The sequence below is a fragment of the Coffea arabica genome, chromosome 1e (genome assembly GCF_036785885.1).
Source record: "Coffea arabica cultivar ET-39 chromosome 1e, Coffea Arabica ET-39 HiFi, whole genome shotgun sequence".
Classification (NCBI taxonomy): Eukaryota; Viridiplantae; Streptophyta; class Magnoliopsida; order Gentianales; family Rubiaceae; genus Coffea; species Coffea arabica.
In genome coordinates, this window is record NC_092311.1 from 57,438,180 (window position 1) to 57,543,919 (window position 105,740).

At 37.1% G+C, this 105,740-nt stretch overlaps 16 protein-coding genes and 1 long non-coding RNA gene across 26 annotated transcripts; 10 read left to right on the forward strand and 7 right to left on the reverse strand.

The window, feature by feature from the left end:
• Positions 1-12,504: 12,504 nt before the first annotated feature.
• On the forward strand, positions 12,505-16,040 carry LOC113733853 (probable glutathione peroxidase 5). Of its 4 annotated transcripts, XM_072067995.1 has the most exons (7): positions 12,509-12,779; positions 12,871-12,947; positions 13,281-13,342; positions 13,425-13,543; positions 14,161-14,328; positions 15,508-15,604; positions 15,769-16,040. In XM_072067995.1, exons 1-7 carry the CDS (start codon positions 12,726-12,728, stop codon positions 15,843-15,845), a joined length of 654 nt encoding a protein of 217 aa, XP_071924096.1. In that variant the 5' UTR covers positions 12,509-12,725; the 3' UTR covers positions 15,846-16,040. The 4 variants fall into 4 exon arrangements, with proteins under 4 accessions (XP_071924101.1, XP_071924096.1, XP_027115875.1 ...); XM_027260074.2 differs by lacking the exon at positions 15,508-15,604; XM_027260066.2 differs by lacking the exons at positions 15,508-15,604; positions 15,769-16,040 and adding an exon at positions 15,164-15,406.
• Positions 16,041-19,207: 3,167 nt separating this feature from the next.
• Positions 19,208-25,350, reverse strand: LOC113733823 (uncharacterized). Its single transcript, XM_027260004.2, has 9 exons — positions 24,896-25,350; positions 24,310-24,382; positions 23,570-23,732; positions 22,635-23,452; positions 21,990-22,163; positions 21,776-21,892; positions 21,167-21,346; positions 21,039-21,085; positions 19,208-19,768 (listed from the first exon to the last, which is right to left on the reverse strand). The coding sequence occupies exons 2-9, from the start codon at positions 24,355-24,357 to the stop codon at positions 19,447-19,449; spliced, it is 1,869 nt and encodes a 622-aa protein (XP_027115805.1). The 5' UTR covers positions 24,358-24,382; positions 24,896-25,350; the 3' UTR covers positions 19,208-19,446.
• A 1,702-nt stretch (positions 25,351-27,052) lies between these two features.
• LOC113733810 (putative DUF21 domain-containing protein At1g03270) lies at positions 27,053-32,221 on the reverse strand. The gene is made up of 13 exons (XM_027259983.2): positions 31,784-32,221; positions 31,522-31,598; positions 30,962-31,045; positions 30,746-30,859; positions 30,555-30,638; positions 30,091-30,162; positions 29,571-29,638; positions 28,512-28,599; positions 28,332-28,405; positions 27,890-28,265; positions 27,592-27,638; positions 27,386-27,468; positions 27,053-27,191 (listed from the first exon to the last, which is right to left on the reverse strand). Exons 1-13 carry the CDS (start codon positions 32,028-32,030, stop codon positions 27,148-27,150), a joined length of 1,458 nt encoding a protein of 485 aa, XP_027115784.1. The 5' UTR covers positions 32,031-32,221; the 3' UTR covers positions 27,053-27,147.
• A 233-nt stretch (positions 32,222-32,454) lies between these two features.
• Positions 32,455-33,983, forward strand: LOC113733817 (protein WHAT'S THIS FACTOR 1 homolog, chloroplastic-like). Its single transcript, XM_027259994.2, has one exon. The coding sequence runs from the start codon at positions 32,593-32,595 to the stop codon at positions 33,778-33,780; it is 1,188 nt and encodes a 395-aa protein (XP_027115795.1). The 5' UTR covers positions 32,455-32,592; the 3' UTR covers positions 33,781-33,983.
• A 520-nt stretch (positions 33,984-34,503) lies between these two features.
• LOC140015439 (uncharacterized) lies at positions 34,504-35,096 on the forward strand. The gene is made up of 2 exons (XR_011822088.1): positions 34,504-34,644; positions 35,044-35,096. It is a non-coding gene; the product is annotated as an uncharacterized lncRNA (long non-coding RNA).
• Positions 35,097-40,014: 4,918 nt separating this feature from the next.
• On the reverse strand, positions 40,015-41,912 carry LOC140015442 (adenylate isopentenyltransferase 3, chloroplastic-like). The gene has a single exon (XM_072068022.1). It carries the CDS (start codon positions 41,459-41,461, stop codon positions 40,439-40,441), a length of 1,023 nt encoding a protein of 340 aa, XP_071924123.1. The 5' UTR covers positions 41,462-41,912; the 3' UTR covers positions 40,015-40,438.
• A 6,217-nt stretch (positions 41,913-48,129) lies between these two features.
• On the reverse strand, positions 48,130-51,530 carry LOC140004492 (uncharacterized). Its single transcript, XM_072068026.1, has 8 exons — positions 51,392-51,530; positions 50,509-50,916; positions 50,227-50,292; positions 50,047-50,139; positions 49,773-49,838; positions 49,391-49,456; positions 48,704-48,763; positions 48,130-48,618 (listed from the first exon to the last, which is right to left on the reverse strand). The coding sequence occupies exons 2-8, from the start codon at positions 50,866-50,868 to the stop codon at positions 48,451-48,453; spliced, it is 879 nt and encodes a 292-aa protein (XP_071924127.1). The 5' UTR covers positions 50,869-50,916; positions 51,392-51,530; the 3' UTR covers positions 48,130-48,450.
• A 1,179-nt stretch (positions 51,531-52,709) lies between these two features.
• Positions 52,710-56,015, forward strand: LOC140015447 (uncharacterized). Of its 5 annotated transcripts, none has more exons than XM_072068043.1 (7): positions 52,710-53,069; positions 53,350-53,420; positions 53,868-53,976; positions 54,141-54,223; positions 54,956-55,114; positions 55,273-55,374; positions 55,498-56,015. In XM_072068043.1, the coding sequence occupies exons 1-7, from the start codon at positions 52,997-52,999 to the stop codon at positions 55,558-55,560; spliced, it is 660 nt and encodes a 219-aa protein (XP_071924144.1). In that variant the 5' UTR covers positions 52,710-52,996; the 3' UTR covers positions 55,561-56,015. The 5 variants fall into 5 exon arrangements, with proteins under 5 accessions (XP_071924144.1, XP_071924137.1, XP_071924134.1 ...); XM_072068036.1 differs by having other exon boundaries at positions 55,273-55,406; positions 55,498-55,676; XM_072068033.1 differs by having other exon boundaries at positions 52,713-53,069; positions 53,337-53,420; positions 55,619-56,015.
• A 1,062-nt stretch (positions 56,016-57,077) lies between these two features.
• Positions 57,078-59,255, forward strand: LOC113733357 (uncharacterized). The gene is made up of 6 exons (XM_027259723.2): positions 57,078-57,302; positions 57,401-57,604; positions 57,897-58,208; positions 58,437-58,598; positions 58,750-58,833; positions 58,976-59,255. The coding sequence occupies exons 1-6, from the start codon at positions 57,273-57,275 to the stop codon at positions 59,081-59,083; spliced, it is 900 nt and encodes a 299-aa protein (XP_027115524.2). The 5' UTR covers positions 57,078-57,272; the 3' UTR covers positions 59,084-59,255.
• Positions 59,256-59,616: 361 nt separating this feature from the next.
• LOC113733334 (probable aspartic proteinase GIP2) lies at positions 59,617-61,245 on the reverse strand. The gene has a single exon (XM_027259687.2). It carries the CDS (start codon positions 61,093-61,095, stop codon positions 59,704-59,706), a length of 1,392 nt encoding a protein of 463 aa, XP_027115488.2. The 5' UTR covers positions 61,096-61,245; the 3' UTR covers positions 59,617-59,703.
• A 73-nt stretch (positions 61,246-61,318) lies between these two features.
• Positions 61,319-62,931, reverse strand: LOC113716792 (probable aspartic proteinase GIP1). The gene has a single exon (XM_027241239.2). The coding sequence runs from the start codon at positions 62,829-62,831 to the stop codon at positions 61,497-61,499; it is 1,335 nt and encodes a 444-aa protein (XP_027097040.2). The 5' UTR covers positions 62,832-62,931; the 3' UTR covers positions 61,319-61,496.
• A 2,820-nt stretch (positions 62,932-65,751) lies between these two features.
• On the forward strand, positions 65,752-67,429 carry LOC140015461 (probable aspartic proteinase GIP2). The gene has a single exon (XM_072068057.1). It carries the CDS (start codon positions 65,872-65,874, stop codon positions 67,213-67,215), a length of 1,344 nt encoding a protein of 447 aa, XP_071924158.1. The 5' UTR covers positions 65,752-65,871; the 3' UTR covers positions 67,216-67,429.
• A 935-nt stretch (positions 67,430-68,364) lies between these two features.
• On the forward strand, positions 68,365-71,520 carry LOC140015465 (small nuclear ribonucleoprotein SmD1a-like). Its single transcript, XM_072068061.1, has 4 exons — positions 68,365-68,524; positions 68,605-68,681; positions 70,876-71,067; positions 71,198-71,520. Exons 1-4 carry the CDS (start codon positions 68,511-68,513, stop codon positions 71,257-71,259), a joined length of 345 nt encoding a protein of 114 aa, XP_071924162.1. The 5' UTR covers positions 68,365-68,510; the 3' UTR covers positions 71,260-71,520.
• Positions 71,521-74,932: 3,412 nt separating this feature from the next.
• LOC140015467 (F-box protein At2g27310-like) lies at positions 74,933-77,732 on the forward strand. Of its 2 annotated transcripts, XM_072068066.1 has the most exons (3): positions 74,933-75,017; positions 75,320-75,367; positions 76,496-77,732. In XM_072068066.1, exon 3 carries the CDS (start codon positions 76,535-76,537, stop codon positions 77,630-77,632), a length of 1,098 nt encoding a protein of 365 aa, XP_071924167.1. In that variant the 5' UTR covers positions 74,933-75,017; positions 75,320-75,367; positions 76,496-76,534; the 3' UTR covers positions 77,633-77,732. The 2 variants fall into 2 exon arrangements, with proteins under 2 accessions (XP_071924167.1, XP_071924173.1); XM_072068072.1 differs by lacking the exons at positions 74,933-75,017; positions 75,320-75,367 and adding an exon at positions 75,431-76,086.
• A 6,420-nt stretch (positions 77,733-84,152) lies between these two features.
• LOC140015472 (protein trichome birefringence-like 10) lies at positions 84,153-88,276 on the forward strand. Of its 2 annotated transcripts, none has more exons than XM_072068077.1 (4): positions 84,153-85,084; positions 85,924-86,313; positions 87,008-87,166; positions 87,388-87,480. In XM_072068077.1, exons 1-4 carry the CDS (start codon positions 84,597-84,599, stop codon positions 87,416-87,418), a joined length of 1,068 nt encoding a protein of 355 aa, XP_071924178.1. In that variant the 5' UTR covers positions 84,153-84,596; the 3' UTR covers positions 87,419-87,480. The 2 variants fall into 2 exon arrangements, with proteins under 2 accessions (XP_071924178.1, XP_071924175.1); XM_072068074.1 differs by lacking the exon at positions 87,388-87,480 and adding an exon at positions 87,488-88,276 and having other exon boundaries at positions 84,159-85,084.
• Positions 88,277-89,695: 1,419 nt separating this feature from the next.
• LOC140020948 (antifungal protein ginkbilobin-like protein) lies at positions 89,696-90,205 on the forward strand. The gene has a single exon (XM_072071616.1). The coding sequence runs from the start codon at positions 89,696-89,698 to the stop codon at positions 90,203-90,205; it is 510 nt and encodes a 169-aa protein (XP_071927717.1).
• A 393-nt stretch (positions 90,206-90,598) lies between these two features.
• Positions 90,599-93,152, reverse strand: LOC113716744 (aluminum-activated malate transporter 8-like). The gene is made up of 6 exons (XM_027241166.2): positions 92,745-93,152; positions 92,347-92,487; positions 91,983-92,255; positions 91,676-91,776; positions 91,334-91,477; positions 90,599-91,146 (listed from the first exon to the last, which is right to left on the reverse strand). Exons 1-6 carry the CDS (start codon positions 93,043-93,045, stop codon positions 90,826-90,828), a joined length of 1,281 nt encoding a protein of 426 aa, XP_027096967.2. The 5' UTR covers positions 93,046-93,152; the 3' UTR covers positions 90,599-90,825.
• Positions 93,153-105,740: the final 12,588 nt, after the last annotated feature.

The window sequence follows — 105,740 nt, forward strand, 5'->3', positions numbered from 1 at the left end:
TAAACCTAATCTTCAATCCAATTCAAAAGGCAATTGCTGACTTTCAAGTTGGACCAAGGGACTTAAACTCTCGTCACTCAATCCTCACTGGACCAATGTGGGAGAAAGGAGAGAGGGAAACATTCAGACTGACGCTAGCTATTATTACTCTCCATTTTTTTTTTAAATTTCAAACTCTTTTGCTAAACACTTTTTGAGTGTTTCTCTTTCAATTGAATCATTCCCGGTGATGATGATGTCATCTACATATACAAGTAGAGTTGTAACACTCCACACAATCTATTAAATATTTTATACGGTTAAAATCATTTTGACATAATTCGCTGTTTTACAAGATTAACATCTACATTATATATAAAACCTGAGGAGGGGTTTGGGATTAATATTTATCGTTGCTTTATGAATTTGCTTTTTTTTCTTATAAAAATTTATTTTAACTGCATATAATTATTTATAACTATTTAAGTATGTGTTTTCAATATAACTACTTCTGAGCATTATAATTATCAATATAAAATTATTTTATGAAAAAATATTTAGAAGATTAAAGTTTGCTTCAGTAATAAATTATTAAAATATATTATCATAAATATTATGTATTTTTTGATTGCACACACACATTGAGTGTGCATTGAGTACTAGTACTAACCTATGCTGAAAACAACTCTTAACATCTTATTAACATACTTTTACCCCATTTTATCATATAATCCATCCAATATTTGCTATTATCAAAATACACAATAAAGCTTCCGAGTTATAAAACAAAGTCCAAAATCTTAAAAATAAAGTTTTCATTAAAAGAATTAAATAAAGTTTAACATTGCAATACATAGTAAAACATTAAATTTATTATATACATAATATAAGTTATAAATCTTCAGTATCTAACAAAAATGCAGTCTAATAATCCCATATATGATAAGATATAAAACTTTTGAGTCCATAAAAATTTTAATTAAAATATGTAAGCCAAATTTGATTGCAGTGAGTTGTTATCAATTGCTCAAAATAGTCTTTGTAGCGCTTAAAAACTACTCCCTCCCTTTTTTTATAACTGACGTTTAAGGTTTTGCACACCAATTAAAAAAAGTTTTTCATTGCTTAAATCTGTACACTACTTTCTTTTTGTACCCTCATTAATTGTCCAATTCACCCATGTTTTCTCTCACTAGAGTACTAAATGGTGCTGTTTTACTAAGCCAAAAGCAATGCAAACTAACTCCCACCAAACTAAATGTTTCTAAAAAGAAGCAATAATTACTAAGAGTAGTAATTAAGAACCCTATATTGGAAAAGAGAGATAAAAGGATAAAATTGTGAAAAAATAATTAATACTGTATGGGGATAATAAAACGACAGATAAAAGTATACTAGAGCAAATTTCTTAAACGTCAGTTATAAAAAAAGGGAGGGAGTATAAATTAGCCATTTTATTGGGTAAGTGTTGATCCAACCCAACCTGTTCACATTCGTCTTGCTAATAGGTTAACCCACCAATGAACTAATTGAGTTTGGATCGTCTTAATATTTGTTAATTGGGGGTCGTGTTGCAGTGTCATGTCAAAAATTGCCACTAGTAATTTGTTTACGATGACAAATTACAAATACAATAATGAATAAATTGTCAATATGCTGCTATGATGTTTACAACAAAATAACAAGAGTCTATCGAGCTATTCTGTATGATGTGTTAATACTTGATCTTTACAGCGTGTTAATACTTGCCTCTTTTTTTTTCTTTTTTTTTTTTTGGGGAGAAAGCCAAGGCTTAGCTCATCATTTTCTTTCTATATTTTTAAAATTTTCTATATTAACTGTTTGGATGGAAGTGTTTTTCAAAAGGAAAAATCGTCCAAAACGTCCCTCACATTTTGTAAAATGACTTTTTTCGTCCCTCACTTTTAAAAGTGTAATTTTATATCCCTTACATATTCACATCGGACAAATTTAGTCCCTAACTAGGTTTCCGATCATTTTTTGGCCGGAATCCATCATGTGCAAGGCACGTGATCATTTTTTGAGGGTAAATTTGTAAAATTATATTTTACATAATCTCATCTATAGTCCTCTACATTTTATAAAATAAATTTTTACGTCCCTCACATTTTATAAAATGATTTTTTTCATCCCTCGCATTTCACAAAATGAATTTCTCCATCCCTCACATTTCAAAAAATGAATTTTTCATTTCTCACTAATTATGTGTGTGAATACATTTTTTTAAACATATATATATGTTTATTTGATTTTGCTTAATAATAATAGCATAAACACATGTATGTAATTGGGCCCAACTTGTGGGCTATCTTCTCTTGTGGGCTATCTTCTCTTTTTGTATGATTATGACTAATATTTACCAATAGAACCTTAATTTACATATTCTTATTGTATTTTGATCGAAAATAGCTTTATTGGCCAACTTGACAATGAATGCAAGATTATTTACTAGCTAATATCGGATGAAATCAAATAATCACGTATAATATATGGTTTTCGTATTGTTAAGTGAAATCAAATAGACACATATATATATATATTTATGCTATTTGTATTATTAAGTAAAATCAAATAGACATATACATGTGTTTAAACAAAATGTATTCACACACATTTTTTTTTAGGGTTTCCCTCACATACATAATTAGTGAGGGATGGAAAAATTCATTTTTTGAAATGTGAGAGATGAAGAAATTCATTTTGTGAAATGTGAGGGATGAAAAAATTATTTTATAAAATGTGAGGGACGAAAAAATTTGTTTTATAAAATGTGGAGGACTATAGATCAGATTATGTAAAATATAATTTGATAAATTTACCCTTCAAAAATGATCACGTGCCTTGCACGCACGTGCCTTGCACGTGATGGATTCCGGCCAAAAAATGATCGGAAACCTAGTTAGGAACTAAATTTGACCGATGTGAATATGTAAGGGATATAAAATTACACTTTTAAAAGTGAGAGACGAAAAAATCATTTTACAAAATGTGAGGGACGTTTTGGACGATTTTTCCTTTATTATTTTATATGTAAATATTTAACCTAATATTATTTCTATTTCTATTATTGTTTTTGTACACAAGATATATTGGGTAGAATTTAAACGTATTGGTTCATTGAGCACCCTTAAAAATGCCCTTTACAAACTTGCTAACAACAGTTGGGTTTGCTCTCGCTGGTTAACAAATTAGCACCGGCAATGGCAGGGTTATACTGACCACCCAGAGATGACTAGCACCGGCGGGACTATGCTACCACCTAGAGAAGGTAAACGAGAATACGTTGTGTAATTCCTATATATTATGTGAATTATATACATATATTAGTGTCTTGAACTTAAACGTTTCATTAATAATACCTCTTCTACCCAATTCCCTCCTCTTCCTCCCCCTTCCCCTCCCTCTCTCCCTGAATTAGGTAAGTTTATAACTAATTGTGCTTGAAAAAAATTTTGGAATAGTATGTCATCCAAAAAATAGCTGTTTTTTGGGGTGCTTTTGAAAAATTTTGTTGTAGCAGAGTTTTAAGATTATATTTTGGGATATTTTCAGAAAATATAATTTTACAAATTTACCCTCAAAAAATGATCACGTGCCTTGCACATGATGGATTCCGGCCAAAAAATGATCGGAAACCTAGTTAGGGACTAAATTTGTCCGATGTGAATATATAAGAGATATAAAATTACACTTTTAAAAGTGAGGGACGAAAAAAGTCATTTTACAAAATGTGAGGGACGTTTTGGACGATTTTCCCAATAATAAAAATAGAATGTCAATCCTTGGATCAATGGAACTTCAATTATTGTTAATAAAATTAATTTTGCATTGATAAAAATTAGTCTACAAAATGAAAAGTCAATAGCAACAATTGCTAAAATATAGCAATTTTTAATTATGGGAAAATAAACAGCTAAGTTCCCAAAATATTTCACTTTTATTGTTTAAAAAATCTCAACTTGTTAGCCAAATTCAAAATAATTCTATTGTCAAAAATATTTTTCCTCAAATTAACTTTAATGATTAGATGTGAAATACAAATATGGTAAAATATCCCTCATATGCATGTCATGGATATTTGAGACTTTAAATTGTTAAAATAACATTGTATCATAGTGTACTAATTATTTTAGGACCATTTTATACGTGAACTAAATTTAATTTAAATTATACAATAGATTATATATGCATGTGATTTTCATTTATAATTGCTGGATCCCATTTTTATGAACAATCTCCCAAGAAAAAAAGTCCAAATCATACTGATTTTCTTATATTAATTGTTATACTAATTTTGTCATTTTTATTGTTATATTATTTCTCATTTTGTTTAGGCTTTAACTCGTTTTATTTATTGTGTCCCAGATGTAAATTTATTAAAATTTTATCATCTTATTATATTCATAGGTGTTAAATTGTAAAAATTGTGATATATAAACAAGTGATATTCTATTTATAACTAGGAAGATTTGTTGTTATTGTTATCCAAACTTTTAAATTTTTCAAAAATTGAAAATGATTAAAAACTTATAATATGACAAAATTTTATTACATATTTTACGAGATTACGTGAAAAGTCAAAATTTTTTTCATAGTATTTAAGAATGTATAAATAAAAAAATGTTTAAATTATGCCTATAATCATGTATTATATAAGTATATTACGAGTACTTACTAACTAAAGTAATAAGCATTAATCATTAATAAAACATTTTATTGTTATTTCAAATAAATTTTTTATTACTAGTTTGAAATATGTTTTAAATTAAAATAGTACATGTGTCCCATAAATCAGTAAGTTGTGATTGTTAATCAAATTTACCATGTTATCAGTAAGAATTACTATTTATGTATAAAAACTTACTATTACTTGAATTGAACTTACTCCCTAAAAAGTAAGTTTGGGATATAAAGTAGTAATTTATTTATTTAAAAAGTAAGTTTAATAGTTATTTCAATTTACCTTTTGAAGTATAAAAGTTACTAATTTATTATGGTTAACTTACTATTTTAGATGGGAAACTTACTTTCTTATCTTTAAGTGTTATTCTATTTAGGTGAATAGATCCATCAAGTAATCAAATAGTCGTTAAAAGTATAACAACATGTTATATCAAGTAAAAAATTGTTTCGTTATCGTAACTATCGTTACTAAAGCATTGTCTCAGTAATTATCACCTTCTCTTGCATTATATTTTTTTAATTAATTTTTATCTTTTAAAAAAATTTAAGGCCTGAGATACATTTCAACGTGTGCAACTAGACATACACTTTCGAACCACTGGGCCTTTGGCTCAGTGGCCATCACCTACTTGGTGAGGGCCTCCCACAAAAAATGTCACATTTCAGTGGCTTGTCTCCAAAAAATTCAGGTGGATGTGCTGTACACCCGTCTGGTCCGGTGGTGGTTCAGTCCCCTCCGACTTATCCCTGGGCCTCCTTAGGCCCGCCCCCTTCCTCTTAATATAGAATAGATTAGGTTTATGTCTCCGGCAAAAAAAAAAAACTAGACGTACACTTTCGAAAATTGACTTGTCAAATCATATATATATATATATAATAAAGTCGTATCCTCATACTTATCCCTTCATATTTTCTCTTTCCTATGTGATTTAACGAGATGGCAAGTAGTTTTCTAATAGGATTCTTAATAAATTTTATTATTAAGTGCGTTATCAAAACATAGTGCATAGCACGAAATTTATGGAAAAGAAAAAGTTAATTGAATCTAATAAAATTTCACAAATTTGAATTCGTCGATTTCAATGACTTCTTTTCACGATGTCAAGTTTTTACATTCTTATCAGGTATGATGTAATAAATTAATAGGGTAAATACTACTTTTATAAATACTACTTTTAATTTTATTTATTTGAAAGTAGTGAATCCTAGATAACTATATGTGTTATACTTATTCATTTGTGTGTAATATAGATGTGTTGGGAAGACTTTCTAAAGTAGGACCAATTTATGAAGTTTCGAAAAGTAATGGAACTGTAAAAAAAACGAGATATTGCAATTACTAATAAAAGGTACTTGCTGCATTTTTTTTTAATTTAGTCTGCTACATAAATTAGTTATAATATGAAGATCAGCTCATATTCTTATTTTTTAGTAACATATCTGAAATTTTTTGTTTTATTTTTTGTTTGTTTTGTATGAAGACATAGGAATTGATTTAACATGCACGTTTTCAGTCCCAAAATGTAATTGATTGAATGTTATATATTTTAATTGATTCAATGACCACTTTGGGCAAAATAAATTTTTTGCATTCCCCAGTAGATAACTCTAAATAATTGAGTGATAAAATTATGCCACTTGCTCTTTGTAAGCAGAACATGACAAAACGAGCAAGTTCCATTGAAAAATTGTCAAATGAAATTTCCATCGAATTTCTTTAATTAGTCACATGCATCAAATCAGAAATAAGTTTTAAGGGAATCACGCATGTAGTCATGCACGCGTCAGTACATTGAAATAGGTGCACCCATTCTGTGGATAGCCTTGGAGTCTTTCTTTTGACTCATTAATGCATGATAATTTATTACGACTTTATTATACTGAAATAAAGTAATGATGTTATAAGTGCCCGGTGCAACCCAATGAGTACAAACAATTTCACAATGATGCACAAAAATATATCAAATTTAAGCACAATAAAGAAAACTTAATTAAAGAGAAAAGATAAGAAATGCAAACCAAATATCAATCCAATAGCCTCTTCAATTGATGGCGATGCTAACCAAGATGTACAAGTGAAGGCTCACTCCTTCCTCACCCCAAACACACTTTGGTTGAGCCAAGGAGTTTTACAACTATTCTAATTAACCCTCAACAACCTACACTTGAAAGATCACTCACCCAATTAAGAACTATTTTATACAAATGAGGCAACCTTCACCAAGGTTTTACCACTCCAAATGATAGGTTCACATTCACCAAGGTTTTACTTCTCCTAGAGAATAACCTTCACTTGAGCAACCTCACAACCCAACTTTCCCAACCCCTTATACAACCAACAAAGAATCTTTCTACTCAAAAATCTCACTTGTAAGCTTGTATTTTGTGTTGGCAAAAGTCTCTTGTCTTCTTGTGCCTTGGGTTGTTTATAGAAGGTGAGAAATGGCTTCAAAAGGCTCTCCAACGGTCAAATATTAAATGCTGTCAAAACTAGCCGTTGGCCTGTCGGACGTCCGACAGGTGCCTGTCGGACGTCCGAACCACCTGTCGGACGTCCGAACCCTGCGTCCGAACGTAGGCAGAGAGTCATCAAATCTTTAAGAAATTTCTCGGACGTCCGATGCGATCAATGAGCGTCCGACAGAGTTTTCTTCTTGATGTTCTTCATCCTTTCGGACGTCCGATAGCGTCCGACATGAGTGCCCTGTTTTAGCTTCTTCTTTTATGCCACAAGAATCTGTTCTAACAAATTACTCACATAAAAACATTAACTCAAATCTACATTTTGGTTTGTTAATCATCAAAACCAAGGATTGATCGACCAAGGTCAACAATCTCCCCCTTTTTGATGATGACAAACAAAATGAAGATTTCTTTTATCAAATAAGTTCAAATAAATCTCCCCCTTAGAAAGTGCCAACATACAAAGAAATTTCAATAAATTCTACTCCCCCTTTTGGCATCAATCAAAAACAAACTCCCCCTTTATTTTTCAAATCAAGACCATATTGAATATCAAAATTTTCAATTGTACTTACAACCATATAGCACTTCTTGGACCAAATCATCATGATGTACCTAAATATGAGAAATTTCATTTGGTACCCTTTCTTTATAGGGTCCTTGGGAGTTAATACGACATGATCTAGCAATCCACATGAATTTCATGCCTTTTCTCATATTTTTCTTTACATAGCAATCATTTTGCATATGTCCAAATTTGCAACAAAAGTTACACATGATAGAAGTATTTTGCACATAGGTGGATTTAATGCAATTAATTTTCTTACTTCTTATCATAGCAAACTTATTTGTGCCTTGAAAAGATTTGCTTTCTTTTGTTTGAGAAAACTTTTGTTTTTCATTTTGGAGAAACTCGTTCAAGTCATTAATTCTTTTCTTTAACACATTTTGTTCCTCCAACATTTTTTCATAAAACTTTGTTTTCTCTTCTAACTTCCTTTTCAAATTATTTTTGCAATCAAAAACACTTTTTTGATTTTTTAAATCATCATTTTCCATTCTCAAACATTTGTTTTCTTGAAACAGTTTGGAGTTTTCTTCCAACAAATCATTTATTTTTGTTTTTAAATCTTTATTTTTAGCATAAGATTTTCTCAAACTTTTATGCATTTTAATCATAAGAATTTTCACATCATCATCTTCATTATCTTCATCACAAGAAGAGTGATAAGAACTTACCTCATCTTCTCCAACGGCCATTAGTGCCATTTGGGCCAACTCTTCTTTTTCTCTTTTTGAATTGCATTCATCCCATGTAATTTTGCAATCTCCTCTTGAGCATCTCTTGTTGAAGATTTTCTTGAAACTTTTGATGTGAGGAGTTATATCATTGTCCACTTCCATGATTTCATTACCCATGAAGGATGGGTTATCCCCCACTTGAAATGCTTTAAAAGCTATGCCTCTCTTATACATTCTTGCATTTTCTTCCTCTTGCACTTTGAATTCCAGTTTTAATTCATAAGAGGTTAGGGTATCCACAAGAGATTCAATGGACATAGAATTTAAATCCTTTGCCTCTTCTATAGCATTTATTTTGTTTTCCCATTCTTTTGGCAAGGCATTCAAAATCTTTCTATTTTTCTCACCCAAAAAATATTCTTTTCCAAACAATTTAAGATCTTCAATAATGTCACAAAATCTATTACACATCTTATCAACATTTTCAAGAGGATGCATTTTGAAAAATTCATATTGAGAAACAAGTAAAGATTTCTTTTGTTCTTTAATATCTTGATTACCTTCATGAAATACACACAATTTATCCCAAATATCTTTAGCTGATTTACAACCTTTAATCCTACTAGATTCATTTACATCTAATGCATTGTACAATATACACATGGCCTTGGCATTCAAAGAAAGGTATCTCTTGTCTTTTTCATTCAATTCTTGTCTAGTCTTTAATCTACTCAAATTGGTGATAGAGTCAACTATTCTAGCTTCATAAGGACCATCTTCTACCACATACCATAATTCAATGTAAACAGATTGTAAGAAAATCATCATTCTTTGTTTCCATATGCTAAAATGAGAACCATTAAACATAGGTGGTCTATCAATAGATTGCCCTTCTAAAAAAGAAACTTTTATGGTTGCCATGATCTTTACTCTAAGCGGTTAAACTTGATCAAAAGAGACCAAGCTCTGATACCAATTGTAAGTGCCCGGTGCAACCCAATGAGTACAAACAATTTCACAATGATGCACAAAAATATATCAAATTTAAGCACAATAAAGAAAACTTAATTAAAGAGAAAAGATAAGAAATGCAAACCAAATATCAATCCAATAGCCTCTTCAATTGATGGCGATGCTAACCAAGATGTACAAGTGAAGGCTCACTCATTCCTCACCCCAAACACACTTTGGTTGAGCCAAGGAGTTTTACAACTATTCTAATTAACCCTCAACAACCTACATTTGAAAGATCACTCACCCAATTAAGAACTATTTTATACAAATGAGGCAACCTTCACCAAGGTTTTACCACTCCAAGTGATAGGTTCACATTCACCAAGGTTTTACTCCTCCTAGAGAATAACCTTCACTTGAGCAACCTCACAACCCAACTTTCCCAACCCCTTATACAACCAACAAAGAATCTTTCTACTCAAAAATCTCACTTGTAAGCTTGTATTTTGTGTTGGCAAAAGTCTCTTGTCTTCTTGTGCCTTGGGTTGTTTATAGAAGGTGAGAAATGGCTTCAAAAGGCTCTCCAACGGTCAAATATTAAATGCTGTCAAAACTAGCCGTTGGCCTGTCGGACGTCCGACAGGTGCCTGTCGGACGTCCGAACCACCTGTCGGACGTCCGAACCCTGCGTCCGAACGTAGGCAGAGAGTCATCAAATCTTTGCGAAATTTCTCGGACGTCCGATGCGATCAATGAGCGTCCGACAGAGTTTTCTTCTTGATATTCTTCATCCTTTCGGACGTCCGATAGCGTCCGACATGAGTGCCCTGTTTTAGCTTCTTCTTTTATGCCACAAGAATCTGTTCTAACAAATTACTCACATAAAAACATTAACTCAAATCTACATTTTGGTTTGTTAATCATCAAAACCAAAGATTGATCGACCAAGGTCAACAGATGTGCTATATACAGTTTTCAATAGTCTTACAAAACAAGGATTGACTACGTATATAGTCTATTTGCATTTCCCTACAATGAGTCAATCATATTTATCCTCCATAGTTTTGAAAATTTATTTTGGTTCCTTTTGCAAAATTTATGTATATTGGTGTTCAAGGGTCAACGCAACAAGATTTTCATGGGCATAATATATAGTCAACTAACTCTACAAATACAATTTACTATAAAATTATTACCCACTTTAATACATCAAATATCATAAAAAGTGTGGCTAATTAAATGTACAATATTTTATTTTAGCTCAAATTAACATTATTATGTCATTGCACATTTATATTTACACTTAATTTATTTAATGGTATTTATGTAGGAATCATGAATCAATCACGAATTTTTAAAATTTCATTCAAGACACTATTGAATGAAATATATTTCATACAATATACCATTACCAGAGTGGACCTACGAGAATAATGGCAACAAGGCATGGAAAGCACTGATATCTTTATTAAATGTTTGTTTAATATTTTTATATATATTGTATAAAAGTAATTAAGATAAGATTGTTATTAGCATTGATAGCACTGCTACTCAAACTATTGAGGCTTTACATCCTTCAGAAATATATTAAATAATGGCCGGTGTTCAAACAGAGGTACAATTAAAGTTACAAGTTACAATTATAGCACATTAGTTTTCACAATTAAAAATATTTATTATTTAAATTGACTGCTTAGATCTTTTCATTTCTCTAGGAATTGGTTTACCCTTCCAAAGTGACAAGTCTGAAGGTTGATTTCAATAGTCAACCGTACTACAAAGCATGTCTCAAATGTCAAAGAAAAGTGACATTAGAAGGATCTAATTTTGTGTGCAATGCTTGCAATCAAAATGTTGAGTATCCTAAATTGAGATATGTCGTAGGCGTTAACCTTTTTATCATTTTAATTATTACAATATCTACATAAACATAACTTTTAGAATATGTGTATTTATACATATATATGTTAAAAGTCTTGGCAAGTGATGCAACCAGTAGTGCTTGGTTTATTATATTTGATCAAGAAACTAAAAGAATAATAGAACACAAACTTTCTTTTGTTCTTGAAGAATTTAACAAGGTAAACTTACATCTAATGTTTAAAAATATTTTTAATAATAGTAGACAATCCGACACTTATCTTAGCCGTTGAATATTCTAACAAAAAAAAAGTCTATTATGCATTTCATTTTCTGGAAGGATTTAGCAATGAAATTGTGTCATCAATTATAAATAAGATCACGTGGAAATCTTTTGTGTTCCAAATCAAGTTGAACAATTACAATCTGGAACAAGGTAGTAATAAAACTATAGTGACTAGATGGTTCCACTGTGATTTCGGGAAGGAAACGCATTTCATGCTTTCACAGGTAATGTGCAATAAATTTCTCTTATATTTCACATATTATATCTCACATAATATTTTTGCCTTTAATTTTGATAAATCATTATCAGATTGGTGGAACCGACAACCAATACCAACCTGAAGTATCTTCTTCCCAGATCCCAATTAATATAATAGATGATTCTAATCAACAACATTTCAATACACTTCATATGAATCATTCATCAGAGGGTTCAACAAAAATCACAGAGGAATGGAATCCTCGTAAAAAGATTTGCATGAGAAGGTATATTTAATATACTATTTTACTTTCTTAAATTATAATTTTTACGTATTGTTATACACAATCTTGAATGCGATAAGTCATTTTTTTCCAGTACTTAGTTATCCTGCTTTACTATCATGCAGCGATAATGGAAAATCAACAAATGCTGATTTGCACGGACAGATCGAGAAGAATGTTCAAATAGAAGAAAAACAAAAAAAAGTTTCTGAAGAATAAAATATTATTTGATACTATTTACTGCACTTTTTTATTTATTTTCAAGTTTTTGAATATTATAATATTATTGAATGCCATTTTTTCAATTTTTGAATTATTATTCACTGAATTAGATGTTCAAATTTATATTATAAGAATACTTTATATTATAATGTGCACATAGTAATATATTTAAGATAAATTATAATAGATTATACATTAAATTTGTATTTTATATTGACATTTTTATAAAATCAACTAAATAGTTTATTATTTTTCGATGATTCCCGTTCGAACGAACGGGCACAAAATTAGTTAAATTAATGTTTCCGCGTCTGCTGACCGATACTGCAGCCTACAGCTATCATAAAACCCGACACCGGGGGCCCAGCCCTCCTCCACTCTCAGCGGTGCTGCCGAACCGGCCGAACCTTTCCCTTTCCATTTTTAAAGCTGCAAAACCCTTTTCAAAATTATCCATTTATGAAAACGTAGATGGAAATATTCTCTTTCGCATCGAAAAAGAGAATCCACTAGTAGTAATATTGGCCGCAGAGATGGGTTCCGCTCCCTCTGTCCCACAGACGTCCATTCACGAATTCACTGTTAAGGTATACTCCTTTGCATCTCTCTTACATAATCAATGCAGTATGAATTTTTGTTTCTGAGAAATTAGGGTTTCTTTTCCGCTGATTGATGTAGGATAGCAAAGGAAAAGATGTCGACCTGAGCAATTACAAGGGGAAGGTGCTTCTGGTTGTTAATGTTGCTTCCAAATGGTACCCTTTTTCTTTCCTTTCCTTTTTCTAGTGTATGGTAATGTCCAGTTTGATGGAGATCTTTGATTTTCACTCAAATTTTAGATTATTGTAATGGGTGCTTCCCGATGCAACTTGCTGGCCTTTTTAAGTAGTGGTGGTTGTTTGAAAAATCACCTATTATCCTTGGAATTTACTCCTGTGTCATTTAAATGCTACGTTTCTTTTCTATTTGTGTTTTTTCTAATGAGAAATTTGCTTTATATGCTACTCTTTTTAACTGATGGTTGTCATGTAAAGATCCGAGCTTTTACTTCTATGACATACGGGCCTTTATTGGTTTTGCTGAAACAGTGGATTCACTAACTCTAACTACACTCAATTGACTGAGCTATACAGCAAGTACAAGGATAAAGGTCGGATTTACTTTTGCCTCATTTGTTGCATCTCTTGTGGCTGCACTACGTATCCCGAACTTCTTCATATCATGATTGACAGGTTTTGAGATATTGGCCTTCCCATGCAATCAGTTCTTGAAGCAAGAGCCTGGAACAAGTGAGGAAGCTGAACAATTTGCATGCACACGATTCAAGGCCGAGTATCCAATCTTTTCAAAGGTAAGCAGTCTACCGCGCTTCACACTAGTAGTTCAAGTGATCGTCTGTGATGTTACCCTCAAGAAAATTTAAAGAACTTTCTGTTATTTTGGATTTTTAACTTTTGTATGTCTAGTAAATTAAGACAACTGTGTGGTTGACAAAATAATCACTGTATGTTTTCACCTATAAGACTGTTTAGAAGGATTTTAGTTACTTACCCATAAACATCATGTAGTGGCGTGAGGTATTGCACAGACCCTACTCGATTTTTGAGTTAAAAACTAATATTTGGATCGAGCATGCATAGAGTCATGCTCTACAAAATACAAAGTAGTAGTGAGGGAGCAGTATAGTAGAGGTGGTATATGACCCATTCACAATAATGCCTTCAATTTTCGCAGGGGTACGAGGGTTTATTGAATTACATGGGGCAGATCGTCCTGATTGATTTTGCTTTTGTGTCATTTTATAACATGGACTCTACTGTACAAGTAATTAATTGCTTCCCACTTCTGCTCCTCGTCTCAAGCTTAAGAAAGGATTCGGGCCTAAGGAAAAAAAAGGAATTTGAATTATTTCTTTCATTTCGCCCTTGTAATTTTCTTCATAATTATGATGAATAGTTTATTGTATAGGTTCGTGTAAATGGTCCAACTGCGGCACCAGTCTATAAGTTCCTGAAAGCCAGTAAAGGTAGTTGGTTTGGGTCTAGCATTAAGTGGAACTTCACCAAGTTTCTTGTTGACAAGGAAGGACGAGTTATTCGCCGTTATGGCACCTCAACTCAACCATCAGCAATTGAGGTATATAAACGTGAACCATGTTAAATATTGAAGGGTTATATGGCCCATGCTGCGACTCATGGCATCGTGCACGTTGGCAAGCAGTGAAGGCAAACTAAACCATTCTGCCCTTCACATGTCTCACATAGCTGTGGTCTATAAAATTTTCCAAGTAACTTCAATGTACACATTGCTGCATGCTGGTCACCACTTAGTTGAGAACTTTAGATGCTGTTCATAACTTAGGTCTTCCTAGTCACCAAATTTCAAAGAATTAGATTTCTGGTGATCTTTAGACTCTCATCCTCTGATCTCCACACCAATCACGTTTTAGTGGATTGATAGCATTACATGTCAATATCTTTTTGTTTCATAACTTTTAATTGTATTTTCTATATTCAGTTTGGATTTTATTCTGATTTGGTATGACATAAACAAGCAATTTTATCAATACAAAAGGGACTGCAGTATTAGCTTCTTTGCATTGACATAGAAAGGTCTGATTTTTGAGTTAAAAAACTATAGCTCAGAGATACTTGTTTGCTTGAGCTGTAAGTGGGAAATGGATAAGGGGTAGAAGCTAGAATGGGCATCTGCAGCCTTTTTTTTCTTTTTTTTAAACTATCACTGCCTAACTTTTTGAGTCCATGAGTTCCGACAACTTTTCTTGTTTACATTCTCAGAGAAAGAAACAATTCCATTAAGTTGGCTACATTGTACTTAAGAAACTGAAGTTAAGCATTTATGTTACATGCCTCCTGAGAAATATGATTGAATTACTTAAACCTTACAAGCCTAATCTGCTTTGTTCGTAATGTCTCTCGTTTTTCCAAGTTCTTGTTAAACCATATTCTAGGAAATGCTATGTTACGTTGACTGTTCATTTGACCCCGAAGTATCTGTGTATACTCGACACGACACTGGTTGGGAATTTTTTGGACACTTTTGACTTTTATGAGGTGTGATGTCGATGTAAGAGGAGGAGACATGGGTGAGAAAACTCGTGGACGTAGGAGACTTGTTGCACTGGAATCCTGATTGAGTCATGACTTGTTGGTTACTTTAGAATTCTTCAATCCATACTGAGCTATGACTTGTATGTTGGCTGCTTTCATGTAATTCATATATTTACTAGAAATTTGGCCGTGCCCAAGTACTCGTGTCCGAGTCCTTAAAAGTGTTCCTGTATCCTAATTTTAGGTAGTTGATGAATTAAACGGTTGGGACACGGACCCGAGTCCGAGTAACACAAAGGAAATGCATGCTCTGGAAAAGTTCCCATCCGTTGCTCTTTATGGTTTGCCACCGCCTAATTAAGAAAAGTCGGGGTGACCCAGTTTTGATTGGTTACTATATGTCCTCCCACAATCCCTACCTGAGGCCTCGTTCTGTGTTCTATCCTGTGCATTCCAATCCTGGAATATCATTTCACATGCAGCCTCTTTTCATTTTCTGGTGCAGGCAGATATTCAAAAAGCATTGGGGGATATTTGACGGCTTTGAATTCAGGTCCACAACAGATAAATGGAGGGCAGTAGTGTATCTGATGAATGAAAGAGCGTCGAGGCTTCTGGGGTCTGTTCTGTTAATAATACGTCAATTTCTTATTTTCCTGTGTGTGGTTGACACCAATGAGTATTCCATGGTTCTTGAAAAGCGTATATACAATACAAGCACTCCGTCTCGTCCACCGTCTTAAATTATTATACTAGAAGCTTTTAAATTAGAATCTACTACTGTCTTTTCTTTTTTATTTCCCCCGTTGCGTGGATAAATTATTTTATGTAATTCTTACCCGGTAAGCACAGTCTAATATAACACAGGTTACTTGGGTTCCTTGATTCGACCGGCGTGGTTGACCAAATATTGTTGCCCGGCGTGGTTGGTATAGAGTGCTTTGCTTAAAACGTTTTCGAGTTGATGCGAGTGAAATTAATGTACGAGATGTGAAATTAATCTTTCCAGACTGTTGTAGGGTCCCTGCCGAAAATTCCTCCCTCTTCCCCAGTGTTGTCTTAATTTTATCCATCACCCTCTGGTATTAACCGTTGACAAATCATTCAAAACCGGAAGTCATGACTCAATGTCATGAGATGTGATGAAAGTCGGCAAATGATGAAAGGCTCTTAGGGCGGCCGGAGTTGCGCTCCAGATACTACTTCCTTAGTTTGCATTGTTGGTTGCTTTAGGTTAGAAGTGTAGATAAGGTGATGAAGCTTCAGATGCTGTTCGTTCACGCAACACTGGGACACGATTGAGAAGGGGGGCTTGGGGCCGCCCCTAAAATCTAATCTTGTGCCTGGTGGAGCAACGCCTTTGAACCGGTCGTCGTCTGGTACTCCGATCATTTCACAATACATAAGACCGCTACTTTCGGTGGTATCTATCATCTAAATGAAAATTTGCTCAGTTTTCAGTTTGCCAGTCAGTATATATGCGTTTAGCCTAGTCTCTCTCTTTTATTTTTTTTTAATCATTTCTATTAATCTCGCTAACTGTGAATGGTCGGTCATTCTACTCCTATCCAGTGGGAACCAGAGGAAGCTTCAAGGGGAATGTCTGTCTGCCATAGAGCATTCTTGTGGAGCTTAGGAAAAGCAGAAAGACGACGAAAGTGTGGTCTAAAATGTGTGGTGGTGGTTGTGGTGGTGGTGGTGCATGATTTTTTATTTGTTATACGAACATAAAAATGACTTGAAGAAACTGATTTGTCCGGGAGGGAGGACAAATGATACTTAATTGATTGGGAGAGACCGTAGTCTGTTTGGTTGCTCCAATTTAATTGGAACGTGTGCCTACAACACATGTATAGCGTCTGTCTGTCGTCTACTCGTGCCGACTCCCGTGGTAAAATTAAAATCCCAACTAAAATCGCGAATGCAGCATTATTGCTTTTCTCACAAGTTCATCCGCTTCTTAATCTGATAATTAAATCTTGTCTGTTGACATGTCAAATCGGTGCTGAAAAGATCTGCGCCAGCATCCCGGGGACATGGATCTCCATCAACGCTGCTGTATTCTAGTACTCCCTCCGTCCCGTTTTGTTAGTTTTGATTTTTTTTTCACACAGATTAAGAAAGTATAATTAATTTGGTTGGAAACATAAATTTAGATTAATAATTTTCTAAAATATCCTTATGCTAATCACAAAGAGTGCCAATTAATATCAGTTACAACTAATGGGTTCGTATTGAAAAAACTCGATGTATTCAATGTAGCGGGTTAGTATTTAATAATAATGCATTAATAACAAGATATTTAATAAGGGTATTTTAGACAATTTGAAAGATTACTACATTTTTTAATGGGAAAGTGGACTACAATTTGAAACAGACGAAAAAGGAAAACAAGACTATCAAAGTGGGACGGAGGGAATATTATTATTTACTAGATAAGGAGTAACTTCTACAAAAGGAAAAAGAATTGAAATCTCGAGGCAAACCCACTTCCCACCTAAACCCATCAATGATCTTAAGAGGAAATTTGTTTACTCTGCAGATCATCAACAGCTATAAAGAAAAGCTAACCACATCATGCCAATGGTTCACAGTTCTTTCCACTGCAAGTGGAGTACGATTTTCCCTTCTTTTTTTTGTTTTTTTTGTTTTTTTGGTGGTTGGGGGGGGGGGGGGGTGGGGGAGGGAAGTTCCCTTCTGTATTTTGTTGTGTAACAAAACCTACCTGTGTCTTTCTGATCCCATTCTGTCCTCCTTGCATTTATTCCTCTAACACAGACCTCAAAGTTTGGTCTGGGATAAATGCCCACCGCCATTTTTTTATTGGCTCAATCCTACCTAGATACCCTATTCTTTAACCTGCTTAGTTGACTTCCTCCTCTCCCTAACTCCGTCGCTCGAACACTTTTAGACAGTATATCTTGCCATGACAAAATAAGAAAACCATATCCATCCGTACACACATGCATGTGGGTTGAAAAGGGTATATACATCACATGTGAGACAGCGATGACCCTATACAGGAAGCGGATACGGTGAAGTCATTCTCATGGAGGTTGGCTGGGGAACAAGAATGGTGGCTTGCCAACGACTGTGTCATATGCTGTTAGCGCAGTGCACCCCAAGCCGTAGGGCCAACCTTTAATTATCAATCACCGTTCACCACACGTTGCCTCTCTTACAGTCACACATAAATTTCAGTACTACCCGTCTATTTAAGGGCACAAGAATCCCTTGAAATCGTCATTCAACAGCTTCCCTTGCTCGCTCTCGCCAATTTACAGTAGTACAGAACAGGTCCAGTTCCCAATCCCATGGCTGCAAATGCGCTGTCTTTCAGGAGTGTCTCCAAAGTGCGGTCATCCAGCAGATGCTCCAAGCCGCTAAGAGAGCAGCGGGCGCGCCTTTATATCATTTGGAGATGTACGGTGCTGCTCGTATGCTGGCATGACTGAGCTTCAGATGTATGTAGCGTAGCAGGCAGGAGAACACTGCACAACTCAACACCCTAGTGTAGTGTGATTACTGATCAGATGGCTTCCTCCTCAAGTGCTGTAAATTTTGACACATGATTTGGTCATCCTTGTATAGTTCAGTTTTGACCAGAGATGGCCACGACGTATAGTCAGTCAGTCTCCATTAGTCGCGGCTACATGCCGCGGTACGAAATCACGAACACATGATAGAAAAACCCAATCTTTTTATTATGTCCTTTTGGCTGCGCCTTTCGGAAATTTTTTATTTTCACGGTGAATGTTTTGATTGTTCTTTTCATCAAATTGGTTACGATATAATGGAAAAGCAGTTCCAAAGTCTTTAAAGGAGTTTCCGAACACTGAGGGCTCAGCCCCTTTTATAACAGCTCACCAGTAAGACTGCATACCCCATTTGTTGATCGATGTGCTAATTATGATCTCGACTGCCTGAGAGCTACCACAAAATCATCAACCAAAATATTCGTTTATATACACGAACTGTACACATTGGAATTTGGAAGTCACAGACAGATATCCGGATCCAATTCAAGATTATAAAATACTAGCACTAGGACAGCAAGGTTGGATGCTCTAGTATTATATCCAGAAACTTATTTCAGATTAAAACAGACGCTGAAGTTAAATATACAACCACAGAACTCAAATCGTCTCCTCGAGGCAACCTCCACCAACATTTTACTCAGAATTTACATATAAGCATCACGGTTGTCAAAAATTTCCCATCCCTCATCTGCGAGTTCCTTCTCATCATCTGCTGCAGCCAATTCCCCTCGAATAAATTCCGGCTCACTAAAGAAGTGCGTCAGATCTGTTTTCTCTGTGGTCTCTGATGAATCATGGTCATGGACCCGATTCACCTGTTCAGATGTCACGCTCCTTGAAGATGAAATTGAGGAAGTTAAAATGCAGCCTTTCTGGCTGGAAGTCAGAGAATTGCTAAGTGGAAGACGCTCATCAAAGTTTTCTTTCAGCAGTCTTACATCCTTGCAAATAACAGATATCTCTCCTCTGCAGGAATATTAAAAAAATGCCAATTTCATAATCAAGTCTCTTAATATTCAATAGAAAGTATAATCTTGCAACCCAGCTAATCAACACCTTGATTCACACGTGATTTGAATGAACAGCTTACATGGCAAATTACAACCCAAAACCACAGGAGGAGTAAGGGTAGAATAACATGAGAACAACAAAAAAATTTTTTTTCATATATAAGCGAGAAGCTAGATGCTTGACAATATCTCAAACTTTTTCAAGCAAATAAATCAATTGCAAGAGCGTATGATATGGGATATCCAGGGAGAAACTTATTTCAATATCCTGTAGAATAAGCACAAGGCAATAAAGAAAAGAATAATGAATAGTTGTTTTTAGGGGTGTTTTTCATACTGTAATTTTGTACATTAAAAACTTTCACTCTAAAAGTTTTACGGGTGTGTTTTTAAATTTTAAAACTTTGTTGAGGTGTTTTTAAAATTTTTTTTATCCACCCTAACACAACCACCCACCACCACTTCTCCAACCCCCTCTCCCAGCCACTACCAGTAGCACCCCCCCCCCCAAACCTCCAGTCTCCTCCCTACTTTCCTCCCTCTTCCTCTTCCCTTCCCTAGTCACCACGAAGATGAGGAGAGGGGTGCAGGGGAAACGAAGGGAGGGAGGGGAAGGAGCAGTAGTGGGGAAGGAGGAGGAGGGAGGAGAGAAGGGGGGAAGGGAGGCGGGGAGTGAGGGAGTGGTGGTGGAGAGAGAAAGGAATGGTGTTCTTTTTTTTTTTCAGTTATTTTTTGGTGTTTTTGGTAGGTGTTTTGAGTTGTATTTTTGGGTGCTTTGGGGTTGTGTTACTTTAGACTTGTAGTTCAAATTCAAGTTCTTGGGGAAAACTACAATGCAAGCAGACCCAAAGGTTCCCATCAGTTTAACTTTTGAGACGAGTCTATCGAAGAAACCATGAAAAGGGGCAGGGCTACATCAAGTTGAAAGTCTGAGCACCGTCAAGAATAACGGCCAGAATTTTATTCCCTCAGCACAAAAATGTTTCAGATAAACTTTACCAGACTCACAAGCTCAATATGGCCAACAGGGAATGTCATTAAGTATTGGCAAAAACAGCTAATCTAAAAATTCTGAAGTTTAATTACATGAAAGTGCACGGAGGGGGGAAAAATGTACACCACAGATGCACACATGCAAGTCCTCATCACGGTAATATATTCCTGAACAACTTCATCAACTTCACACCAGATAAAATAGGGGGGGTTTTCCAGGAAATATGACTTACTGTATTGCATCCACCGCCCGGCCCCGATCCACAAGGAACTCCCTCAACTGCAACGCAAGGAGAATATCAAAATACAGAATTCGAAAACTTTTAGATAATGACTGACTAAAAAAGGAGATAAACAACACCTTAGCATTCTCTTCAGCTTCTTGCTTCAGGATGTTTGCCTCTCGCACCACCTTCTCCATGATAGCTTCCTGGTTCTTTAGTGCTTTCAATGCAACATCTTCCTTTACAAGTTTTTCTTCCTCAGCCATCTTTCTCTCTTTCTCAGCTGCAGCTAATCTCATCTCCAAACTGTGACGCATCTGCAGAAAAGAACCCTAAAAGTCAAAAGTGGCAAGAGGCAATGGGGTAAAAACCTCCAAATAGAAAAGACAGCCTAAGAGTCAAATACAGATAGTTGCCAAAGTAAAAGGAAAAAAAAAGCATACAGAATAAACAGGACATACATGAAATTTTACAAGCCATGTGACCAGAAGAAAGGCATGATCAACAATCAACTATTACAAATGCAAAATGCTACAGTAATGGGAAATAAATAGATACTATAACACTAATTTAACCAAAGTAAAATAGTGCTGCTACATTAAGAGAATATTAGTATTATTCAATGTACGCCATTGTCAGACATAACTAGGTATACCCATATCAAATTTATAAAACCCACAATGTGTCATCTCAAGAAACTTGAATGAACTTGATTCGTGTATGCAACGTTAATATGATTTAACAACCTCATCAAGAACTCCAAGACTTTTATCCCTTTCCTCAGACAAGCAGAGCAGGCGAGACTGAAGCTCTCTAACTTCTGTAGCCAAGATGGCCTTCTCACCGTATACTTCTCCTGCATGCTGCAACAACAATGACAAACTTTAGACAAAGAACACAAAAAATGTTCATATCATCGAATGAAAGATGCCACCAAGCAGTCAACAGAAAGAACACAACCATGTCATTTGCTTCTTTGGCATGTTGCAGCATTTGTTTGAGATCTTCCACCCTCTTGAGCATCTCTAAGCCACCATTAGCAGCATCTTGTTTTGCTTGTTCAGCAGCTTTCTCTTGCAATTCCACCTCCATCATCAAACTGATGACAGTCTCCAAAGCTGAAAGCAGGGTTTTCTGCACCATTTTGATAATGGATATCTTAAGATACATTGCAATAAAGGAGAATAAACCTACCTCCTGTTAATCCCCTCTGACATATGCAGTGATTTTTCCTACCATAATTGACACAACCAAAGATAAGTGAAACTCCTAATTAGCATCCAATCTCCCATTTCTCTATCTTTTTTGTGCTTGCACATCATCCAAGCTACTAGGAGTTCAAAGCCATAAAAATTATCTTCATGCAGGTTAGCACAAAAGGCTGAAAACTGAAGGATCCAATGGAGCTGTACTCATAAATCAGGAACAATATTTAAAATCATCTAACCAGATAACATGAACTGATAAACATCAACCAAAGTGATCAGAGATCTGAGAATACTAATATACTGAGCCTTGCACATACAACAAAGTCCACATGACCTTTCATGACACAATAACTGGGAATACAAAACAGACAAATATGCTTTATCACAGGGAGAATACCTTATTATTCCTTGCATCTGCAATAATATTTTCAAGAAGATCAATGCTAAAGACTTGGCCAGATCGTGTCACCACTGTATTCAACATAGGTTCTTCAACATCAACCATTTCATGGAAGGACTCCGTGTTAGTAGCAGCATCTTTAGGACCATTAAGTTCTTTCTCCAAATTAGTAATGTGATTGACAGGTATGTCTACCAACTGAATCGTGCTTTCAGAAGAAGTTCGAGTTACAGGTTCAAAGTTTAACTGAGAAAGAAGACCAACAGAATTCCCCACAGGAATGTTCATTTCAGAGTGACTATTATTGTAGTCAGCATGCAGACAATCATTTAACTTCTGAATGGACTCCACAGTCTCATGTTCCAGTGGTCTGAATGTTGGCTGCAAAATTTGATCATATCCAACTCCGAAGCTGCTTTCTTGAGGAGGAGTTTCTTCACTTGCATGGTCTCCAGATATTTTAACACCATCAGAAGTGGCCCCATTCCCATGAATCACTGAAACAGAAAAGGACATATCAACACCACTTGATATGCTTTTTTCATCACCACTTGACATGCTTATGCTTTTTTCATCACCACTTGATATGCTTATGCTTTTTTCATCACCACTTGGTATGCTTTTTTCATCACGTTTTCTCACTGAGGTCACTATCTCAGGTCTGCTAACTAGATTCAAGTCATATGTGTCATCAAAAGTTTGATCGTGTTCATCTTTTGCATCATAAAAGGGGCCATGTTGCTCTTCATCTGGACATCTCACATCCTCAACAACATTATGTCCAGAAGAGTTTCCATTAGCAAAGACTTCCACGGCTGCAATAAAAAAGTTCAGCCACTAAAACCAATTAAACAAGATCAAAAAGCCCAGGAACAACAGAAACTCCAAAATTATGAAATTAACAAGTCAAAAGCACATAGGGCAAACATTACCTTCAGGTGATTGAAGTCTAGCTCCACTCTCCCTGGATAAGCTAGTAGTATACGTAGATCTTTCTGTCAGGAAAGGGATGACCTCAGCTAGAACTACCTCAACGGCTGAATCAGCATCTTTCTGGTGCTCAATTGCAACAGCCCTTAAAGCTCGAGAATCAACCTACCCAAAACAGAAAGAGTTAAAACATCAGTCAGAAGCATACTTTATCAAGTTTAACGCAAACTAATAACTTCTGACAATTTTCAGATTGACAAAGCTACTCCAATCCAGATTGTCACAAATCTCTCTCTCTCTCTCTCCAGTTTTTTCTTTCTTGTTAAATTAAGAATCAGCTAAAAAGAAGTATTGAACCAAAGAAAGATATTCATTCATCCAACTTTAGACACCAGAAAAAAAAAAGTGCATGTATATCAATCTGAAATTTTCATAATAAGATGTATTTCCACCTGCTATACTTCTAAGGTGCAAGAATTTAAGTGTTCAACTTGACCTTTTTTTTTTTTTTTGCCAGTGTACTGTGCAGTGCAAAAATAGTTTCAATACCACATGCTCCACTCACTAGTTACTACTTCACTTATAGTACACGATGGTTCCTTCCCCTCCCCCTTTCTGCCAGAAACACCACAACACCCCCCCCCCCCAAAAAAACTTCTCCAACAAGTTATAGAGATAATGTACAAATTAGTTTAAAGGAAAATAAGACCGCATAATACAAATGGAAGTGAAAATTTCCTACCTCCGGAAATATTTCCAGCAACACCTTGTAAACTTTGTTGAATCCCATTGTCAACAACCGCTGTCACTAAATTCTACAAAAAAAAAAAAAGGCGGAAAAAGAATCCTTTAAAATCACAAAAAGAAATTGGCAATACATAACATCAGTACCGCATTCATTTACAAAGATAAACATACAATCGCGTACCACATAAACCAAAAAACAGAGTGATGATCCAATCGCCAATTTTTGTAAAAAAAAGAATTACAAAACTTTGAATTCCATTGCCTAATTTTGGAAAAAAAAAAAAAAGAAGAAAGAATTGAAAAAAGAAAAAGAATTATAATCAACCAACGCAAAACAAATTGCTCTGCCAAAACTGACCCAATTCTTGAGACAGAGGACTCTTCTGGCTAAAATGAAATGCGGTGATAAAGAAAAAAAGAAAGAAATAAAGCGCGTGGAAATCAAGGGAAGGCGATGATTGAGGGAGCATGGATTATCAATATCATACTTATCACCGAAAACAGCAAAGTCAACAAGAATTAGAAAAGAGTGAACCCTAATGCGATGCTAGGGTTTAAAACCCAAAACAAGCACAACCAACCTGTATTTGATGACCGCTCTTATGTGTGGTTTAACAATCCTGGTGAGAAAAAAACCAGAGTCAGAGCCTTCTTTTAAGGAGTGGATGTATTGCTTAGTACTCTGTTTATTTATTTCCCACACTACTGATCGGGCCTCCGGGCCGGGTTACTAGGTGTGGAGCCGGAGGAGGAGATCTACGTAACAGCTAAGGAATTGGGCATTTTTGACTAACTATTACTATGTACTACCTTTTTTTATTACTAGCAGTAAGAAGGGTTTCCGCTTCCGATTACTTGGTGGAGGGTTCACGCCTCACTGAATTACTAATCAGTTACCACTCTCTTCCCCCCGCTTCCCACTTCACTACTTCCTATCCCATGCTGATGCTACTACTTCTTGACCCTTTCCAATTTCTCAGTCCCATCTTGCAAGAGAACGCCAACGTGCTTCTGTCTGCTTTATGGTAACTAATCTATTTGGTTGGATGGATGGATGGAGCCTTGTGTGGAATAATTATTCGTGAAAATTACATAAACCTTCCTTGATGTTTCTAGAAATTTCACTGAACTCCCTTCAAGTTTCAAAAATTAAACTTACCTCCTTTAATTTGATACTTCTAGCAACCAAACCTTAGACTAGGTGAAAATTTTAAATGAACACCCTAAAAGACTCTCATTTTATGAAAACAATTGTATAATATATAGCACAAATATATATATATATATAAAAAGTATCATATCTTCAATACCTATATTTATTATTTAACAACCAATTACTATATTTATTATTTAACAACCAATTATCATAATAGTTTTATCAATTAATGTGATAGGCTACTACTATACATAATGCTTAACTAGGGATGCATGTTCCTTCTAAGTTAAAGAAGAAAGTATTATTGTCTTAATACTTTTAGAGTTTGTGGATTTCTGAATTGTTCGAGCTATCATAATTGAGTTGTTGTTTTCTATAGTTTCATTTTAAATTATTGTTACTTTTGATACAAAGAAGAAAAAAAAAAAAGATCAACAAGAAAAATTGGATCACATCCAAAGTTGTGAAAAAAAAGTCATTAGTTTAACATTTGGTAACGATAGGAACTAGAGACAGGTTTAATTTCTTAAATCTCGAGGGAACTCAGTGAAATTATTAGACTGTTCCTAATTGTTGTTGCATTTTTTTTTTTAACAATATGACAGATGTGGAATGAAAAATAATTAAAAATAGAAAACGCATTTACTATACAAATAAAATAAATATTTAAAAAATATATGTATCCAATCACACGTACTTCAATTAAAATAACATATGCTAAAGCTTGTTCCTTTCTTTTTTCTTTTTTTTTTTTTTTCCGCTTTGGGCATATGAACTTACCGTGAGAAGGGGAATAGAAAAAGGGATGGCGAATTGTTTCTACGTACATCAAATTGCTGATTTAGCAAAGGTTAGTAGGTAAACAGCATGCTTTCAAACGCTTGATATCTGAATCCATATGAGCACTCGCTCGTATTAACACACTTCATAGTTCAGTAGCATGGGTAATTGATGTGGAATCCAAAAAATTCCACTAAAATACTATAGGAGATAAAATAAATTTCACAAAATTAATATATACATACATATATATATATATATATATATATAAGACACGTACAAATATGTGTAGGGGAGGAGGAATAATATTAACAGTATAATATCAATAAAGAGCATAAGCACGACCCTACCAAACTTTTACTCAATAAGACCACCAGAAAGAAAGACTCGATAAACAAGTCTTACAATCGCAACAAATTTTCTAATAAAATATTAATTTCTAAATAATAAAACTACCATTAACTTACTTCTATACAATCATTAAAACTTTAACTTACCTCTATAAAAGTATTAAAACCTCCTTAGCTTGACTAAAATAATAATATAAAACTTTAAATTTTTGAGCCTTGATTTAACATGTCAAGGTGTAATACCAGTTTGTTTATTACAACACAAGCAGCGAAATTACATCCAGTCCGCACAGAAATACATAATAGTATCTACACTCCAGCTTCTTCTTCTATCACTAACATCTATTGTTCTAGAGCCGCCAACATATACATTATTTTCTTTTCTTTCTATCCCTTTTTCAGAGGCTCCAGAGTCGACTATGGAGCATTTTATGGAATCATTGCCTTGTCAATTTTCCGTTTTATGGATGACCAAATCTACAAAATTATCTCTTCCTTTAAATTACAGGCAGCATGACCTTGAGATCTCCTCAAATGCACACCATCCTTAAGTGGCTTCTTTGGGGTTTGTCCTTTCTTTGCCAAATCTCCCTGGAAATGATATAGAAGATTCAGCATAGGCGAAAAATAGAACAAACACATTGAATCCAACTTCTGGTGGGTGGAAGAATTAAAAATTCTCAACCATGCAGGTTCGTTATCCTATTCGGTTTAAATTTAATAGGATAAGACTAACATCGTAAACACCAAATCAATCTGAAAAGCATATATGTTTTGGTACTCACCTGAGGGCTTTTGACCAGTCAGCCTCCTATTGGAAGGCGCTCGAGCAACAGATGAAGCAGCTGCAGCCGCAGCCACTCGTATTCTGCAACAATTACAGTAATGAAATCATCAAAATTCAACAAATGGCTTAAACAACTAATATTCACATATCTAAGTTAGATTGAGTCCAAAGACATTAATACCATGCAAAGCTCATTTCAAGTACCTTTTGTGCACGTCAACATATACATCTGTCTCATCTACAATTTCCTCCTGCATCAACGAATTGATGGTCATCAAATATGCACTACTTACATGTCAAGTTCGCATGAAATTGGAGATTGAGGTAATCAAGATTCTTTTCCTTGAAAGATGAGCATAGCTCCTTGGTACACATTCAATTTTTTATCAGTTGAAAGAGGTTAACAAAAGATGCCTTGCAGCAACTTGAGCAATAAGAAATCCCAGGACAAAACCCAGTTCAAGACTGAAATCTTGAAAAGCGAACCAAATAAAGGAGTTACTTGGAGAAGTTCTTCAAATACATCTTCCAGGGTAATGATGCCAATGACTTCCCCTTCTTCAATATCCTCAGGCAGATGGGTCAAACTGTTTGTCATGGCAACATTTTGCTTGAGAGTATGTTTATCTATAGTTGTCTGAGATGAAGCCTTATCCACATTGATTACAATGCTATCTGATTTTTCATCAACCTTGTGTAGCAAGGGGGAAGTCAATTGTGAATCTACACTGTTGACTTTGTTCTCTCCAACTTTTTCTCCTTCACCAGGAGGAAGAGAGTTACTGTCTTTTGCTTTAACCCTCACAACAGCTGCCATGTGACTGCTTCCTTTTTGAAACTCATTTAGAATATCATACAAAGGCATATCTGCTGGAACCCTGGGATAAGTGGATTTCATTACTAAGCAAGAGATAAGAGAAAAAAAATAAGCAGAAATATCTTACCTTGGTATTCTCCTGATGGAAACAGAGCTAACTGGAGTCTCCGTTTCTGCCCGCACAGTCAGAAGACTTTTCACCTATTCCCCAAAACAGGAAAGTTCCAACCAAAAAAAATACCAAATTTACAATCTGTTGACAAATAGACAAACTAATATCTAATAGCCGTCAGAGTCTTGTACAAACCAGAAGAAGTCCAATAATGTTCTTTGGATTTCCTGCATAGACAGGAACTCGACTATGACCGCGTGCAAGAATTTTTCCGATAGCTTCCCTGCATGTAAGAATTTCCACAAGATAATCTACAGTCAAAATAGAATAATGTATAGTTTTGATCCGTCCAAAAGTGCAAGAAGAAACTATCATTTAGTAATTAGGCATATGAATTCAGTCATTCTATAAATTACTTCGTGTTGAACCACAGAATGGCCATTTAGTAAATAATGCTCATTGAATTGAAGGAAACGAGGAAACTAAGAACCAAAAATAACTATGTAGGTAAACTAGAATATCTTAGGGTGGTAAGAATATGGCTAAGGAGAGAAAACAACTATCAGTTCCAAAAATCCACATGTTCACAAAATGGTTAAACAAGAAGATTACAGAAACTGAGAAGAGGTGGCATAAACTCATCCTACGACTTCTCTTGGCTTCGAACAAAATCTCAACCTCATTCCAAGTGGAAACAAAACCCATGAAAACAGAAGTCAAGCCAACACACTTCGAAGAGCATTTGAGGGTACTGAAATCATGAACCAACCATGACCATTCTGAACATGTAGATGTTGTAGTTTTGAACTTGAACAAATGCTTTCAATGATGAACAAAATGAAATACAAAAATCAGGCCTTCTTTATGCATCCCTTAATGTGACTTTAGCATTCAATAAGTTTGATATTTTTCCTTTACTATGTTTCCTAAATGATTTTTTTTTGTTGGGGGGGGGGGGGGGTGGTGGCATGTCTTTACACGCATTAATGACGTGTTATCTCTGGATACAATAGAGCCTATGCATGGCCATTTATTTTTCTATCAACAGTTGAATTAGGCTAAGACAGCTTATAACCCTTGTGAGAACAGTATTCGATCCAGTGGGAGACAATAGATTAAGCTTGCAATCTTTATACATGCATTTTGGCTAGGGAAATCAGGTAAAGATAGCAGAATATCATCATCATCAGGTCTAAACAATGATTTCATTGTAAACTAGGTCCTCGAACAATGAGACAAATGTGAAAAAATCACCAATCCAACTTGGAATTGACATCGAGGGAGAATGTTGATTCGATGGGTGTCATTGCCTCCTCTGCAGTCTGCAAACGTCCAAAGCACAACTTTAACCCAGACTATTACATACAAGCACTAAAATCAGAACTTAAAATAAACATTACCAAGTCTTAAGACATCTAAAGAGTAACATGGTATGAAAAAGCCTCTGAACATTTTTAGTGTCACTACAATTAGAATCAAGTGGCAAGAATTGCATGCATTAAAGAGATCCAAGTGGATTTTGCTGCAACTTACACAAACAAAAATTTAACTCAATAAAGTTAGTATGAAGCCACATTCAGATCATTCTTGGTAGGTATGGAACTAAATCATTTTCTTTTTAAAAAGAATAAAGAAATATGCATGACCAATTGACTTCACCAGAGGTTGGTGCTGAACAACCCAATACATGAGATGGTAGAGGTCAGCAATCTCATATGAAATCATATAAGGAAAGCTATAAAAGTTTCTGCACTCCATCTCCATCAAGACAAACCTTTTCAGTCAAATCAAGTGCTCCACTTATAATAGTAGTCTCATCATGCGTCAGTTCACCCCCTTTGCCAGCCTAAGATGGCGCCAGAAAACAATTACTGACGTGAAAAGAAAAGAATTTACGAACTTAGACAAGTAAAAAAAGATTGTTCATTATTCCCATGAGATTGAATTGTTTTGCAAGCATGCACTCTCACACTGAATTTACTGCAAGTATATCAATCTTTCATAAGATAATACAAAACTTTACGCGGACAATTTTGTCATTTTCTTTCTTCTCACCAATTAAAAAGCCAGCCTGAACTATATTACTATGAGTCTTCACTTTGCCCTAGCATATTTGTATCACTCTTCATTTTGCACTACCGAAGCTGAGTCCAAAGCACTCCGACATCCAAGTCCTAGTAAATTCAGGCCTGAATATGACATTAACAAAATGGAATAGATGCAGCTAAGAGTTATTACCTCCTGGCTATGGATTGAAACAAGTGCTTTCAGCTGAGCTCGTCTGAACAGAGCATCATTATGCCCCAGTACAGCATCCAGAACCTGGAAAGAGAATACAATGAACATTCAAACAGCAGTTTCTCTTTCATGTATCAATTCCCACAGACCATTTACAAAGCAAGGCAACGAGAAATCTGCAGAGAATTTACCTTTCCTATAGGGTAAGCAATAGGATAGCAAATGATCATCAGAACACGGACTAGCCATGCAAAGTTTGCACCGACAGCAAGTCCGTACCTTGAGCATATTGCTTGTGGAATAATCTAACACCAATGAGATAAAGCATCAAATAAATATCAGTTATTAAGTTCTTTATGTTCACGTGGTGCAGAAAATAAGTAGAATGTCGTAAGAACAGAACAAACCTCCCCAAAGAGTAGAACGAACGTCACAGATAGCACAACAGCAACAGCAGGATGAAAAATCTTATCCAGGTAAATTGGAAGAGCCTGCAAGGAACATGACCAAGTGAGTGAAGATGATACATAAATTACTTACTTTACACATCAAAATGTCGGGATATATGAAAAGGATCAAAACTCATATCACAGAGTTCTCCGAGGAAGAAGAAGATGACATTTTCCAACATGATAAATCAACAACTCTTGAGTCAAAAATGGGGGGAAAAATCCAAAGAAGGAATATCATCAATAAAAGGGCAATGCTCAAGTGCTATTACTTTCCTATGTTAAAATTCCCAAACTGCGTCCCCAGACCCTAATAAAAGTAAAGAGAACCACAATCTTACGTATTAATATGTAACATCGTCTGAAAAAGAAGAGGTTTGAACACATTCGTTCCATGATCATACAGAGGAAATAATAGCAAAACTCCTAAAAAAATTTTCAGTTGCGATCGAGACCAGAATTCGAAAGACCAAAATTTCACGAAGAGCTTACAAGAGTGTAGTCAAACTTAGACTCACCTCCATGGCAGCAGCATTACACAGAAGCAAGGTCACAAGAAGCTGGTGCTGCTTTTGCACAACTGGCAGAATAATAGCTGACGCAGGAAAAAAAAAAGAAAGAAAGAAGTAACGAAGTCTTTTTTAGCTCCCATTCAGCTGAAGAAAAAAGTTATCCTCATCAAAATTTAGTAGCCCTCTCTAAGTACAGAACGCTCCTCCTCCCTTGAGGAAAACGTCCCCAATCAGAAAAACAAAAAAAAAGTAATTAAATTAGGTGGACCTGCTTGCTTCTTTTCAATGGTGCTGCCGCTTCGCTGAAGAATTTCAAGTTCGACAAGACCGAGGGACATCAATCCCAAGGTGAGGCCGGACATTATACCGGCAAAAAGCACGAGGATGCAAGATACTCCGGCATAGACAAACCACCATGGGTTCCCGAATTCAATGTCCTGAGAGTCCACCACGAATGCCCTGGTGGTGGCCGTCAACCCCACTAGGGCTAAGGCATTCACTAAAGACACCTGCATTCCCTCTCCTCTGCCAACAAATACAGTTAGTACTCCACTATTAGGACAGCACAGGTCCTCGTCTTTTGCAGCAGCAGCAGTATCCAGAAGCGGTCGGGAGCGGAGACGGTTCCGTTGACGGTGGCGGTGCTGGCGATGATGGGGGTACTAGCTCAGCCCCTGGTGTGGACGGTGGAGCCAGGTACTGAAGTAAAGAGGAAAGAGACGGAGAGAGAGTACGAAATTTTTAGTGTAGTGCTGAGGTGGACCAGCGTGCTTGACCCTGAGGGGCTTGTCTCTCATTGGGAATCAGGCAATTGTTTATAACGCGATTTACAATATTGCCCTCTCCATCCTAAATCAAATCGTTACGGGCTTACGGCCTACCCATTTCATCAAAGTCCGAACCCGTGTTAAAGATTCCGCCCACGTCCCCCCGAGTATTCGAGCAACATCACCCGCTCCAAAGCCCAAATCCTCTAGGTTGCAGCATTTTACAACCTCCAAAACAATCAATGAAGTAGCGACTCTTTCATCTCGAAATCAATTCATCTTGGAGTAAACGAAATCTAGTAGGTTAGTTATGCTTTTCAGGCCCTATTCTGTATCTTCTCGCTCAGCCTCGAAAATCTCGATACTCAAATCTTGCATTCAGTTTCGAGCTTCAATTTCAAGCCTCAGAGTAGCGTGGCGGAAGGACCCCAAGCTAGACCAAGCGATTGAGAACGACAAGCAATGGAGGCTCAGCGCAAGGGTGGTCAGAGAGGTATTAAACGAACCGGGTCAAGTAATCCCACTTCGTTATTTAGAGAAACGCCGCGAAAGGCTTCGATTACCCATCAAAATCCAAACTTTCCTATCCCGAAACCCGGGATTATTCGACACTTATTCGGACCGGATCAGACCCAAATCCGACCCGGTTCCATTTATCCGCCCCAGCCGCAGGCTCAGGCAGTTCTTAGAAGACGAGAAAAGAGTTCACCTCGAAAACGAGCCGTTAATTGTGTCTAAATTGTGTAAATTGTTGATGATGTCCAAGAACAGGGTGGTTAGTGCCGATAAGCTGGTCGAGGTGAAGAGGGAATTTGGGTTCCCCAGTGATTTTTTGGTTAACTTGGTTCCGAGGTATCCGGAATATTTTAGACTGGCAGGGGCTCCTGGTGAGGGAAAATCTTATCTAGAACTGGTGTCGTGGAATTCGGATTATGCGAAATCTGTCATCGAGCTGAGGGCAGAGGAGGAATCCAGGTTAACTGGGATAAAGATTAGGCCTTCTTTCAACTGGAAGCTTCCGCCTGGTTTCTTTATTAAGAAGGAAATGAGGGAATGGGTTAGAGATTGGGTAGAAATCCCGTACATTTCGCCTTATGACGATGTTTCGCATTTGGAACAATCATCAAGAGAGATGGAAAAGAGGAATGTTGGAGTTTTTCACGAAATGTTGTCGCTTTCAATTTATAAGAGGATTCCAGTGCCTGTTCTGGGAAAGTTCTGTGATGATTATAGGTTCTCGAATGCATTTACTAGTGTGTTTACTAGGCATTCTGGGATTTTCTACATGTCTTTAAAAGGTGGAATCCAGACTGCAATTCTCAGGGAAGCTTATAAGGGTGAGCAGTTGATTGATCGAGATCCTCTTATTGAGATAAAAGATAAATTTATTGAGTTGCTGGCCGAGGGGCATAAGCAGAGGACTGAGCAATTGAAGTTACAGAGAAAAATGATTGAGAAGGACATGGAATTGATGACAAGGAAAACCGAAACGAATTGATTGGTGCAGAGCTGTTAAAGTTTGTGAAAAGCATGCCAAAATGTCTGCACTTCCTAAACTAAAGCACGCGCTAAAGATGGTATGAGCATTTTCAGCTGGTGGTTCCACTGATACGAGTTAAAATTCCTTTCCATTGAAAAATACAGTTGTTGAAAAGCCTATTTGCACATTGAATTTACTTTGAGGGTGTGTATCTCCCAAAACTTGTTTACCTGTTGCGCAGATTGGATCTGTTGGAATACTAGAGCTGTGAAATGACATGAGATGCTCTTGGACATTTCTTTCATAAATCCTTGTTCAACATCTGAACCTTGTTGGTTGGCTAACTTCAGTACTGTTCTGGCGGTAGCTTTGTTTACAAAGCCGACGAACTTGGCCCAAAGAAAAGAGTAATCAGCGTCTTGAAAGAACACTTTTGGCAATATAGAACTAGCACATTGTTCATTTGTTTCTGCAGTGTTCTTATATTTGCAGCCAACGGAATTATCCTTTCCTTTGAGTAAAGATTTTTTACTACCTCGTCATACATTTCGGGATGGTTTTGTTTTATTAATCGGGTACTTGCGGCACTTGGAAAAGGTATTCTTGCTTTTCAGCTACCCGAGTACATCTTTGCTTTGGGCAAGAAGTTTTGTTGAAGAACTCGTCATCCACTCCTGGGATGCTTTTATTTGTATTCGTCAGACTTGATAGCACTCGGAGGGGTGGGTGGTGCAGGGTGGCGGGAGTTAAGATTAGATGATTCAGAAGCATTGAAATCGTGTCTCATGGAGGAGTTGAAGCTAACATGGGAGATATAAATCTGCTGTTGTCTTCTCTCGAATTTCCTGGTACACAAGCAGGAAGCAGAGAAATCAGTGCCTGGTAGGGATTTTGCCGGACTCGCTGTCTCTAAGCATGTTCTCTTTAACATGCAAACCATAATGAACTTGTTCAGCAAACAAAATATCTTTTTTGAGTTTTGGAGCTTGGTAGGAAGTTAGGATATTGATTTAGGTCCAAAGTCAGCTTTTATTCTCGTGTGTGCATTATGAGTTGCAAATGCCTGTTGAAGAACCGGGTGTGGGGTTGCGATTTCATTTTTTTGAAAACTTATTCTCGATTTATAAATTCATCAGCCATGCATACTATCTAACCCTTTTTAGTTTTTTCTAGTAGTTATTTTGGGTAGAGGTTCTTTTTCCTTTCCCATCTTCGAGCTGCTTTAACAACTGAACTGCTGCCTGGCTGTTCTCATGGCGTGTTTCTTCTATTGGGTTTCAGCATCATGGTAAATGACCAAAGTTTGACTTCATGTTGACCGAATACCATGAAAATGGTACTTTTTGTCAAACTTTGTCCACCGAACGTGAATTGATGGAAGGGATCATCTGCAACAAAGGCTTCACTTTGGAGGGCTTAAATGTGATTTATTCAATTTCAAGGGTTGAACGGATACGTTATCTGCTTTACAGGGCCAAATCAAAATTAACCTTAAGATGCATCTCTCAAGGTGGACGTAAGTTTTGCAGTTTTTAGCTAGGTAGCAGAAGTTGCTTCGTTTTGCAGTTTCAAGCCACTGCTCTTCGCACGAAGTGAATGAGACATTTTTAAACTGGGAATGAATCACTTTCAAGGGTTGAATTTACACATCATCTGCTTTAGAGTGCCAAATCAAAATTAACCTGAAGATATAGTTCTCGAGGTAGATGTGGGCTTGGCAGTTTTAAGGTTAGACAGTGGAAGATGCTTCACGTAAGCCGCTGCTCTTCACACGAAGTGAATGAGGCATTGTTAGCCCATTATACTATGCTGATTAACCACCACACTTACCCAAACTCGTATCTACCGCATTCTGGAGAATGGCCAACTAGAGAACACGAAAAGCTTATGACAATTCTGGTATATAAGCAAAAGAAGGGATGCTTTTTAGCCACTCTTTTATGGTGGGTTTTCTGTTCTGACTAAAAGGGCAGGGGCATGGATGAACCCAAGATTCTGAAGCTAGCGGTCTTTCTTGTATTTCTGGTTGTGCAGCCGAGGACAAACGGCCAATGGATACCAAGGCCCATTCCTCCTCCCATTGCTCCTCGTCCGCTTTGTGCATCCCAGTTTGCACTGGCAAGTCATGCATGTGCATTTCTGCCATATGTTCCTAGCCCTTCGCCCTCTCCTCCTCCTCCATCACTGATTGAGCGACATGACAGCCTAAAGCATCAGCTCAGTCATGACCGTAAGCATGAGCATGAACACGAACACGAGCATCAGCACGAACATGAGCATGAGCATGAACACGAACACGAGCATGAGCACAAGGATGGGCACAGGCATGAGCATAGGCACAGGAGGCATGGGCACACAATGACACCTGTTGAGGCAAGTTGCTGCCATTGGTTGGGAACCATTGACAGTGAATGTGTCTGTGATCTGCTGGTTTACTTACCTCCTTTCCTTTCCAGGCCGGTCCATGAGTACACAGTCTCGGTGAAGGACTCATGTAATGTGACTTTTCAGTGTGCATCACGGATAACAACCTAGTTATTACTCGTGCATATGCAGTGTTAAAAGTGAGAACTTAATGTTCTGTTGATGTTCCTCTTACTCTTAAGGTTAAAAGCTTGAATTATGCCTTGTTCTTTCTCAATCACTCTCTGTAAGAGATGATAGCTTGTATGGGTTACATGTTGAAATTCTACCGTGAAAAGAATAAATTTTGTGCCAACATTTTCTAGATGAATTAGGTGAATAGGCTTCACTTGGAGGCTCAGGGAGAGTGACTTTCAACCTCGCTTCCATATCAAAGATTTTTTGTTGGAATATCTAAGGCAGTGCCAGTACTAAAACTTGTGAATCTTTTGGATCTCCAATCTGCTGCTTAGAAATCCAAACTAAAAATTGGGATTTTGGCGTGCTAATATTTTGTTTGAGTGCTCGGGTAATGCCTCTCCCAGGTCCGCAATCTCCCACTGAATACTTGATTTACCAGTGGAACCCGGGTTTCGGCCAATCCAATCTTCAAATAATCAAATGTTCTACAGCTAGGGAGTTAGGGCATCTTTGGGCCTTACTTTCAATTTCTGATCAAAGAGTTAATCCTACCAGTCACACAAATTCATCATCAAAACTGACGGCAACTTTATTTCCTTTCCGAGTCTAGGATGTTTCTCAGCGAGTGCTGCCAGATTGACCCCAGCGGGGGTGATGGGATTCCTTCTGTCAAAATTTAGAACCACAGAAAGAAAGAAGATTGCTTCTCGTAGAATATTATGTTATCTTGCCCATGGATCAATACCGGTATGGTTGAAGTGACATCGGTCCCTGCATTCCACATAGATGGAGTTTATTATATGATCATCATCTCCCGATTGAGATGGCGATTAAAAACCTGTGATAGACCGTCAGTGATAGCGACCCAAGTAACTGAATGATTGATGAGACTTCATTCCACGCTTATCAGAGTGAAGTTTTTCGGAGCCATCATGGCAGCAATTAATTGACAGATTGAGTGACCGCATTCGTCCTCATGACATGCACGACTGTGGCAGCCAAATATACTTCCAACTGGCAATATATATTATCGTCATTTGAGGTGGATCCCAGAATTTCCTGGGACCGACAAATGGCCTTGATTGAAACCTAGGAACTATGGTCACTTTTATTATGACAGTTTTTTGGTGCAACGTTATCTATATATTAGGAAGAAAAGGACGGTGCGTGGCTCCATGGACAAATTGCACAATTTCGCAAGAAAGCTGGCTCTGTTTACATGAAGATGATTTGGAAGGCATTGTTCAGCCCAAATTAAGCGGTACTAAATCTAGTTAACTAGCAGACTTCACGTTCAACTGGCGAGCAGGACTGATCGCATTAGATCACATAAATAAAACGAAAGAAAGAAAAGCTTGATTGGATGAGAGTTCAGACTTCAGAGTGCTCCACGTTAGATTATTTGAACTTTTCCAAGATGACAGATTTACTTCGGCTCTCTAATCCAATCTCCCGCACACACGGGGCGGCGTTTGAACAGCAGAAAGTTGGTATGATATCAAAGGCAACATAAAATTAAGAGCGAGTAAACATGGAATGAAATGATGATTTATCAATCACATCGCGCATGTTCCTTCCACGGGCAAATGCAAATGCATACGTACGCAGGCGCGAGTCCTCTCATGCATTTGGGATATTACTTACGTTGCTTTCACTGTCCGACTACTGGCTACTCATCGTCTCATTAGTTGAGCCGTCATTTTACTTGCTGCTGCTGCTACTACTACTACTAAGGAAGCAAGCAAAGGGAGTTGCACTTGGGACCCCGGCAACCTACAAATTCTACTGCCATGATTGTCATTGAGTAGCAGCGCCTGGAAAAAAATCTTCGCTAGTAGCTAGCTACAGGCGCACCACCACTTGTTGAGTCTGGGCCCTGAAATTCCATTGCGATTCCTCTGACTAATGCTGAGCATCTGATGGATTTGTCATTGAGTTCATTATTTCTTCCAAAAACCATTACCAACTAGCACGATGAGGGCATAGGGCAGTGAGTCGCGTTCAAATCATTTAGGATGTCGGAAGTTGGGTTTCGAAAAGTTTGATCTCGACTCGCAAAATAAAATAGAATTTTCGGACTTCTGAGTTCAGGTTTCGTGTCCAGTATCTAAGGCTCATGCCCAACTCGCAAAAATATCGGACCTAATTCAGACCTGACTCAAACTCGCGCTTATTAATTCAAAATTATATATAATTAATACGTATATAATATTCATTTATTTCTATCGTTAAATGTAGCTATAAATTCTGCTCGTTATTATACATATAGTTATTAAATAATATACATCATTATAAATAAATAAAATATGCTCATATCCTTAATTGGTCGGGTTAGGTTTCAATCGGGTTGAGTCTCATTAAACCTTTGTGAAGTAATCAGGCCTCATGCTAAAACATAAACTCTGTTCAACCCAATAGTATACAAGACTTATTAGTCCTAACAATCGGGTTGATCAGACCAAATTTGGGTTGTCCTAGTTGATATTGAGTAGGGCTGCAAACGAGTCGAATCGAGTCGAGTTTTGAGCTAATCGAGCCGAGTCTCGACTAAATTTTATCGAGCTCGAGCTCGATTCGAATCAAGTCGAGCCGAGCTCGAGCTCGAAAAAAATAAAAAATAATTATTTTATTTTTAAAAAATAAATAAAATAATATTTTTTTCTTAATAGATAATAAAATATTAAGGATATATACGTAATTTTACTATGAAAATAAAAAATAAAAATATATATAATATACGTAATTTTATTATTAAATAAAAATAAAAATAAAAAAAATATATATATACTCAACCTCACGAGCCGGCTCGCGAACTAACGAGTTTAATATTCTGAGCTCGAGTTTGACTCGAGTCGGCTCAAGCTCGACTCGAGCTTGACTCGAGCCGCTCGCGAGCGGCTCGATTCGTTTGCAGCCCTAATATTGAGTTATCGAGGAACACGCATTAAATGTCACGAGTACCATTTTCTCGAAGAATAGGCTAGAAAAATGCCACTCTTAGCATGGATGACATTATTGTAAGACAGACAAGATATTGGTACAACTAGTCTTGTACTGGGAAAAGGTACGAGTAATGGTAATGAAAATGGAACTATCTTATCTAATCTAATCTAATCTATTCTATTAAGAGAAGAGATTCGAAAGACGCTAAATAACCTTTGACAATATTTCAAGAAATTTTCGAGAGAAAATATTAATAGTCAAGAGGTTAGTTTGATCCGTTGACCTGCGCCCCCAGGGAGGGACTAGCCTCTCCTCTGATAGCCAAGTGAGGTTAGGCTCCTCTCCAATATATTCGAGAAAATTTCTCTTCAATACATCCTAATAAAATTAATTTAAAAACTATTTTTGAAAAGCAACTCTGTTCATAATATATTTCTTTTTTATAACAAGTTCATAATTTATTTTATTACTTGTGTTAGTCATAAACAAAATTTCATATTTTTGCGTTTGATTAATCATTGCAAATTTTGTTACAGTTTGACCCATATTTCACCATTCAAATGTCGAAACATTCTCAAAAAGGAAAAAAAAAAAAAAGAAAAAAAGATATCTTAACGTATTGATTTAAAGATCAGAAGAAAAGTAATGACACAATCGTATAATCGTATAATGTTATATAAATTTGGATATGAATAAATGGAGAGAATTTCCACGGAGAGATCCATGTGTCCTCAATAATATTTTCCCTTCGCGGAGCAAACAATAGAATAACCACTCCTGAGACAAAGCTAGCATTTATTTATTTATTTATTTACAAAAGAAAAATTGGAGGTAGTAGTACTGTATTAATTGAATTACCTTTGTATAACCAGCAATATTTTCTCCTCTTCGTCACACAACCATAGAGAACGAGCCAGCGCAGTCAATGGGCAGAGGTGGACAGCAGGGCAAAAGTATTATTATTAGTATTACAGGGGCAAGATGATAAATCGCGTAGTGTACAGATGTGACCTAAACAGAAAAGACGATATCATAGTGCAGTGCAGCGTCAACACTCAAAACTGTCAGGTGTGGTCACTAGACGAAAATGGCTACTACCACTGCTACGGCTACTACTTAATTTAGCAGACATCGACATCGCCAAAACTTTGCTGCATCATGTAGCATAGTTGCCACCGGCACCGCATGATCATAAGTTAATAACAGTAGTGCAACTCGTTCTCTGGTGAGTTGCAGCAGCTGCCACCGGCACCGCCTTCCCCATCCCCGACCTCACCTGCGCACTTGTGACGGCGGCATGGCTGTACAGGAATCTAGAGACCATTTTCGTGCTGGGACCCACCACAAGATTCTCCCACTCTTTATCCGCTTCTTCGCCACGTTTTCTGAACGCTGCGGTAGCATCTAGCCGGTGGATTTTCCATCCCTTCACATTTCTCAGTCGGATGATTTTATCCAGTTGGCGACAGGCCAGTTTGCACGTGTTAGCCTTGGTCTGATTTATGGCTTCCTCTAGCAGCCTGGCCTCGGCTTTTCGGTCGCAAAATGGTTTAGCTCGAAAGTACCGATCGAATTCAGCCACCCCAATTGATCTTTTAATGCCTCTCGAGTAATCGCAACCATCCGGGTTGAAAATTTCCCTTATCTCATCCACCATTCCTTTCTCGACCATCCGATCCACTCGCTCGGATACGAAGGAATGTAGCACGGGCAATGACACGTCCACCCAGAGAAAGCAACAATTGTATCTCGACCGGCCCTCACCACCTTCGATCAGGGCCTCCACAAAAGAATTGGAGCCCCCCACGATGATTGGAAGCTTGCCCCGGCCGACTATAGATTTGGTGACGGCCGAAGCCTTGCTGCAGAAACTTGTAGCAGTAAAATCCGCATTAGGATCGATCACTCCTAGCAGGTGGTGCGGGACCCCGCGACGCTCGTCGTCAGTGATTTTATTGGTGACAATGTCAAGCCCTCTGTATACTTGCATTTTGTCGGAGTTCACAATTTCAGCGGGGAAACGGGTGGCCAGGTCGATGGAGAGTCTTGATTTGCCGGTGCCGGTAGCTCCCATGACCACCACAACATTGTCTAACCGCTGCGGCCGCTGATGGATGAGGAGTTGCATGTCAAGCCCACCACTGGCACTGGTAGGAACGCGCCGTAAAGGTGGCGGCTTTGGATTCAGCATCGACATTGAGCTCATCGTCATTGTGTAAGTATTTATACAGATAGTACAGCGGAGATTGATCGGGGATGAGAAATTAAATTATGCAGACGCGGAAAACAAAGCCAGAAGACCAGACTATATGCGATGAATAATCCTTCCTAGCATTCGGATCAGTTGATGTCGCATTATACACGTATATATATAATATACATATCAAGTGACGCGGCGCCTCAAAAATGTGGTGGGGAGGGTCAGGGGGACGGAAGTTGATAGGCAGCTTATCTTATGCAGTTATGCCATATATAGGAAAGTAGTGACAATTGTTTTGTTGCTCCCCTCAGCCGTCAGCCCCCACTAGAAACAGCAGCACTAATTGATATGGAGGAGAAGGCGCCGGTGAGATGAAAAACAAGGCTGGATATCAATCAATCTATAAATAGGCGTAATGCGAAGAAGATTTCAGGTGTGTATGCGCGAAAGCGAAGTGGACAAAAAGGAGCCAAAGATTAGCCACAAAATAGGCATGTCAATGGATAGGGTTTGAGTTGGATCCCTTTGATTCATATCTAAATCCATTTAATTTAATTAGACCCAAACTCAAATTCAAACCCCTTTAGATCTGAAAAAGTAAGTCCATGCTCAAACCTGTATGGATTCAGGTATCCAATGGATATCCATGCGTATTTTTTAAACATATTAAAGTAAAAATGTAATTAAAATATATAGAATTCATAAATAATATAAATACTATCCAATTTTTATTTTCAAATAATAAAATTAACATTCAACAAGTTGAATGTAATACTGTGAACTCAAAGAAATAATTATTATTAATTATTTCTATATATTTTTAAAGATTCAACTGCATACACATCTAATATTTTATTTGTTTGTCTTTATCTTTTTCTCATTTTCTTGAAAAAGTTTGTACCAATTACAATGATAACTAAGATTAGTTTTTAAAAAAGAAAACAACCATAACATATATAAATATTTAGTCTTATTAAAGAAATGTAATTTTTTACCTCTTTTCTTATTTAAACCTCAATGTTGGTAAATGTCTCGCAATCCAACACTAAAATACTGAATGATATAAAAGTCATTTGACTAAGGACCGATGGCAAATAAATAATAGAATAAGAAAATTTATAAACACTTACTCATTTTTTTTATTCAATTCAATCATCAGTAATCATTAATGTTTCAACCACATCTAGAAGCAATTTGGCACGAGTTTCATCAATCACCTAACTACCAACACTAAATGCAGATTCTGATGCCATAAAATCTTACTGTATTCGATCCAATAGCCATAAAATATTATATTATTTTATAAATTTACTAATATATATTATTTAATTAAATATATATGGGTCTAGGTAATGTCTGGTATGGATCTGGATTTGGATATGAATTCTAAAAAATCAAACCCTATCCAGACCAACGATCTCTCTTACAGGGCCCGAGTCTGGATCTGGATAGAGTTTGAATTTGAGAAATTAAATCCAAATCCTACTTAAATATATTGGATCTGGGTTGACTTTGGGTAAGACCCGACCCATTGACATGTCTAGCGACAAAGTTGAGCATGTCCCTGTCAGGCTATATATATTCTCCAACGTCAGTCGCCCTGTGACTATGGCTTCCCGCGTCAAGCAGCAACCACCAAGCTGACACACCTGGTGGAATATTTATAGTGGACTGGACTCTGACCCTCAACTTAACTAATCAGTAATCATGCTTGAGCTCATCTGCAACATTCGTCCCCGTGATTAATTCCTAGCTTATAGTGTGATCTTTTGTCAAGAACTATGAAAGCCAGCAGCTTCTGTCAAGAACTACTCGCTCTCTTTTCTGTTTCACAAATGTCATAAACACCGAGTGTCTTGAATGAAGTTCGTATGGTTGGAGATATCTTGAAATTTTCAAAATTCACGTTTGCTTGCAAATTTAGCAACGATCAAACAGAATTTAAGGAGTTTTTAAGAGTGTAGTTCCGATTTGATCGAGCATCTAACTTAATTCGTTCATCTTCGAGTAAATTCTCAAAAGGTGGGATTTTTCAAAATCAATTTCTAAAAGATATGATGGTTTTCAAACATCTTCCCAAATGAAAAAAAATGGATTTAGTAAATGGACTGTTTCCTAAAAAAAAACATTCACAACGGAGATTCCTTTCAAAAGCTCTACAGTGGGTGGGATCGATACTTCCATTTTTCATGATTGGGGTGAGGATATGATGGTAGGACTAAAAGAAAAGGAGCATTATTCGGATTTTATTCTCTGCATAAAACTTCTCCATACACAGAGTTGGTTTTATTTGCGGGGACAGGTCGCTAATCAATCATGTTTCCAACGAAGTTGTTAAAACAAAAAAAAAAAATGATGATATAAAATACATCTCTTCAACTTTTCTTTTGATTCAAGAGACACGATAATCCTTTTTTTTTTTTTACTAGAAATTCGATCACATTAATGCGTTGCTTTGAAATGAACTAGAAGCTCCAACATGCAAGGAGAAACCCCCGCGGGGGGGCGGGGGGGGGGGGGGCTAGCTAACCAGCTATTACAAATTTGGAAACTCTTAATTAATTACCGCGAAATGAGGAGGAGCATGATCGTTAGATTACTGTAACTCACTAAAACTCTAATTGCTCCTGATGCGTAATTAATGGAAGTCGGAATCCCGATCCGCCTTTTTACTGGCGTAATGGAACCCTTCTCTTATCTTTTCTGAATCAACCTTAAAGTTGACCAACCTTATCTGCCAAAAAGTCAACCAATGAGCCAAAGCTAGTGGCCACCAAAGTCGGGAGCGATAGCTCGGATGTTCGAATCTCACATCACTATTAATAAAAAAGTTTTAAAAGGGTTGTGAGAACATCTCCTTTTACCGAGTCTCCGTTCTAGTCTAGTCAGGCTTATATATATCTTTTAATTTTTTTTATAAAATAAGATAGATTATATTATACAAATAATATTAGGTTGACGGCCAAAAAATCCGCCAAAAAAGTTGATTCTGACAGATGGCAAATTGAAAAAACGGACTAGTTGATGTAATGGATGGGTCCCTTCCTAGTATCGACTTGCCTTCGATTCGATTCCGTGTGCAAGTGGGAGTTGCAATCATGCGTGAGCAAATGATTTTTCGTCAATTATTTTATTATTATTAGTATAATAGTATTGTGACAACTACTGCCAAATACCAATAGACTTGAGGAAACGAAAATTCACATAATGAACAGCTCGTCTTCTTCTAGTTTACTCACAATTATTAGAATAATTTTTTTCAAAATCTTAATGTATCTGCAGATGTTCTTTGACTAATTTGTCTTGTATTTTAAAATGTCAAAATCAGAAGATGCTCAGTCATTAATAAAAAAAAGAAAAAGAAAAAATTCGCTCTCGTGGAAGCAACTTTTCGTTTTTCCAACTTGGAAGTCAAGAAATAGATGTGCCCAAAATTTCAAACAACTTTCGGAATCACTTTTCATACTCTACTTTTTAGCATAGAGAAAATAAAAGTAGGAAAAGTGAAGCTCACAAGAACGGATCCTTCTTCAAGTCTTGCTAGCATAGTTATTAAACCCGGTCCGATCCGACGGTCGAACCGATCAAATCGATGAATCGATTATTGGATCGGATCGGGTTTCAAATCAGATCGTTTGAGCAAGGGAACCATTGACTAGTCAATGACCCGACAATCCGACCGGATTAAATCGAAAATCCGGCCAATTTTGTCCTTGAACCCGGTTTTGTGAAAAAATTTTATTGCCTTTGTTGGAGTTTGAACCTTGGACCTCTCCCAACACTACAACATACTTACCACTAGGCTACTTTGAAATACACTAATAAACTAGTTTTATTATAATATATAAATATTTTTTCAATTCTATCTTTTTTTTTCTCTAAAACAAATATATTGGAAACTTTTAATAAAAATTTATTACCCTTCAAATTCTATAAGTTATAAAATGGATTTCAAAAATAACATATTACATAATTCATTTTAAAGACAAATATTATTTTTAATAATTTTTTACACTTAAAATTCATAAATAAGTTAGATAATTACACTAAATATAGATAAAATTTTATACTTGAAGTTTGGTGTATTACTAAATAACTTTATATTTGATTGATTCTTATATGAATTAATTATTTTATAGCAAATTAAATTAAATGAGCTTTTGCTATGGCATTATTTATTACAATTTTATCATATGTCTTATATAAAAAATTATGAAATATAATATATCTTATATAAAAAAATTATGAAATATAATATTTAAATATATTTAGTGACCCACCGGTTCAACCACTCTCTCACTGATTGAACCAGTAAACCATTAACTCACCTCCTTCGTCGGATTCCTTCCCGAGTTGGGTTTAATAACTATGCTTACTAGTACTATTTTACATTTATCAATTTACAAAATTTCCTTCGAAATAAGCACAGGTCCATATTGCTCCGCCCAAGTAGTTATTGACAAAAATCTAGGACGTGACCAAAAGTAACCCGTCTGGTGAAAATATTGGGAAACGAAGATGTTTTTTAGGGAACCACTGGGGCAATGGCTTAGTGGCCACCAGAGAGGGGATTGGCTCAGTGGCCACCAGGGAGGGGCTTATGTCCCTCTTTGGACTGTAGGTGAGGGTTCAAACCTCATGTGCAGCGAAAAAAATCTAAAGATTGTATCATAGTATTCCTTTGTCTAGTTAGGTCTGTATATCTACTAATTTCCTACCACAGCCTCCTTAGCATCCTCCTCCCCCTAAATTAGAATAGAATAGGTTATACAAATGTATCGTTGCTGAAAAAAAAAGATATTTTTGAGAGAAATTATCAGATAAACTCATAAAAGAGCGACGACCCTCGGGGATTTGGGGGGATTTGGGGGGGGGGGGGGTTGGGGTGGGGGCGGTGGCCTGGGTGAAGTGAGAAAAGAAGAGGGAAGAGGGAAAGACAAAATGTTCTCCTGGGTCGCAGTTATTGTGAAAAGGGGCGGTTGGAGGAGGTGGTGGTGTACCATCGGAGGACAAAAGGTTGTACTTTTCATTATGACAATCATCCTGTCATGTCATATCGCTGCATCTCCTTCCTAAAAGGCCACTGCTTCAAGCGTTTTCGATTGGATTAGCTGTTTTTAAAGATATTTTTAAAATATTTTATTATAATAATATAAATAAAAAAGCCTATATATATATATCTATGTATATATAGCCTAGCTCTTGCTGATTAAATCCCGAGTGCTTGACAACTGGTTTGACATAGACGATGAGCATCCCCACATCACTGACCGGCCATTGGAAAATTGAGGTTCTGGACACCTTTGAAACAAATGATGTCCTTAAGCAACAAATGGTTCAATGAAACTTCCCGCAAAGGCAAAGCTTCTATGCTTTTGGAGAGTGGAGAGCGTGAGACTTGGTCCAACTAGTGGCCACCCTATTTATCCTCCGTGTTTGACTTTTTCTTGTCCTTTTTGTCCCCATTTTTTGGTGTAGAGTGGAATGCGGATCAAAATAAGCTCCTTTCTTCGTGATCTCTCTGAGCTATCTGCCAATGTTTAGTTGAAATTCCACACAGATGCTGGGGAAAATAGACAATTTTATCTCTAAACTTTTTATTAGTGTTGATTTAGTCCCTAACTTTTATTCCTAGTCAATTTGATATGTGAACTTATTTTGCATTTCCAATTAAGGACTCCTGTGGCGGCTTCACCACCTAAAACTAATCTGACTCTTAATTGACCAATTAAAGAAGGGTATTTTAGAAACATCACTTATGGGTTATAAAAAATTAAGTAAATTGTGTAAAAAATCACAATATCAAACTTTAAAAAAGTTTTATCTAGTGATTTTTTACACGATTAAAAAGTTTTATTTGGTGATTTTGTTATACCATTTACTTGTTTTATTACATTCTCGTGATAATACTCTTGTTTAATTAGGAGTCAAATCAATTTTAGGTAGTGGTGCCACCGCGAAGGCCTTTAATTAGAACTGCGAGATAAGTTCAAGTATCAATTAGTTAGAAATAAAAGTCAGGAACTAAATTGACACTAATAAAAAATTTAGGTACGAAATTGGCCATTTTTTCCAAATGCTGCTGCTTTTGGTCTCGCCTTTCTTTTTTTAAGTTGGCCATTCTGGGGGCCTCCTCAAGCCGCGCCATCTTATTTCCTTCACACATGGTTTTCTTTTTGGTAGCCCAGACCAAGTTTCATGATTCACTACTGTTGCAGGTGCAACCACAGGCACAGAATTCTTTCCGGTTGAAAACTCAGGTCAACCACAGACGGAGTCCGACATATGAACCATCATCGGCCCAAAAGCGAAGATTTGAATCCATTCCCTTCTGCGGGGAAGGCCAAGCGTGAAGCTTTCGACTCCACTCCACGCCCCGAGCACTCTTTTCCGCCAACCAACTATTGAATCCCCAGCCCTATCAGCCAATAATTTTCTTGTTTTATTACTTGACCCTTCGATCCTAGTATTTATTAACGTTATAAACGTTCTAAACAGCAAACGTGCCACCCCGAATGCAGATGAATGCGTAATTATCTATCTGAAAGGAAAAAGACATTATTATTGCCTAGAAACTTCAGGAGCATTTTGAAGAAGGGGAGAGAGACGAGAGTGAGTGCTTCTTTTAAGCAGAGGTAAGCGTGCCCGGAAACAGGAAGGCAATACGGTGATGAAGATAGTGACAGAAAGAGCATAGCTCCAGCTTTGTTTACCACAAGATATGAATTAGCAGATACTGTCAAAGCACTGACCAAGACCAAAAGCATAATACGGTTTAACATATAGCTTCCATCAGATAATCAACCAATCTCAACTTTGCTTAGTAAGCAATTGCCTTCAAGGATTCTGCGTCGCCAACCGTGTGGCAGTATAAGATGTCTGACTTCGATCTTCTTTGATTCTTGGAGGGGCTGGTGGTGATTAGGGGTGTACACCAAAACAAAGAAATTGGAGTGCCAACTATATGTCGAAAATTACAGGTGGACCTGCGTGTGGAGATTCTAGTTTTGGGGGCGTAACCCCTCAGCCAAAGACATTGGCATCACAATAAGGCCTCCGCTCTCCAACAGCTGTGTTGCAGCCAATGGATTCACCTCCAGCAGCCTCCCCATCATCTCTTCCAGAGGTTCATTCTGCATCTGGTCACGAAGAAGGAAATGGCCATAACCCTGCACATAGCAAGAATGACATGCCATCCTTACACATCATTATATATGTTTTTTAGATTTTAGCTAGGTGGATGCAGGAACATACCTCAAGCAGAATGAATGGAGTTGAAGATGATTCTCCTCCCAACCTGCTTTGACTCAGTTCCTGCGCAGGTCAAATTTGGGCAAGGGCTAGTTCATAAACACTTGCATAATTAATTATTTAAAAAAAAAAAACAGAGAAAACCTGGCACTAAATCTGCCATTGGCAGAAATTTAATGGTAATTTAGTGCAAGCGTATTATAGCATACTAAAGAGAATCTCAAATTTGAAGACACCCCACATGGCATGAAGAGATCCTCCAATCCTCGACGATGAACCAAATAATCTAAATAAACTCTTTCAAACAATGCAAGAACCATTCGGTGGCATCTAATCTCATAATCATAATATTGAGCATCTTCAATTCTTCAGGATTAGCAGAAACAAGAGGCAAACAACTCTATCCAAATACTGCAGATAAACAATTATTGTCGCTAGCTGTAATTATTGCCACAAACACCATTTGAACTATTATCTCATGTTCCGCAGCTTTTGGAAAACTACCTGTTTTTAGAAAGCACCAGACTCTGTATCTGAAAGCCAACCTTGTAAAACAACTAAAAGCAGGCCAATGCAGATTTTGTGCATCACAAGATTCAGTGGATTATTTATTGGACTTACATCAGCAGACATCTGAGCTATGCAATATGCAATGTTCTACTAAGAAACAAATGATAGACGCAGATATACCTTTACTTGAAATTGTAAATACTTTATATGATCAATAATATCATCCAGTACAGATGCCTTGCCACCCTGCAAAACCAAGAGAAACAATTTATTTTAACGACAGGCAACAATCCATGTGTTTCATGCGGCAGGAAGTGGGCAGGCCATGTGAAAATCATGTAGTTAGGACCAGAAAAACACTGCTCAGCAAGATGTTAAAAGGCGGTCAATGGTCGCTACAGAAGCCAATGTCTGCAGTGGTTAAGCACCCATCATGTGCCAAAGCTACAACTTCTTGATAGATATATATATATATTCTGCCATACTTCAAACAAAAAGTTTCAACAACAGTTATGAAGGCTTTTTCCTTTGCTCCTTGGTCCAGATCAATAAAATGTATTACCTCTCTTGGATGTGGAAGGAGCTCCTGTAACGCCTCAACTCCCTCAGAAATCCTCAACCTGCGACGCTGCATAAAAAGCCAGCGACGAAGATAAGTTGCTAACTCGGGATCCACAAGGCCAAATGGAAGAATTATAGTACTATGGAGAAATAAAATTCCTAAAAAGAAGTTAAAGAACTATCAAGAGACATAATAGAATGCTGCTAAGCACACAGGTCAACGGAACAACTAGCTTGCTTGTAAAATACAGTTGGTTAAGAGATTTGAAGCTCACACGATCAGCGGTAGCGGCTTTCTGTCTTGATGTGCTGCTAGGAACTGTGGAAGGAGAACCAGTCACAGCAGTGCCATAACTTTCATTTGAATTCTGCTTGCATCAGCAAAACTTGTTTTGTTAAGGTCTATTAAAAGTTCAACACAAGTTTTCAGAGAGAAATAACTCTAGAAACTTGACCTGAGAGGGAATTTGAAATCCTAAGACTGTTAAGTTACTCGGAGGTACTCCTTCAGTGTGCGGCCTCTGTCATTTGAACAGTTGAAGAAAACAGAACATCAGCACCATTTTCATCAGTTACGAAGTGAAGTGTTTGAGAAAATTAAATACGACGGAGAAACAATTGTTAAAGAGTTGTGTGTGTGGGCGTGTCATGATGCCCAGAATAAGCAAGGGAAATACTCCATTTAAGAGAGAGAGAGAGAGAGTATGAAGGTAAAGCATTGGAGTTTGTAACTCTACCTTGTAAACAACCATGTCAAAAGAAGCCTCAGGGGTTGTAAAACCAGACGATCCAGGTGAATTGTTGAATGGTAGTATTTCGTTATGGACTTGGGAGGCCCCATTTTCTGCGAGAAAATGAACATAATTCTGGGGTGTTGGCTGGCAGCAAAGCCAGGAGGGTAAAGTGGTAGGAGCATGATGAGGAGTGGTGTCGTTGCTAGCAGCTGCTGCGGCTGCAAAGTTGAGGTAGTGGCTATGATCAGCTTCTTCTTGCATATAATAAACATTGTGATTATTGCTGGAGCTGCTCCCCCGGCCACCAAAGGCTAATGTCGTGGTAGTAAAGGGGAAGGCATTGCAATTACTCTCATCTTCCATTGTCTCCAATCCAAGGAAGAAAATACTTGCTTAAGTGGAGAAGAAAAGCTGTAAAAAGAAGTTAAATTGCGGTATCAGTAATCATCCAATAACCGTAAATATTTGTGGGTCGTACTTCGTCGTAAGGCAAAACATCAGAATATCAAGACAACCAGGTGCATAGGTGACGAAGCTAACTAAACTAGAAAAAAAAAATTTTTTTTTTGGTCAAATGCAGATGCAAGCAGAGTTAAAGAGGATGGTTTCCCTACAAAAGGTTGGTTTTTGAAGCAAAATTTCAATTGCAATCACCTCCTAGTCTTTAGATAATCCTAGTATTAAAAGCGAAGATGCTAGTAAACCTGATACTTGCAAAAGCAGAAGGGAATCCCAAGAAATGGGAATTCGAATTGTTGAATCAAGTATAACACAGAGCTGTAATTCCAAAAAGAAAAATGTAAAATAAAAAAAAGTTTTGAGAAAAAAAAAAAGAAAGAAGAAGAAGAAACAACAACAGTCCTAATGTAGTAAACGTAGTACGTACCGGGAGATGCGGGAGAGAGGTGAGTGGCGAGGGCCAGAAAACCCTAGCAACGGACTGGAGACTGGAATGGAATGCAATGGGGTTAGTTAGATGATGCTGTCTCCAGTGAGTGAGAGACCATTGAGAATTTCAGAGTAATACATAGGAGTGTATAAATATATGTATATTTAATAAACACGTATTGTATTTGTGCGTACATTTCTCAACTGACTGGCGCTCCTTTCCTTTGTCAGTTGTCACTAATGAAATGCAGGGAGGGATTGCAATTAAAAGAGGAGATTGGGGGTTTGTTTTGGGCCGGTACTACACCTTATATCTGATGAGCTTAATCGGTTCATCTATTTAATGTTAGGGAGCAACCCATTAGACCATTAATACGGCTGTGCCCGCTTACTTGTCTGTTCAAGGAAATTATCCAAGTAGTCACCAAACTTTTATAATAGTTGAGTTTTGGCTATTTAATTATTAATAATATATTTTTATCTACTAGGCTATTAAAAATATAAATTTTGAACAATTTCGTCTAATTTCATCGTTGACTTTTTGTCAAACATAACTATTAATAATATATCTCGTAAATCATACGAGCATTTAGATTTCGCAGAATTAACATTAAAATCAGATGAGATGGTCTAAAATTTACATATTTGATAGTTCAATAGGTAACATCTTGAATATTGATAGTTGATTGATCAAATCTTGACTGTTCAAAAATTTCAATAACTACCTAAATTAATTATCGTGTCTGTTCTCGTTTTGCAACTTTTTTGCATATCAAACATAAGTAAATTCAATTCACCGTAACAAAAAAAACCTCCCCTGTCCTGTTTCCTTTGACTCTAAGCTTTTTTTTTTATTTAACTTTTCTTTTTAAAGTTCTGTAAAAGGAGACGAGTGTAATTTAAGAAGCGAGACAGGGTCCAAGATTTCTAATTCCTAAAATATCAACTTTAATTACTAGAGTGAAATCTACTTGACCTATAAGCATATGTACAAGCACGTATTTTAACTTTACTAGGTACATTTTATCATTTGGAATTCGATTTAATTAAAGGACTTTCCTGTTATAGAAATTGCAATTCTTACTTTTTATGCTATCAAATGCTTTTTTTTATTATTTATTGAAGAATTTTAAAATGCAAAGTGTGATAAGTTAAAATCTATGATTCTTTAATTTTTTTTTCATTATAAAATTTTGTAACAACATTCATCTTTTGTTGGTGGAAGATTCACACCTTGCCTTTTCATTTTACCAGTTGCTGAAACAAGGACAACTTTGGCATTTGTTGGCCAAATGTATCAATTTGTCGTTATAGAATCCAACCCCCCGCCGCAAACCCAAACCCCGCCAAAGAGCACCAACGCATATTCCCAGTAGAATCTGATAACACCGTGTTTGGTTGGTCTTCGTCTCCCTCCCTCCGAATCCCTTCCCCTTTTATTCTGATTTCTGCTCCTCTCCACCCTGCCTCCTAAACTACTCAATCCCACATAAAGAAAGTCAGACAGGAGCAGCTGAATCAACGAAACGCCCGCCCTCAACAAAGGAAAAGCAGAGATTTTTAATTCTCAGCCCCTCGAAAGTCAACTTCAAGAATATCAATTATGGCGACCCCTCAGATTTTGCAGAGAGAAGAAGATCTTCTCTTATGGCAGTCCCTCTTTGATGACCCCAAAGGTCCTACGATTTCTATCATTCTTTTTCCATTTTGTCAGCTGCCAGTTTATTGGGTTTTTTTTTTGGGGTTTCTTTTTAATCGTCTGAGCCAGTTAAAGCAAGTTTTTAAATAGCTTTGGATATTAGGATATTTGTAAATTATTTTCTGGTCCAGTATAAATCTTGCTGATCTAGATTTTCTTGATTCCCTGGGTCTTCCCGACAGACATTATTCTGTTTCCGGGATGTATTATATACTTTTGGGAAAAATCAGTGATTTTTCTATAGGGGATAATTGCAGGAGAAAATGAGAAGTGCAGAGGAACGGATATTGAGAAAAAGATCGAGTTCCTGGAGAGCTTGACTGGAAAAGTAACTTCCCAAGTTCTCATTTTTTCTTCTGCGCTTTTAGCAAGATTTTATCTTTCCCCTATTATCTCTAGCTTGGATACTGTTATTCTTCAGTTACTAGTTACTAACAATAGTTATGGCTAAGTTTGCAGTAGCAACTTGAATTTGTAGGTTATTATTTATCTTCAAGACTGTTAGATTGCACTGCAGGTGATAAAATTGGTTTAATGTTTTTATCTGTTTATCTAATGGAATGGATGCCTAGGACGTGCAGCTAGTCATGAATCTTTCTAAATTTAGGGTTCAAATCTCATGGCAAATTTGAACGGTCAATGGTATGCTTGAAATGATGTAATCATTGATTCCACTCTCTTTCTATCATTTCGGCCATCAGATTCATAAATTGTGAACGTTCAATTGCAGCCCTGCTTAGCTATATTCCTCCTGATTTTTCTCAAATTGTTGCAGGTCAGCAACCGGAGATCTCGAAGATGGTTAAATGATCGCCTTTTAATGGAGCTCGTTCCTCGTCTAAATGCAGAAGAAATTAGAGGCTTGTTTGCTCCACCGCCTTGGGGTAGGAGACAACCCTCTGGAAGTAGCTTTGTCATGATTTGTATCAGCTGTTTAATACATATGTTTTCGCAGTTTTAATTTGTTAGCATTCATCTTGGTGTAACTTCCTTACTATTCAATATGGCCTGAATTTGTAAATATTTCTGATCTAGCTTCATCTTACAGGTGATGATGTGCCACTGTCCCCATTTAGCATGACAAATATAGGAGAATGGGACAAATTTAGAACCGTGGATATGGATAAAGAGGTATTATTCTCGTTACCACATGATTACGAACATTATCTCTAAACTATTTTTGCATGATATTTGGGTTGCATTACACTGGTCCTTTCACTGTTGAAGTGAACTTGCTCTCTCTCCTGCTAACTTTAAATCTTACATAAAGATTACATTCATTAAGTCCTCTTGCATGGATAAACGAAATTAGTACATGTGTTTGTTGAGGGATCAGTAAACAAGGTGTGGGTGAGCCATGAACTTTAAAGACCATGGATGCCTTTAGCCCTTGGTTCACCTCTCCGTGTTGGATGATATGTTTTCTCTAACATTTTCGTGACTTATTGAATTAAATATGCCATTGTCTTCTTCCTTATTTTTCTTTATTTGCTTGCTATTTTTCATGTTGTATCTGTCATTTTTGTGTGTGCATGTGCGTGTGTTGGCTGGTATATCTTCTTTAATATGGCTTGCTGGAATTGAGAGTTGGTGTAGGAAAGTATGGTTGTTGAGGAATTTGATGGGAGGAGGATATATTGCCTGATACCAAATGTTAGCAATGTACTAAATTCTAAGGTTTACTAGTGTCAGATTTTGCTTGTTTGTGCTCTCTCTCTCTCTCTCTCTCTCGCACACTCTGACAGGAATAAAATATGGACACTTCATTATTTGTTTAGGTATTATTCTCCTGTACCTTTTGAATTTGGCCTGTGATATGGCAATATCGCCTGATTCTTTTAAATTTTTCTGTCCTTATGGTAGACGATGATGATAGAAGCCCTCAAAGGTTCAGGAATGAAACAGAAAAGTCATGGTGATGCAGACAAGGTTGCTGTACTTACTGCATGGCATAGAGTTGATTGTAGAACTAGAGAAGCTTTCCGTCGTAGCTTTCTTCCAGAATTGATAAGTGGATATGAGGTAACCTTGAGATCGACAAGACAGAGTATAATTACTTCCTCTTCTTATCATCTATTACCCTACATCTACTCTATTGTCGTGATGATCTTGATTTATTTGCATGCTTTATGTTGTCTATGATTCCTGTATTAATTTACTCATCCTCTTATGTGTTTTAGGAGTGCATCCGGGACTTTGTCAAGGAGACTGGAGATGGTGGTGTTCTTGAGTTAAATGTTCAAGATCCTTTCCGCCGGTTGTTGCTGCACGGTGTTTGTGAGGTATATTTGCCCACTTGGTTCTTCTTTAATATGTAAGACTCACTATTTGCACTCAGCATCGAAGAGTCATTATTTCCCATTAGATGTTGATAAGTTGTTGATCACAATAACTTGTCATTAAAGGTGTTACCCTGCCAAGAAATTATCTCTCTTTTCCTGAAAGAAAAGAGCAGCAGTTGTCATTAACCGGCTGCTGTATTTAGTTATGAGTCTGATGTTGTGCCCCAAAATTCCCGTTCAACAGTTCTACAACTTGGTGTCAGTAACAGTGACGCAATCAAAGGGAACAGAGACATTGAAAATGACCAGAATAAGGAAGAAGAAGGCCGGTGATTTTGAGCTTCCGAACATCACTCTTTGTAACTTTCTCAAGATGGCGAAAGAAGGGATCTGGTGATCATTGTCCAATTATGTGATCATGTATTATTGCACAAATTTGTGCATTGTCTTTTAGTTCATGGAGATCAAGTTTGGCATTGAACCCTTGTACCAAAAAATAACGTGCTCAGTGCTTGTAGTTCAAATGTTGTTGAAATGATTTGTTTCGTGATGCGGGTAGATTTGATTTAGGCCTATAGCAGGTGAAATGTGTCTCTCTTGTAAATTGATTCTGAATAAAAGTTTCCTCAGAGACTGACTAACTGGAAAATAATTAATAATGTGTTTAGAGAAAAATTATGTTTAAAACTTAGAAAGTTCAGAAATTCTCAAAGTTGTTCCTTATTTGCTTCTCCCTAAAATTATTACGTGATTTACATGTAGTTATTTTTAGTATAAAAAAAGATCAGATTCCACTTTTTAGGAGAAAAATAAATATAATTTAGGCCATGTCCTACTTTTTAACGAATAAAAGCAAATATAGATTAGCTTATTTATTTAACTACAAATGAGATTTAATCATTTTATCCCTTAACAAATGATTATGTATGAGTTATATGATGAATTTGGGAGTGTGCAATTTCGAAAATATTTGATTTACCGACCAATTTTGATTTCAATTCGGAATTTCGAAATCAAAGAAAACGAAAAGCAGAAAGAAAATCAAAATTTTTGCTTTTGAATTCATGAATTGAAAACGGTAAATCAACTATCTATTTTGAATTCAAATTTGTATATATAATATACATATACATGTATATTGATACATATATGTAGTATAAAATATTTATATGATATAATAATACATCTAACTATTATTTGTATTGACTAGTTAGTTGTATAGAACAAAAATTAGCATCTAATTTAGCAAATTATGTTATAAACTTATAAGTTCAATTCACTAATTTTGGTAAAATGCCGAATTTCGAAATGAATTAGAATCGAAATCGAAATTTGTGAATTCACAATTTAAAAATGTCGAAATTTCCAACTTCCAAATTTTTGAAAATTCCGAATTCATAGTTTCGATTTACCAAAATCGAATTCGATGCACACCCCTAGATGAATTTAAGATAAAACATGATCAAAGATTGGAACCAAATTTTATCATGCACGTTTTGATGGATTTGCCTATATAGTAAATAATAAATTATTGCAATCAGTAGTGTTCTTGTAGCGCAAGATTATTGGTGGAGAAGTACAATCATCTATATAGAAATAGTAATAAATTATTGCAATCAGTCGTATGCTTGTAGCGCAAGAATATTTGTGGAGAAGTTCAATTTTGCTAGTTGCTGCTTGCATTGATCAGCTTGGGAAACAAATCGCAAAAGCCAAAATGGGACAAAGAACGTGAAAATGTGCTGTGGCATTTTGTATATATATATATAATACTTTTAGCACTTTCTCCTACATCTTCTGTCTCCCAAGCATATAACCTTTCCAGTGGCGTAGCTCACTTAGCCGGAGGACAGGAGGGCAGGTGGAGTCGGTACATAACGCTTCTATACTGTTGCAGTATGGCCAGAAAACCTGTTAAGTTCTGCGTGGTATGCGTTCTCCTTTCACGTTTTAATTCCAATTAACGCATCACAGAATTAGGGTTTATACCTTCTTAATTTGATTTGGTCTAATTGGGTAAGTTTAGGTGGATGCTTTCGCGGACCAGGCGTTCAAGGGGAACCCGGCGGCAGTGTGTGTGTTAGAGGACGACAAGGACGAAGAATGGATGCAATCTGTTGCTACCGAATTTAATATCTCGGAAACTTGTTACCTCACTCGGATTGTCGACTCTGACTCACAGTCCACAACTCCCAGATTTAAACTACGTTGGTTCACTCCAGTAGCTGAGGTCAGTCCGTCTTGGATATCGATATTTGAAAATTTTCCTTCATGTTAATACCGAGAGAATCCCATCTGTACTTTGCACTAGTACTGCCTTTCTGTTGTGGATGGGCATCTCTTTCCCTTCAGCCCAAATCTTAGATCCTAAAATAAAAGAAGTTGGCGCTTTGATATTGAAGTCAAGTATTCCAACTAGGCAACTACTACTGAAGACTGCATGAAGTCAAGTTTTCCACATTGTAGCAAGACATATCTGATATCCATCGAGTGCTGGACATTTTCCGTATCTGTATTTGCAGGTTAAACTCTGTGGACATGCAACGTTAGCAGCTTCATATTTTCTCTTCAGTTATGGTCTGGTGAATTCTGATAAGATAGAATTCCTGACGCTATCAGGAATTTTAACAGCCAAGAAAGTGCCAGATTCCAAAACCTCAAATTCAATCGACCATCAAAATGGCGATATCCAAGAGGACTACTTTGTTGAATTAGATTTCCCTGTAGTCCCAATTGCTGCACCTAATTCTGCGGAGATCTCGGAAATCTCTAAAAGCTTGAATGGTGCTTCAGTGGTCGAGATCCATAAGACAACTACTGAAGAGGATCTCCTTGTAAGTTTCCTCTCTTTTTGAGAGACCATTATGTGCTTTTATCTTTCGCAAACATGATGTAACTACTAAGGATATTATGCTCAAGTAACCACTAATTTAAACATGATGTAACTAGTAAGGATATTATGCTCAATTAAAATAGAGCGGGAACTTTGGTTAATCAACTATTTCCCAAGAGCAATCTTGAGAAAGTACATGCTAATGACAATGGTGGTCATGTTTTGGTAGGTTGTGCTCCCATCAGGAAAGGCAGTTGTAGAAGCAGAACCACTTTTTGATGAGATCAAAAGATGTCCAGGCAGCGGGCTAATTATAACAGGACCTGCACCCCCTGAATCTGGATTTGACTTCTACAGTCGCTTCTTCTGCCCAAAATATGGGATCAATGAGGTTATTTGTCTCAACCTTGTGAAATATTCTTGTAGATGAATTAATCACATGATTACATATGCCTGATTAACCAAAAAAGACAAAAAAAATCCATTTTATGGACTTTTAAATGGTCGGGATCCTGTCAGATGACTTGCTTTCCAAATTTCAGGATCCTGTATGTGGGAGTGCACATTGTGCCTTGGCACCGTACTGGAGCAAAAAGCTTGGGAAATGCGATTTTGTTGCATATCAGGTTCTCTCTCTCTCTCTCTCTGCTTTTCCCTTTTTCTTCACATTGAACATGAACACTTGAATATATGGACAGTAAGAAATAGAAGAGGTAGAAATCAAGGATTTTATCCCGTTGCTTATTGAGAACCGATCTCCTGACTCAGGCATCACCAAGAAGTGGTGTGCTCCATTTGCATGTGGACGAGAAGAATCAAAGAGTGCTTCTGCGAGGGAAAGCAGTTGTTGTAACAGAGGGCTCTATTTTGGTTTGAATTTGACGTGCCCCCGTGAAAGTTTACATTTGCTTGGAGCTGAAAAACATCTTGGCAAACTTTAATTGATCATTTGTGTCGCTTCTTTTGTACCACAAACCATCTACCGAATAATCTGCTTAATTTGTATGCCTTTGTATTTGTGAGGATATATTTCACCTGCATTTTCATACCCTGTGCAGTCACTCACTCATTGATGATCCAACTTCTTTTCCTGGCTGGAATTGATTAGGAAAAAGGAAGAAACTTTTGGTAACTTAACAGTGCTATCATAGCGCAACTATATGCTTACGAAGTCTTCTTTATTAGGCTGATCTGATGGGAGAGTTTGATTGAAAGTAAAACAACCTTATCAAAACCTTATCTCTGTCCGTGTATATACTTCTTCCTCGAGCACTCCAGTTAAGAACTGATTCTATAATGGCAAGTAATTACGAGCAAAGCAAAACAAGTGTTGTCCTTTTTTTTTATTATTTTTTTAAATTATAGGATTATTCATTAACGGAACGCTGACCGAGCAGCAAAGGAGGAAATACACGTACGCTGTTAAAATAAAACAGCAGATTATTATATATTTAGAAAAAAAAAAGAAAGGGGTGCTTCATCATGAACTATTGGAGTCATTTGTTGGTGGTGAAATTGAAGTTGGAGCAAGTTGTGCTCCGGAACAGAACGGAAGAGCTGAAACCGAGCCTCTTGGAAACCAGGTCAAACTGGAGCAGATTGTCTTCAATCTGATGTCCTCCAATCACGATTGAGGTCCTGGGGTTTGGCCCGCCATCCACGAAACCCAGGCACAAGCCATCCTCACCGTTGACTTTGACGCTGACCATCGAATTCGCGCCAAAGATCCTCCAAAGCACATCATCACTCTGCAGCACCAGATCAATGGTGGGAACAGCCGGCCCCACGCGCGTGCTGGCTATCTTGTCCGCTTCGTAGCACAGACTGAATGGCTTCACCGGCGTTATTGAGGAGAGGTTGAGAGCGGCTGATTCCTGCTCAAACGCGGCAGTGAAGGCCTTGAAAATGGAGGTGTGCAGCAGGGTGTATGGCGTGGAAGTCGTAACCTTGGTCCCGCCGAATCCATTCTCTTGATTGATGGCAAGGAGGGTCTTATTTAAAGGCACGGCATTGCCGTTGACCTTGATGGAAGTCACCCCAATGAAATACTCATCCGATGGGCGGTTAGGGTAAGGGGTTATGGTGTCGCCGTAGGGGTTTAAGAGGAGGGGAGTGTAAATCAGCGATTTTGAAAGGTCAATTCCGGGCAAGAAGTAATAGGGCCCAGCGGAGTTGAAGAAAGCCGCGCCGTTTGCGGAGGGCGTACTGGGCAAGCAAATCGCGAATATCAATGGAGAAGAGAAGGCTCGGCCGAGCTGAGCCGGCAGGGAGAAATTGAACCTGCCTAAAGCCGCCAATCCGGTGACTCCTCTAGCCAAGCCCCTCAGCAACTTGGTTGTACCGCAAGAAAACACGAAATCTGAATCCAGGCCCAGTTTGCCCGGGTTTCGGCCGTCAGTGGTGGGCAAGGCAAGCGAGTCGAGCAGTATATCTCCTATGGCAATCTGCCGAGTCACGGAATTCTCAGGGAAGAATTCGCAGGAGTCGTTGAAGCACGAGGGACCGGGACTTTTGAAACAGTTGCCATAAATGCGGGTGTCGAGCTCAAGGCAGAGGGAGGCGTTGTAGAGGACGTGGCGGTAAGTGGAGGAGTTGTAGCGACGAGTGCAGTCAACCCAGGTGAGGGAGGCTCCCAGGTCGAGGTGCAAATTGGTGTGTTGAAGAGGGGTCTTGAGGTAAACTGAGACAGAGTATAAGTTGGTGGAGGTGTCCTTTTTGATGGGTGTGAGGAGGGGTTGGTCTGCTTGGGCGGGGTGGAGAGATGAGGAGACGAAGATTAATAACAATGAGGAGGAGAGGAGGATGGAAAAGGAGAGGGGCTTCGAGGCTGGAGCTTGCATGGCTTTCAACTTCAAATCAATAATAATATGCATGCCGCTGCCACCCATGCATTGCAGCGAAATCCATTTATAAGTAGTGTAAAGAAGATGGTGGAGGACAAATACTGCGAGCTAGCTTCTACTACTACTGGTACTTTCACTCATGATATGATATTGAGTCGGGAATTGGTTTTATCTGAGGATTGAGTTATGTGGGGTTGGATTGCCAGTGCGAAATTTCTGAATATTGATACATAAACAAATGATCAGATGCTGAACTCAATTGACAATCTACGTAAACAGAGATAGCCTTTTAATTAGTATTAAAGTAAACCTCATCGATGAAAGCGGCAGTAGTGGAGTACATTAAAGGCTTCCAACTTTTCTAATTACGTAATCCAAATCTTTTACCGATTCAATGATAAGACTTAATAGTGGAGTAGCATATCTTCATTCTGCTATTTCTACTGTTAAGCGTTAACCGTGAAGTTGAAGTTGGCGCACATGGTATCGTGTACCAACACCGAAGAGCTAAATCCTAGCTGCTGAGAATCCAGGTCAAACTGCAGTAGATTGTCCACCATCTGTTGCCCCCCGATGACAATCGTCGCCGGAGGATTGACCCCACCGTCCAATAAAGCCAAGCACCACACATCTACTCCCTCCCTCGCCATCCTAACCATCGAATTTGATCCCAATATTCTCCAAACTACGTCATTAGACTGCATCACCAGATCAATGGTCGGTACTGCCGGTCCAGCGCTCGTTACCAGAACATCCCCCGCATCATAACACACGCTAAATGGACTCACGGGCTGCGTTGCGGTGAGCTTGAAGGCGGCAGCAGCAGATTCGTTCACGAACGCCTCAACTAAACTCGCGTAGATTGAAGACTCTAATACGGTGTATGGAGTTGACAGGCTGAGCGTGGTCCCACCAAAACCATTCTCATCGACGGTCAGGACGCTCCGGTTTAGTTTCACGGCAACTCTGCCGTTGACTCTTATGGAAGTCAAGCCGATGAGGTATGCTTCGTCTTCGTCGGTTGAGATAAGGAGTGGAGTGTAATTCAGATGTTTTGAGAGGTCAATCTCGGGCAGAAAGAAATATGGCCCTCTAGTACCGAAAAAAGCCACTCCCGGAGCCGACGGTGAATCCGACGGGCACAGAGCAAAAACATTTGGGGAAGATAGAGAATTGCTAACTTGGGCCGGCAGCGAGAATTTGGACCGGCCAAGGGCTGCCAAGCCGGTGACGCCTCTGGGGACATGGCCTTTGAGTAATGACCTCTCAGAACATGAGAATACAAATTCGGGGACGACCTCGAGCTGACCCGGGTTGCGACCGTTGGTGACGGGTAGTGCCAGGGAGTCAGCTAGTGCCTGCACCCTCACTCTTTTCCGGTACCTTGGTCTTGCGAAGAAGAGATGGCACAAGCCGTCGGAGCAAATGGGATCGGTGGTGGGTTCAGAAGAGCAGTTTGAACAAGCGGGTGAATTGAGCCAGTTGCAAAGAGGAGAAGCGCAGGGAAGCGGGTGGTAGCGGTACGTACAGGAAGAGCGGTTGCTGCAGGTGCATTCCACCCAGCTGAAAGGGGCAGTGAGGTCAACGAGTAGTTTTGTGGGCTGCTGGTAAGGGGTTCTCAAGTAAAGTGACAGAAACTGAAGCCGAGTGGAAGGATCCTGGAGAATGGGAGCTAAAACAGCTGAAGAAGAAAGGTGAATGCACAGAAATGAAACAACAGAGAAGAACTGGAGCTTGAACTTAAAGAGGTGCCATTGCTTTTCTTGAGGATTGAATTCCATGGTTTGGATTGGAATGGGGCAGAAACAAATTCGTAGCGTAGGTGGAAAGTAGGAAGTATTATCCAACACAGCAGATGAGATGACGCAAGTTCATGTATTAGACTATTAGTCATGGCCTTTTTTGACGTGTGTGTTGTGGGGAAGCATGCAGGAGGATGATGGTAGAATGGCAGTTTGCAACATGGAACCGGAAGAAGACATCCGCAATTTCATGGGATGATGATCCATCCTTCAGCGGTCTTGTTTTGCCATCTTTTTACCCATTAAGCATTCCCTGCTGGCTACGATTGCCCCTCCCCCACTCCCCAAAAGAAAATGACTAGAGAGTGAGCGATCTGTGCTTGAACTCTATACGGCGCCCGTTTTCTACACGGTAGAATTAAAAAATAAGTGTCAGAGGAACAAAAAAGTACTTCATTGGTTACTGGGCTAAAAAGAAAGCGGGCCTATGAAGTATTGTTGGTTTTAAGCCCAATGAGCTTGACAATAAACTGGCCGAAATTTCGAAACCCAACTGAACATTTCAATCGGGACGCGAGACCGAATTTACGAGGTTCTGTTTCGAGTTAACTGCTCAGGTTTTGGAATCATCAATTCAACCTAGGATTGCGTTGTCCCACATTTGTTGTTTTATTTACTTTTCGAACCTCGCTTGAATTAACCTTCGGAGATGAGGTGTTCATAGATGGGCTTTGATGATGAAATGTTGATGTTCGTTCTTATGTCAGCCATAATATTAAGTATTGTAGCTTTACATTTGCCTGAGGTGACTTGACCTCGTATTCAGTAGAACGAGGGCGGTGGTAATCAATCATGCTCAATCTTCTTTTCTTTCTTTCTTTTTTTTTTTTTGGAGGGAATTAAGCTCAATCTTAATTTGGATGAGATCAAAAAGGGGTCATGTCAGAATTTATGACATTAATCCGTTTGAACAAGACGCTGTCAGAATTTATGACTTTTTGTCTTTTTATTTTTATTTTTTGACAAGAAATTCGTAGCCGCAACTTGAGAGTGCGCATTGGATAAATTTCGATCCGTGCAATAACCCGTCAATCATATTGAAGGGTAAGACGTATTAGGGCAAATTCTGTATGACGGACGAATATGTCCTAAAAGATATGAACTCGAATTGATAGGAAAATATGACACTAACTCTATCACCTCAATCAACTCAAGGGATGATGTTTTTATCTTTGTTAAGAGCATAAACGAAATTTCTTTAAAAAAAAAAAAAAGAAGAAAAAATTACAAAACGTTTCTACTAAGACTCGGTGGTGCCTCCTTCGGGTTTAGGGTCTAGGATTTTTTAAAAGAAAAGAGAAGAAAAGGATTTCGTTATCTTGTACGGCATACAGTGTCAACCATTTCTATCCTGATTGCAGCTTGGACGTGTTGAATAATCCGAGAAGGCTACAGGCTCACGCAAAATATATCACACCTTGTTCTTCGTGGAGGACCTAATTAACACCTGCTAAAAGACATTAGCACTATTAATCACACCTGCTAAAAGACATTAGTACTATTAATTAAGCTATTCTTAATTTATTAACATGTAGAACAACAATTAAATCTTTTGATTATTACTCGTTGTAATAAGGAGCCATGAGATGCAAATAAATGGTTTAACTGTTTTTTTTTTTTTTTTTTTGGCCTTCCTCGATTATGTAATTTGGCCTTGCCAACATGCTCAAGAAAAGCGGTCTAAAGAATTTTAAAAGCCATCGAAACAATGCGGTACCCTTTTGCTTCTTCTCAATTTACGGGATCGGACCTGCAAAATAAGGATTGGAATGCATTTGTTTGGATAAGAATTTATTTGGATGATTTATTTAAGATATTTACTGTAATATTTTTTATGATGTGATGTGTGTGAGATAAAAAGATGATTGAAAAAATAAAAAGGTGATTGAAATTTGCGAAGTAAAATTTTTTTTTTTTCAAATTCTCTCCATCCAAACAAACTCATTATTATTTCAGATCATCTTTGGAGGGGCACGAGTTTTTTGATGTATGGATAAGCTCGGGACGGCGTACAGGTGGCGGTGGAGAAATTTCATTTTCATCTGACCAAAAAGTCAAAGAATAGACCCGATTTTGGTTCAGACATATGCAATCGAACGATCTGGATTCGGGCCCACAAAGGCACTTCAACGTCAAACCGACGATAAAAGAGGATAATTCCACGCAAACCAAATCAAGTTGCCGAATTGGGGTGGGATTTTCTATCCCACGCCGGTATTGGGGGTTGGGGTTTAGGTTTATAAGCCTCTCACACAGGACTCCTAAAGTTAACGACTTTTAGAGTTATTGTGAAGAATTAAATTTATTTATCAAAAATTCTTACTTTCGTAAACAAATATCAGAAAAAAAAAATCAAGTTGCAATTTGCAAAATATTTCTGTCAAGAAAAAATGGCGTCTTACTTTCTGGCGGGCAGAGCAGTGGGGGAATATTACAGCTGCCAGATTACCGTTGTGTATAATAGTTGACCATTACCGCTACGTTTCTCCTCCTCTAGTCTAGGCTCTATAGGTGATTTGCCATGTTAACAAAATAATCGAAAACTAATAATTTTTTTTAAGAGGATTTCGTCAAAGTCAAAGCAGAAGTACAGGCTCGTAGAACATTCTTCATCAAATTATTAACAGCTACCTGGTGTTTGCTTTTTTTTTTTTTTTTTTTTCAAAATGGAATTAACACACACACACGTAATTAGAACAAACACGCACACACATAATTAGAACAAACACGAAAATTAAGGGATAAATCGACCTGAAAGTAATTTAAAAAAAACCCAAGTTGAGCCAATTGGTGGTGTTTGCATTTGCAAAGAGTCATCTAATTATTAGCTTAATAATTCGTTGAAAGTGGGTTTTTATATTCATTCATAGTTGGTGGCGTGTCCTGGAGCAGCCTGTCCCGCCCTGCTGCCCTGTGGGCGTGTGTTAGTACTATAAATAGAGGGGGCATTCCTCCCCATTTTTGCAGATTTAATAAACTCATCCACACCAGACCAGACTGCTTCTGAAATTTGTAGTTAATGGCTTCCGCCAACTTTAAGCTTGTCATTTCATCCATTTATCCGCTAGTAGCAGTCCTACTGCTGCTACTTTCGGGGGGTCCAACTACTTGCGCCGCCCAGGGCTCTTTTCGCCCGCATGCCTTAGTTGTTCCGGTCACAAAGGATGCTTCCACCTTGCAATACGTGGCCAAAGTCAATCAGAGAACCCCCTCAGTTTCCCTGAACGTGGTTCTTGATCTTGGCGGCAGATTCTTGTGGGTTGATTGCGATAAGGACTACGTTTCTTCCACGTACCGCCCCGTTAGATGCCGCAGCGCCCAGTGCTCCCTAGCGGGAAACGCCGGCTGCGGAAATTGTACGGGCGCGCCCAAGCCAGGGTGCAACACTGACACCTGCGCTCTTTTCCCCGAGAACACCGTCACTCACACTTCCACCGGGGGTGAGGTGGCTCAGGACGCTCTCACCCTGTCATCCACCGATGGATCAAACCCCGGTCCGTCCGCCACAGTTCCTCAGTTCATCTTCGGCTGCGGCCCTACCTTCCTCTTGGAAGGCCTCGCCAGTGGTACAGTCGGCATGGCTGGACTCGGCCGCGCTCGCATTGGACTCCCGTCCCAGTTGTCTGCTGCCTTCAGTTTCCACAAGAAATTCGCCATTTGCCTGTCATCTTCAACCAGGGCCAGTGGCGTAGCATTTTTCGGCGACGGCCCTTACAATTTTCTTCCCAATATCGAAGCAGCTGGGTTCTTGAGATACACCCCGCTTTTCATCAACCCAGTTAGCACCGCTGGAGTCTCCAGCCAAGGAGAGCCCTCTGACGAATACTTCATTGGAGTTAAGTCTATCAAGGTGAACGACAAGACTGTACCCTTGAACGCGACGCTGCTGACTATTGATAGCCAGGGCAACGGCGGCACAAAGATCAGCACTGTTAATCCCTACACCGTACTGGAGACTTCCATCTACAAAGCAGTCACAGAAGCCTTTATTAGCGAGGCTGCTGCTTGGAACATCAGCAGAGTTGCTGGTGTAGCTCCATTCGAGGTGTGCGTCAGCTCAAAGAACGTTTTCAGCACACGATTGGGTCCATCGGTTCCCCAAATTGATCTTGTTTTGCAGAGTCAAAGCGTGGTTTGGAGCGTCACTGGCTCAAACTCCATGGTGTACGTGAACGATAATGTATTGTGCCTTGGATTCGTGAATGGTGGAGTGAATCCCAGGACCTCAATTGTGATCGGCGGGTACCAATTGGAGGACTTGCTCTTGCAATTCGATTTGGCTACTTCAAGACTGGGCTTCACCTCTACGCTTTTGGGCTCTCGAACCACATGCGCAAACTTTAACTTCACCTCCACAGCCTAAACTCTCTGTCAAAGAGTGGATTGCTTCTCAAGTCACAAACTCACAACTGATGCTGCTGCTGCTGTTTCTGCTTTTTGTGTGTGTCTATACATGATTGCTTTTGTTGTTATTTAGCACCGAATAATGGCCTTATGGTCAGTGTCTTTGGATTACCATACTATTCCTTGGAATAAAAGATGGTTTTTGGGACCATATACAACGTTAATCATTCAAATACATGCAACCATGCAGTTGAACGTTAATCTTGCAATTAGTTAGTCCTTCACACCACAGGTTGCTATTCGGACAGCCATGCAATTGCTATCAAGTAAAAGAATACTGCTACTACATCTTTTCCAGCCATATATCGTGGACTTGTGGTTTAGCCATCGATTCATGGCAAGGGCCTTGTCTTTCTAAGGTCAATTCACGCCAAGTTGCATAAGTTAAGGAATAAAATTTCCCCTTTAGTAGGCTTCCTTCTCAACTATTCTTACTCCAGATGTATATACCTTCACACAAATCATTCTGAATTCAAATCTGTATTTTCGCTTCTTAAATTCCACCTCCCCTCATTGGAAAAAATAAAAAAAAAAATGAAAATGAAAAAGTACGAGGTTGGCCTTCAAGTTCTAATCGCTCAAAATTTTATTTGGGCTGCAGCAACGGACACCTCTAGATCGTCGGCCCAAAATGAGGCCGCCGAGATGATTTAAGCAGTAGCAATGTTCAATGCCCGAAACTTCCTTTAGCAACATGGAAATATTTTTTTTTTAAATAATAAGTCACGCTCATTATTTTTCGGAATTATAAATAGGTTAAATGACCAAAAATTCTCAATAATGTACAATATTTAACTGATTTGACTTAAACCTTTATTTTTCATTTGTTCCAGAAATAAAAACTTAGGATATCTTTTAAAAACCAACTAAATTCTTATTTGACGGTTTAGAAGAAAAAAGAAAAAAGAATAGTTTACAGATAAATTATATATTTGGGCTTACTGAAAGCCTTAAAAAGCACAAAATGTCTAGCCTTGTTTTAAGGCTTTGTGGTCCATTGCTAAATGCGATTAGACTACCACAAGTGTCATGGGCCTGTCCCAATCTCGACTAGAAACTAACGAAGGGAACAACAAAAGAAGGGCGCCAGTATACGACGTCGTCAAGACGTCAACGGGGCGCTTTGTTAATGTAGTCGCACAGTCCAAAGCGACAAAGCAGTCCTCTGCCCTAAAACCCTTAGCTCCTCCAGGAGGCTGTGCCCTGTTGTTGCTTCTGCCAAGCCGTAGCATTCGTCTTCTTCCTTCTGCAACAATGAAGCTTGTTAGGTAAAATTTCTTTATTTTATTACTACTTTTGGTATTTTCAGTCGCTTATTATAGCTGTATGCTAACTAAATTTTCAACAGATTTCTGATGAAGTTGAACAATGAGACTGTGTCGATTGAGCTAAAAAACGGCACCGTTGTTCACGGAACCATTACAGGTAGGTTCTCTCGCTCTCTCTCTCTCTCTCTCTCTCTCTCTCTCTTCCCGACGCGCTGAGATTTATAAGCCACTTGTTTTCTCGATCTGTTTTTTGGGTGAAAACAAGCTAAAGCCGCCTTAAAGATTTTGAATTAGGTTTTTCTGAGAGATTTTGGTGTCCTTTTTCTACTTTCCGGTTTTTTGTTTTACTGAATAAGATTTTTAAATTAGGTCAATAACAGTTTAGGGTTTCTTTTTTGTACTTTTGTTGATGCCTTTAGCAATTTTTTTTTGTACGGCCTTTTTTTGTGGATAATTATATGTTTACATCTTGTGGTGGACGTATTGTTCTATATTTTGCTTCGTTCAGAACATAACTGAGGTGAATATTGGGTTTTGTCATTTGCTGTTGTGCACGCAATGTGAATTTTTTTCCAACAGAAAATCGTAATGCTAGTATATTGAGAGGCCTGGGTTGGGAATAGTGAACTGTCAACTGCTTGTTTAACCACAGGATTTCTCCTTGTTTATTACTGAACCAGATATCAATGAATTTCAACTCTGAACCTGGATCAGATTAGCAGAAATGGGAACTGTAATTTTGTTGTGACGACTTTAATTAAAGTAAACTTCTGCATAGAATAACAGATGAAAGAAGAGTTAGGCTGATACATTGGAAGCACTCTGACCTAGACTACAAATTTTGCAGATAAGCGGATAAGCTATGAGATGAAAATGATGTAGCATACCACATATTGCTATTGAGATCTCTGTCTCTTATCCCTGCTCCTTCTTGATGGTTGTGTGCCTTTGTCTTCTTCAATGGTTGTATTTTCATGCCTATAGATCTTAACATCCAAATGTTGTTGCTGTTGCTCTGCATTTGCTTTCATGTTGAATTTTCAAACTGCAAGCATCACTTGCATTTGAGCACATGTATTTTTTAAAAATTTTGAATTTATGTTTATTTATTTAATGTGGTCTTTTACTTTCCTTTGGATGCCAATTTCAATCCATGTTGACAACTACTGTCAAGTTAAGGGTTTAGAATGAAGCACAGAATGGGTGGGGGGGGGGGGTTACTTGAATGGCCTACTCCTGAGATGGAGAATGTTGGTTAAAAAAAAAGGCCCATTCTATATCCTAGAATATGACATAGTTAAAATTTGAAAAGGCAGGTTGTCTTTGCAGCATATGTTCAAAATTTTCTATTTTGATAAGTTAGTTGAAGTTATGGTACTTCACTCCTTTAAATTATTAAGAGAGTTAAGTTAGGATTGTGGAGTTATATAAAGTGCATCTCTTATTTAGGCAATTTCTGTGAACTATGGCATCGGCGAGTGAGAAATAGAGCCTCAATCAGTGCTTAAGCTAAAAAATATATTTTTCTTTTTGTTTCTAGTCATTGAGTGCCTAAAACATTTAAGCAGTGGATGATTGGTACTCAGTGTAAATTGAAATATATACACAGTTATGGGATCATTAATAAGGTCTATGCTTGGTTTGATATTAGGAATTTGTTTACTGTAGTCACCTGAAGGTCAGATTTTAAGATTTTTTCACTAGTTTCCTGATGCGACCTTTCAAGTGCCAAATATTGGTGCAATTCTGAAACAAAGTAGTTCTTTTTTCACTTGTCTGTCTTCTCTCCTAAAGCTGCAATCCCAGTAAAACCAATATTGGGTTAGAAGAAGATCAGAAAGTTATTCCTCTTTGACTAGACAGATAGCTGGATGATGATGTATCATTGTGAAAGCATGCAGAAGCGATTTATAGTCTTTGGTTTTTAGTATAAAGACTTCAGCGAGCTTGACATAAAATGCATGTTCATGTGATCTGATCATTCTTTGTCTGGCTCTAACCACCCTTAATTCATAGTGGCTGAAATTTGATTTGCAGGTTGTTAATTTGGTGAAACGTGTATAACAACTCGGCTTGCTATTTGCTACTGTATAAATGTCTACTTGAGCTATTTTTTTAACTTTTCATAACAGTTGCAAGTCAGTTTATGCTTGAGGATGTGTGTGATTTTCTTAAAATGCTAGAAATTCCCATTTGTTAGTTATCAAAAGCCTAGTCCTGATGCAAGTTGCTTTAGGCCCTAATGCTTATTTTGTTGCTTAGTCTTGTTGGATGAGTCCATTCAAACATTATTGTCTAAAACTAGTTGCTGGGCCTGCTTTCTGATAGTAGGTTTGTTGCCTTTGTTACAGGTGTGGATATCAGCATGAACACACATTTGAAGACTGTAAAACTTACACTAAAGGGAAAGAACCCAGTTACTTTGGATCACCTGAGTGTGAGAGGCAATAACATTCGTTATTACATCCTTCCAGACAGCTTAAACCTTGAGACATTGCTGGTGGAAGAGACACCTAGGGTGAAGCCTAAGAAGCCAACCACTGGTATGGAAGTTATCTACTGTGCTGATATGACCATTACTTGATGATTCCACTTCTCTTGTTCTTTACTGTCCTTCCTTGTTTTTACTGCGTATTCTTCCGTTAATTTTTCTTTTTGTCTGTCATGATGCAGGGAGGCCTTTGGGACGAGGACGAGGGCGTGGTCGTGGGCGTGGCCGCGGTCGAGGTCGCTAGATCTGGTCCGCTGGTTTCAATTTTTGTGACCATCAGTTATGTAAACATGTTAACTTGAGTGATGGTTAATTAGGTCGACGGATCTCTTCAATATTATGTTGGAATTTTATGTGCTACTTATCTTTGTACTCCAACAAATTCTCAGTGGCCAAGTTTTGGCAGGCACAGGGATGTGAATTAGTTTCTCACTTGTGTTGTCTGATTCGCTACTCTTACCTACTTGCAGTGGTTATACTACATCGGTATTCTAGTTTTCATAGAGATTATGCGTCTTCTTCATCCAATGGTGAATAATTCTTATTGCCCGCGAGAATCCTCTGGTTTCATGTGTTCTGGTAATTGCTTAATAGTTACCGGTATTATATTAAACCATGTATCAGCCTGTTTGCTGGCAGTCATATGTTTTGACTAGGATTGGTACGTACTTAGGAATACGTTGGTCGAACGTAGGGATCTGAATCTAAATACCTTTTTGTTGATTACGAAATTCAGTGAAAATTACGAGCGTCAGGATTATTGCTGCTGCGTGTACTGGATACCTTAGTTGATAAGGAATGCAGAGCAGAGAATCTTCTATTTGCCGGAAAGAAGAGTGAAAATGTGGATAGCCATCTCGTGTATTAAGAAAAGATTGTTCTACCACGATCCATGCTCAAGGTTTCTAAGCGAGCGGTACTAGTCCATTAGATTAGACACCACTAGAAATTGACGACCCGCTTTCCTGCATGCCCAAAAGATTCCAACAATCCCCTCGTATATTTAAGAAGGAAAAAAAAAAAGAAGAAAAATCCAACAATCCCCACGCAAAGTCCATGGCCATCATTGTGGTATGGCGCTTTTTCTCCCGTGAGCGAGAATTCGTGACGGAAAAAGATTTTAAGTTTTTGTTTGTTTTTTTGGGTGGAGAGAGAGAGAGAGAGATTGGCGAAATAGGAGCCAAATTGCTTTTGGGCCCAAGTAGGAGCCGTATGTAGGAATTTGCCAATTGGTTAGCGCCATCCCCTCCAAAGGGGCATCTATGTGTCTATATACTCGGATGCAAGTCGCCGTAACCCAAGACCCAGAATAGCGAGACAGAGATTCCACGAGCTATAATAGCAAGACAGGTGGTTAGCGTGTATCTATCATATCTATTAGGGGCAGGGAACGCAATTTAATCAATGGCGAAGTTGAACTTGAACCCAGCAAAGTCGGCGGCGGTGGTGTTGGGAGCCCTTGCCATGGGGTGGCTGACCATAGAGCTCGCTTTCAAACCCTGGCTCCAGCGAGCTCGAGCGGCCATGGACAAGTCTGATCCCGCTCGTGACCCTGATGACGTCAGCGACAGTGCTGAGAAAACGGTCGAGGCCCGCGACGAGCCTCATGATGCATCCGACGCCGACAAGTGATTACTTCTCCACATACTTGTTGTTCAACGTTTAACTCAGTTTTCCGCTCTAATCTGCTTACGAATGTTACTGCTACCGGTTCTATGGTAGTATTAGTTAGTCCAAAAAAAAAAAAAAAGGTCCATTAATACTTAGTAGCAAGTCTAATATTTTGGATGCATCATCAGCTGTCATGGATTGGCTCACTGATTAATTCATAGAATTTGAGAATTTCTTTGTGTTGGCAATCTTCTGTGTGTGTTTCTCGATCCTATGCATACTTGTTTTTAGGTTTGACTTTGTTGATTTTTTTTTAATATTTTTTGGGGATTATATATATATATATATGGACGGACTGTGGTAAGTAAGATTGTTATCAGAATATATGCAACCACTTGCGCAGTCGCTGGGTTCCCCAATTTATGCTTGGACAGAATATAACAGCAAAGAAGGGGAGGGAGGAATTTCCTATGGCAGCAAAGAATTGCTTGAGATCATAGCATCTGTTTTCGAATGCTCCAAATTTTTGTATGAATTTATCGATGGGAGGGTAATAGATGAGACAAAATATGGCACCTTCCTGTTTCAGTTTACTGGGTTTGCAAACGACCCAAGAGTCATCACTACGGCGGGTTCATTCTTAGACTCGAGAATATTTTTAATGTCCGCATCTAAATATTATTATTATTAATTGCATGGTTGGCGGCGGGCGGAGAGCATCAAATGCCAATTTTGGATCCTGCGGTTGCCGGTTCCTTTTCCGGCATGCTCATGCAATTTAGGTCACCTAAACCTCCTCTCTTTTCCTTCCGGGCATGCTCATGCAATTCCATGAACTAGAGTTAGGGAGGATGCTTCAGGAACGAGGGTGGTTGAATGCTTGGTTTGGGCTGTTGGTGTTGGATCCTCCTCCTAAATTGAAAGAATGTTCGTTCGACGTGAGATGGAGAGCATCGCCATTGTCTTCTCTCTTTAAAAACGAGAAAAGATAAGGAACACAAGTCAGTGTAGAAAATTGTCATTTGAAATAGAAAACTGAAAGTAAGATAAGAGTTAGAAACTACGGAAAATAATCGTTCAAAAGATTCCTTACACTTTGTTCAATGAATTTTTTAGAAATATCATAACTTTTACGTACCTTGCAAAATCAAATTAGCAAAATGGTTCTAACCAAAGTTTTCAATCACTTTTTACCTTAAATCCATCACGTGACGTACACATGATTAATATTTTTTTTTTTTGGCAAAAACGTTATAGTATCTCATTTGTAGTTAAACAAATTATCTGATTCATATTTAGTTTTGTCTCCAAAAAAAATTAAAATTTGATCTGATTCATATTTAATTTTTTTTTCTTAGAAAAATGAGATATGACTCGATCCGTATCCATTTTTTGCTCCTAAAAAAATCAAGATTTTAACCTTTTCTTTCTATGTATAAAAATTGATCACATCTACATCACGTGGTGATTTTCAAACTAAAAATGACCGAAAATTCAACTAAATTTTATTAACTTTTAATTTGTAAAAGACGTAAAGTTAAAATTTTAAAATTAAAGGACAAAAAAATTCATTTCACGAGACATATGGGACATTTTAAATGATTTTCCCAATAAACTTATATATGTATTGCGAGTATTGAGGATTGCATTGTTCTTTTTCTTTAAATTTAAACTTTTGGGTCTTTACGGATTATGGAAGCCAACCATCACAAGAAAGTGTGTTTGAGAGTCCAGTTCAAACTCCTAACTCACGAGTTATAATTAAGCTAGGCTTTGTTTGGATTTGATTGTTTTTAATTATAACTTACAAGCTATAGTTAAGCTAGGCTCCTAACTTACAATACTATAATAATACATTTTAAAAAAAAAAAAACAATTTCAAGAATTAGGCAAAATAATTCAAGGTAATCAAGAGAAACTACATGAATCCCATTTTGTTCAACAAATTCTAAAAAGAAAAATAATTAGATGAGGAAAGCAAATGACAATAATAATACTGCTTATTATTTGAAAAGTAGTTTTTATTTTGTGATATGATATATATGAAATAAAAAATAATTAAAAATGTATTTACGATTTAAGTGAAATAATTTTTTCAAATAGTGAAAACATGTGTTTACTTCCCTGTTCCGGAGGCAACGGGGAGCGAGGGAGGGAGTCGGGGGGCCCCGGTCCTGGCTTGCGATTCGCGAAGATCGTCATTGGTCCACTAAATGCATGTTATTGAGGGGCCCCCTCCTACTACGCGTCCAGACACTAATTACACATTTAATCAAGCCGATGACCGAATCGAATAGTAATCCGCATCCCCTCATCTTTGCTGGCTGGAAGAAAGAAAAGAAGCGTCTGCGTCTCCTACTCCAACAAGGCAACAGCTTGTCCCCAGCCATAGTAATAATGGCTGTGCCTCCAACTCCTCCTGCATATTACTAGTAAAAACTACTACTACTAGCTATCAGAGCTCACTGCCACCACTCTTCATCTCCTTCTTCTTCTTAGCTTTACCCAAAAAAGATCTCTTCTTCCATACCCTTCCCATCGAAATCTTTTACAATTCCCTACCTCTGGTACTGGGTCATTATTTGAAACATCTATCACTATACTTTATTCTCTTTTTTTTTTTTTCAATCATCATTATTGCGTTTTCCAACCCAATTCATTGTACTGTCTGAGCGCTAGTTTCCTTAGTACAGGTGACGCATCAATCTGCTGTTGCCCTCCTCCTCCTCCTCCGGTCTGAGGTGCTTTCTCTTTCTCTTTAATTGATTTTTATTTTCTTGATTTTGAAGCACTATTTTTTTTTTTTTTTGCTTTTTTTAGCTTGATGTCCTCTCAAGGACTATTTTCTTGATTTTGAAGGACTATTTTGTGTCTACTTCACATGATCCTTCCGCCCCCCCCCCCCCAAACCCGCTCTCCCCTGCCCCTTCTTTGCATCCTGATGAGGTATTATTAGTTCGTCGTCCTATTTCGCCTGTTATGTGATAGGCATAGTTTTCAGTTCCTTAGATTCTACATTCCGGTAATATCTAATGTCTTATTCTTTAATTTCATCATCCGTTTTCATTTTCTGATTCTATTTCTTTTGGATTGGTCAATCGAGAGGTTTTTTTTTTCAAAAAAAAAAAAAAGAGACATTAATCTCAGAGGAGGACACGGTATGGTACAGCTGCGTGCTTGGTTGGAAGTTGTGACTATATCATAGCTAAGGCTGCAAGTTGTTTCCAGTCATTTTAAAGAAGATACAGGGCAACTGTAAATTCACGAGCTAGATTCGAAAACTTCGTCCATTTCCAGAATTATTATAGTAGTAGAACAATTGTAAACTACTTCACTCCTGTGTGGTTCAATAGACCTGCTAAGAGCATTACTTTAAAGCTAAAGATAAGCCCAGAACACAAAAGAAAAGAAACTGAAGATGGGGAACGGATCCTCGCTGCTTCAGGACAAGGAATGTTAGGTGATTTCATTTACTCGGTGTATCGCACAATTTATCTCTGAGCTACTTACTTACCCATTGAAGGATTATTTCATTCGTTTCACTAGTTTGCTCTCCGGTATGCTATCAAGGCTTTGAGAGTAAGAGCTTATAATTTCAGAAGATAATATCGAGACTAAAATTAATATGCTCTCATTTCTGATCCCTGAATTAGTAATATTAACATGTTTTATGGAGTTTAGCTTTAAATTCCGCCATAGATACTACAATCTGCCTTTATCTTGGATTCGAGTGGCAAAGTAATTAATGAGTATGGAAGCGGGCTTTTTTATTTTTATACACGTTTATTTTCCTTATGCGATTTGATTGCAGATATCATGTTAAAAGTGGTCTTATGTCTCTGGGCATCTCATTGTTCTTATGTTTCCAGATGTAGAACTACTTAAAATCTCTTGCAACAATTGAACATATGGCATCGCTGAGTAGCGATTTATTCTATGACATACTGAGGCGTCTTGATGGTGCAACATTGGCTAGTGCAGCATGTGCTTGCGCAGCATTTTCCTCCATCTCAAAGGAAGAGAGATTATGGGAAAATGTTTGCTCTTCCATGTGGCCCTCAACAAGCAGGGATGATGTCAGAAGTCTGATATCATCTATTGGTGGATTTAAAAAGTTCTATGCTGATTGTTTCCCTCTTATAGTGAACAAGGAAGTTCCCGAGTTTCGGTATAATGACTATCTTCACCATCCTGAAGAATGGAATGAAGCTGATTACTATGATGATATGGATGAACTGGAAACTTTCTCACCATCAGATTTCGTTTCTATAGTGGATATAAGGTACAAGGACCAAACCATCTGCTCGAAAGTCCTTTGGGGCATCCCAAATGCTAACGGCTTCAATGGTTGGTTTTTCAATTGTCCTTTCCGGATTGATCTGCTCACCAACTCTGCCAGGGATGATGACCATGCTGGTGAAGTAAAGCTCTCTGTTTCAGACGGATTGCCTCCGATCACATCAATGGAAAAAGAAAGGAAAGACGGGAAGCTTTGGCAAGATCTCCACGATGGAATCCGCTTAAGTTGGATTCTTGTGAACAGCAAAATTAAGCAGGCTGCTAATCTCTCAAGCTGGAGTTCTCTCGGAGGGCAGAGACATTGGCCAACTGACAAGGATTTTTTGATAAGATTTGGATCCGTTCTTCCTGCCAGGGACATTCTTCCATGTCCTGCAGTCGAATGCATCCTTTTAATGAGGTTTAGGGTGATCCATACGGAGGGGATTGGAGTCCAGACAACTCTCAAGTTGACAGAACTGAGCATGCAACTGGAAGATATGGAAGGTGCTCATGTAAATGGCAGAAACAGTTTGCTTGTCCTAAAAGAAGCACTAAGCTGCAGGAGGAGCAAAAATTATAGCGAGGCCCTCGAGTCTTGTCTTCTGTACTCGAAGGTCCAGAGTGAACTAAAAGAGGAAAAGATGAGAAATGAAAGCAGATTGGATAGAATTTTTATTTTAGGTGGCATTGCAGTATGTATGACATTCTGTTACTACTTTTTGTGAACCCTGCAAGTGTGATCACTTCTTCTGATGCTTCTCTACCTGTAAAAATCTACCAGTGGATTGGATTGATGAGTACTGCTACTACTCTTTTTCTTGGAAAGATTGTCAGCTGATAAGCAAAAATATTTCTGTCCAAAACTGCTTCAATCTTAGTTAACACTAAGATTCTCATTTAACGTGGGGTATCGACTTAACTAACGATTTGATTGATGGCAACAACTGAGGATAAGCAATTAGCGGATTACTATTGATGGACTCTGCATGGCCTCAATAATTTTGTTCCTTTGTCAGTCCAACCATATGATCCTTTTGACTTTCTGTCTGAGGTGCATGACTGAGCTTTTACGTGATAAATTACGCGTCGGATCTTCTGTCCCACGCCCTGTACCATTCTTCTGTCTCATGCCCTGTACCATTCTCTATCATATTTTTTATTATATTACTATTTCTCTAATATAAACATCATATTTTAGTTTTTTTTATTTCTTTAAGATCCAATAATTATTAACTGAGTAATATATAAAATTTAACAAACTCTAAAAATTAAAATGCATAAAAATTGAGATTTTTTTAATGAATTTTCTGCTGTATTTTTAATTTTCTATTATATATTGCTTTTTTGAAGCCGTTGATTTTTTATTCAGTTAATAATTATTGGATCTTAAGCAAACAAAAAAAAAAGAATTAAAATATGATGTTTATGTAGGAAAAATAGCAATATAATAAAAAATAGGACAGAGAATGACACAGGTATGAGACAGAAGATCCGTTGCGGATAAATTACATGCTAAATCCAAGTTGACCATCCCATTTTCGTCTCAATATGACTATTTTATTTTTTATTAATACGTGGATCGTGAAGGTGAGGTTTGCTGTCTTGTCTCCGATATAAATTCTATATATTACAAGGCCCTTTCGAGTACTGTTAATTTATCTTTTCAAATTAATTGGTCGGCAAACGGTGGTTGCCTACCATAACTGCTATGACAATAATACCATAAAAAATACTCCCTCCGTCCCACTTTGATAGTCCTGTTTTTCTTTTTTGTCTGTCCCAAATTGCAGTTCACTTTCCAATTGAAGAATGTAGTTGTATTTTCATTTTCCTAAAATACCCTTATTCAATACAAGTTGTTGTTGCTATAAACCTACCCATTTAATGAGAGTTATTCTTTTTTTACCATCAATTCAAGTTCCCATAAAGTTGTACTCTATTTAACGTGAGGGTATTTTAGAAAAATAGCAATCTAAATTTACTTTTCCAACAAAGTTAATTATTTTTTCTTAAACTGTGTGAAAAAAGAAACAGGACTATCAAAGTGGGACGGAGGGAGTATAATTTTATCGGTTTGTGAGAATATTAACAAAACGGTGGTTTATTTGTCGGTAACAGTATTAGCAGTATTACATAGTAGTAGCAGTATTAACTTAACTCATATTAGCATTCATCACCTAAAGAGAAAATTGCAATTTTAGTTCCAAATGTTTGGGGTATGGATGCTTGAAGTCCTTAGAGTTTAGATAAAAATAAATATAATTTCAAATGTTTATGAAAAGGAAGAGGAAAAGGCATGACTAAATTTCTCTTTCGCATAGAGAATTAGTATCTAGTATCGTAGTTAATTTACAAAGTTAGAATTATCAATGAATGAATGACTCGCAAGTTTTCTTCACTTTAGTTACTTGCAAAAAGTCAAATTTATTACCACTACTTAACAAAGTATAGTAATTTGTGATGTATGTTTAGATTATAACTGTCGCAGTAATTTGGACTCTGAAAGTGCATAAGATAGGAGTGCCGCTGTAATTCATTTTTTTTCAAAGACAAAAATGAATATAAATTGAGTAGTTTATTTACTTACAAATTAGATCTAGCATTTTTACTTCTAAAAAACTGATCATATGTGAGTCACATAGTAAATTCATAAAAAAGTGATTAAAAATTTAAATTAGAAATAAATTTTATCAATTTAATTTTACGAGGGACGTGGTCTTGGCTCGCCGGCCAAACACAAGAGTGAGAATGCCAGAATGTCATGAGAAATAGTTTTTAATTTGCACTAGTTTGTAATAGTAGTAGAGCATTACTTGTCAAGAAGCATTGCCCGTGTTAGGGCTGCAAACGAATCAAATCAAGTCGAGTTTTGGATTTATCAAGTCGACCTCGAAAATAATAGATAGATTCGAATTCGATGAGCCAAGAAAATTGAATTCGAGCTCGATCCAATCAAAGAAAAGCTAGACTCGAGCTCGAGTCGACAAGGCTCACAAGCTGTAGCTCGATTTCTGACTCGCGAGCAGCTCGAATTGTCAACTCGTAATGTAGCTCGAATTTCTGATTCGTGAGCAGCTCGTTTACTCGCGTTTCTGGAAATTAATCTAATAAAAATAACAAATATTTATTTTTTCTTAATAAATAATACTCCATCCGTCCTATTGAAAGTATCTTGCTTTGCTTTTTTATCTGTCCCAAATTAATGTCACTTACTATAATTGGCAATAAAACTTTCCCTCATTTCCATCTCATGCCCTTAAATATACCAGATTCCTTTTAAATTTTTTATGGGTCCCATAAAACTACAAGAGTTGCTCTAATATGCGTGAGTCTCACTGCAAATGCAAATAATGGCCGTGCAAGCTACTTTCTCAAAAAAAATGGCTGGACACATTTGTTAAGTATGGGTCCCACATATCTTGTCATCCTTGCTTTTTCTTTCTGCCACTCAATGGAGTTGTAGACAATGGAATTTTAATTAAATTTCAAAAACTACAATTGGTTTATAAAATATTTTTGTCCAATCGGATATTGCCATATGGCATGTACACTTGGAAAAATTGGTTATTAAATGACCAATTATATTTTGCCACGTGTCAAGGTGAGGTGTTCCAGATCAGTTCAAATTGCAGGGGTATCTCCACCAACCAAATCATATCATGTCACATGTTTATTGGATAAATATCTAAATATTTATTTCTTATTAAAGAGATAATATTTAGAGTCATTTAATCCAAGCATATCTCTTATATACTGCAATGGCCTGGCCAGTAAAATGGCGCCACGTCACGTGTCCCCACAAGTCTGACCAATCGAAGAATTACATATCTCTTTATTAATGAAGAGATAATATTTAATTGGCACAGTCCTAATATGACTGTACATCTTGCTAGGCAAGTAGAGTGGTGTACATGGTCTCAACCTCCACCTCTTGCTACAACTATAAATAGAGGTCTCTCAACCAAGTTAAGGGGACACAGAGATATCAAGAAAGCATCTCATACACTCAAGTATTGAAGCTTCAAGCTACGAAGGTTTGGGTCTCAAAACTCCTCAAGTCTTCCGCATATCAAGGCTTGAGCCTTCAAGTATTCTCGAATTCTTCAAGTCTTCCATATCAAGATTTGAAGGAGCCGGTGGTTGATCCAAGAATAAGCTGCGAAGCCCTTGGATTGGTGTTCGAGGAGAAGAATCGAAGGAAGCTCTCCATAAGTTCGAGAAACTTCCAGAGATTGTACCTACATATTTTTCTAAGTTTACATAGTACATATTTGTCGTGTATTTCTTTTTCCTGTCGTTTTGCAGACTTGAAATTTTTATCGCGTACAGGAGTAATGCACGAAGGGGTAGCGCTGGAACTTAAACCAAAATACGACACTGTTGAAAAGAAGCTCAAGACCCGAAGTGCGACATTCATTTCGGGACGGAGGGAGTAAAATATTAGAAATATATATATAATTTTATTATTAAAATAAATAAATAAATAAATATATTTGAATTCGCGAGTTAATGAATTTAATATTTTAAATTTAAATTCGAGTTCAAATTCGATTTGATCAGTTCGAATTCGAGACAAACTTTGACTCGACTCGCTCACGGGGCAGCTCAATTCGTTTACAAGTCTAGCCCGCGTACTTTGCCTCTGCCACCACAACTCCGCTCGTCTCTCCACGTTCCCTTGCCTCTGCCACCACAACTCCGCTCGTCTCTTCACGTTCCTTTGATTCCCGCCCTTTCTTCCGTACGCACAGCACCTTTTGTTCATTTTTGGCCGCGCATCTCCATTAACTACTGTCTTGTGTTTGCATTTTTAAGTTTTTAACCAATTGCATATGGACGATAAAATCAAAAGTTGATTCCATATGTATGAAACATTTATGTGATTAAAACTTTTCCTAAATCAAGGATATTATTAAGACCATGACTCTGTTGCACTCAACTTTCAAGTTAATTCAATTCGGTGCAAATACTCGCCCATGATATTCATAATAATAATAATAATGATAAACAAAAATTCCGTCACGTATTTGGGTGAACAAATGTTTAATCTATAGTTATCATTTGGTCACCGAATATGGCCTAGTTATCCAAATCTTGTTTTGTTTGTTCAATTATGAATCATTTAATACTATCCATCATGGTTGTAGTAACTGGTTATTAACTATACATAATTTTTGTTTGAATTCTAAATTATTTGCATAATTTTATTTGTTTAAATCATCAATACATTTTTTTAACCACCATTTTATCTCACATTATATTTTTCAAAACATTATCCCAAATAATCTATGATAAATACACACTCTCAATTATATCACACGCATTAATTAATAGAACGTGCCATTATCATTTATCACTCTCCCACCGGTGATTATCTCTATTTTGGGGCACAGTTTCTCTGTGATAAGTCAGCAATAAAGAGATGAAAGATGCGCGCTACCTTTTTCATCTTCTTTTGATAACATGTGGGTGTACTTGGATATCTTACGCTTTGTTTGGATGAGATGAATTATTATCTCAAATAATAATTACTTACTTGCGTCATAAATACATTTTTCAACCTATCTTTTTATATGAGAAAATCGTCTAAAACGTCCCTCACATTTTGTAAAATAACTTTTTTCGTCCATCACTTTTAAAAGTGTAATTTTATGTCCCTTACATATTCATATCATTTTTTAAGGGTAAATTTGTCAAATTATATTTTACATAATCTAATCTATAGTCCTCCACATTTTATAAAACAAATTTTTTCGTCCCTCACATTTCATAAAATGATTTTTTCATTCCTCACATTACACAAAATGAATTTCTCCATCCCTCACATTTCAAAAAATGAATATTTCCATCCCTTACTAATTATGTGTGTAAGGGAAACCCTAAAAAAAAAATATGTGTGCGAGTACATTTTTATTTAAACACATGTATGTGTCTATTTGATTTTGCTTAATAATACGAATAGCATAAATATATGTATGTGTCTATTTGATTTCACTTAACAATATGAATACCATATATTATACGTGATCATTTGATTTTATCTGGTATTTAGTTAGTAAAAAATCTTGCATTCATTGTCAAGTTGGCCAATAAAGTTATTTTCGGTCAAAATACAATAAGAATATGCAAATTAAGATTCTATTGGTAAATATTAGTCATAATCATACAAAAAAAGAAGATAGCCCACAAGTTGGGCCCAATTACATACATGTGTTTATGCTATTATTATTAAATAAAATCAAATAGACATATACATGTGTTTAAAAAAAATATATTCACACACATAATTAGTGAGAAATGAAAAATTCATTTTTTGAAATGTGAGGGATAGAGAAATTCATTTTGTGAAATGTGAGGGATGAAAAAAATTATTTTATAAAATGTGAGGGACGAAAAAATTTATTTTATAAAATGTGGAGGACTATAGATCAAATTATGTAAAATATAATTTGACAAATTCACCCTTAAAAAATGATCACGTGCCTTGCACATGATGGATTCTGGCAAAAAAATGATCGGAAACCTAGTTAGGGACTAAATTTGACCGATATAAATATGTAAGAGACATAAAATTACACTTTTAAAAAGTGAGGGACGAAAAAAGTTATTTTACAAAATGTGAGGGACGTTTTGGACGATTTTCCCTTTTTATATTTCCAATCACCTTTTTATCTTACATACATCGCATCACATCACAAAAAGTACTACAATAATTATTCAAAATAATATTTTGCTAGATAAAGTATTATTTAAAATATTATTTGAAATAAGTATGTAGCACAAAAAGTAATATATGTGAAATAAAAAAATAAATTAAAAAAAATGTTTACATGCAAACCAAATATGACAAAATTGAACTATCGCTTGCATTGTAAATATATTTTTTAATTTACTTTTTTAAATTCTCAATTGTATTTTTATTTATGCATATATTACATCATAAAAAAATTATAATAATTATATCAAATAATACTCTATACAAACCCATGTAACTCGTTGCTAGCCAAAGAAAAAGACCAAAAAAAAAAGGTGCAAGAACCTGAAAGATTTAGCGGCTGTAAACCTTAGAACAGGAGAAAAGAGAAAGGAACCAGCTCTGCCAGATGAATAAAAGCTAGAAAGGACTTCTATTTCCTCGTTGCCAGTAAACGAGAAACTGATCATAAGAAAGAAATTGAACAAATTTAAAAAAACAAGAAAAGAACAAATTTGCCGGTGCAGAAACTGCATGCTTGTGTGTAAATGCTTGTCAAGGTTCGGGACCCCACCCCATCATCATCATCTTCCCAATCTGTCTTCTCTCTCTATAGGCCCACGACCTTTTCTTCTGTACCGTTTTATGACTTTCGACTCATATATGAACGTATCTCCACTACCAAGGGCCCACGTTCGATCCTAGTCCTCTTCTTTTGTTTCCACACTGCTTTATGTTTTTTCGAAATTTTCTATTTCTCTCTTTAGTTTTGGAAAGAATACTACTGCTATGTTGTTTATGTCGCGTGTTGTTTTCATCATCTTCATCTCGTCTTTTGAGAGACTGCATTTACTCTGCACTTACCTGAACCGAACAAAACTCACTGCCGCAATCCCAGATTCCTTTTTGCCTGCTCTGGAGCAGAAGTAGTACTGCACTGCAAAAAGAGAAACCCACAACCTCCCTCTTCCAATTCGAGTACTACTTGCTACTAAATGTGCAAAGGAGCGGAAGCACCGGGACCTGAAGGCTTCCCCAAAACGTCCCCCTTGGATTTCTTCAAGAAATTCAGGCGCTTAAAGCCCCCCGCTCTTGAGCTCACTTCTCCTGGTGCTTTTGGCTGTTTATTCTTCAGCTTTTGTTTGATTTTTTGTATTCTTTTACTGGATTACAGAACGGCCAACAGGGGTTTCGGCTTGCATGGCCACAGTTTACTTCGCACTTGGTTTGGTCTCAATAGTTCTTTTTCTTCATCGTCAGCAGAACCCGGGGATTTAGGAAATGGGAAAGTGAATTTCCTCGAAGCTGGAGGTAGTGGATGTGATATCTTCGATGGTAATTGGATGTGGGACGAGAGTTATCCTCTCTATCAATCAGAAGATTGTAAGTTTTTGGATCCCGGATTTCGGTGCTCTGAGAATGGCAGGCCTGATAAATTCTATACTAAGTGGCGATGGCAGCCCAAAGATTGCTACTTGCCCAGGTTTTCTTTTTGATCTTTCTTTTCCGACATTTCCCCTTATATTTTGCATTTTGCATTTTGCTTTTGATTGCTAAGAATATACTAAAAGATTTGCAAAATGGTGAAAACTGGGAGATGGCTAGCCAATTAGGCAAGAAAATTGTTATTGTTGGGAGTTTGCAAGTTACCAGCACACATGTTTTTGCAAATAACCACTCTAGGTTCCTTATTGTTCAGTATCATAAATTTTTTATTGACACTGGTTTTAATAGGACTTCAGGCAATCTTTAGTTTACTACCTACAATGGTTACTACCCCCGTTTGGAGTGGTAATCTAGGAAAGGTCATGCCCTGTTGTAGTGCCAGTCCTTTTTTGGCACGTCTTGTATCTTGTGATCAACTGATGACAAAGGTGCTTTAATCGTCTCAAGTTTCAATCTTAATTTCAATACTGTGGCTTCAGATAATCATATATTACATATTGACAACTAAGTGGGCAGAGGCCAGAGGATTTGGTGTACATAAGAGAAGCACATGATTCCCACGCACAGCATCTTCATTACTGATGAGACTCTAGCTCTATGAGACAAAATGATTTAACTGCGTTTCATTAAGTTCCAAATTACCAGAAGTTCTGGTTTTGGACAATGGTATTATCTTAAAACCAGTTAATCTTTATGTTCTTAAGCATCATCCCTTCCGCCAAGTGAATATATGTGAAACTAGCAATCTCATTCTTTGAGGCTCATTTCTTATTGATGTCGTCGAACTGACTGATTAATGTTGGAAACATGAGTTCTTAGGAAAGGGTAAGATAAAGATTTTTTTCACTAAATTTTGTCACCACCACTGGGAAACAGGTTTGATGCAAAAAGGATGTTGGAAAATTTGAGGAACAGACGCCTTGCATTTGTTGGGGACTCAATTGGAAGAAACCAGTGGGAATCCCTTCTTTGTATGTTGTCTTCTGCAGTCTCCGATAAGACCTCAATATATGAAGTTAATGGGAATTCAATCACAAAGCACTCAGGTTCCCTAAGCTTTAAGTTCGGGGATTTCAACTGTTCTATTGAGTACTATAGAGCTCCCTTTCTAGTAGTGCAGGGTCGTGCACCTGCTGGAGCTCCAGTAAACGTCAAGATGACTATAAAACTAGATCAAATGGATTGGAGCTCTTCCAACTGGAAAGATGCAGATGTGCTAGTTTTCAACAGTGGGCACTGGTGGAATTATGAGAAAACTATTAGAGGGTAACTTGTTTTAACCTTCTTTGTTAGTTGGCTTTAGATTTTCTGAAATTTATTTCATTGATGGAATATTTATGTCCGCTGGTTGTGGAAAATGCGTGAGAACGAGTTGCTTGTTCATCTGTCCTACTAAACAACTAAATTGGTCATTAGTCACCGGTAAGATATATTTCTCTTGTTGCTGGCTTACCATCACCTTTTCTTGTCACTCGTGCTGCTAATTCTCTCTCATAAATGGACGGATCCAGGAAAGCTATTCAATGCAAGTCTTTTACCTTAAATTCTCCTGCTATAATAGCAATGCCAAGCTAGGAATTAACAGAAACCATGTTTGCTGATTAGGCTTTTGGGTGATTAGCTGAAAAAAATGTTAAGGTGAACTTTTAGGATTAGGTACCATGGTCTGAATAATGAGTTGATAAGAGAGCAGTGGCGAAATGGTCACTACTCCCATAGGATGTCTAGATCATAGTTCCATTTAGTTGTCTTTTCGTGCTATTTTTCGGTAAATATTTTTCTCGAGTGATGTCTGCTTAATGTGTTAAAACAGGATTGAGCATCTTTATTATTAGTTTCCATATTCTGGCACGTAATAATGCAGAACATAAACCAGGGATGTTTCAATTAAAACCTAGTGCTGTAAGGTCGGGTTTCTCTGCTTTACTGGATCTGAACAGTCACCATTTTCACTCTTCAGGGGTTGTTACTTCCAAGAAGGAGCAGAAGTTGAGATGGATATGAGCGTACAGAGTGCATTTCACAGGTCAATTCAGACACTGGTTGATTGGATAAGGCGTGAGGTCAATCTAAAGAAGACACACGTATTTTTCCGCAGCTATGCTCCTGTACATTTCAGGTTTGTCTAATTTGTTCTGTTGTTGCGAAGACTGGATTAACCAAATGTGTTTTACCATTTATAGAAGTCGCTCAGTTGTATCATTCAGGTTTTCTACTATGATCGGGTATCAGGCGTGGTCCATTGAATGGTACCAAGCTAGATACTTGAAATCCTTGTTATATATAGGATATCAATTAAGATGATTTACTGCTCAGACTTTTCACCTCAATTCCTTTCAGACTCATGTCAGGACAGGGGGTTAGCCAGTAGTTCTCTGTTCTGTGATCATTTTTACCTTGTTCACAAAATAAGCAATTAACGAATCACTCAAATGAACAGAGGTGGGGACTGGAAGACTGGTGGTAGCTGTCATCTGGAGACACTACCTGAATTGGTTTCATCACGAGTGCCATCTGAAACATCAGTTGAAGTAAGAACAACAACTGATGTGTTTGTGAATCTCATAAAGAAGTCTGAATTGCAGAACGTAGAACTACTGAATGTGTCACGAATGACGTCTCAGAGGAAAGATGGTCACTCATCTTTGTATTATTTAGGGCCCAAGGCCGGACCAGCTCCTCTCCATCGGCAAGACTGTAGCCACTGGTGCCTGCCTGGTGTTCCTGATTCATGGAACGAACTTCTCTATGCTGCGTTACTCAGAAAGGAATTAACTGATGCACAAAATTCAGCACAACATTTGCATCCACCTCCGCTCTAGATTGAGAGACAACTTGACGATCTGTTTTCACTGCGAGCAAGCTGAAGCTGCAGTGATCACTCTAACCAGCAAAATATCAGGTCATGGAAAATATATGTTAATTATTTATTGTATCTCCATATTACCTGTTCCCATCAAAAAGGTGGAGGATCAAAGATGGACTTGCCATATGTGGAAAGAAAATGATCAAGTTCCGTGAAGCTTACAATCGGGCTTGTCTAAGGGCTCCATGCCAATGCTAATTTGTCAGCATTGCTGGAAAAAGCGTTTGTATATTCTAGACTGTATGAACGATTCAACCAGATCACAAGTTATACTTGTAATTATATTACATTTTCATTGATTTTCTGTAAATTGTACATTTGGAACTGTATATACAAAGGAAATTTGTTGACTTTTGCAAAGAATAGTAGCAGCTGATTTGCCCAACATTAGTAATTTGGTATCAAATTGTATCTGAAAATGAAAATTACGAACTTTTGGATGTAATGTCGCTTTTTCTGATACCATTCATATTCATATTATGACCATGGTAGAATTTATAAAAGACCTATCAACTTCCCTTTCCCACTATTCCAGTTTATCCCACATACCCATTGCCCACTCTACCTTTTTTTAAAAAAAAAAATATATATATATTACCCTCTTTATATTTTCTAATGACTCAAAATTTGAGAAGATTGCAATTTGATGAGTCTAAAGTCAACAAGGACTTTCATTTTCTAGTCCTTTTCCCTTCTTCATCGTCTTTTTTTTTTAATATATTTTGTCAACAAAATCATGGACGGCCACTATTGCTTTTAGTTTCTGTTGTAACAAAATGTTGAATTAGTAATATTTTTTTTAATGAGTTAACTTTGAATGTAATCCAACGTTTATGGTGATCTTTGTTTTTCTATTTTATTTTTATTGGTATCAACATCAATGATAAATCTAAAATGAATGGCCCAAAGTTACTATCAAATTATAATAATTTCACCACTTGAAAAATTCATAAAGTCTAAAAGATAATATTTGAACACTTTCCTTTCTATCCTATAAATCTAAATCCCTAGTAAAACAACATCAAAAAATATCCTGTAATAGCGATAAAACTATTATTATTATAGCTGTTTATCAAACAATAGATATGGATATGAAAATTTTGGCATCTGTTCCTTATAATTGTGCTACATAATTTTACAATTATATATGGAAGTAAATTAAAATTCATTAAATGAGGGTATTTTAGGATATTCATTTAAATATTTTGATCAATGCAATGTTATTTTAAGATTTGGTTACTAAAACTATTAAATCAAGGAAAGTAGTTGTAAGTTTACAAACCTTAGTTAGACGAGCTCAATGATATTATTATTGTCAGTAACTTCGTTTTTGAAATTATCCCTACCATTTACCACAATAATTAAATTCCACCACGCGCAACAGTGAGATATGCCAAAATTACTAGTCATTCTTGTAGCAGCATCATGGACCCAAAAAATTAACCAAGAAAATGTTTTCCACATGGTGGGCATTGAATTCAGATTAACGTCCCTCGAAACCATTATTGGTGGCACCAAAATATCTTTTGTCATCTGTCTTTGCTCGTGACATCTACGAAGGAGACAACAGAAGTTGCTGGGCCTGGCTTGGCTTACCTTTTTTTTTTTTTTTTTTTTACCAAAATTAACTTTGTTTTTTTCCTTGTTTAAATGAATTCCTCAGTACCAACGTCCATCCAATCAGCGAACGAGGCCAGCAGGAAATGCGAACCGCCGGTCCACCATCACGAGACAGCAAGCAACAGCCCAAAACGAGGACATCGCCGACGATAAACAAACTAAATGCGGGGCATTTCAATTTTCAACTTGCAAAAGATCAACCATAAATTGTTGAGTCAAAGACGAAGCTCCAGAGAAGAAGCCCAAGCAAAAGAAATCATGGGTCTTGCTCGCCACATTACGGCAATTTCTGCAGCAATATTAGTTGTTGGGATGGTGGGTTCAGTTTGTTCGTCCGTGGAAAGCGCTCCAAACACCCAAGTCGTGACCGTACTGTGCAATTCTGGGGTGTATTTTCGAGGTGATCCTTTTGCTATCAGTCTTGCATATGTTATTGCAGATTTAGAGACTCAGACGCCATCGCGCAAAGGTTATGATTACCGCAATATTTCTCCTTATCCCAATGCTTTTGCCTACGGCCGAGCAAATTGCAACAAAAACATAACTAGCTCAGATTGTGAAAAATGTCTAGTTGCTGCTAATACGACGATGATCAGCGGTTGCGGTAGCCGGATTGGTGCTCGTGCTGTGCTCCTCGATTGTTCGATGAGGTACGAGCAGTACCCCTTTTGAGTGGTGATTTCTCTTTGTACTGGATATCAGCGAACGTGTGTGTGATCGAAGCTTTACGTTTTCTGATATTGCAAATTACCATCATTCTCAATGTATGCGATTTTGGATGTCTTTCCAACTACCAGTGCTCATATCGATCTGACCCTTTTCAGCGTACCAAACGATCGATGGGTTGTCGTGGAAATAAAGCATCATTGCATGAGTTGAGCACCCTTTTCTCGGTTGTATGCGAACACCCGTGTTGATCAGATTTTGTTGCAGTACATAGCTAACAAAATCACCCGTGTTGATACACCATATCATGCGCAAGTACAAAAAGATGATGCATCAAGAAATTAAGATGAATTGATGAGGGCATATATACAAGAGTCGTAAAAGCAGAGGCCATATATATATATACAGACAACATTTGAACGCACTGGTAATATATAGTTGCTTACACGTAACAAAAAATGATGATGCATCAACTGCAGTGCTACAATACGTATCACACTACTGTCACACTTCCATCGGGTCGCCATATTTATGTTTCAGAGAGGAAAGGTGATATTTCACACAGTCGATTTAGTTGTTATTTCAAGTATATTGATTGATGCCAAAATCAAGTGTATTGAACAATGTTAAACATCTGGGTTCTTGGTCCTAAAATAAGCAAGCTGTCCCAGTTTTTCCACCTCTTGCGCTATTACTTCCACATTTTCTGATATCTGCATTAAGAGGAAAATGAAGGTTGCCATCGCAAGATTTTCATCTTTCTCTAGTCCTTTAATTTGCAGAGAAGAGCCCAACCGGCTTAGTTCTTGTTTAATGAACTCCAGCTTTGGTGCTATCAAAGCCTTGGCTCGGCACCTTGTCATGTTGAAGATGCTCTCACCCAGCTCTCTCAATATCCATGCAAGAGACAACCCTATGATTTCGCACGGTTCTCTGATTGCTGCAGCCTGATGGAGCCGGAAAAAAGAAAAAAAAATTTTTTTTTGCAGAATTAAAAATTTTTTTTTTTTTAAAAAAAAAACCCAGGAATGGATGCAGAACGCGTTATTATTATTATTTTTGTTTGTGGGGTTGTTGGGGGGTGGGGATGAAGAACAACATGGAGAGGAGTAGGACTGTCACTCAATTGAACACCTGTCTGGATGACTGAACGCACACTCCGAGCGAAAGGATTAAGGCGGCGAGCTCCCTCAGGACCTCTCCAGTCTCCAGATACTTGTCCCACGGATGAGACAATCCAAATTTCCCATGCCAGGGCTCCCATTTAGCAAAATTGGCCTGCAATTATTGTTAGAAGGATTAGTTTCTTAAATTTGCAGGTAAAATACACGTGCCCTGCCCTGACAGGGAATTACTAATAGTATAAAAACTCCCATTAAAAATCTGAACTCCATATATATATATATATATATATATAACAGCGGCTTTTGTGTGTGTGTGTGCGTGCGTGTGTTCTAAAAGTGGATCAAAACGTACCAGTGATTCATCCGTGGACTTGGAGTGGAACACTGACTTGCAGTCCTTGACCTTGGCGCCCAGATTTTCTGCTTTGTTGTTGGGTTCCTCCTCCAAACATCCTACAAATTAATCAAATCCGCCATTCATTTACTTATATGATGTTCCGTTCAGTGAAATCGCGCGGCTACTATATATATATATATATTGTGCATGCCTTTGCTTTAATTAAAAAAGCCAATCAATACAATGATTCCCCGATTTAGGTATATACGCTTTTAAGTACAGAAGAGAAGTAGAACTAATTAATTACACTTCAAAAAATTACCTTCAAGGCAACGTGCGAGTTTGTCGAACTTAGCTGCTGTAGAACGATGAAGCTCATCACCAGCCCAAATTGGAAATATAAGCAAGTTGGTGAAAATGCAGACAGCAAAACCCATGCCAATGGTTGACAGACGCTGCTTGGCTAACCTGATCACTTTGTCGGCCCGTACCCCCGACACAGCTACCAGATTGAAGGTGAGGATGAAGATCAAGACGCCATAGTCATATCTCCTTTTAATTCTTGGAACCAACCTCGAATACGTTGCGGCCACTCCTGAGTATGATTTTTTAAGCAGTGAGTCACTTTTAAGTACCACACAAAACTGTGGTCCAGAACTTAAGTCGTGGTGGGATTAATATATTACCGACGATAAAAACCGAAGCGCCAACAACGATTGCGTTGCCGATCCCTCCGAACTCGTCAGCCAAAATTGCAGCCAAGCACCCCAATCCACCGCCTAATATGGTACCGATTGCACGGTTTATGCCTTTGCTTAGCGTAGCTCCTGACATACGTGCATCAAATCAAAGTGAATACATCAGTTAGTACATTGTCTTATTAATTGACCCAAAAAATGGCTACATTAAAAGTTTCTCAACCTGCTTCCTATTAGTACTTGTGACTAGCGTGTTTATTGCCCAAAAAGGGAAAAAAAAAATTCCTATGCATATATTCGCAAACAGCCATGCACAGAAAAAATGTTTTTAGTACTCCACTAAACAACTTGGGTCACAATAAATAATGGGTTAATAAGTGGCAAACCTGCAGAGAACTCGAAGACAACCACGACTGTCATGATAGCCCACATTGCATTTTCTCCAACTTCTGTGAACAGCGGATCCAGCAGATACAGCAGCGAGACCAATACCAAGGCAATCCCCACCTTGACACTGTGAATCACTTTTCTCATGCTGCCCCGACTACATCTTTTTTCCTGGATGACCCGGAAAGCAACACTGCAAGTGGATAGAAACGAGAACTTGTTTCCCGTGTTTTTGGCGTCCTTATACGAGGATTCAACATTTTCTGCACTTGGAGGAACTGGAATGACGGTTGAGTTCATCACTCCTTCTTGCTCGATTCTCTTTATGTTTTGGGCCTGGTAGAGTTGATACTGGGTAGTACCGTTACTCCTGTCAGGTGCCCGTATATCTTGCTAGTCGCAAGAGAGTTGGGATATGGGAGATGCAACCATGCACGCATGATGAGATGATTATATAGTTAGCCCGCAGAGAGGCAGACATACGACTATACGAGTCGCAGTCGTTACCTAAATTGCGTTCGCCAAAGAAAAATATTGAAACTTTTTCCAGTAATTTGATTTGGTCGTACTACACCAAGCATCATATGCAATTGTAGCTCTCATGATCAGTCAGGTGTGTCTTTTCACACGTTGAAAGTTTTGTCTTCGAAGCTTAGTGACTCGTGCATTCGGAAGTGGAACGCGCTCCTTACGCACCATCAGAATTATTTATTAAAAAAAAAAACCAAAAAAGCTTTTTGTTTTTGGGAAAAGAGAGGGGACACACCAGAAACGATTATAGTGCGTACCTAAATGTATATGCCTATGCTTTTAACTCGGATCGATCCAACTGGTTAAACCGGTAATTGATCAGACACTTGATTCAAGTTTCTTCAAAAACTCATCTGTCAAATATTGGATCAAAACTGTGTTTAATCGAAAATTGATGATATCGGTTAGAACCGGGCTTTCTCTTTTTTTTTTTTTTGTGACTTTCTTTTATTCATTTTCTTTTTTTGACCTTCTACTTTTTCGCAATTCTCTTGGAGCAGAAAACTAATAAAAATCATGCTTAATTCACCTAAGTTAGAAAGAAAGAGGGAAAAAAACGCAAGAAGAAGAAACACATGAGACCAAGAACGGGAACGACTAGTACGGCAACTCATTCAAAGAAGTAAACAAAATAATTCGACATACATCTGTAGCTTTTTCATTATTAAAATTGACCCCTAATAGTTTAGATAACTATAATTGCTCTTATGAGCTTTTCTAAATTTTCATTTGTAGATTTAATTTCTTTACTTTTTCGAATAAGTCATACCAATTTAGTTCTAGGCTGATCAATTTGTATTTATAACTTCCAATCGTCAAATTTGAGTTAAGTTTAAAGGGCATTGGAGTATAGAATGTTTGCTAATAAAACTTGAGAAATAAAACTAACATTTTTATTCATGTTAACAATATATTTTTATATATAATATAATAAAATTTTAATTATATAACATTATTCAATTATTTAACATCAGTCCGATCAGTCGAAGTCATTAACCCCTAATCTAAGTCACTATTTAGCCTGAATTTTAAAGCATTGGTGCATATAGAAAAGCCTGCCCTGTTTGGACTGTGATTTTTTGTCAAATATTTTTTACATTTTTGTAAATTTATTTTTTAATTATTTTAATTTTATATATATCAAATCGTTAGGATACATTTTTTCTAAAAAAAAAAATCCTAAAAATAGAAATCATGTCCTTGATGGAATGTCCACACTGCGTTACTACTGGGCATCAATCAAATGGCCACTATTGGAACTTGTTGATTGGATAATACGATGCAAGCAACAAAAATGATTTGATTGATGTAGCACGTGCACATAGTTCATTGTAGTATTAGTTAGAGTACACTTCGGGGTTCGGGCTCTCAGGTTTAAAGATCGTCCCCGCTTTAGGCATTTGGATTGGTGAGCAACCAAGCACCATACTCTCCGTCAGCTTAAGACGGAGGCCGACATTACTGCGCCCATTAACTCAACTCCCCTCAATGGCTCTTCTATCGGCTGCTACGCATGACATGGTTTTAGTTTCCGGTCTCGAAAATGGCGATAAAGTCAGAGAGCATTTCCATCTTATTAGTGACAGATATTATCTCCTAATTCCCTTTTCTTTTTCGTGTTGATGTTGAAAAAGCTAATATATCATCTCCTAATTTAGCTGCCTTTTTGCTGGTTTTTGCTATCTGAACTTTTGAGCAAAGTGGCTGAATTAAGAAACCTCTGATAAAAGTTCGTCAGTCACAATCATAATGATTATGATTTACAGGTTAATGGAAATGGGTTTTTGTCGAAATTCGTACACTATTTGGCAACTAAAATCTAGACATAGGTTTTACAATTTTTTCCTTTTTCGTCGTCTTTCTCCTATTTTTTTCACTGCTCTTTTTGTTTCTTCTAGTATTATTGACTTCTTTTTATTTTTAATTAAAAATATATGAGATACATGGTTAAGCAAATTTTAATTTTCTACTGAAATATAATTAATCACAAAACTCATAGAATGGTCTATCGTGCTCATTATCTCATTCTGATTAATTTTTACCAAACTATCTGTATGATCATTATGATTAAGTTTGAAACTTGCAGAGGAGCTAGTTGTCCACCGACATGTGTCAGTTCTTTCGGGCCAGTTCGGCCCAACATATGAGCCTGTTTGGTCATAGGTCGAACTGGCAAGGAAGCTCCTCATTCTTCTTGATAAGGCCAGGATTAGAGTCCAAGAGGGACTCTGCTTCTAGTGATCCAATAGAACTCATATTCTAATGGGATAATCACTGTGCGCAGTGGACTAATTTTGGACTCCCTGAAAGTCATCTCTAGCAGCTCTATAAATAAGGAACGGAGGTAACCTAACAAGGTACATACACACACACAACGTCACACAATACAATTACTTTCTCTATTCCCTCTTATTTCTCAACTGATTTGAGCATCGGAGTTACAACGGAGAGCTAGTCCCTCTGTTCGACTTATTGCAAGTCAGTTCAGAAACACACACAGGAGCTCTGTTCGGATTGTGATTTCGGCATACTCTTCAAAACTCATTCCTTAATATAAAATCCACTTACCAAACACCCTTTAAGCAAATCTATTATTGAGCTAGCTGCCAATAACACACACAACGCCACACAATACAACTCTATTCCCTCATATTTTTCAACTGACTTGAGCGTCGGAGTTACAACGGTAAGCTAGTCCTTCTGTTCGACTCATTGCAGGTTAATTTGGAAACACACACAGGAGCTCTGTTCGGCTAGTGCCTCTGTTCAGCTCAGCGCCAGGTCAGGTCAGTTCAGAAACATACACAGGAGCTCTGTTCGGATTGTGATTTCAGCGTGCTCTTCAAAACTCATTCCTCAATATAAAATTCACTTACCAAACACCCTTTAAGCAATCTATTACTGGGCTAGCTGCCAATAATGATCAAGCTGAGAGGCATCAATTCAAAGAAGTCAAAGAACGGACAATTGGATTTTGAGACGATAAGGAAGGAGAGGTTGAGTTGACACGACTGAGAGTAAGCCTGGGTATGATTAATCATAGAACGGCTTCCGTTTAGGTCCTTCGTGTTGGGCCACTAGTAATTGTCATTAACCGGAATGCATCATCATTTTTATTTTTCTTATTTTAATTTTGTCTACGGCAAAGTCAATCCGTGGTTTTGTCTTCTTTTAACTCTAAGGGAGTGGGAGACTGGGAGTGGGAGTGGGAGTGGTTTCCAAGATCTTTTTCCTTTTGGCAGAGTTCATGATACCATCGGTCAATTTTTCTTCTATGCACAGTCCCGCCCACGTTAACTTAATAGAAAGTCCAAAAAAAATCATTGAAGCTGCCTGAAGATTAACCATGCAGTACATCATATGGGGAAATAACAACTGGCGCTAACCTTGTACAGTGAAAACTACAATGGATTATAATACTTGTGATAGAAAATCTTTGAGCGTATCTTTGAGTAATGGTAGCACGTCAGACGTGATGATTATTATCTAAGAAAATTCTGGAATTAAACATTAGAAAATTACTACTACAACGGTATATTGGCCTCCATTTCCAACGTCCGGTGGAGAAATGAGTCAAAATGCTTTTTTGCGGTCTAACTCTAGCCACGGCTGCTTTACTTTAGAAGTACGGTGTCTGTACCACACAACAGCTTTTGATTAGTGATCGCATTTTCTGTCCTCCTTATCTTTAGTGCTATTAATTTAATTCTAAGATAGTGACCTTTCTCGAAAGAAACTTGTCGTGCTCGATCTAGTGTTTGAAGGCCACTTTCCAATAGAATTTCCATCTCCACCCGGCGGCGGTGGGAGAGGGGGGCGGGGGCGGGGGGTAAGTATAGTTAAAAGCTAACAGAATGAAAATAGCAGTAGTGTCGTACATCATCATTGACCATCCTGGCCTGACTTTTGTACTAATCATCCGTACTTATAGACACGCGACCTCCAGCACCTGAGGAATGTGGTAAATTTAACCGCCATTAAAGTTATGGACTTGATAGCATGCATGTTTATTTTCCAGCATTTAAAAATATTCAAGTTTAGGAATGTGTTAGACAATTACGACGGTCCTTTTGATGTATCATATCTCAGGTTGAAATCACCGTTAAATGTAGACAATTAATATTGATGTAGTATAGTTTTTTTTTTTTTTTTTTTGTAAATTTTATTTTTTCGAGGCTTTCTCTGTTATGTGCCTATAAAGACAAACAGGATAAGAGATGATCTCTTATAAATGTCAAGCACTAAGAACTGCCGTTCTGAATATAGGAAGCTTTAGTGCCCCGCGTGAATGGTCCAGCAGCAGCACCTCTTACCAATGAACTTTGAGGTCACAAGTTCGAGTCTCCGTTCCGCTGGATTCCTCCGTGCACTTAACGTGTTCGGGTCGGGTTGGAGCGCCGGGCCCGGACCGCAGGAGATTAGTCGGGCCCCGTAAGAATTGACCCGGACACCCCTGTGTCAACAAAAAAAATATATATATATATAGGAAGCTTTAATAAAAGGTTTTTATAAACAGCAAACTACTAGCCAGACCTACCTTTGCTCAAATACAAAATAGCCCAAGTGGAATCTAATAATTATATCAGTTGGGGAAAATTTTACCTACCTACTATTTATTAAGCACTAAAACGTACACCCCCCCTCATCGCATAATCCAATTGGCGAAAAGAAATGTCTTAATAGATTGTCACTACACGTTTTGGACGCGAGAAATTTCCACAAAGACGATAAGCAGATGAAGAGTAGGCAAATGCAAATGAATGGTGTCACGTTTTCATCCATTAACAAAAAATTTTTCTTTTCTGAAAAGCAAAATACCCTCATGGACCAAAATCTTGATTAATATTCCATATGTGAAAAAAAAAGGCCATGGAGGTGATGCATTTGTATCATCATGATTATACTCGGTGCACGATATTAATCAGCGTTAAGTTTCCAAGCACCGGCAGTCCATGAATCATGAGGTTTTTTTTTTATACTTTTATTTAAGAAGAAGAAGAAGGAAGAATAAGGTTTTCAGGTTTAATTGTGGGACGTGCATTTGATGAATTCATTGGATTCAAAGCAATTGATGATGTTGATGGAAACCTATCTGCAAGAAAAATTTACAGAAATTTAAGCATAAGAAAGTGGCATAATTCGAATGAGGGGGAGTTTTTAGCGATTTTAGAGATTTATGAGTGCGTTTCATCATTCTCCTCCACACTGGATACCCGTTGAAAATTTGTCCATATGCATATGCATGTGATATCCCCACAGGGTCGAGCATTAATTACAACGTACCCAGGCTAGCTAGAAACGTCCTCCTTGCTTTCCACTCCTTCGGCCTTTTGACTAGAGCTAGAAACGTCCTCGTTCTTTCTTCTCCTTCGGCCTTTTGTTCGATCATACAGTACTCGATCGGGCTAATTTGTCAAACTGTATATGGGTACACTCGAGTTTTGAGTTGTATGCTTTCCCCGACTGAACTGTCCCGCTTGAATAGCAGGATATATAGACGATGCGGATTTCTTTTTACATTCTTTATTCCCGACTGAGATTCTGCAATATATGCACGGCTTAATTAGAACTTAATTGGTGTATTACTTGTACAGGAATAGGACTTAAGTCCTGGAAAATTTTGTGGGATTCTTGCCCTATAAAAAAAAAAGTGGGGGTTCAGCTGTCTTTCACATTCCGAAATATTAATTCTCTGAAATATTTGTCTATCTGATTTGCACTTAATTAAATGACCTCAATGAGTTCTGAGACTCGTTGGCACCATAAACCTTTATCGTTTTGTTTATAAAGAAGCTCAACCCAGGTGACTAAAAAATGTCAAACCCATCAGTACTTGAGTTGGCGCAGTTCGAATCAAAGAGCATATAAATTCGTTCTACAGCATTAATTTTTGGTTGCTGAGTTTCAACGGTTCAGCAAAGGGTGCTTAGTTCAAAGAACACATAAATAGATTCCAAGTCCAATGACCTAAGTGTGTAATTCGAGTTGCCAGTGCACTAATCACAATTTCTTGATAAATGATGAGTGCTTGCGAAATAGGTTATGTGGTACTCAGCTACCAAATAGAATAGAGCACACCACTACTCATTATAATATGACGCCTCTTTGTCAACGGAGTGCTGTTTGATTCTTACAATATGTTCAGGAGCTATGGCAGTGCAAGAAATAAGAGATAGTACTATAGTAGTATTACGGCTTTTGATTTGGTCGAGAACAAAATAGTCAAGTGCCTCTAGTAGGTTTGACTCCCACTAAAAAAACAAGAGCCAGCTCAATCCGCAGTTTAGAGAGACGAAGAAGTTTATCAGTTTGTGTATCACCAGTCCCTACGAAAAATGGTGACCAAGTGAAATTGAGTAACGATATGTTGCCCACACGCAAAAAGACAGGAAACGACCAGGTGACAAGTGGAACATCCACCGCTTAATCGTGTACTATCAACTTTTGGGTTTTTGCTGTTGAAAAATGGACATTGCTGATTCTGCCACCACCATCCCACAAGCCACAATAGAATAGAATTCACTCATTTAAGTTAGGTTAGTGTCCAAGTCACCCAGATTTGTTGCTGTGACTGGGGCTGCAATCCACTCGAACGGTTTGCGATCGACTCGCAAGTAGCTCAAGTTCGAACTCGAGTAATATATACGAGTCGAACTCGAGTAGTCACTTGTTGGGTTCGATAGTTTCACGAAACGCTTGAAAAACTCGAGTTGATGTGAAATTATAAAAATATCCCTACATCAATTAAAATTAAATTGACTTCGAATTCCTCATAAGCCAGAATATTGAGCAAAACTCGAGTTGACATCTCAAGCTGCTCGTGAACCAGAAGTTGAGCTAAATTCGTGAGCAAAAAAGGAGTCGAGTTTGAACTTTCCTTTTTCTAGGTTGAGTTGAACTTGAGTTTTATTTTTTTGACTCGATGAACTCGAGCTTGAATTCAAACTCGTATGTTTACAAGTCAAACCCGATTTGATAAGTTTAAAATTTAACTCGACTCAACTCATTTGCAACCCTAATTACGACTAGACTTTTTTCTTTTAAGAGGAACGACTAGACTTGTCAACGTCTAATTTCTCCTATATGGTCTTTCTGAGAAGGGATAATTTTAGAAACCTCATCCCTTGAGGTTTATGACTATTTTATTGACCTCCCTTCAAATTTTGAAAACTATACTAGTTTCTATTGAGATTTATTAACTTGTAACATTTAGATTCAACCAATAATTAAGAAAATGATATTATGAGAAAAACGATAATATGATTCCACCATTATGCCTCGTCCACTAAATTGTTTAATTAATTAAATATTAAAGAAAATACTGGAATTTGTTGTTGATCATTACGAACTAAATCACATATAGCATAAAAAATAGTGTATCATTATATATATTTCACGCAGTGTAATATCCAAATTACTCTTTTCAGTTATAAACCCATTATCCAACGTGATCAACGATAAACAATCAAAAGAATCTGCAACCAAATTATTACAAAGAATGAATTTTAATACCATAAAAATTTTAACAACTAACCTTAATATGTTGGCAAGAGTATTTTTGATATTAAAGTTTACTCTTTATAATATTTTGGTTGCAAATTTTTTAATTATTTGTTATTGATCATATTTGACAATGCGTATATAACTAAAAAATGTAATTTATATCTCATATTAAGTAAAAAAATATAAAATGATATACTATTTGTTGATGTTATATGTGATCTAATTAATCCTGACGATAACAGCAAATTTTAATGTTTTTCTTTAGTGCGTGAGTTGGTATTAATTTAATTAAATAGTATAATAGGTGAGGGACAATGATGAAATTATATAATTCTATCTCTCCTAAATTATATAATTACTTTTAAACTATTAATTGAGTCTAAATGTTACCAGATAATTAATTTCAAGAGAAATTAATGTAATTTTTAGAACCTGAAAAGAGATTGGTAAAACAGTTAAAAATCTGAGAGGAGGTTTCTGAAATTATCCCTTTTGAAAATGAAACTGATGGTCAGTAGCATCATTAATGGGAGAGGCAAGTCTCGCTTGGAGTTATTTGAAGTTCTAAACGATTGGATGGTAGTCCACAAATTCAAAGCTCCAATATTGTCGTTCATTTTGTGACAGTGCACGGTTGGCAGTTGAAGCAGTCGTGCACCTTGATGTTTGGATTATATTTTTGTAAATAAATATATTATAACGATTTGATATTTGTGAAATAAAAAAAAAATTAAAAAATTTTTTCATAAAAAATATTTAAAAAAAAATTTTGAAGAAAAATTGCGATCCAAACCAGGAGAAATCAGATCATTGTCATCCTAAAGATGAAAATCAAATCTCACTAGTCTCTGTTGCTGGACAAAAACTATTAATGCTCGCTTCTATAGATGAAAAGCGAATGGTTAATACCTGGCAAAGTGTCATCGTCAGCTTACCATGTTGGAAAAGGTTTTAGTTAGCGATCATTAATTTTCCTAACTATAGTTGATTATGGCATGCTGTCTACTAGTATTAATTTCTGGTCGCTAATGCTAGTCATCATTGTTGTTCCATACTTCCATCCCCCAAGTGACTGCATCTGGACCCAAAACCAAAAAAAAAAAAAAAAGGAAGGAATCTTACTTCGTTCTTGGCCATTGATTAAGATGAATCTTGGCACGTGATGGTTCTGATGCTGTCTCACGTGACATAATTCTACGGAAACGAAAGGTCTCCTAATTAAAATAACTATTTGTTTTATTTTAAATTAAATAATAAATAAATAAACGAAAAAAAAAAAAGAAGCATACAGCCCATGGTCTTTCACTCGGTTCAGAGTGCAATATGGTAATTTTGACTTGAGGGTGGGACTGGTTCAAAACTCTTTGGAGATTAAAGAAATTGCGCTGCATATACAGGCTGGTATATGTCATTCTTATAAACCAAAAGAAAAGCACAAAAAAGGGAAAAGAAAAAAGAAACCCAAAAAAAAAAAAAAGGAAAAAAGAAGTGGTGAGCCTGTGGATTGCACATACATCGGAAGAAGTAGATTGCCCGGCCCAAATGAACTAAAAATCTGTCTGCTATAAACTTAATCCTAGATTTGTATCATCAAGTCACTGGGCCTGGGCCCAATGAGTATCTTTCTAAAATTGCACCCCTATACACACGTGTGTTGTTGAGATAGTTTAAGACTGAAAATTATGGCGCTGTGAAGGTTCCCAAAATATAATTGCAGACCCGCAATTGGTAATTATCCAATAAAACTGGCCTCTGCCGCTTTGGAGTTTTTGCCAAAATAACACTCTTTCTAAAAAAAAATATTCTCAATGTGATTCACTTTCAAATTTTATTCCCATAATGATGTTATTGTTGTCACCTAATTACCCTGATTTCCATGTAGCATAACAAGAAAGGAAAACGTTAATCTAGTCTATGGTTTCCAACATGAACTAAAAATTTAAACTTTTTTATTATAAAGGCACAAGAAAATTGCGTAACTTTGATAATTTCCTTATACTTATTTAAAATAAATTCTACCGTTATTAACCTTACTATTATTGGTCTCTACACTTTTAAAAAAATGTATCAACCTATTTCATATATTTTTCAAAAATAAATTTGCAAAATACAAAAAATTGCAATGAAATTTGTAAGTAATAACAAGAAAAAGTTACAAAAACTTCAAGGTTATCATATTTGTTTATGTTATGCTTCCTACTCCTTGAAAAGAACTTTTACAAAAAGTAATCAAACTGAAATTTTCAAGTTTTCAATTTGATTATTATATAAGTAATCAAGTAGTATAAAAGGCAGATGGCATCCTACCACTGGAAAAAGTCATGTTGTAAGGAAAAAAAAGAAAAAAATAAGATTTTTTAATTAAATTTTAAAAATGTAATAAAGTTCTCAACATCCATATCTTATGCAAAGAACTAAAAAAACAAGATATTCTGAAGTAAATAAACTTTCATAGTATAATTACAATAAATTTGCAATCAATAAATGTGTCTCATAATCATTGCCAATTGCAAGCAATTTTGAAATATTTAAACCCACACTCTTGAAACTTCCTTAAGTGTTAGCAAAGGGGAAATGAATACAAAAATGTCATTATGCAATCCACTCATTCTATGTTCAGGCACTTCAATAATGCTAAATTCGAGCACTTCACTAATCCTATCTCCAAAATGGGTAAGTTCTATTTGATCATTGCAAATCACATATAGGGAATGAGGAAAACAAAAAGGTATAACAAGTTAGAAGTTTTTTATCGCAACTTGATGTTTTTCATAGCCATTGATAACATATATCTTGTCCATGATTTCATGGTATTTTATCTGATAACTTACTCGAATGGCTTTTGGAGTAACACCCTTGTAACTAAGACCATGTATGCCTGTTGTCATCCTACCATTACAATAAAAAAATATAGTAACATTTTTACCAGCCATTGCTACAAAATTCAGCAGCACCACCTACACAAAATTTAAAAAATCATTAATTAAGCAAATATGGTCATGCTATCTAAGACAAGAACTACCAGTGTTTGTCAATAATTAGCAAGGTTATCATTTACATGTTATTTAGAATACCATCAGATACAATAACCACTAGTAGATTAAATCGAAATTGAACTAGTAAATTTCATGTAATGCAAAAGAAATCTACTAATGCAATTAAGATAATGCTCAAGTTGCTCAAAAGTAACACAAACCATCGATTGATGTTGAATAAATGTGCAAAAATACATTAAGTATATGAGATTATTTGGTCATGTGATAGAGAAGCACTACAAATGAACATGCTCGTGTACATGGTGGAAATCAAACATATTGAGTATGAATCTATGTTGTTATGTAGTTTTCCTCTTGAACATTTTAACAAACACATGGTCTGAGAAATCATTTGTTACACAATTAGTATTCAAAATATTTTTGAAGGCTATAGGAATGTTCCAAAAACTACACAATAGAAAAGACAAGAGAATAATCTTCATTTACCTTAAGATCATCAATTCGAGAAGAATATTTTCATCCACGAATACAATATCAGGAATGATAGTGAAGTTTTAGATTCTATTAATATAAATATTAGCTTCTCAAAATTACTTTTGACAAGAAAAAAAAACTAAAGGAAAAAGTTCAGAGAGAGAATCCGGGGGGATATCAGATAAAAAAGAAAGATAGAATATGTCTCTATTTCCATCCTGCCACATATGCAACCTTTGTGGTAAAAAGAGAATTATAAAGTAATAATTTTTAAAATTAAGTTACTTTGGATATATGTTTTAGAAGAAGAGTTATTTTAGCAATAAACTCTGTGGCTTTAATTGTATACCTAATACTTTTCTAGGCAGCTCAATTTGCATTTCAAACCATAGTTATTAAATACGACTTGGTGACCCGGGCATTAGACCGGGCCGGGTCTTTAGTTTGAAGGGACAATCAATTGACACAAATCAAATCCGGATAAATTCGGTTTATCTGATAGTTCAACTGGGAATTCGACCGATTTTTCAATTGACTCGATTTACCATTTAAAAAAAAAAAAGAATTCTGGGTCTTTGGTTTTGAAACTATATATATATATGCTTTTGATAACATTTGTATATTGGATCTTCATTTAAATATATATAGATTTTACCACTTGCTTAGTTTTTGGATCTTCATTTAAATATATATAGACTTTACTACTTGTTTAGTTTTTATTTGATAACTAATTTTTTTAATAAACTTGTTTATTTTCTTATTATACAATTAATCCTTTTAACTTTTAAACTAACAAAATTTGATTAGTTAGAAAATAACTTTGTTTTTAAATAAAAATAAAATAATGAAAAAATAATGCTATATTTTTTAAAGCAAGCGATATACATTTGTTTTATACTTCACTATATTATTTATTTAAAAGTACGATAAAATGAAACTAAATCTTCTATTAATATCTATATATTTCTCATATAGCTTTCTAAATATAATAATTAGTATCTAAAAGCAATTTATCATATATTATATATATATTAAAATTATTATTTTATATTTATAAATATTAAATTAATACGCAGCAGTTCAACTAATGATCTAGTCCCTCTCCCGGGTCCTTATGGGGCCGAGTTTAATGACTAATCCAACCCCAACCGTAGAGGCTGCTTTATCCCTCCATTGGACTTTGTGCATCTAAATGCGCAACGGATCTTCTGCCCCATACCCTGTGCCACTCTCTATCCCACTTTTTATTATATTGATATTTCTCTTGTATAAACATTACGTTTTAGTTCTTTTTTGTTACCTTAAGATCCAATAACTATTAATTGAGTAATACACAAAATTTAATAAACTCAAAAAACCAAAATGCATAAAAAATGAGATTTTTTATGAATTTTCTGCTTTATTTTTTAATTTTCTATTATATATTGCTCTTTTGAACCTCCTGTATTTATTTTTTACTCAATTAATAGTTATTGGATCTTAAGAAAATAA

Bases quoted from the DNA above. Each gene is read 5' to 3' on its own strand.
- LOC113716792 (XM_027241239.2), bottom strand. From the start codon at position 62,831: ATGGAATTCAATCCTCAAGAAAAGCAATGGCACCTCTTTAAGTTCAAG.
- LOC140015467 (XM_072068066.1), top strand. From the start codon at position 76,535: ATGGCATCGCTGAGTAGCGATTTATTCTATGACATACTGAGGCGTCTT.
- LOC113733810 (XM_027259983.2), bottom strand. From the start codon at position 32,030: ATGCAGGTGTCTTTAGTGAATGCCTTAGCCCTAGTGGGGTTGACGGCC. The intron at 30,163-30,554 runs GTAATAACTCTT...GCGCCATCTTAG, and splicing joins TTTCAATCCATAGCCAGGAG to GCTGGCAAAGGGGGTGAACT. The intron at 27,192-27,385 runs GTGAGTACCAAA...TATCATTTCCAG, and splicing joins GACTGGTCAAAAGCCCTCAG to GGAGATTTGGCAAAGAAAGG.
- LOC140020948 (XM_072071616.1), top strand. From the start codon at position 89,696: ATGCGGGGCATTTCAATTTTCAACTTGCAAAAGATCAACCATAAATTG.
- LOC140015447 (XM_072068030.1), top strand. From the start codon at position 52,997: ATGGCGACCCCTCAGATTTTGCAGAGAGAAGAAGATCTTCTCTTATGG. The intron at 53,421-53,867 runs GTAACTTCCCAA...AAATTGTTGCAG, and splicing joins TGGAGAGCTTGACTGGAAAA to GTCAGCAACCGGAGATCTCG. The intron at 53,977-54,140 runs GTAGGAGACAAC...TTCATCTTACAG, and splicing joins GTTTGCTCCACCGCCTTGGG to GTGATGATGTGCCACTGTCC.
- LOC140015442 (XM_072068022.1), bottom strand. From the start codon at position 41,461: ATGACGATGAGCTCAATGTCGATGCTGAATCCAAAGCCGCCACCTTTA.
- LOC140015465 (XM_072068061.1), top strand. The intron at 68,682-70,875 runs GTAGGTTCTCTC...CCTTTGTTACAG, and splicing joins TGTTCACGGAACCATTACAG to GTGTGGATATCAGCATGAAC. The intron at 71,068-71,197 runs GTATGGAAGTTA...GTCATGATGCAG, and splicing joins GCCTAAGAAGCCAACCACTG to GGAGGCCTTTGGGACGAGGA.
- LOC113733823 (XM_027260004.2), bottom strand. From the start codon at position 24,357: ATGGGATTCAACAAAGTTTACAAGGTGTTGCTGGAAATATTTCCGGAG. The intron at 22,164-22,634 runs GTATTCTCCCTG...AAAATGGTGCAG, and splicing joins CAGATGCAAGGAATAATAAG to AAAACCCTGCTTTCAGCTTT. The intron at 21,086-21,166 runs GTGTTGTTTATC...CTTGCGTTGCAG, and splicing joins AAGCTGAAGAGAATGCTAAG to TTGAGGGAGTTCCTTGTGGA.
- LOC113733334 (XM_027259687.2), bottom strand. From the start codon at position 61,095: ATGGGTGGCAGCGGCATGCATATTATTATTGATTTGAAGTTGAAAGCC.
- LOC140015472 (XM_072068074.1), top strand. From the start codon at position 84,597: ATGTGCAAAGGAGCGGAAGCACCGGGACCTGAAGGCTTCCCCAAAACG. The intron at 85,085-85,923 runs GTTTTCTTTTTG...ACTGGGAAACAG, and splicing joins AAAGATTGCTACTTGCCCAG to GTTTGATGCAAAAAGGATGT. The intron at 87,167-87,487 runs GTTTGTCTAATT...TCAAATGAACAG, and splicing joins TATGCTCCTGTACATTTCAG to AGGTGGGGACTGGAAGACTG.
- LOC113716744 (XM_027241166.2), bottom strand. From the start codon at position 93,045: ATGAACTCAACCGTCATTCCAGTTCCTCCAAGTGCAGAAAATGTTGAA. The intron at 92,488-92,744 runs GTTTGCCACTTA...CACGTATGTCAG, and splicing joins TGTCTTCGAGTTCTCTGCAG to GAGCTACGCTAAGCAAAGGC. The intron at 91,147-91,333 runs GTGTTCAATTGA...CGGCTCCATCAG, and splicing joins GCGTTCAGTCATCCAGACAG to GCTGCAGCAATCAGAGAACC.
- LOC140004492 (XM_072068026.1), bottom strand. From the start codon at position 50,868: ATGGAAGATGAGAGTAATTGCAATGCCTTCCCCTTTACTACCACGACA. The intron at 50,140-50,226 runs GTCAAGTTTCTA...TGATGCAAGCAG, and splicing joins GATTTCAAATTCCCTCTCAG to AATTCAAATGAAAGTTATGG. The intron at 49,839-50,046 runs GTGAGCTTCAAA...CTTTTTATGCAG, and splicing joins AAGCCGCTACCGCTGATCGT to CGTCGCAGGTTGAGGATTTC.
- LOC140015461 (XM_072068057.1), top strand. From the start codon at position 65,872: ATGGCTTCCGCCAACTTTAAGCTTGTCATTTCATCCATTTATCCGCTA.
- LOC113733853 (XM_072067995.1), top strand. From the start codon at position 12,726: ATGGGTTCCGCTCCCTCTGTCCCACAGACGTCCATTCACGAATTCACT. The intron at 13,343-13,424 runs GTCGGATTTACT...CATGATTGACAG, and splicing joins CAGCAAGTACAAGGATAAAG to GTTTTGAGATATTGGCCTTC. The intron at 15,605-15,768 runs GTTTGCCACCGC...TTTCTGGTGCAG, and splicing joins CCCATCCGTTGCTCTTTATG to GCAGATATTCAAAAAGCATT.
- LOC113733357 (XM_027259723.2), top strand. From the start codon at position 57,273: ATGGCCAGAAAACCTGTTAAGTTCTGCGTG. The intron at 58,209-58,436 runs GTAAGTTTCCTC...ATGTTTTGGTAG, and splicing joins CTACTGAAGAGGATCTCCTT to GTTGTGCTCCCATCAGGAAA. The intron at 58,834-58,975 runs GTTCTCTCTCTC...CTCCTGACTCAG, and splicing joins GCGATTTTGTTGCATATCAG to GCATCACCAAGAAGTGGTGT.
- LOC113733817 (XM_027259994.2), top strand. From the start codon at position 32,593: ATGCTTTTCAGGCCCTATTCTGTATCTTCTCGCTCAGCCTCGAAAATC.